The sequence below is a fragment of the Biomphalaria glabrata genome, chromosome 11 (assembly GCF_947242115.1).
Source record: "Biomphalaria glabrata chromosome 11, xgBioGlab47.1, whole genome shotgun sequence".
Taxonomy (NCBI): domain Eukaryota; kingdom Metazoa; phylum Mollusca; class Gastropoda; family Planorbidae; genus Biomphalaria; species Biomphalaria glabrata.
Window position 1 is genome coordinate 835,840 of NC_074721.1, and position 141,661 is coordinate 977,500.

At 36.2% G+C, this 141,661-nt stretch overlaps 3 protein-coding genes across 5 annotated transcripts; 1 reads left to right on the plus strand and 2 right to left on the minus strand.

The window, feature by feature from the left end:
- Nucleotides 1-14,531: 14,531 nt before the first annotated feature.
- On the plus strand, nt 14,532-32,489 carry LOC106065825 (uncharacterized calcium-binding protein B0563.7-like). 2 transcript variants are annotated; one of them, XM_056045703.1, is made up of 5 exons: nt 14,532-14,668; nt 19,042-19,105; nt 23,881-23,965; nt 26,903-27,021; nt 29,775-32,489. In XM_056045703.1, the coding sequence occupies exons 2-5, from the start codon at nt 19,089-19,091 to the stop codon at nt 30,013-30,015; spliced, it is 462 nt and encodes a 153-aa protein (XP_055901678.1). In that variant the 5' UTR covers nt 14,532-14,668; nt 19,042-19,088; the 3' UTR covers nt 30,016-32,489. The 2 variants fall into 2 exon arrangements, with proteins under 2 accessions (XP_055901678.1, XP_055901677.1); XM_056045702.1 differs by lacking the exons at nt 14,532-14,668; nt 19,042-19,105 and adding an exon at nt 22,971-23,125.
- Nucleotides 32,490-32,897: 408 nt separating this feature from the next.
- On the minus strand, nt 32,898-80,050 carry LOC106065826 (histone acetyltransferase type B catalytic subunit-like). Of its 2 annotated transcripts, none has more exons than XM_056045701.1 (11): nt 80,029-80,050; nt 48,947-49,021; nt 48,007-48,082; nt 45,155-45,275; nt 44,892-45,033; nt 43,586-43,742; nt 42,797-42,901; nt 42,217-42,323; nt 39,159-39,310; nt 34,965-35,081; nt 32,898-33,476 (listed from the first exon to the last, which is right to left on the minus strand). In XM_056045701.1, exons 3-11 carry the CDS (start codon nt 48,030-48,032, stop codon nt 33,306-33,308), a joined length of 1,098 nt encoding a protein of 365 aa, XP_055901676.1. In that variant the 5' UTR covers nt 48,033-48,082; nt 48,947-49,021; nt 80,029-80,050; the 3' UTR covers nt 32,898-33,305. The 2 variants fall into 2 exon arrangements, with proteins under 2 accessions (XP_055901676.1, XP_055901675.1); XM_056045700.1 differs by lacking the exon at nt 80,029-80,050 and adding an exon at nt 60,469-60,610.
- On the minus strand, nt 73,642-102,013 carry LOC106065827 (homeotic protein antennapedia-like). Its single transcript, XM_013224729.2, has 2 exons — nt 100,096-102,013; nt 73,642-74,185 (listed from the first exon to the last, which is right to left on the minus strand). The coding sequence occupies exons 1-2, from the start codon at nt 100,985-100,987 to the stop codon at nt 73,878-73,880; spliced, it is 1,200 nt and encodes a 399-aa protein (XP_013080183.2). The 5' UTR covers nt 100,988-102,013; the 3' UTR covers nt 73,642-73,877.
- Nucleotides 102,014-141,661: the final 39,648 nt, after the last annotated feature.

The window sequence follows — 141,661 nt, forward strand, 5'->3', positions numbered from 1 at the left end:
AGAGTCGCTGGTGAATTTTTGTGTAGAGGTTTTGACAGTTCTAGTCAATCCCGACTCATCTATTATAATTTACTCGCAAGTTAGATATATATAGTTTCCCCATTCAGACCTTGCAATCTATAGGGCAGATGATGTTAAGGTCATCTTTTTCTTTGGCTTTGGCCAGTAAGTTACCAAGAGATTATAGATCTAGTTCTAGTCAATCTGGACTCAATCTATAGTAATTTTCGTCTTTTGAACACCCCTTATTTTCTGATATTAGCAAACACCCCATTATATAATTTGTTAAAAGAGCTTTTATTTTGAAAGCTATGACTAAACTAGCCTATTGTTTTGATCATGCTCCATTTCTTTATAGTTCAGACACATTTGGTTTCCTTTACTCTAAAAAAAAAATAATTTTACATGGGTTTAAAGAGCACTGGTAGGACATGCCATTTTTTTTTTGTCCAGGACAGAAGGAGGGTAGGTCTGGGGTTAAGAAGTTTTTTTTTTGAAAATTCAAGAATCATCTAAACATGACCTATCTAAAATGCTTCTAAATAGACCCAAAAATACACACATGTCGTAGCCTTTGTGTAAATATGGGTTGTTCCATAATATTCGTTTGTCACTATCAATGACATTAACGAATGCTCTTTATAATAATAATAATTTTATTTATAAAGCGCTGTTAACAAACAAAATGTAGGCTCAAGGCGCTGTAATAACATCACAGACACGACAACAGATATCAAAAACTAATCTAAAAAAGTTTCAAACAAGTAGGTCTTAATGTTCTTCTTAAAAGTGGTATAGCATGTTGTCTATCTGAGAGTGAGTTTTTATCACTATCAATGACACTAACAAACGCTATTTTAATGTTGAAAATGCATATCAAAGAGATGTAACTCTGGGCCGGAAAATAAAAATTTCTTTGATTTATTTTATATAATATTTTCTTGTAACTTAATTTAGTTTTTGTCTTAGATTGTTAAACCATGTGTGATGTGAATGGGTAAAAAGAAAGGAAATATTGCTAAACATAGTGCTAATGAGGGGCGGAGTTGGACATAATATATATGAAAAAAAATGTTTTTATGAGTTGCACAATCCTGCTATCCCTCTCTTTTATTCTGTCTTTCCTTGGCACCCTAATTATTGATCGACCAGCCTAGGTATGTACCAAGCATGGTATCAACACAGTGCCAAATTAGGTCACAATCACAGAGTGGAGTGAGCGGGCTAGACACACTGTATCATGCAGTTGCTGTTTTATTTTTCTGGGTTAACTTGGTAGGCCTCATTATATGGCCCTTTATGAAGTTGAGAATTTAGCAGAGAAGGGAGCAATAAGAGTGGGAAAAGTAACACTAATCTCTCGGTCTTAAGTTTTTTTAATAAGAAATTGATATTTAAATAAAAGAAAATTGAAGATAATATTATTAAATACAATAATGTGAAGTGTTTGTTAGTGTACAGATATTGTTCGTTAGTGTACAGAGCAAGGAATGGTGTTCATTAATGTTAGCACTGGACATCATTGACCTGATCCTCTTCAACATCATATTTTATTGTAACTATGCGTAGCTTAACAAAACATTATATCTATTTAAGTAATTTTATTGACAAATGGATGCAGAGTTTATAGATGTTTCCAGTTTTTTTCTAGGGCTAACCATTACGGAGCTATAAAAATTCAAATGTGAAAATTGCGGCGACAGCACTTAACTTGTTCACAAGATGAAAATTACCATATATCTAGCTAGAGAAATCTAGACTACTAAGTATAATTCATTCAGATAATCATTAATTTAATGAGATAGAATGATAGATCTAGATCTACTCTCTACTGAGACTGTCTGTAACGCTAGTTCTAGATCTATAGTCTATATCTATATATACAAATAGTAATGAAAGAAAAATCTCTGAAACTATTTTCTAGACTCTCTATACTTTAGGTAGGGTCACACTATAGTAGATCTATAATACTAGAATCAACTAGTTCTATATACTTAGAATCTCTTAGATCTATTCTAGTGTCATTCTATTTTTATTCTAGAGTTACCAAAGTAAAAAAAAAAAATAGATATAGATCTATATATCATCTAGAATTATAATATATAGATCTAAATCTAGATGATCATAGTAGATCTAGATCTATCATAGATTCTTAGATCTAATAGATAATCTATATCTGAACACTGAAATTTGGGAACTAGACCTAGAATCTAGGGGGGGGGGGGGAAATTATTTGTAATTTGGTGAAGGTATAACATAAAAAAAAACGGAAAGCAGATTCCTCTTCTTCAACTTCTTCCTCTAATCCAGCGGTTCTCAACCTTTTTAGGTCAGCAACACCTTTTAACGATTCTCCATTATGCAGCGACCCCTGACGTAAAAATCTTAAGCCTTAGTAACTGTGCTTTTCACAATGTTATAAAACAGTTCACTATTTACTATTCTATTTTTTATGTTGCATACTTATGTGACTATTTTTTTTAAAAAGCATGACAAAGCACAAGATTCACATGAATCCATATTTTCAATGGTCTTTGGTGACCCCTGGCAAATCGTCATTCAATCCCAAGGGGGTCGCAACCCACAGGTTGAGAACCCCTGCTCTAATCATTCTAATGAACAATAAAAATACTACATAGCTATGTTCCTTAATGTATTTCTAATCATAGTTCAGATTTTATTTTAAAACAAATTGGGTCACTTCATTCCTCTACATTGAAAGCAGACACTTTTTGATACCAGTACTGGAGAAACACTCAGATGATTGATTATAATAGATCTAGAGAATCTAGAGTTTAGAGAGCTAGGTCTAAGATATTAAATCTCTAGACTAAAGTAGTAGATTCTAAATTCTTCTAGATCTCTATAATTTAGATCTTGACAATGTATATTTATGTATATATATATATAATCAATTTATATATTGATCACAACTACTAAACAATCTAGTAATAGTCAGGCACCTAAACCCCTGCTTAAGGCTATATGTTTTTGGCAAGCTTAAAGGTGCCCTCAAAAGTACTATAGGGATCAATTCAGATGCTTTTTTCCCCCTCACTGGCTAAGAAGAAAGCAATGAAAGACCCAAAGTAAATTAAGGAAGATGAAAATTTTAAATAGACACCTGGTGGACTACTTTATCTGCATAAGATGTGTCAGGTCGCAACTGAGTCAGATGAAATACTGGACTCATTATTAGTCATTTCCTTGTTATCATGAGTAATATCATTATTATATGACTGTTCTTTTGAGATTTTTTTTTTTTTTTTTCAGAAGAGCTTAAATTTTCGAAATGTCTGCCGTTACCAAATCACAGGTTGATGAATCTACAGGAAACAAAACTTTCAGAAAGATCAAAGAAAATCCAATGGTTCCCTTAGGTTTGTAACAATGTTAATAAGAACAAAATTAAAATAAGAGATGTGACAGCTATTAATTCACTTATATTTACACTTATGTTCTCCCGCTTCATTTGATCTATAAAGCAGCAAGCTCCCTCCACAGAAGTTTTTTCAAAATTCAATATTGATCAAACTTAGTCAAAATTGTTTCCTGTAGCTATTGTGATTAGTTCTTGTTTGCAAAACTTTCTCAATTGCAACTAATTTTTAAATTTATTAGGCTTTTTTTTATGTACATAGAGCATTACAGATATGGTTGAAATGTAAATGTACTAAAATTGATTAGAATAAAAAAAATGATGTTTATATTCTAGGATGTTTTTGATATGTTTTTTTTTATATCCAAGCTTTATTGACGCTGGCTAATTTTTAATATCCAGTGTTTGATTTCTTGTTTTAATAGTAAACATACTTCAAGTTGATAACATTTCATTAGTCACTCCATACATTTATGGTTTAAAGTGATAGTATGCATTTAAGCATAATGATTTTTTTCTACAGAAGTTATTTTTAATTTCTTTTTCTACAAACTTTACTAAGTTCATTGTTGATTTCTTCTTCTTCTTCTTCATCGTTCTCATTGTTATGTTTGAGTGTTCATATGACTAGACCAATACATGAGATGAACTGCGCAGTGGTTTCCAAATCAGGGAGCTCTCCATATAGTTTTCTTTCTATTGTTGATTTAAAAATGGACAAATGATTCGTCTTATTATATGTAAACTAATGCTTTTATATTTGTTAAATACAAAAATCCTAATATTTCAGAGTAATTAAAAAAAAATAAGATAGAGATTCTGATAAAAAAAAATTTTACTGTTATAAAAGTTTAAATTTTAGCTCTTGCTTCAGGTTGATTTGTGCATAATAACATTTGTGTTCTATCTACAGGTATGACTGGATTTTTTGTTGCTGTAGCCTACGGAATTAGAAACTTCAAAAATAGGCCAAAAAACATGTCTGCTTCCATGTACATTATGAGGTTCAGAGTTTTTGCGCAAAGTATTGCAGTGGGCTCAATGTTTATTGGCATAGGTTACACCATCTTGAAAGACAATCTAGCTCACAAAAAGGACTCTCAACATGAAAACGATAAATAATTTGAGGAAAAATTACCCAGGTGTATTTGACTGTGATTTTGAACATTAGTGGCATTGAGGGGCAGTTTGTTTCCACTGCAATTCTAAGCCTATTAAAATTTCTTCATAAATAAATATTTTCTATATTATACTATTTTCAGCAACTAGTTTTGTAAATATTTATTTGTGTCAAATATATGTAGACTTCCAAAATAGTTTCAAAAGCAACAAGATCTATAAATAGAATTAACTTAAGCACAGATTGATTCCTAGTATTTCTTTTCACATGTGAAGCAAACTTTTATTTTATGATTGTAAAATTTTCCAGCCTTTAAAGTTATGTTCAGCCCTAAAACTTAAAAATTCTTTACATTTTGTTATTGGACTAGTATTGTAGTGTACTGGTATACAATGTCTTACTGAATAGAAGAATGATGTATGGTATATAATTAGAAATCTGTTCTGTTTCAACATACTTGTAACCACTTAGTAATTGCACATTTTATTACACAATTTTTTACGAACTATTTTTTTTGTATCATAACATGTGTAAGAAAACAGTTGATTTAATTAAACAAAATAAAAATGTTGTTATTTGTCAAAAGGAAAACTATAGATATACTGTGCGCAAATTTGAACTACATATTTAATAAATAAAGTTGTAGGAAAATTGTATGTAATTTATAGTCTATTCTGTGTTACTGAAAGCAACAAGTTTATAATCTATTACATACCAGTACCCTATTTTATATTTGATAAGTGAAAACAAAAAATATAAAATTAATGTACAGATGATGAACAAAAAATTATTATTCTTTGAAATGAACATACAAGAAATTTGAGTTAATTTTTTTTTAATTTTTAATTTCTCTGGGCTTACCTGTTCCAATAGTCACAAGCTACAACTAGTGGCAATGTAGCTTACTAGTGTATTCTGGTCTGTGTTTTCTTTTTTACATTAAAATACAGAGTAATGGCCCTTGGCTGTTGTTTTAGGTTAGCATAATTCATTTTGTTTAGGACTTTACTTTTGAAATGAAGATTCTACATCCTAGCCCAAACCTTCAACTGGACAGCAGGGTAATACAGTCCATGGACTAGTGTGACTATTGTATTGAAATACAATAGGAGAGCACAATTGAAAGGCTATTTTAAAATGGTAGATGATTAGGTCTTTTGTTGACATGGAAGAAAAATAACTTCAGCAATAATGTTTAACAAAGAAAAAACTTCCTTTTTTTTTTATTTTTTAAACTCCTCATTTTTGAAAAATCTTTTCACAGTATATCATTTAGACTGTAGTTGAAAGTACCTGGTAGTTATTAAAATTACCCTTTGATTAAACATAGACCCTTAATGGTCTGCTACATAACTCAATTTAACTTTTATAAGTGTACCTAGCCTAGTATCATAGACAGACTTCAGTTTGACAACGTTTATTGTGTTTAGAGTAGTTATATTCAATATATTTCTATGGGTTGCTAGTAATGTAAACCAGGTTGTGAAATCTTGTCTGTCGCAATCATGTTTCTGTGTAGTTCATTTGATGTTTTCTATGTCCTAGTAAATTGTACGAGAAGATCATTTTCGTGGAAAGGTTAAGGTCATCATGGTTGAAGCTGGAGCTGATAAATTTTCCGCATATAACTGATAGTTTAATATTTGTATTAAAACTGACTTAGTTATTCTTTTTGATAGCTTAATATTTGTATTAAAACTGACTTAGTTATTCTTTTTGATAGCTTAATATTTGTATTAAAACTGACTTAGTTATTCTTTTTTTTTTAAAACTGTAATGTTGAAAAAGACCACATCATGTTAAAGTATATGTATATTCTTTGAATCATTGCAAACTGATAAGTACATTTTCTGGTACTGTACATTGGAACCAGATTCTCTAAATCTTTTTCAATGCATAATGTGTAACAGATTTGCCCCTATAGGCACATGAGATGTTGTAAATGGTGAGGTTTGTTTCTCAAGATGTCTCACTACACTGATACATTATAGAATACTTCAGTCATTGAACTCTAAGAGTTTCATTAATGTGTCGGTCAACAAAAGTGAAATAAAAGAAATATAATTCAAATTGTAAATGTTTTTAAATTCCCTTTTCTGTATGTTTTTATTGTAAATTCTACCTTAAGCAATTTTGTTAAACTTAGGAATGAATTTATTTGTATACAGCATATCTAAGTAATGTGTTTAGTACAATGCAGTAAGTGCAGCAAATTAAGTGAAATATTAGTAGTTTTCACTCTATATTATGTGCAAGATTAATGTTGACATTAATGAATGTTTGGAGTCTGGGGCGGTTATGCTTCGTAAAAATGTCTGCACTTGATTTTGTAAAGTTTGTAAAATTATTGATTGCTTAGCAAACTAAATTCCGGTATGTTTCAACTTCAAACTTAGATGGACTCAAATTGGTAATATCATTGCTATTGGCTCTATAACGGTGGCTTAATTAAGGTTCAATAGACTAGTTCATTTTTCTACTCAGAGATGCTTTGATAAATATGGAAGTGTAATCTCTGGTTGAAATTTATATAGCTTATGAGCATTCATAATGACCGGGTACCCGGTATTTAAAAAAAAAAAACTACATGCCTAATGTGTATGTAAACATTAATTATTGTTATAGAAACGAAAAATGAAAATATCTACAATAATATTAGTCATAATCCCACTTCTCTTTTAACAATATTAATAATCTTTATTGCCCGTAAGGAAATTTGTGCAATAACATACACCAAACAAAATATAACTAAAAAAAAATGTACATTCACACCAAACTCACTCATAATTTACATATGAAAAGTTTATATCAGATAGGCCTATATATTTATTATAGCTTTTATATAGCGCTACTTTCATGCTTATAGCATGCTCAAAGCGCTTTTGGCACTTGGCCTCTCGACCACGCTTCCCACCAATCAATATATCATAATTTTATTTATAAAGCGCTGTTATCAAACAAAATGTAGGCTCAAGGCGATGTAATAACATTACAGACGACAGCTAAAATGACAGTTAATCTAAAAAAGTTTTAAACAGATAGGTCTTAATGTTCTTCTTAAAAGTGGTGTAGCATAATGTCTGAGATCAATGGGGAGTGAGTTCCAAACCTTTGGTCCGTGAACTAATAAAGCCCGCAGACCGTAGCTTTTGAGGGAGAAACGTGGCACTACTAAAAGCGTTGAGTCCATATAGAGCGCAGGGCTCTCTGGGGGACATATGGAGTAATCAGTTCGCTAAGGTACAAGGGCATCTCGTTGTTATAGATACACTGATGACAAAGTGTTGCGACCTTGTAATCGATCCTCGATATCAATAAATAACTTTTGAAAAGCAGCATGGAAACCTCTCTTACTGGTCCATAGTGCACTGAATATTCTAAAGGCCTAATCATGATAGTTGCGCTGCGTTAATAAAAATATGTCCAATCGATCGCACAAATTTATTTATTGTTCGTCTACAAATCTAGATCTATTAAAATAAACGACAGGATTCCTTCAAAATAATTGACGCAATAACATTGCAATTTCACTCAATTTAAGTGTTGTTTTTTAAAGTAGGGCCTATAGATCTATATAGTTCAATACGACTCTTTAGCTTAGGCTAAAAACTCAAGCAAACTGTAATAATAATAATAATAATCTTTATTATCCGTAAGGAAATTTGTCTTACAATTTGTGCATTACACCAAACAAAAAACTTTATAACTATAAGAAACCAAAGTGTACATTCACACCAGACTCACTCATTGGCAACAAACTAATAGTAAAAGGTAACCTCTTATTAAAATTATTTAAAAACTTGAACAATATTAACCTGCTACCTAAATATATTACATCTGTTATATTCATTTGAGTTGACATCATGAGCCACGAATGTGCTGTGAAAGTTGCGATAGTTACAAATATAACCGTTGAGTTTCACCCCTAAGTTGTGCCCCGTGAAGGCCTACAGGCCAACATTCACTTTTGTTGGTTTTTGCAGCAGCACGGTGCCAAAATCTAATGCTCTCATAAACGTGTTGACGCAGAGTCTGATATCAGAGAGATAAAGAAGACAGCACTGACGCCCTTGCATTTCTTGTAGATAGACTTTTGTGTTATGAGAACTGAGGGTTATAATTTTAAACTACACTAAAAGTTTGATCTAGTTTGATGTCTCTGGTTGAATTAGATCTAAACTTGTACCTTATAATATTAGGCCTTTATGTTGGCCAAGTGTAAATATATATTATAAAGCTTGGCTTCTGCAATGAGGCGTGACGACATGAAACCCATTGCAGAATAGGATGTGGAGTTTCGAGATTTATGGTACCGGTAGGCATATAAGGTTAGGATCACCCAACTATAATGGGCTCCTGACGGTAGATTAAAGGGGTTGGTAGTTATGGTAACCACCCTGGTTAATCGTAGGCTTTCAAAACTGCATCATTGACCGCATGATATGAAAGGAGAATTAATTTAATCGTAACATTCAAATGATCCGATAATCGCAAATGGTGAATATGTTAGAAAGTATGTGGCTGCTGAGGACAGACGTAGACGTCGAAATAATTTATCGACCACAGGCAGACAATGACTATGCCTGCGCTAGATGTGACAAAATATGTAGGTCGTAGCTGGGGCTGCGTAGCCACGGGAAATACTGCATTCCTTATTAATCTTCGGACTCAAAGGCAAGCCTTATTACGTGGCCTGTTCATGAACTTCAATTTATTAATAAATGTTACTATTTACCTTAATTTTTAAATTGCGTGATTGAAAACAAAATCATATAAAGTTCAATAATGAAAATGTTAATTCTTAACAAAATTACAATTCCAACTTATTAGCTAACATTTCTTTATGTAATAAAGTTTGGCAAAAGCACAGGTGTAAAGGTAAAAAAAAAGTTAAATTCACCTTTCAGACTTTGTGGTCTATAGGGCAGATGATGTAAAGATCTTCTGTTTCTGTGGCCTACGGTTAACGAGGGTGTCATGTGGACAGCACAACGACCAACCACCTTTACTTTTCCCCAACTTATGTCAGGTACCCATTAGAGCTTGTTGAGGCGCCCAAAGATCCCGAAATTAAAAATCCCAGTCTTCACCAGGATCCATAGGTGTAGCCTAAATGTGGAATGGTGCAAATGCATGCTTAATAAAAAAAAAAAACAAGAAAAAAACAAGATATAATAATGGGGGTGTTATGTATTTGTTGATAGGGCCTATAATGTAGATATTCGGAAATGAAGGAAAGTTTTAGAGAGTACCGTAGGCTATTTGTAATCTAGTCATCAGGGGCGGACTGGCTATATGGGCAAACGGGCAAATGCCCGGTGGGCCGGTACCAAATGGGCCGGTCTGGTCGCGAACAAGAAAAAAACTTTTTTTTTCAATGCAGACAACTTAAAAAAAAATACAGCAGCGAGACACAGATGCCCGAACACGTTTCCTTTTTTTTTAAATTTATTTATTACTCTTAATTTTGTTTGAAATTCAACAAGAATTTTTAAAAAATGTACACTATACACTGTAGCCTACGTATTATCATTTGCAAAACTTTAGACCGTACTTTTTGCTATGCACGAGCGGCATTAACTTCAACACTTCTTTGATGTCTTCGAGGTTGTGTTTGGCCTAATTATTTTGCTGGTCGGCATATACGTTTGATGACACTCCCTTTTGTTTTTGCGCCTTCCATCCCCCGTCTTTTGATTGTTCCATTGGCAGTTAACGAAAAAGAGGGATGAGAGAGGTTAAGTTAGAAAACATTGATATAACGCAGAAAAACAATTGGGGCGACAATTAGCTCTTTAACGGATAAAACAGATACCAACACATATAGAACTAGAAGGAAATGAGAAGGCTGACCCACTCGCCAAGAGTGGGAGAACAAATTCACAATTAAATTGCACTCGATCCAGAAGAAATGAAGAAACTAATAGTAAATAAAATAAATAAGAAATGGACACGCTCTCATGCGAATCACAAGAAAGATGATGCCTATTATAAACTGTAATCTTACGACTCAGGACCGGACACAACAGAATGAGACAACATGTCCTTCAAAACTGTTCACTTTACCAAGAGGCCCGAACAAAACACTGGCCCCAAAACACCCCAATAGAAAGAAAACTATATGAAGAGCTCCATGATTTGGAAACCACCGCGCAGTTCATCTCGTATACTGGTCTGTCATCTGAACGTTCCAACATAAAAATGAGAACGAGGAAAAAGAAGAAGCTCTTTAACACTAGGCCCCTACTTAATAGGAATCAACTTTAACACACACAGAGCCACGAAATTGCAAACCACTCAACTTATTCACAGCTCAATATGAGATTTGTACAGAAAAAGTAAGTTTCCTTTTTGTTTATTTTAATAACATCAATCTAAAAATACTACACTTGAGGCTTACAAAAAAAAAGATTGTTTAATTTTAAAAAGACAAATCTAGATCTAAATCATTTTTTTTACTATTATAATTAATGGCAAACTTATGCTTAGTATGAAGTCATTGATAATGTATAGGCTTATAGCGCTGTCCCATCCGATACTCAATGAAAGGATCCACATATTCACATATAGAAGTTAATTCGGTTCGGCTTCTCTACTCACTTAAAAAGTTTGACACTTTCTAATCTATCAATAGAGATTTATGCTTAATTTGAAAACTTACATACTGTATTGGTAGACTTTGTTATAATTGTAGGCTACTCATTAATGCAGCACAGAAAGTGACAGATGTATCACCAAAGATCTATCTAGGATTAACATAATGACTCTCTGTACCACAACTTATCGAACATTCATATTCCTGTAGAGAGTACTGTAGACAGCCAACAAGCGACTATGTACACGTGAACATTCACCGGTGAAAGTCGACAGTCTCCGATTTCGTTGTACTACGGTTACAGCCTTACGAACAAAAAAAAAGTATTTTGCTTTTACAATAAGAATTTTAAAAACAAACAATAAACTTTTTTGTTTCCTCGGCCTGTCTATGGTATATGTATATCTGCCCTGGCCTATACTGCGCACTAAATGAATAACAATAGGGTTGGGCAGAAAAAAAATTGAATGTTAATTTGAAGCATTTTTATTTCATGAACGTTTTCTCGGAGGTTCTCGTGAATCTATGAATGTAAAGTGTAGAGGGGGAGGGGGCCACACTGACACTCACCACCCATAGACTACAACTACATGCATCAATTAGACGTAGCGGTCATAAGACAAAACAGAGTCCAGCTTCAGACAGGCCATGCAAATGCACGCAAAACACTTAGGCTTCCACGCATGCGTCAATACAACATCCTAGGCCCGTTATTTGAACAGACAGACAGGAAGAAGACAGACAGGTAGAAGACAGACAGGAAGAAGACAGACAGGTAGAAGACAGACAAGAAGAAGACAGACAGGAAGAAGACAGACAAGAAGAAGACAGACAGGTAGAAGACAGACAAGAAGAAGACAGACAGGTAGAAGACAGACAGGTAGAAGACAGACAGGTAGAAGACAGACAAGAAGAAGACAGACAGGTAGCAGACAGACAGACAGGCAGATAACAGATAGTTTTAGACACAGACAGACAGACAGGTAGAAGACAGACATGTAGAAGACAGACAGACAGGTAAAAGACAGATAGTAGAAGACACAGACAGACAGGTAGAAGACAGACAGACAGGTAGAAGACAAACAGACAGGCAGAAGACAGATTGTTGAAGACAAAGCCAGACAGACAGGTAGAAGACAGACAGGCAGTAGAAGACTCAGACAGATTGGTAGAGGACAAACAGAACGACAGACAGACAGGTAGAAGAAAGAAAGGTAGAAGACAGACAGACAGAAAAACAGGTAGAAGACAGACAGACAGTTGGAAAACAGACAGACAGGTAGAAGACAGATGGACAGGTAGAAGACAGACAGAAGACAGACAGACAGTAGTAGCCACAGACAGAAAAACAGGTAGAAGACAGACAGACAGTTGGAAAACAGACAGACAGGTAGAAGACAGACGGACAGGTAGAAGACAGATAGAAGACAGACAGACGGAGCACTAGGCTCATAATCACTAGGTCCCCACTACTGAACAATTCTAGCACGCACTCCAGGACACGAATACGCAACGGACGTGAATAACTTCTCTTTTGAAGGAGCGTCTGTGATTCATAAGATTTAGAAGACAGAAGACAAATTATTTAATTTAAAAAAGACAAATCTAGATCTAAATCATATCTTTTTTACTATTATAATTAATGCCAAACTTATGCTTAGTATGAAGTCCTGAATGATGGAAATTCTTATAATAATTATAATAATTTATAGGCTTATAGCGCTGTCACATCTATATTTAATGAAAGGAGATTTATATTTTCAATAAAGGGTCATCATATATTCATATACTATTTGCGTTTTTGAGAATGTACTTGTAAGTGCCTCTCTAACCGTTCTGCATTCTCTTCTTTTAATGGAATGGGTTGCCTGAGTCAGCCAGGAAAACCAATGACTTAGCATATTTTAAGTCACAGATCAACATGCATGACTAGATTGACACATGAAATGCGTAGGACGTAACTATCTTATTTTTTGAAGAAACGTCTGTAATCTATAAGTACTACCAAAAAAGTTTCAAACTCATTAAGGCTGCTATTGTAGTGTTTATAGTTTTCAGACTACATGCATGTAAAATAAAATTAAAAAATAAAATATAAAATACATTATTTAATCCTACGCAAGCATACATCCAGTTTTCGATGAGTTATCAAACTATATATATTTTGAAGAGAATTAGGCTTACACCTATGGGCGTAGCCGGGAGGAGGTGGGTTCAAATCATCACTTGCCTCAGATCTCATAGTCTGAAAAGGAAACTTTACTTAATGCCCCAGTGCAGCCAACTTAAGTAAACTACAGTCACCGAATTTCCTAAGCGTAGCCAAAAGGAGTTTTGTGGTTATCCCCCCCCCCTCCAATACAAAAACATTTTCTACCAGTCGCTGGACTCCATTTATTAAGTGCAGTGAATAGCAGATTTGGTTTATGAATTTTTTGCGGAAGAGTAGCAAACTAATTGCACTGTAGATAGGCTACCTCAGAAAATGCATTTTTTTAAGGCTTAAAATAACGGAAATAATGCTTGGATCTGGGCGAAGCCTCGGACCCAGCTGGGGGAGCGCTGACAGCCTAGCTGTTCTTGGTGGTGTGTACTGTCTTTCCACTAATTAAAAGAAGAACCTACTCTAGGCTAAACAAAAACGCCCGAAAGAATGAAAAGTTGGAATGTAATGAAGATTTATTACATACATATACATTGCAGAGGGGGGTAGAAAAAATCCCTTCCACCGAAAAACTCCCATGATATGACGCCATTCATTTGTGGGCCGGTTTATATGGTAATGCCCGGGCCGATTTTGATACCCAGTCCGCCCCTGCTAGTCATGCATGTTAATCAGAGGCTGAAATTGTGCCAATTTGCGTTGGTTTTCCTGGCTGAATCAGGTAGTCCAATTTTATGCTTCTATACATTTATACGTATTTGTCCTAGCATATGGAATAGCAAATATTCACTTTGTAGTCTACTGTCCTCAATTAATGCAAATGTTATGAGTTCAGGCTCCATGTTGTCCATTTTCTCCCCTTATTTTAAAGGCTAAATAAAGTTTAGATATTTAGTTTACTATATTATTTGAACATTATGTAGGAATTGATTTTTTAAATTTGGATGCATTTAAAAGGAGAGAAGATGCAGTGATTTCAATAGCCACGTGTTCTTACTTGAAGGCTTTTAATTCACATGTTTTAAATTATTTGACTCAGACATAAACATATATAAAATATTGCCTTTGACAACGACAAAGAAAATAAACATACGCAAAAACATACGTAGGCCTAATGTCTCACTAAGAGGAACACTTAACTCATAGCAGCCAATATGAAATATATAGACTGAAGCTTTGAAGTTATCTATAAAGAAGGTAAGGGAGAGAAAAAAAGGGAGAGGCTACAGAGTACACGTCAGTGACTCAGGTAAGTCTAAGATACACACACATATATACAAAATAAATGTTTTCCTGTTAGGCGGATATAAGACTGAGTGCGCCGACTGGTGAGCACTAGATTGATTTCAGGTATAAAACTCTAGCGCTTTAGAGAGAGGTGTGTAAACAGTGCGCCCCTTCAAGGCAAAGGTAAGTTCTGCATTAGATCTAGAGACATCTTTACAAATATGATTTCGGACATTACACTAGACCACTTAAGAATTGGCTTTATACATCATAACAAATATCTTTACTAATCTCTTTACAGACCTCATAGAAAACTTTTTAGTAAACTTGGGCCAATCATTACAGATATAACAGAAGACTAGACATACATCATTAGTGGCATCAAAATAAATACGTACATACGAAACATAAATATCGGCTTACGATTCTTCTTCCCTAGTGCTATTAAAGCATGGAATGGGTTGCCTGAGCTAGCCAGGAAAACCAGTGACTTGGCAGAATTTAAGTCATTGGTTAATATGCATGACTGAATGCATTACGCGTAGGACGTAATCATCTTCTTTTTTGAAGTAGGCCTAACGTCTGTATTATATAAGATAAGATAAGACTCTTATATCCTACTCACACAGACGTAGTAATTAGGCTTATATTTGCATCCGCCTTTTCGCTAGTAGCTTTTTATAACCTATGTGATAATGACGCCCTATCATCGATATCTTCTTATCTTATATAATACAGACGTTGCTTCGAAAAAAGATGATTACATCCCACGCGTCATGCATCTAATCATGCATGCTAACCCTATAACCAATATATGCCTATAATTAAATAATGAAGTTGGAATTATTACTGCATAAATTCAGGAAATTCAAATATGGGGAATACTTTAAATTTTAATCCCACGGTTATTTTTATATACTGTATCTTATCTTATGTAATACAGACGTTACTTTACAAAAGACGATTACGCCCCAAGCGCCATGCATCTAGTTATGCTTTATACATCGTAACTGTATCATGGACTAGAAGTAGACTGTCCACATGCCTAAATGACTTACGAAATTGTGGGTCTGTGATCACGAGAGGTCACTCTGTAGTGATCAAACAATCAAGAGAACATTTTGTTTTGGACTGCGTTTATGTAGATCTAGATATCGTGTATCATACATTTCAGACTTGTGCTCGTAAAAAAAAAATGATCACACGCAAACTTTATCCAAGTGCCAATCTAATCATCGAAACATTAGGTTTCCAGCGATTCCAGGCAGATAAACAAACCGTTCCATGTTTTAAGGGTTGTTGGAATAAAATTGTAGACTGGTTAAATTTATAATCTATAATCTTTTTTTTAATGTAATTATCAAATAGGAATCGGAAAAATGTATGTGTCTTTATGTTTTTCTGATTATTTTATCGGGGTATGTTTTTTTTTTTTAAGTTAGGTTTTTTTTTCCCTGTAGGGCCTATTATTGACACTTTATTTTTTACTTCTGTCATAGAGTGTCTCTGGGTTTATAGTGACTTTGCCAGTGTGTCAGTTCTTGCTTAGTGTGAGCATCTAATTATTTTTCTCACTGTGTACCTTCAAATTAGTGCTTTGCAATATGTTTCCACAGGTTTCCTTAGTCAAACAGAATTGGCTTGGCTTGTGAAAAATGTGTATGTCTTGTGGATGGATGTTCATAAATTCGGTAGTGCCTTCAAAATTCTTGTTAGATCGAAATAATAGTCGAAATTAGTGAATGACGAAAGAGTGACAGGAGCAAATCTAAAGGCCCACCACCGTTGGACGTTCTTTTTTCGAGAAAGTTTGTTTTCAGAAAGAGAAAAAAAAAAAACCTGTGGAAAAGATTCGACCACAGTTACGGTTTTCCATCCGCCCAGGCAGCTGGCCAAAGATTGGCTTGCATTGTTCAACACAGTTCATGACCCGATTTGACGTGTGTACACGTGCGTAGAAAGCATTAATCCTTGCGCCGCAGCCAACACCAGAACACGCTCACTGGAAGACTTGTGTAGGCATGTAGGTTTATATTAGAAAGTGCGAGTCTATAAACAGTAGGCCTTCGGTCACTTGAGATTTACATGTTTGGGTTAGAGTTAAAATAAAATGCAAATTGCATAATCAGATTTTTACCCCATCCTTTTTTTTTTTCTTTTACAAACACCAGTCACAGTTTTTATTTTTGTGAAGTCTTTTTTTTTCTATTTCTAGCGGCCCCAGTAAGAGGGAATAGGTGAATAGACAGCTTTAGTTTTGTAGGCCTGTGGTCTGTCTGACAAAATTAGATGTAAAAAAAAAAAAAGGCTTATATTAAGTGTAATTGTAGCCTATCCTATGATCTTGTGTCAGCCATGTGATTATATTTTTAATAGATCTTGAATAACAATAATAAATCTGCGAGCTTGTAAACATTTTTACCAATTGTTATGTTGTTTAGCGCAACCCAACCTTCAGTTTTCGCGATGTGCTAAAATCATAACACTTGTTTGGACCAGTTGGGAAAGGAAATTTCAACTTGATCCGAGATTGAGTGTTGGAGAAATAACGTGTACAAACGTTTTACCAGACAGACAGACAGACAGAGTGAATGAGTTGATATAAACGTTGTAAACAAATTAATAGCTTTTGATCCTCGTCTTGACCATATTGTACTTTGTTAACTGTTAGTGTCTGCGTTGTATTTCAATCACAGCTAGAAACCCACAAATGGAGGAGCTGGAATACTCATCGAATGGCCAGATGGAGAAAAACTAGAAAATTCTATCGCAACTGGAGAGCTCTCTGACAGCCACAGAGCAGAAAGGGAAGCACTAGAACTAGCAGCTACCATGCTAGCAAATCATCCAAGTTCCCCACACACACCGATGCGAAAACAACCCTCCAAAGCTTGCATAACTCTGATTCTTCTTATATAAAAAAAATCTCAGTACAGCACTTACAAAGCTCAACAACAACTGCAAAAAAACTGTAATTCAATGGATGCCAGCTCATATACAACTTAAAGGAAATGAGAAGGCTGACACACTTGCCAAGAGTGGGAGAACAAACTCACAATTAAACTCTGCACTCCATCCAGAAGAAATGAAAAAATTAATTAATCGTAAATAAAATAAATGAGAAATGGAAGAGCTCTCATCCAAATCACAAGAAAGATGATGCTTAATATAAGCTATCCCGACAAGACCAACGTCTAATCTTTCGACTCAGGGCCGGACACAACAGAATGCGACAACACATGTACCGGAAGCTCAAAATTGGAACCAGTGAGGTCTGCCCATGTGGAGTATCACCAGAAAATGCCGACCACGTCCTCCAATACTGCTCTCTTTACCAAGAGGCCCGTATAAGACATTGGCCCCAAAACACCCCAATAGAAAGAAAACTATATGGAGAGCTCCCTGATATGGAAACCACTGCGCAGTTCATCTCATGTATTGGTCTAGTCATCTGAACACTCCAACATAAAAAATGAGAACGAAGAAAAACAGCTAGGAATGTAACCACGTGAAAAACTGCACTTTTCTTTGATATTCGGACTTGAAGGCTTTATTATAATTATTATTAGCCTATTAGTTAGCTAAGTTTAGGTGCAACGTTTCCTGAAAACAAAACCTTCATTTAGAAAATCAAATCTGTTTTTTTTTTAAATACAATCTTCCCAACTATATTATTACAGCTATTAGTTAAAAAGTGGCTCATTAACTGGGAAGTGTAGTCGAGAGGCCAAGTGCGCTTGAACTTGGCTACCTAGTAGGGGGCTCGAGGTTCGACATCCGACTCGGGCTGAGTTGTGTTTACTGAGCGCCTAAAGGCAGCACGGAAAACCAACTCCTAGATACCCCGTCCCCCCCCCACTGGTCCACAAATGAGATTGGACCAAAAGCGCTCTGAGCATGCTATAAGCATGAAAGTAGCGCTATATAAAAGCTATAATATATATATACATATATATAACTGTGTAGGTGCCCTTTGGATTCTTACTGAAACTATAAAACACTAAAATAAGACAGTCTTATCGATGGGCCCAGGTTCAAACCCTGCTCTCTCCAATCCTCCCGTCATCCTGAGGGAGATTTGGACTAGAAAGTAAATTATCTTCAACTCTGAAACATGTCAAACATTTTACAAACATCAAACGAGACCCGCAATGGTCTAAGTTAAACTCATGTCCATGACTGGGTCAGATTAAGTGTTGTCTGTTTAAAAGGCACCTTAGCAGAATATATTTATACATCAAATCAAAAACACATGTATACATACATACACACATCTAGACACAGACAGACACCTTGTTATTAGTTTTCATTATTATATTGCTATAATTATTGTTTTTCTTAACAAAAAGTGGGCCCAATGGGGACCGACATTTTGTTCTCTTTTTTTTTTATGATTAGTGTAGTTCAATTATGTTTTATAGTTATAATTTTTTTTGTTTGGTGTAATGCACAATTTGTAAGACAAATTTCCTTACGGATAATAAAGATTAGGCCTATTATTATTATTATTATTATTATTATTAGACTTTATGCGTGTTTAAATTGTGTCTTTGTAGACTTAAGCGTCATCCGAGAATCTTCCATTCCTTTAAAAGATTTCAAGATGAATCGCAAGGTTCCGTAAGTATATTTATGTTGTAAATATAAATTTAAAATAATCATTTTAATATATTTTAAAATAGTTATTTCTTCATCAGCTATCCAGCTTGTTGCTGAGCTTTAAGATCCGTTTGGTGGTTACATATTTTGTGTTAGCTTGAATAATGATACACTTGTAACCTAAATATTACACCAATGAACACTGAACTCAATAAGCGACGCTAACACAAGACGATGAATACAACAGATCATAGGCATGTTTATATAGAGATTCTATTATGTCTATGCATCACACTCTCCCATAACACATGTTGCGCACAACAATACAATAAGAACTCTCTTGTCAAGGGGAATAATTTTACTGGTGGCCAATGAAACGAAGTGCCTGTGAGAAAACATTAACAATTTTACTACATTTTTTTTTGCACAGGATTCCAGCTTTTAATCTTACTTATTTTATTATCTTCTTTTTCGATTCCTTTGCATTTTGATTCTAATCAACACATCGCCACACTAATTCAAGATAATAGGCCTTCGTAGCAGGACCAACTCGAGGTCGTGCGACAACTCCACCAAACCAATAAGTATGTGAGTGGACTATGGCACTATGAACGTCATTGTTGGTCCCTTTATAGATTCATCCGAATAGTTTCACACTAACGGCGATCTCTATAAGAAATAAAAACCTTAAGTTTCTTGTTTATCTTTTAGTATATATATAAAAGGAATTGGCGTCTACTAGAAGAACCATATATCCTAAGGATTTAGGGTATTTACGAGTCATTTACAACAATACTTTAGATTAGTATTAGAATTTAAAGTGTATAAGATTTGTTTTAAAATCATGACGCTCAAGGTGTTGCTTTTTTAAATAGATTATCATATAGTCTAATCTTAAAACAAATTTACTGGCATCCATGCGGCCCTTTCGCTGGCCCTATCGGCCCAATAGGATACCGGCCCTCTGGGCTTTTGCCCGAACGCCCTTATAGCCAGTCCGCCCCTGGCACGTGCCTATATATAAGTACCGCTAAGTGTGCTCAGGGCCGGATCTACCTACAGATAACACAAGCTATAATTTAGGGCCCACCAAGAGATCTTATTCTGGGCTTTATTCTGGGCTTATAAAGGGCTTACACCACACCTCAAAAGCATGGGGCCTTTTGAAGTCTAAAGAGGCACTGAGTGTGCTGTGTAAAAGAGAGACTGCAACTGAAAGTCTAGACTGTTAAAACACACGCTAAAGTAACACGCACATAGTCTCCTTAAAAATGACATCTGGTTGCAGGTGAGAAATGTACACAAACACCCAGTTAAAAGGGCGCCCTTTAGAGAAACAGCCACAGTTACTTGTTACGTCCACATCAATGTCATCCCAACCTTTACACCTTTTGACAGAGATGTATATTTCTCTTATAAAAGAAGTCTGTCTATATGTCTGTCTGTCTTTCTGTCTGTCTGTCTGTCTGTCTATCTATCTATCTATCTATCTATCTATCTATCTATCTATCTATCTATCTATCTATCTATCTATCTATCTATCTATCTATCTATCTATCTATCTATCTATCTATCTAATCTAATCTATCTAATCTATCTATCTATCTATCTATCTATCTATCTATCTATCTATCTATCTATCTATCTATCTATCTATCTATCTATCTATCTATCTATCTAATCTATCTAATGTAATCTAATCTATCTAATCTAATATAATCTATCTAATCTAATCTAATCTAATCTAATCTAATCTAATCTGTCTGTCTGTCTGTATCTATCTATCTATCTATCTATCTAATCTAATCTATCTATCTATCTATCTAATCTAATCTAATCTAATCTAATCTAATCTATCTAATCTAATCTAATCTATTCTATTCTAATCTAATCTAATCTAATCTATCTAATCTAATCTAATCTAATCTAATCTATCTAATCTAATCTAATCTATCTAATCTAATCTAATTTAATCTATCTAATCTAATCTAATCTAATCTGTCTGTATCTATCTATCTATCTATCTTTCTATCTATTTATCTATCTATCTATCTAATCTAACTATCCACCCATCCCATCCGTGTGTATGTAACCAAATAGACCTAAATTTACGCGAGTGTGTGATTGTGATTCTTATATCTAATCCTTACAAGCTTTAAATACCTAATTTCTTTTTTTTTTTTTTAATTACTACTTTTTAAATTTATTTTGTTATTATAATACATATAGTCAGTTACATGCATAAATCTATGCTTTATTAAACAAGATCAAGACATTTAAATTAATATCACTTGGGCCACGCTTAGAACTTATTTGTCAACAAGAATATTACAATATTTTTAAGTAATAGTTATTTTGTTGTGTAGCAGAAAAACGAGACTGGGGGGGGGAGGAGGTGATAATTCGTGTGTGTGTGTTTGTGCAGACAAATTAAGCTTCTTTTTCTTAGTTCTCATTTTTATGTTGGAGCATTCAAATAACTAGACCAATACATGAGATGAACTGCGCAGTGGTTTCCAAATCAGGGAGCTCTCCATAGAGTTTTCTTTCTATTTGGGGTGCTTTGGGGCCAGTGTCTTGTACGGGCCTCTTGGTAAAGAGAACAGTCCTGAAGGACGTGGTCTGCATTCTCTGGTGACACTTTACCTGGGCAGATTTCAGTGGTTCCAATTTTGAGCTTCCGGTACATATGTTGTCTCATTCTGTTGTGTACGGTCCTGAGGCGAAAAATTATAATAGGCATCATCTTGTGATTCGGATGAGAGCTTGTCCATTTCTCAGAAAAAGAGACGGGTAGGGGGAGGGTCGGAGCAGACGATAAATCGTGTGAGTGTGTGTGTGCAGACAAATTTAGCTATAGCTTTATAATTTCAATTAATGTAGCCATCGCTGCAATTTATTTACATCAACAGAGAAGGATGCGCGAATAAATAAATACACAACCACTTTAAACAATTTCTGTATTGCAGATACTCCTTCAAAAGATGATTACATCTTTCTCGTAGTTCTAATTGTAAGCTATTTAATCTTTCTCAACCTTTTCCCTTTGCCGGTTTGGTCTCTGTTCTATAACATTAATCCCCAGGAATTGGTTGTTCGCATATAAAACAGAAAAATGTGGTGGTGGGTGTGGTGGGCAATAAGCTAGGGCTAGGTGATGTGTCATAACTTCATAATGTGTGAGAACAGTTTCACCGTAACAATTATAATGATCAGAGCTTGACTGAAATTCGAAAGAATGGAAGAAGTGTACGAAGCATTTGAAGGAAGTAGGCCTAGCTGGCATAGCCAGTAGGCACTATGCCTAACAGCTGAGTTTCTCTCCAAGGATCTACGGGAGGACTGATCCTTCCAGCCTTGCCACCAATTGGAGTTCATCTCAGGCATAGCCAGTCACGGGTATATTCCAGGTGTCATCCTGGCACCGCGTGGAAAAGTCCGTCAGGGGAAACGGGTTGGTTTCCGGTGGGCTTTTACAGTACGTTATTACGAACTAATACAGCATTGCACGTGGAGAGGCTCGCCAACCCCTTCCACCCGCCACGCCGTTTCTCGGTGATACAGGTAGTGATGGCTTTTCCACGGATAATGGCGGTACATTGTAGGTATACGGAAGTACCCCCATCCAGCCTTCGTTTGGCTCAAGGATTTGTGTCCCCTGAAAACGGATGTGATTAACTGATCGTGTACTTGACGGGGAACCTTCGGACAGAGGGATCGGTGAAGAACCATCTCTCATTCCAGGCCTCTGGGTAAAATCCTTACCGTTGGTCAAAGCATCATTAAAGGGCGATAGCTCGTCCTTACTAGAGTATAGCCAAAAGTGTGACAATAACGGATGACGGGATTAATAAAAACTAAGAACGGAGTAATAGAAATCGAGGTCGTCTGGAGATTTAAGAAACTCTCTTGTTAGAAGTGCGCGTGAATCTAAAATTAAGGTCACCAAAATATCAGATTTGTTTAGGCCTCAATGGATTTGAAAGTGTAAATGAGTGAGCAGGAAAAAAATATCAAGGAAGTAGTATTTAAACCAGAAAAGTAGAAATTATTAATACACATATACTCTGTAAGAAACAAAGATAAAGGCACATTCCTCGTCCCATATGCTAGGACAAATTTGTACAAATACTCCTTCTTCCCTAGTGCTATTAGAGCATGGAACGGGTTGCCTGAGCTAGCCAGGAAAACCAGTGACTTGGCAGAATTTAAGTCATTGGTTAATATGCATGACTGAATGCATTACGCGTAGGACGTATTCATCTTCTTTTTTGAAGTAATGTCTGTATTACATAAGATAAGACACATATAGTGACATATGTTCTAGTTTGTAACACAAAGTCCGCATGGATGACCTAGTTTAGATCAGAGAGTACCGTATATTAGTTTGTAAATAAATATATTGTGCATTAAATTTAGTGACAGTAAAAAGTATTCGTGTATTATTCTTGTGTCCGCTCAAATGTGTATCAAGTCATCGAAGTCAGTAATTCTATGAGATCAAGTCAAGAGCAGTAAACGAACATATTCAAGTACCCAGGACACCACTCTTTTTTTTATTGTAGAAAGAAAAATCGAAGAAAAGCGTATTCATATATGTATAATTATGTAACGTAGGCCTTTTAGCAAGAAGGCTTTTAATCGATGACTATCTGTGTTATAGGGATGTGCGATAGATTACGTGTTCTAAAGATAGCTGTTACAAACATTGAAAGAAAATGTAAGCTAGATTTTATAACTATATGATTCTTGGAAAAAAACATCAGCTAAATTGATATAGTATACTCTACTTTCAGAGATCATATTGTCAAGATCTTCGACAAATACGTGGCTAACAATGTCAGAGTTCTCAACAAACAGCACGCTGTGGACATGTTGAAGGTAAACAAACGTTTGAGATCGCAGGGTAAGGACCCTCTAAGTCAACGCTGGTTTGGTGCATTAATATTAGGTCTACGTTGGCTTGGTGCATATAATATTAGGTCAACGCTGGTTTGGTGCATTAATATTAGGTCAAGGCTTGTTTGGTGCATTATTATTAGGTCAACGCTGGTTTGGTGCATTAATATTAGGTCAACGCTGGTTTGGTGCATTAATATTAGGTCATCGTTGGTTTGGTGCATTAATATTAGGTCATCGTTGGTTTGGTGCATTAATATTAGGTCAACGCTGGTTTGGTGCATTAATAATTGGTCAACGCTGGTTTGGTGCATTAATATTAGGTCAACGCTGGTTTGGTGCATTAATATTAGGTCATCGTTGGTTTGGTGCATTAATATTAGGTCAAGGCTTGTTTGGTGCATTATTATTAGGTCAACGCTGGTTTGGTGCATTAATATTAGGTCATCATTGGTTTGGTGCATTAATATTAGGTCATCGTTGGTTTGGTGCATTAATATTAGGTCAACGCTGGTTTGGTGCATTAATATTTGGTCAACGCTGGTTTGGTGCATTAATATTAGGTCAACGTTGGTTTGGTGCATTATTATTAGGTCAACGCTGGTTTGGTGCATTAATATTAGGTCAACGCTGGTTTGGTGCATTAATATTAGGTCATCGTTGGTTTGGTGCATTAATATTAGGTCATCGTTGGTTTGGTGCATTAATATTAGGTCAACGCTGGTTTGGTGCATTAATAATTGGTCAACGCTGGTTTGGTGCATTAATATTAGGTCAACGCTGGTTTGGTGCATTAATATTAGGTCATCGTTGGTTTGGTGCATTAATATTAGGTCAAGGCTTGTTTGGTGCATTATTATTAGGTCAACGCTGGTTTGGTGCATTAATATTAGGTCATCATTGGTTTGGTGCATTAATATTAGGTCATCGTTGGTTTGGTGCATTAATATTAGGTCAACGCTGGTTTGGTGCATTAATATTTGGTCAACGCTGGTTTGGTGCATTAATATTAGGTCAACGTTGGTTTGGTGCATTACTATTAGGTCAACGCTGGTTTGGTGCATTACTATTAGGTCAACGCTGGTTTGGTGCATTAATATTAGGTCAACGCTGGTTTCGTGCATTACTATTAGGTCAACGCTGGTTTCGTGCATTAATATTAGGTCAACGCTGGTTTGGTTCATTAATATAAGGTCAAGGCTGGTTTGGTGCATTAATATTAGGTCAACACGGGTTTGGTGCATTAATATTAGGTCAAGGCTGGTTTGGTGCATTAATATTAGGTCAAGGCTGGTTTGGTGCATTAATATTAGGTCAAGGCTGGTTTGGTGCATTAGTATTAGGTCAACGCTGGTTTGGTGCATTAATATTAGGACAACGTTGGTTTGGTGCATTAATATTAGGTCAAGGCTGGTTTGGTGCATTAATATTAGGTCAACGCTGGTTTGGTGCATTAATATTTGGTCAACGCTGGTTTGGTGCATTAATATTTGGTCAACGCTGGTTTGGTGCATTAATATTTGGTCAACGTTGGTTTGGTGCATTAATATTAGGTCAACGTTGGTTTGGTGCATTAATATTAGGTCAACGCTGGTTTGGTGCATTAATATTAGGTCAACGTTGGTTTGGTGCATTAATATTAGGTCAAGGCTGGTTTGGTGCATTATTATAGGTCAACGCTGGTTTGGTGCATTAATATTAGGGCAACGCTGGTTTGGTGCATTAATATTAGGGCAACGCTGGTTTGGTGCATTAATATTAGGTCATCGTTGGTTTGGTGCATTAATATTAGGGCAACGCTGGTTTGGTGCATTAATATTATTTTGAATTTATATTTCACATAACATTAATGAAGAAATAGAAAATAAAATGGGGAAGTAGATTATCACAAAAAAAAAGTTTCTTTATCCCCGAATCCCTGAGTAGATTTATAATTTTTAAAATCTTTGCTACCCCCCACCCCACGACAAAAAAAAAAAAGAGTTGCTTCTATTGGACTTACTGGGCGTCATAATTATCAATACGTCTTATGACTTATAGAGGGTTTGTATTGGTCACGCACAAGATGTGAACCGACACTCGGGAGAAAGTCAACCATTCGAAAGTAAGAAAGACAATCATTTGTTTGAAATGTCTTCTTCAAAAGAACATAGGTCCATTGATTCGAGTTACAGGCCCTGCTAAAACGATGAAACGACGACTCTCAATTTAATTATTTCAATTTGTAAGATATTGCCTAAGCAATAATGTTTTTATTTGATCAAATTATAACTGTAAGGCAAATACAATTGATTTTATTGCCCCTTAAAAAAGAAAAGAAAAACCAACAGCAACTCTACCTATCGGAGGCGCAGTGGCTGAGTGGTAAAGTGCTTGACTTCCGAACTAGGGGCCCAAGGTTTGGATCCCGGTGAAGACTTACAATTTTAATTCCGGGATCTCTAGGGCGTCCACACAGCTCTGACATTAGTTGGGGAAAAGTAAAGGTGGTTGGTCGTTGTGCTGGTCCCATGACACCTTCGTTAACCTTAGGCCACAGAGGCGACCTTTACATCATCTGCCATTTAGATCACGAGGTCTGAAAGGTCAACTTTCACATTTACCAATCCATAGCACTTCAAGAGAGATTTGTGAAATAAGACTTTGTAGACTGTTAGCGTAGTAGCGATATAACGTCTATCATGGACATTTGAAAAATTGCAATATTCTCTCATTTTCAGAAATTTCTTTCTAAATTGACTGTTTAAATCGAATGAAAATAACTATGACTATAATATTTGGCATATTTTTCACTAATCGCTCGCATTTCTTTTACTTAACTATTGTTTCTCTCCCCCCCACCATCTCACCTTATCTTATAATCTACAGACGTTACTTTTAAACATTCTTGTAACATGCTTTCACGTTCAATCTCTGCAGACTGAGTTTGGTCTTGAGGACCAGGAAGCTGAGGTCATGTTCAACACATTTGACAAAGATAAAAATGGAAAACTGAGCATTTGGGAATTTCAACAATTTTGTGTTTGCATGGGAGAACAGTAAGTCGAATTTTTAGTAATGCCTTGTTTTAATACTGTTGTTTTTTAAATACTACTTTGTTTTAATAACCCTACTGTTGTGTTTTAATAACCATACTGCTATGTTTTAGTCGTAGGCATAAATAAATACAGACTGGAAAAAGGAAATAAGTTCATGTAACTTGAAAACATGTATATCTATTGTTGTCGGATTTCTGAATTCTGAAAAGTTGCATGATATTCAGTCTTAAAGATTATACAAAACTACTCTGCTGTATAATAAAGTAGCCTACACAAAATTGCAAGTCACAAATTTTCGTTTCATAAAACTCTTTTATCGGCCAGTCTATATTTATTTATGTCTATGGTTTTAGTATTGCTATTTTAAGGTAAAAAAACAACACCAAACTCACCAAATATCCTGTGTCGCTCTCAAGAAGCACAATCCAGTTGCAATTAGTCAATAATGATAATCCCGTGTACAAGAAATACTTTTACAATAATCCAAATTGAATTCACATACACAAATACGGTACACAATAAAATCATCAATCTCTTAAACTGATTTTAAAAAAAAAAAGCAAAAACAACAAAAAAAAAACCTATAATAATGTCTCTCTTCTTAAAGAACACACTACACACCTGAGTTCATGTCCACCCCCCCTCCCTAGCGTAAACAAAATATAATTATATCTTTTGGCTGGGTCAGCACATGAAAAAAACAGGTAGTACGGGGTCCAAGCATAGAAAGTAAATTTGCGAATGCTGGGCTACCTACACATCAACACGCTTCCATACTGACCGGATACAAATGGATGAAACACCATCGCTGTTTGGGACCAGGGGCTGCAGAAGCTGGCATTGAGAATTTGTTCACTGTCCACTCAACCTGAGGGGCTTTAAAACCGAATTTTAAAATAAGGTTTACTCCCTTAGCATTATACCTTACAGAGACATACACAAGCCAGTGCCACTATTAACCTATAGCTATGGATTTGGTTTGTCGGCATCTTGGTGTCAGACCTCCCTCGAGACCCTTGCAGATTCAAACATTTTGCAATAAGTTATCGCAACAAAATCAATCAGGAATATCACTTCAGTAATGATCAATGGAATAAGGGAGTTGTTTTTTTTTTTTAAAGAAAAGAATTTGAAAAAATCAAGACATCATCCTTTTTGAGACATTTGAAAGCTAATTTTGACATGCACAAGATTTGTCTAAGTGCAACTGACCTACAGTTGTGTGTAACACATCTATATCTTTTATTTAAAAAATTCCAGTTCAATTAATTTTGAATTTTGTTATTATTATGTAGTCTAGCTTACTCTACTTTGTGTGTGTGTATACACACAGACATATATATATATATATATATATATATATATATATATATATATATATATATATGTATATGGCCCCTTTTGTCTCGAAAGGCAATGGATGCGCCCAGATGAGTAACTGGTTTTGGCTTAATCTTGAGACGGGGCAGAATCTGGTGTGGCTAATCAAGCCAATTCTAGAACGGCAGACTTTGCCACAATTCGTACATGTGTATGCCTCTGATTTATGGCTAGCAGACAGGGCAGCTTTCTTTTTATCCCTCTTGATTAAAGCCGCTTCAATTCTTTTGTTCTCAGCAAGGGTTGTCCCAGCACGCACAGTCTGTCTCCATGCACTCCGGTCTTTGGCTATGTTTTCCCACATACTTTCGCTGATGCCTGAGGCTCTCATGTCTCGCTTGCAGACATCTCTATATGTTAGTCTCCAATCAGGAAGTTTTAAGATTGGCCAATATGAACAGCTTGTATGCTCTCCTGACACAAAGAAGATTACGCTGGCTCGGACATGTCACCCGCATGCCAGATGGTAGAATCCCGAAAGATATCTTATATGCTGAGCTTGTGGAAGGAGTCAGACCCAAGAACATATATATATATATATATATATATATATATATATATATATATATATATATATATATATATATATATTGGTAACACTTGAAATGGTGGTCACATAAAATGAGACTTAATTATATAAGATTTAAGTTTTAATATCACTGCCTGATATGGCAATCCGAACATTAAAAATAACAATACGCTTCATACCATCACAAAAGAGATAAAAGACACTGATAGCAAAGACAAACAGACACAAAAACTCTTTTGTTCCCCTGGCTATCAAATCATTAAATAGAAACTATCTGATATAAACTTTTCACATGTAAATTATGAGTCTGGTGTGAATGTATATTTTGGTTTTCTATAATTATATTTTGTTTGGTGTAATGCACATATTTGTAAGACAAATTACCTTATGGATAATATCATAATAAAGATTATTATTATTATTATCATAAAATACTCAAGAGGATAAAAAAATTTTTATAAATAAATTTGGCTCTGTTTAACTTTTTTAAAGCTCTTTTTATTAGTGTATTGTCAGTTTTAAATCTTTATTGATTTACCAAGCTGTTTTGAACTGTAGTGCATCTGACCCCTGCATAAAACTATTGTTTTAACTGTGATGTTTTGGGTAATGAGCTGTTAAGTTTTGGATCTTACATGTTAGCCTAATCATTAGGAGTGATAATTACAATAAGTTTATGGTTGAGACCTTACAAGTCAGGAAAAGTGCAGGCATATGCTTGCAGACAACAAAAGTTATGAATACAAGTTGGGCATGCATAAAACTTCATTAAAATAAAATCCATTTCCTTTTTTTGTTTTACAAAGAACTATTTTTAAAAAATGTGTTTATTGTAATCTTGCAGTGCACAAGAAATTGTCAATAAATTTAAAGAACTGGACCAAGATGGAAGTGGTCAGTTGGATGCAGAAGAGGCTCGTGCTGGACTGCGAGCTATAAAGACAGCGACAGGAAGAGAGCTTGCTGAAAAGGAAGTGGAGTTTTTTGTACAAACGACATGCGGTGAAAACGGCGTTCTAGATTTAGGGCAATTTACCAACTTGTTGTACCGATTAAAATTGTACAATGCACCACCTCCAAAATAGACATTTACAATTGTTCATGTTAAGTCCTTTAAAACATTGCAACGGTAAAAATAAAAACCTTATTTTTCTAAATACATGTAACTTGTAAACCAATATATATGTACATTTCTTTTTGGTATATATATATATATATATATATGGTGAAACCTAATCTGAAGCTTTTTAAATCATTATTAATTTAAAAAAGAGGTCAGCTAAGAGTAAAATTATCTATAGGATGTATAAACTGTATGTATACACTTTATATGATTTTGAAAGTGTTATATCTTTTAAAGTTAATACAATTAGGTTTCAAGTAATTTAACAACTTTCCCCCTTACATATAAAAACCACAAGACCAAAATGGTATTAACAACCATTGAGAAAATCCCATGAGGTGATAACATTTGAAAATGACAGAATCAAAATAAATGACAAAAATAGAATGTATACTTAGGGATATGCTATAAAATTCTCCTTTTTCTTCTTCTACCTTCTCAATCATTCTCATTCATTTAAAATTCAGATCATGCACCTCTCTATATACTTTTTCTTCTACAGGGGTGTTTTGGGACCAGTGTCTTGTTCAGGGGTACTCTTCATGGAGAATGCAGAATTGTAGGACATGGTCAGCATTCTCTGGTGACACTCCATAAGTGCAAATTTCAATCGTCCCAATTTTTAGCTTCTGAACATTTGTTGTCTCATTCTGTTGTGTCTGGTTCTGATGCAAAAAAAAAAAAATAGACGATAGTCGTGTTGGGATAGCTTATATTAGGCATCATCTTTCTTGTAATTTGGATGAGAGCCTGTCCATTTGTGGTTCATTCTACTCACTATTTGTTCCTTTACGTCTTCCAGATAGAGTGGAATGGTCAATTGCTCTCCAAAATTTGGCAAATGTGTCACTTTAAATGTGTGCTGGGATCCACTGTAGAACAGTTTTCTTGGTATTGTTGTTGAGCTTTACTAGGGATGTCCTGATTTGTTTCACATAGGAAGTATCAAGAGTTTTTCAAGCTTTGAAAGACTGTTTTGGAATCAGTCAGGACATTGTTCATTTGTTTAGATGTAAATTAGTGACACAGTCCATGATCAACTGGGTTAATAAACTGAGAACTAGAGAAAAACAACAGATATAATCACTAGAGATACTTCAGGACAGAAGAATACAAAGTTAAAAAATACATATAACACCACAAGTGGTTGATAAAATTGTTCTCCAAAAGAACATTATGAAACAAAACATACTGGAAGCTTATACAAGTACTGAAGTTTAATATGAATATTAAAACTGTTAATATTTGATATGTAAGTTATAGCCCTTAGTCATTGTGAGTTATGCGTCTTTTGTTGTGAACATGTCCTTCCTGCCTAAGATGGCGTCCTATGTTGACGATTAAAAGTGTTCCGCCCAACTACGACAATTGTTGCCTCAATTCTTCAGGACATACTTAACATGGTGGCAGCGGAAAGTGAACCACGTAAGTGCTTTTACTCTCGCTAGAAGTAGAAGATTATATGTCAAGGGCCCAAAAATGAAATCCAATGAATACAAATAGAGAGACTTTCCAATGGAGAGAGTCAGCTTTTTTGTTCTTAATGTGCACATTTCCTGCAATGAGAGCACTAGTTTCAAGGACAGGACCTGGCCCGTGCCTCTAGGGTTGAACATTACTGATTAGTTCCATTTTACTATATTTCAAGCATTTTAAAAACAAAATTCTCAGTTCACTAATATGAAACATAAATAAAAGCTTATTAATACAATGTGAAAAGGGAAGTATGTGTTAGCATTAGCAATTGTGGATGGCAGTTAGTATTCTTTAGTTAATACTAACAGCAATTACACAGGTTTATTTTGATTCTACAGATAGAAATGTTATAATTTATCCAATTTCGTTTTAAGTAGCTCTACATGCACATCTCTCTGGTCTACATTTCAAATGATAATTCACAAGGAGGTAATTCAAGTCCAAAAAGATTTTTAAAAACAATTTAAAAAATGAAGAGCCCCTTCTTCTACTAACTCTGTAATTGATGACAATACTGTCTGTGTAATCAATACATGGTCACTTTTGTGTGATTTGGGCGTGAGTTTCTGATGTCACAACAGACAGTATTCTAACACAATCTCTCTGCTTTGTTATTATTTTTTTTTTGCTTAGCATGTTCATAATTTGCTCAGAATATTTTTGTTTTGATCTCTTCAAAGTTGATTGAGTTGGATGTATATAGCACAGCATGCTAAATTGTTCATTCACTGTCAGCGGCACTATGATACTTTGTTTTTATTTCATCTGTCACTTGATGACATTTTGTTCAACCAATCAAATGTTTATTTTGTTTGTTGTCTTCTTATATCTTATTTGCAACTTTATTCAAATTGTATTTTACCAATAAAATTGTATACCTCTTGTTTATGAGATGTTTGAATTAATTATATCCTATATTTCATTGTAATGAAAACAATAATAAAGGCTATATTTAATGTCTATTTTTCTTCTTGTCATGATATGACAATTATTTACTTTAAATACTGCAACCTGGTGGCTGAATGGTAAAATCTTGAATGCCATTTTTAAAAGAAAGTGAAGGCTTGAATTTGTTATGAAGACATGTTTTAAAAATGTTTTACATGTTTCGGATGTTCTTTCAGAGTTGAAGATAATTACTTCCTAGTCCAAACCTCCCGCAGGACGACGGGGGATGGGAGCGGGCAGGGTTTGAACCCGGGACCATCGATAAATCTGAACGACAGTCCAGCGTGCAAACCGCACGACCAGGCAGCCATCCTTAGACATGCTAAGCTGTAATGGATCAGTCCTTAGTTACAAGAATTACAACACAACTCACTGATGATCACAAGACCCTCAATCGTAAAAACAACACAAAAAAAAGTGTGATTTGACTTATGTTTACTTATTCACTTGGAATTGCTTTTGATATCACAAAAAACTATGACAATTAATGTAGGTCTAACTAATTTGACACAAAATCTATCATTCATTAAGGCCTAAAATACAAAAACTAATTTGACCCAAACTCAGTCTTTCAGTCTTTCATGTGGGTCTAAGATACAAAGGCTAATTTGACACCAGTTCAATAATTCATGAAGACCTTAAATACAATAACTAATTAAAAGCAAATTCTATCTTCTATGATAGCCTAAAAGTCAAAGAAAATTTTAAACTAACTGAATAAATATTTCAGGTAGGCCTAAAACACAAGGGATGATGTTCAATGTATGTCCATCAACATCACGATGTCACTGAGATGATTAAAAGAAATGCAAGCTAATATGGAGAATGTTACTGAAAGGTTGACAATCTGTCCAGAACATGTTGATATGAGTTCAATTCTTCTTGAAATGCATTCTCCAAATACTGGAATTTCTGTTCCTTCTTCATCAACCCTAAAGTCTGAGACAATTCTTCATCACTAAGGCTCTTTTCTAGCTTTTTGTAAGTGCGTCTATTTCTCTGTGGGAATACAAAAAAATAAGAAATGTAAGTCAAGAAATCAACAAACTTTCTATTTTTAACTAAGAGTTTTCAATACGGCTGAGCTGATTAAAGTGTGTCATATACAAAGACTGTTGGGTAAAAAAATTAAACACAAATATACTTTCAATTGTGACAATTTTTTTTACAAATTTTTTCAACCCTAGATTGACTGAATGGTCGAAAAGAAAAAAAAATTTGTAAAATAAATAACAATTACAAGCTAAAAGATGTCTGAAGTTCAATCATTTCTAATAAATAAATTGTTCCAGCCAAGGCACCCTAAAAAAATACTTCAGTGGTTTCAAATTTTGTTATCTACTCATTTAGTTTTATTATTATTACCACCAAATGTAAATATTGGTGATAAGGTAAGCAGCTTTGGCTGATAAAACACTAACCCAAATTCACATTAAGCAATGTTGTAGAATTTTTTTTGATGTTTAATGAAAATTATTACTCAAACTCCCTGTATGCATATTGCAGACAATGTAATATCCTATGGTATTCATTTTAAATTTTCTTTAACTAGACTTTGAGCTTACTAAAAAAAAAAGTACATATGAACAAAATCCAAATACTGAAAATACTTGGTCTGAAACAATATTGTAACAATGAAAGATAGATATTAAACTATAAACTATACTCCCCTAGTTTCTCAATTATTCAACTGTAAACCCCCCCCCCCCCCCCCCAAACTATAAAGGGCTCTGCCTATGCCTGCTGGAAGGTCTGCTAGAGCCAAAGTATTTCCTGCACTTTGAGATGCAGAACTAGTGTATACAAAGCACACTTCATCATTTAAAAAAACAACTAAAAACAATAGCCCAGTGTTATCTCCTTATCTTGCCTTTAAAAAAGAAGATAATTTAAGTCCTACCTGTATCGTTTAGTCATGCTTGTTAATTAGACCTGTGTTTGTAATGTTATTACAGCGCCTTGAGCCTACATTTTGTTTGTTAACAGCGCTTTATAAATAAAATTATTATTATTATTATTAATTCATTGTTTTCCTGACTAATTCAGGCAATTCATTCCATGCTCTAATGACACTAAGGAAAAAGGAACACTTTTATAAATGTAACCTAGCATACAGAATAATAAACGTGCCTTTATTTATATATTTCTGAGTATTTTTTATTAGCTTGTTTTTGTATATATTGTTAGTTACGATTCAGTTTTTTTAATGTATTTTTGCAACTTTGCTTTCTAGATTTTTGCACGGAAATATCTCTAGATTTAGGTTAATGCAGTGCAAATCTACCTCACCGTAAACATTTTTCATCATGCAAGCCATTCTCATCTACATGTGGCAAGACATCACTATCATAACAATATGTAAAATTCTAAAAGAAATTCACCTTTTTACTAATTAATTATTGACCAAGAACAAAATAAGTGCAGTCTGCTGCATATTGAGTTGTTTAAACATTGTTTACATAAACATAAAAAAAAAAACATGATTACCAAGAATGGTATATTTAATCTTCTCTTCACATCCAGCCTATAGGCTCTGTAGTGTTCTTTGTTTCCTCTGTCTGTGGCTTTAAGTCTTAGGATCTCATACATTCTTCTTGCTTGTAACTAAATAGAAAAAAAAGGATTATTTAGTATAAATACAGTGTTTACAAACAATGTTATTTATTGATTGAGTAAAAGACTGATTTCATTCTTCATTGGAAATCTTCCTTGATAAAACTGGCTCTGACATGTCAGCAGTCAGTTAACTATTAGGCTAGTTTATTATGGCCTCCTTCAGTCGCGAAGTGACTATGGATCATCTCATGGAAATGAGATGAATGCCTGGGCATTAGCTGTGGTGGGAACGATGTCGCCCACACATCAGTTCCCCCCACTCCACGCAGCTGATGTATCCAAGGAACGGCAGTGCCAATACAGTTTGGGGTCAGCGGCGTCACAGCTTCTGCCAGAGTGTAGCACTGGGTGCTGCAAACTCCCTTAGGGTCACCAGCTCCTGATTTTTCCTCAGGGTTGACTCCCGAAGCCTTTCCCATGATTGGGTATAGCTGCAAGGCAACAGAGGTTTGAATTCAGAGTTTTCCTTCTCCTAGGTGGGTAGCCAGCCATGGCTAATGAGCCCCTCCTGGTTAAGCTTACTGGTTAAGGCGCAAGTTGCTCGCCTTTGCCCCTTCTCCTGTTAGTGAGAACAGTTCCGCCGAACACAATAATAGAGCCACACGTGAAGACCAGGAGTTGGACTGGTTGTCAGAGGCTATTTGAGACGCATGCCATTAGGAAGCATTTTATAGTAGTGGAGTGCTTACATCCATTACCACTTCCGGCAATGACAAAATACCAAATATCCACTAGATCATTTTGACCATGGCACTAATCAGAAAATACCCATTGATAAAATAAAGGCCTACTCAAAGCCAACTCCATTACATAGTTAGAATTAAGATGAGACAATGTACTTAAACAGTCAGAGATACAATTTTTTTTAAAGGTGCGTAAATATTGCATGATAAATTTTGAGCATTTCAAAAAAGAACAATTACATTAAACCAAAAACATTCCCAAGTAATTTTTGTCTCAACTTATCATGCTCGGGATAGCAATTTGATATAGCAGATGCTGGAATTATTTTAGTGAAACTGTTGATTTTTTTTTTATCATGGCTGTATTTCATTATAAATTAAAAAAAACAACAACCAACAACTCACAAACAAGTTGTCTGCTGCTACCAGATGATGCTTTTTCCATAAAGAAGTAGGGAAAGTAGTCAAAAATTGTTATTTTTTTTTTTGCTTTGTTTAAAAGAAGTCTACAAGAGTCAAATACTTAGGCTAAAAACAAAAAAGAGAGAAACTATGAAAGAAAGTATACCAGGTTTCAGGGTCAGTCGAAATATGGCAGAAAAAAAAGAGGACAATAACTCTTAGATTCAATTACTCATAACAAGCCAATTTGAATTTAATTATATCTAAAAGAGTACAGCGTAATATTGTATCTATAAATTAAATAAAATAACATAATATAATTTTTAAGTGTCAGGCAGAGGACATATTAAGGAAAGTTAACTGGCAATCTCACACCAGGAAATGATTATTATGATAATCTTATGTTGTTTTTTTTTGTTTTTGTTTTTCACCCTAATGTATGCCTTATGCACATGTGAAGACAGTAACTAGAAACAATCATATGGATGAAGAGAAATAGATCAACACAATCTGGTCTCTCATTTGATGAACAATAGATATCAGAACTATAATGCCGAGAATTCTATTTTTACTTTTGCACATAGAACTGGATGTAATCAAAACGAGTTAAGAATGACTAAATGAAGTCAACTGAAGAAGCTTATTTCCTGGAATAGCGTAGAGTTAACATTTCCTAAATAACAAATAATTTCATTCCTACAGTTAACATTTCCTAAATAACAAATAATTTCATTCCTACAGTTAACATTTCCTAAATAACAAATAATTTCATTCCTACATGACATAACGTGCCAGCCAAAGTCTTTAACCCAGAATGGTTTAGCCTAGTGTTTCTGAGCGAACTATGGAGATCTGCAGAGTTGTGTATTTTTTGTATTGCCATCATTTACATACACATGATCACCAAAACTGAAAACAAATACTGAGGATATGAATGAGCTGGATGACATTCAGAGGCAGAGCCAGTTAACAGATGTGCGCAACGAGGTCAGAAAGTTGGTGCTGTATCTGTCATAAAGTCAAAAGGCTAACAAAGAAGTTTAGTGTACTTTCCTTTGTAAACTATTGTACTCCATATAAATATAATTCAATCTTGTTTTTGAGATTTCACAGTGATGACTTAATTTGTAATTACAAGGTTTTAAAACTTATGAACAAATTTACTTTCTTACACCTCATTCTAATATTTTCAAGTCTACCATCCAGAAAGTATAAAGCAATTCCAGTGTGCTACTGAACTAACTACTGGACCAGCGGTTCTCAACCTTTTAAGCTTGGCGACCCTTTTTTCAATATACCACTCTCCCGCGACCCTGTCACACATTAGTTTTAGAACCACTGTGACACAAAGTAAAGTAGTAGTGATTTATCAATCATGTAACTACTTCGTGCTAATGCATGAGGGGATGTTGGGCATGTGACTGACCACGGGGTGATTTTAGTTAGTTAATTTTGGACTCCTGAGAGTAAGGAGCTATACAAGAGAGAGTGATATGATATGATATGACTTAGAATATTACTGCAAGTTGTGGATTAGATATATAGATATTTCTCACTTGGATTACGTGAAGCCTATTGTATATTTTCTATGGCTCTGTTTGCCAGCAAACTTATTTTATCTATCATGCAATAAACCTATATGTTGTCTGCGAAATGAGGACTTATTCAGTTCATGATTGTTATTAACTGTTGTGCTATAGCTGTAGTCTTACGACGTAACAAGTAGTGCAGAAACTCAAGTAATATGAAGTCATCCTCAATCAGGGCCGTAAATCATTGTAAACGCAACACATAAGTCATTTACAGACCCCCCCCCCCCAAATAGACACACACAGCAATAGAAGAATAGACAATAACAATCCTTAATTTTGATGGTCTTAGGCGACCCCTGGCAAATTGTCAACCCAAGGGGGTCGCAACCCACAGGTTGAGAACCCCTGTACTAGACCATCCAGATTAAAAAAAAAAAAAGATCTTTCTAGATGCCCCATTTGGTCCCTAGTGTTTCCTTAACATATGCGATATGTATGCCTGCTACTGATAGTAATATTCAATTGTTTTTAAGTGTATGAAGTCTAACTTAACTAAAAAAAAAATTTTCATAAGAAGGTTCTCTATAACAATAACACAACAACCCAGATGACATCCAACCTAAACTGTCCAGATATCCTGTAATACACTAGCCCTTGAGTAGACATACCTTATTTAATTTGAGTTTTAACTGTCCAGATATCCTGAAACACACTAGCCCTTAAGTACACATACCCTATTTAATTTGAGTTTTAACTGTCCAGATATCCTGTAATACACTAGCCCTTGAGTAGACATACCCTATTTAATTTGAGTTTTAACTGTCCAGATATCCTGTAATACACTAGCCCTTGAGTAGACATGCCCTATTTAATTTGAGTTTTAACTGTCCAGATATCCTGTAATACACTAGCCATTAAGTAGACATACCCTATTTAATTTGAGTTTTAACTGTCCAGATATCCTGTAACACACTAGCCCTTAAGTACACATACCCTATTTAATTTGAGTTTTAACTGTCCAGATATCCTGTAATACACTAGCCCTTGAGTAGACATACCCTATTTAATTTGAGTTTTAACTGTCCAGATATCCTGTAATACACTAGCCCTTGAGTAGACATGCCCTATTGAATTTGAGTTTTAACTGTCCAGATATCCTGTAATACACTAGCCATTAAGTAGACATACCCTATTTAATTTGAGTTTTAACTGTCCAGATATCCTGTAATACACTAGCCCTTGAGTAGACATACCCTATTTAATTTGAGTTTTAACTGTCCAGATATCCAGTAATACACTAACCCTTGAGTAGACATGCCCTATTTAATTTGAGTTTTAACTGTCCAGATATCCTGTAATACACTAGCCCTTGAGTAGACATACCCTATTTAATTTGAGTTTTAACTGTCCAGATATCCTGTAATACACTAGCCATTAAGTAGACATACCCTATTTAATTTGAGTTTTAACTGTGCTTCATGGGTCATCTCATGTGAAAATCCCTGATTCAATTCAGATGGTTGAAAACTCTTTAAGTTACAGCAGTTTCTGGCATCAACAAAATCTCTGACTCTCTGAAAGTTTTCTGATGGATCTTCAACTGTAAGAAAAAAAAAAGATCTTATTGGTTCAACAACTCAAGGAATAGACTAACAACACCAACACATTTAGCCAGAATAACCATCAAGACTTATGACCTAAACGCAAGTACACCACAAATGACCTAATTCACAGCAGAAAAAAAAAAAAAAAGAAAATGTCATAATCATGGTGCAATTTTAGGAAAGATGAAATGCAATAATTAAGTTAGAATCATCCAGATTTTCTTACAGCATGACTTAATCTTGCATTGCTAAAGTTACCCTTTTTAAGTAGTCTCAAGAAAGGTAAGATAAGACTTTTTTTCTCTTCAATATTATTTTACCTTTTTTTTTGGTTCATTTCTTTAAATTGCTCTCTTATAATATTTTGCAACTGTAACAGTTGTCATAAAACACAAAATTATTGCATTAATATCAATCTGTTCATGACTGTCTATCATGTACACATGCCAAAGTAATCTTTAACCCCTCAAGCTCCATATGGTAACAGCCCTTAACTTCAATAGGATTGTACAAGTTGAAAGTGTAATAAGCAACCAAAGTTTACATCTATACAGGTTTAGCTACCATACACTGAGTGTCCTGTGGAATCACAATTAGCATCTCAAGGAATAATAATTGATTCATTTCTATCTCTTACTATTGCAAAACTAATGGTTTTTTTTGTTGTTTTTTTTCCACATTTTTTTTACTGCTGGATGGATTTATAAATTATGCACTAAAGGCAGATGATATAAGTGGACATATGTAGAAAGTGTCTTAAAGTCTTAAGACTTTTAGAGAGAATAATCCAGAAAATATAATGGCAGATGATGTTAAAATGTTATCCCAAGGAATTTGATGTACAGACTGAATGCACCATTTCCAAGGAATTTGATGTACAGACTGAATGCACCATTTCCAAGGAATTTGATGTACAGACTGAATGCACCATTTCCAATGCAATTCTTATTAATATTTTCTTTCTATAAGCAGTTACCATTGTTCCTGAAGTGCTAAGATAAACAAGTGGACTCAAAACAGAAATTAGGCATGTTACATAAATCTTTTTTCTTTTTTCTTTATATGCGTTTCCTTTGCCTCCACATTCTCATGCTGTAAAATCCCTCCAATTATTTCTGCTTTCACACCCAAAGACGAGAATGCATTATTAAATGGGCCATTTGCGCTGTTATATAGAAACTGTCTTCAATTGTGTGCTGTAGCAAATACACAGAAAAAAATCTTGAAGAACAGTGGGGTAAAAAAGTGCTGAGAAGCAAAGTCAGCTTGGTTCAACCACCAACCACAACCATTGTATGAATTAAATAGCATTGTACTTTGCACAGCACTTGGTAGTAGTCTAGGATTCACTGTTTTAATTTATTCCCTGCACATCAAGCATGATGTGAGTTAAGAAGACCAAGTCTTTTGTACTAAGACTTTTGTTCAAAATGAACACTACCAAGAAATGTATACTATGTGTGCTATTTAGTAGTTTCAACCTTGCAGACTTTGTTTTCACAATGAATTGTTTTTGACAGAGATCAATTGGAAATGAGAAAAAATGAAGACAAGAGAGCACAATTTGTGTTCTTCGAAGAGCTGCGATATTGTATGTTGTTGTTTTTTTTAAGTTATTTTGTGATATACAAAAGAAACAACAATTAAAAGACTCCTTTAATGAACATAACAAGCAGAGTCTGAAACATGCAGCAAGATAGAATAAGACATGACAAGCAGAGACTGAAACATGCAGCAAGACAGAATAAGACATGACAAGCAGAGACTGAAACATGCAGCAAGATAGAATAAGACATGACAAGCAGAGACTGAAACATGCAGCAAGACAGAATAAGACATGACAAGCAGAGACTGAAACATGCAGCAAGACAGAATAAGACATGACAAGCAGAGACTGAAACATGCAGCAAGACAGAATAAGACATGACAAGCAGAGACTGAAACATGCATCAAGATAGAATACGAGATGACAAGGCTAAAAGCTTAATTAAATAATTTAAGCTTATTTCCCAAGGTTGATGGCCAAAATTTTAGTAGCCAAGGCAGACTTACTTAGACTTAGATCATAGATCATCCTGTGCCAGTCAATGGGCAGTAAACTGTCTCCATAGAAGTATGATACTAGCAATGCTGGTATCCACTGCACTGAGATCCTTCATGAAGGTGCAATGCCAAGTTATATGGGGTTATATGTTTGCGTTTCCCTTGTATGTTATTGCTACCCTCAGGATGCGCAATTCATGCAATGATATTTCCATCTCACAGAAACATACAATACAATCCACTGCACTGAGATCCTTCAGGAAGGTGCAACGCCAAGTTATATGGGGTTATATGTTTGCGTTTCCCTTGTATGTTATTGCTACCCTCAGGATGCGCAATTCATGCAATGATATTTCCATCTCACAGAAACATACAATACAATCCACTGCACTGAGATCCTTCAGGAAGGTGCAACGCCAAGTTATATGGGGTTATATGTTTGCGTTTCCCTTGTATGTTATTGCTACCCTCAGGATGCACAATTCATGCAATGATATTTCCATCTCACAGAAACATACAATACAATCCACTGCACTGAGATCCTTCAGGAAGGTGCAATGCCAAGTTATATGGGGTTATATGTTTGCGTTTCCCTTGTATGTTATTGCTACCCTCAGGATGCACAATTCATGCAATTCCGTCTCACAGAAACATACAATAGGCTGCTAATATATATCTCAATGCAGAAGCGCTATGTATATAATATTTATCTCATTGCAGAAGAGCCATGTATAAGTTTGTATACATGCTTTCAGAAGCAGTACAATACTGAAAACACATGCAAGAAAGATTTCTATGTTTGACTCTAAAATCTCCTCAGAGGGTCTTTAAAAATTACAAATTTACGAAAGACACTTACCTGTTATGTCTAATACTTCAGGTCTGTTGTAACAAATATTGTAAAATGTTTGAAGCACACGAGCACATAGTCCCATTTTCTGGAACGGTGGTAAAATAAGAACCTGGCTGAAAAAAAAAGGACACACTATTTTGAGTTGTATTTTTATTTAACCCCTCCCCCCCCTTTTTTTTTTTTACAATTGGTTGCTTCTTTCCTAACAGCATGGTAGGATCTAAGTAAATAAGCATGTAAAGATTCCCAATTTAAAAAGATAACTGTTTTTTAATTTAAAATTTTATCTCAGATAACAATTTTACAGGTCTAAACAAAAGAAAATAGAAAGAAAGAATCTGTTGAACTGCTCATGCCTATTCACTTTATAAAAGAATTTATTTTTTTTAAAAGACACATATTTTTTTTTTTGAAAATAGTACCAGAATTGATGCTCTGAACAAATTGGATTCTTTTGTGGCAGAAATGTTTCATAAAATGAAGACTAGTTTGTTAGTAGTGTAAGCAACTTTTATAGACACAGCTCTTCTGTCCTTAATCTAAGACCTGACCTTAGAAGAGTAAGTATATACTTTTGTAACAGTACCTTATCCTTGGTCTGATTCTAGAAGGATAAGCGTAGAAGTTATATACAGTCATATATCCGGCTGTAGCATACTTATGCTCACCATTCTCTTTGTATTTCTCGAATCTGTCGAGTAAAAACTTGAAACTTTCAGATGCATCAAACTGAGTACTAAATTATTAGATTAAATGACAAAGTTAATAATAATAATTTTATTTATAAAACTCTGTTAACAAACCGAATGTAGGCTCAAGGCGCTGTGATAACATTACAGACATAAACATGAGAGCTAAAATGACAAACTAATCTAAAAAAGTTTTAAACAAGTAGGTCATAATGTTCTTCTTGTAGCATGTTGTGTGTCTGAGATCAATGGGGAGTGAATTCCAAACCTTTGGTCTGTGCACAGAAAAAGCCTGCAGACAGCAGCTTTTGAGGGAGAAATGTGGCACCACTAGAAGTGTTTTGAGATCATTGAGCGCAGGGCTCTTTGAGGGACATGTGGAGAGATCGGTTCGCTAAGGTACAAGGGCATTTTTTTTGTTACAGATACACTGATAACAAAGTTCTAAAAAAAGTGAATGAAAAGTTTGTTGTCTTTACTTTGTCTACTTCATTTAATGAAATAAAACTTTATTCCTAAACTAAAGGCTTCAAAAACATATTGGTACTACTTTAACACAGTTCTGTTGATACCATAAACTAAGTGGTCCTATAATCATGCAAAAGTGGTAGTCATTTAGAAAAAATGGTGCTAATACCACAGTTAGAGAGAGAACAGCCTAGAACTTAACCCAAATAAATACATACACAAGAAAGAAATCCCACTGTTGATCATCCACATCAATGTAAGAGGCAGCATCGATATAGAATTTAATGAAAGACTGGAGCTTCACATGGAAATCTCGAAATCCTGGTTCCTCAATCTTGACATAGTAAACTTCAAAATGTTTTTCTTCTGAATTCTCTGAGAACAAAGAGGTTGTTCAGATACCAAATCAATCATACATCTTAAAAACAAAAACTCAAAATACATCAGTATGAGAAAAAAATGTAGATACATATGGGGCAAAAAAAAAATCCAGATGTTTAACATTTTTTTTACAGCTTTCTGCCTGGTTAGTTGTCACGGATGAATGTGAGTATATATATATATGTATGTATATATTTTACACTCAGCGCGAATTACCGAAAGTGTGTTTGTTGCCAGAGAATTGTCAGAGTCCAGCTTGTGTGAGATGCCGTAAAGATGATTAAAGTTTATGTGCCTGATCGAGTGTTGTTTATTTGTAAATACAGCTGAACCAGGGACACCTAGACGTATCGAGACCTAAGGTAGTTTCTACAGAGTTATAAGTAGATAGAGTTATATAATAGGAAAGCTGTAACAGTAGTATTGATGGTCCTGGGTTTGAATCCTGTCCAATGCCTTCCTGTGTTGAAGGTGTTTTGTGCTAGAGCAAAATTGTAATCATTTCTGAAGTAGCATCAAGACCAATTCAGAGTACAATGTTTTCTTTCTACATTTCTTCACTTGTTGCTTACAGCTCTTAAATGACCCAAAGTTTACCACTACATACAGACTTGGCAAACTCTACATCAATTTTTCTGAATACATCTCAAGAAATTTAGCCCTCTAACAATTGTTTATATGGCATATTATGTTTAAACATTACTAGGAAGTAAAAATGTCAAGATGCTTAAAAGTTAGAATAAAGTTAGGAAATAGGAAGAACAATATTAAAAGTGGTTGATTCCCAAACACTAATAGCATTTCTCTTAACCACTTTTTCTATTTAGAAATATACTAAATAAAAAATTGTGATTGAATTATCATATCCATCAGTCTCTGCAATTTGTGATAGACTTCAGTGTAACACATTTGAAATGATAAAAGATTATAGATGATTTCAAAGCATCAACAAATATTTGTAAGCCATTAATTTAATTTTAAAACACTTTGGTTGATGATAAACCAAAATTTGATAAACTCTATCTATGCAGAGTGTGTGTGTGTGTGTGCACTCAATGGACTATATTTGATATTCCAAAACTACCAAGTATAAAGCAGTTGAGTAAAAAGAGTATATAAATGTTTATAGCAGTACAAACTCACTTGGTGTCAATGTGTATGAATCAACCATATGACCAAACGGTCTGAAGTTGACATCCTCTGATAATGCGACTCTAAACGTGTCAAGGTTCGTAAAATAATTTGGAGGAAGTTCATTCGATAAACTCTTTTCTACATCATCAGGCTAAATGAAACAAGATCAAATGGAACGTCTTTTTACTTTCTTTATTTAATGATAAAAAAAAAAAAAAAAAAACTAAACAAGAACTTGTCTTATTTCAACAATATAATTAAACCAAAATTACCTTAATACCATGCTGATCTTCATGACATGATTCACTGTAAGAGATGTTTAGATAAGGAATAAGTCTGGCTGCAGTGTAGTATATGTGAACATTCAAATTTTTATAACCAAATATCAATTCTCTGAGGAAAAAAAAGAGTTTTCTTATTATATAGACAGCTTAATTGGGACTTGCAAATATTATACAACAAAAAGTAAACTAAAGGCCACAATTATTGTGTGTTTCAAGAAAATTTAGCATATTCGGTTTAGCTTTACAAATTTAAATGAAATGCTTGATAAGGAGCAACATGTACAATGAATACTAATTTTGTTTTTATTTTTAACTAGACACATGTTACCCGCGACCCGCGGGTCTTTATTCGCGCATTACTGTCGATATAGTCACTGAGAGTGTTTTGTAAACAATTAAACGAAATAATAATGTAATAAGTAAAGCGAATGTGTCAATGTAAAAATAGTGTGAATGAAGCTATCAAATCAAAATAGCTAATAGGCTTAAATACATTTTTTCAAATTAAAACATTTGCTTGTAGGCCTTCATATATTTGATTAAAATTTGAGATGAATAGACTTAATTTTGTATGTTCATGTGTTAAAGTATAAAGTAGATCTTGAGGTAGACATAGATCTAAATCTACACTAATCTAGAGTTAAAAATTGGCTTTTATAGAGTTCATTCTGTGTTGCGCATGCGTGACCTTTTTTCATGGATGAATATATGGCCTGTCTCAACACGGCTACGCAGCTTTAGCGAACAGCTAACGAATGTATTAAAAATGCTTTAGAAAATCAAATTTGAATGTTAATTTGATTAAAATATGAAATGAATGGACAATAATCAGTATGTTTATGTGTTAAAGCATAAAACTATCTTTGCGAAAAGAAATGTTATCATCTTAGAGTTCAATGAGGGTTTTAGACCTAGGCCTAGGAATAGACTCAGTAGAGAGATGTGTTAATGTGCAACCATTTGGTAATGTCTAATGAAAGAATGTTCGCCAGGAAATCTGTAGTCATAGATATAACGAACTAATTAATGCAAAAAATGCTTTTGAAAAACAAAATTGAAGGTTAATTTTATTATATAATAAAATCAATGGATCTTCTTTTGTATTTTCATGTGTCAAAGTAAAAAACTATCTGCGCAAAGTGTATTTCTTAAAATTAGAATTAGATCTAGGTCTAAATCCTTTCGATCTTTTCTCATGTCAACATTGTAGACATAGCCTAGATCCATAAAATACTATAGCTGTAATAGAGTCGGACAACTTTATTTTTTTTTAGGGTCTTAAGTTTGTTTTAGGGTTACAATACATACACTAAGGTCTAAGTTGGTACCCAAGAAACATTCCTGCCAAGTTTTATCAAGATTGGTCAAGCGGTTTTGATGTCTATAAGTAACATACATACACCTCACATTCTACTTTATAGTATAGATTGTATTACTTCTTTTTTTTTTTGTAGAAATGATTTTTTTTGCAAAGTGCTTTCTATGGGACTTATGGTGGAGATTTTAAAGGGTTTTGAGACTTCACCCAGAAAGAAAGTAATTTGATTATAATAAATTGAGCCTTAATATATCTGAGTACTATAAAAATTTACTGATTGTCCACAATATAAACACATTTTACTTCAGGCAATAAGGTTAGAGTAAGTTAATAAGTGCATAGCTGTATAAAATGATTTTATTGACTGAATATAACATAAACAATATATTCTGGGATAAACTTTTTTTTTTCACATTTCAACATAAAACTCAAATGATAGGGGCCACACAATTTTATTATAGTTCATTACAGTTTTAGTAGATTTTACCACTAATTTGTTGTCTATGAGACATGTCCAGCTTAGTAAATGAGATGGACAATTGGCAAGTAAAAAACAACAACAAATGGAATGTGATCCACATGGAAACTGATTCAGGCCATAATTTGAAACAAATTTATGGACCAATGAAGGCTATTTTGATTTCCCATTAAGAATGCCAGCCTATAAACCAGCTGTTAAGACAACAACTTAGCTTGAAGCTACCAGTTCCTCTACTATTAAAACACTGCCTGCCGCTTGGTTTCATTTTATTGACATCATTATTGATGTAGTAAAAAGTGTTACTTTTTTTTTTGTTATTAAAGGTCATATCCGTTGGTGTTTTAAGACTATATTCTACAAGTAGATAATAAGGAGTTGTCTGTGAGTCCAAAGATTAAGGTAATGCAGTCTCTCATGGGACAATGCAGACAGAGATCTGAGCCCTGCATATTTTGTTATATCTAACAAAGATACTGCCATTGTCTGCCAAGGGTGTATTTGTCTCTTCTTATAGATATAGATTAGGATATAGTTTTACAAATCAAGCTTAATACTTCTTTAAGTTATCGTTTCTTTGGTTCAATCCATGGTAAAAATTTAGTTTCATGTCTGCATGAAAATAAGTGACATTTTGTTTAATTCGAAAAATCAACATGTGTTGGATTCTTATTGTTAGTTAATTAGTTTAATTCATCAACAATCAAATTATATTTCACCTTTCTTTAAATAATGTGAAAGTATAAAGCTAAAATTCTGTTTGAAACAAAAATCTTACTCAGTTTTGAAACTTTGGATTTTTAAAGTTGTATTTTTTAGTTTTTTGTAATTTTTTCCCCATAAAATTGTAGTGTATAAATGCAAAATTTCTGTTTTTGGTTTCTTATAATGGCATGTTGACAACTATCTGATTATGTTAGAACTGCAATTCCTAAAAGTAGTTTGGAATAGCTAATACAAGAATTATAAAGAGTAACTGTATTATGTAACTTTTAACTACTTCAACTATAATAGAGTAATATGTAACATAAAATAGTGACTCACGAATCTCCAAACAATTGATGAGTCATGTCTGGATGAAAAGTTTTACTCTCATCTTCAATGTCTTCCTCTTTTCTGACTGATGATTTAGAAAGAAATAAATTTAAATCTAATTCATGTCAAATAAATCTTATCACAAAATGTCTTGAAAAATACAGATATATCGAAAGCATTTTATATGTAGTGGAGTGCTTAATCCATTACCACCTCCAACAATAGCAATCTTACAGAACCAGTATAACACTATTCAATCTCAAAATGACAGAAGTAACAGGATAATACAAAATTTGACGTCTAATAAAAGTTTTTCTTTAAATCTATATGCATAAGATAAAACTAAGACTAAGATTAATTTTACTTTTGACAAGTTGGGTTTCACCTTCACCTATCCCTTAGTCTGCTCAACCGTTAGGGCAAGATCTGTTGACCAACTTTCTATAATTTTCAAAACTTACTGTCTTTTCTGTACACGAACTTAAGCTCTGGAACACATAAACTCTGACACATTAGATGCTCCAATACATTCAAGAAGAAGCCTAACTGGGGCTTAGCAGTCCAGTGGTGTAAGTTAGGCTTCTTAATTTGAATTACATGAATTTAAATCTAAGTAAAGACAGTAATTTTGAGCTTTCTGATTTTTAACATGCCTCTGAATTGACCCAATTCTAATGGGTAGCTAGCCTTAGTCTGTGAAAGTAAAGACAGGTGAAGTTGACACACTTGTTAACCATTAGCCATAGAATCAGACAATCTTAACACCCTCTGCCAATAGAGACAAGATCTGAAAAGGAAACTTAAGTTTGCTGCTTATGTCTCTTATGTTCTCAAATTGCTATGAGCCTATACAATTTTCATTGACAGAGATATATACATTAAATTATTATTCATAAAATGGTTCCCAATTAAGTTACAAAGTTACAACAACACTAACATTAATAAATACCTAGCTTAAAATAGATGACATCATTGGCATTGTTCTTGAATGATTCAAGGTCACTCTTTTTAGCTACTGATAAATCTAAAACAGAAAGAAAATTTAAACATCAGAACAATAAAATCAACTAAATAGAAGTTATTAAACAAAATTCCATAACTATACAGACACTATTATACATAGATATTTTAACATTTCTCATATTTTGGTGGTTTCATCATCATCATCATCACTCCTTTGAGTTCCTCATGGAACATAGGGCCTCGACAAAAACACGCCACTCTCCACGGTCTCTTGCTAGCTTTTTGATGGTGTCCCTTCTCTTCTCTGCTTCTTCAAGTACACTGCGTCGCCATGTTCTTTTTGGTCTTCCTCTGCATCTTGTTCCCTGGGGGTTCCACTCTAAGGCCTGCCTAGCTCTGTTGCTGGTATCTTTTCTAAGGGTGTGTAAAATCCATCTCCACTTCCTCTCTAAGATCTGCACTTCTATATTTTTCTGTCCACTCATCTCCCACAGTTTGGTGTTTTCTACTTTGTCATACCAGTGTATTTTTAGGATATTTCTCAGGAATCTCTTGATGAAGGTCTGTATTTTTTTTGTTGTGGCTTCAGTTGTTCTCCATGTTTCAGAACCATACAGTAGGACAGCCTTGACATTAGAGTTAAAGATTCTTAGTTTAGTCTTGTTTGAGATGTAAGGAGATTTCCAGGTTGGTTTTAGCTGTGTAAATGTCTGACGTGCTAGATTGATACGGCGTTTAATGTCTTCATCTGTTCCACCTGATATACTGACTACACTCCCAAGGTATATAAAATTTTCTACTTGGTCTATTGTCTGAGAATCTAATACTATGGTGGTTTGGAGGCCTCCTAATTATTTTCTGAATGAATTTTTTTTTCTATGTAAGTTAAACAAAAAATGTATTGCTAAGAATACAATAAAAATGTAGTAATTTGTTAAAGTGAAATATAAAATTTATTAAAAACTCAATTACTGCATTAACAAATAAAACTTTGCAAGTTTTTTTCAACCTTACGCTTGATGATTTCACTGAAATCATGAGTAAATCACTTTCAATACTAACTAGGATTAGAATTCAATGTTCAGAAGGTATTTCTGAAATTTTGATCTTTAATAATGCAAATTAAAACAGCTCCTTAGATTGGTCTTTTTTTTTTTTTTTACAAATCTATCAAATATACCAATGGAACCAACTCATTACTAAGACTAGGTTCCAAATTGAGCATGCTACAAGCAGACACTTCTTAACTACAACAGTATTGGCAACAATACATTTTTGAGTCAAGTATTGCTGGTAAAAATAAAAATGAAAAAATTAATTTTAAAGTTGCTGAAATGTGGAAATTTGGATAATGTGAAGGCCCTGGGCAGTAGCCCCTGCATGCCCTCCCCTAAATAGAGTCCTAATTCAGTGATTTGGGTAGTCACAATTTATTCCAGTTAAGATTAGGTCAGGTGCTGTGGCATTGTATCTGTTGGAATCTAATTACTAAGAATAGAGTCATTAGACATCATTAGACTAAGTAATGATCGCTAATAGGTTTTGGATCCCTTTTCTTGTACTTCTATATCTCCTATGTTGTCTACTTCGTTCAAATAAAGTAATACATCTGTCTCCTGGGGCTGAGAATGCTGATGCAAAGTATTTATTTAGTATGTTTGCTTTAGTTTTATTAGCATTATCACTTTGATTTTTGAAGTTTCATCAATATGGGGATTCCATGACAGTTTTATATTTATTTGACACCTAGGTATTGTGCATTTTACTTTGTCTGTCATTTTAAGGATTTATAAGTGGAATTTATTATTTGTTTTAGTTTTTTTGTTACTCTTAATAACTGACATTTTTTTGGGTGGAAAGACCTGATGCTCCAATTTGATTTCAATTTCTGTAATTCATCTAGTTCTCTTTTCTGTGTTATTTTATTGTTCTTTATATTATGCAATCGTCTGCAAATAATCTGACTTTTGTTCCTGAACTAATGCAATTTGGTAAATCATTGAAATGTAAATTGAAATAAGTAGTGGACCTAAGTCTGAGTTTAATGTTATTGGTGTAGATAATCATAACATTATACAGATACATTTTTATTAAGACATACATAGATGATCTAGACCAGTGTTTCTCAAACTTTTTTGTCTGCCAGCACAGTAAAAAAAAACTACTAAAATTTCGCGGCACACCAGGATGAACAACCTGTTTTTAAGTATTACATTCAATGTGAAAGGTGTGCCTGTTTTTTTTAGAGAAAATGCGATCTAATTGAGTCTCCAAAGTCGATAGACAAACTCGCATTTCATTGTCTATTGTAAGAAGTCTCTCTTTTCTTAGACTTGATTCAGTCAGTACTGAAAATCCAAATTCACAAAACCATGAAGATATAAACTGATTGCAGGATATAACTTGTTGATTGAAATCCAAAACAAACAAACCGCATATCATAAAATTTGACTGCATCATTTCTTTTAAATGAATGAGCTGCTCTTCTTCTTTAGTTGTAAGATTTGTAACTTCATTCTTTCCAAATGGAAAGCTGACCCATCCATGACTTTTAACTGTTGGGAAGTAATGCTGCAATGCTGACTGCAGTTTGTTTGTTTGATTTGAGGCACATCGGCACAATTTAGGCCATGTCGTGCCTGCAGTCCCTTAAGGACTACTCTCTCTCTAAACAACAGGGCCAGATTCTATACAGTCATATCATTAAAATCAAGGTCTATTCACAGTTAAAATAGTCAAGGTAGTAAAAATTTAAATATTTGGTAAAAATCTAATGGAAATAGTGCATGTTCACAAATTCATAAATCAGATCTTCGTAGATAGCCCCACTTCCCGGATAAAGCCCAGTACCTTCCCAGGGTCGACATTATCAAATAGTGTATTTAAATTAGTGACTCTAAAATATTTCGCTCTGACATCCTGGTATCTGGGGCAATCAACGAGGATATGTTCCACGGTGAGGCGAGAGTCACAGTACTCACAAAGTGGGGGCTCCTCTTTCTTCAGTACAAAAGAGTGCGTGATGTAGGTGTGGCCAATCCTAAGTCTGGACATGGTCGTGCTACCACGCCTTGTCAGACCCTTAGATGTGGGCCGCCACCTGACATCCGCCACAATCTGCCTGAGTTTACTGTGAGTCTCAGCCTCCCATCGGTTCTGCCACTCTCGATAGGTGGCAGAAGCAATACTTTGTCTCAGGTCTGAGTAGGGAATTTGGGTTCCTGACACCGCATGATTTAGGGCTCTCTTTGCTTCTGTCTGCGGCTTCGTTTCCCTCAATGCCAACATGGGAGGGGACCCAGATGAAGGTGACATCCCTACGGTCGGCTGTTATTAGGTCCAACAGCTTCAGGCTCTTATGTACCAATGGGATGTCAGTCTTCATCCGCACCAAAGCTTGCAATGCAGATTTGGAGTTGGAGCAGATTATAAATTTACTCCTTTCTGATGCTTTTACGGCCATAAGTGCAAGCAATATTGCGTGCAATTCGGCCGTAAAGATGGAGCAGCCATCGGGGAGTCTACGGGAGATTGTTTTGTTCCGAAAGGAGCAGGCACACGCGACCTTTCCCTCCATTTTGGATCCGTCTGTGTAGATGGTGCCACAATCTCCGTAGCTCTCCTGCAGTTCCCTAAAGTGGACTTGTAGTATGCTTGGGTCTGTATTTTCTTTTTTGAAATTAAGGAGGGATAAATTTAATTTGGGTTTATTCATTAGCCAAGGAGGATTCTGAGGGGTTTCTATTTTAGAGATTTGGTCAATGGGTGGGGTTAAATTTTGGATGGGTTCTCTCATTCGAAGGCCCAACGGCTGTATGACGTTAGGCCTTCGATTGTATAATTCTACCTCTGTGAGGTTAAATATGGAGTCAAAAGCAGGGTTCGTGGAGTTGGATTTTAGCTTGACTATATACTGCATTGCAAGCTTTTTCATTCTTATATCCATGGGGAGTTCTCCAGCCTCCACATGGAGACTTGGGATAGGTGATGTACGAAATGCGCCGAGACAGAGACGCAGGGCAGCATTTTGTATTGGTTCCAGTATTTTTAGGTACGGCTTCCTTGCTGCTCCATATATTATGGATCCGTAGTCTAGCTTGGATCGAATTAGACTCTGATAGAGCAGCAGCAAGGTATCTCTGTCAGCTCCCCAGTCCGTATGGCTGAGTACTCTTAGTATGTTTAATGACTTTTGGCATTTCTTCCTAAGTTCCTTAATGTGGGGGAGAAAATTAAATTTGGAATCTAAGGTGAGGCCTAAAAATTTTGTAGTTTTCACGACAGGGATCTTCTTTTTGTGTATAAATAGTTCAGGGTCTGGGTGGAGTCCCCTTAGATTACAAAAATGCATACTAACTGTTTTGGAGTCTGAGAATTTGAAACCATTATAGTTTGCCCAACCCTGAATTTTGTTTATGTTTACATAACTGTAATTTCCTTTCTAAGGTGTTCATGTTTTTCCCATAAGTAAGAATGACAAAGTCATCGACATACAAAGACATACATACTCTATGCCAGGGGACAGCGCATTTATGATGCTATTTATTTTAATGTTTAACAGGGTGACTGACAGAATGCTGCCCTGGGGTACACCCATTTCCTGGTCATGAGTGTCAGAAGCGGAGTTGCCCAATCGGACCTGAAATTTTCGATCTTTCAGGAATTCCTCCACAAAACGGGGGAGGTGTCCCTTAAGCCCCATAAGCGCCAGGTCACGTAGAATGCCATGTTTCCAGGTTGTGTCATAGGCCTTTTCTATATCGAAGAATACAGCTACTAGATGTTCTCTTCTGAGTAATGCATTTCTAATATAAGCTTCCAGCCTTACCAGGTGGTCAGTTGTTGTCCGCCCCTGCCGGAATCCGCACTGGTAGTTTGAGATCACTTTATTCCTTTCCAGGTACCAGACCAGCCTACTGTTAATCATTCTTTCCATGGTTTTGCAGATGCAGCTTGTTAGTGCTATTGGTCGATAGTTAGCTGGGTCAGAGCCGTCTCTTCCCGGTTTAGGTATCGGTATAACTGTGGCTTTCCTCCAGCTGTTTGGGAAAGCGCCTGTTTGCCACACACAGTTATAGACCCCTAGTAGGACTGCCAATGAGGGTTCGGGAAGGTGCTTGAGGAACTGGTAATGGATTTCGTCTTCTCCAGGCGCTGTGTCATGTGACTTGTCCAGCGATTCCCTCAGTTCCTCAAGCGAGAACGGTTTGTTGTAGTCTTCATTGTTCTCTGACCTGAAATCAATGGGGTGTCTTTCCTCCCTGGTTTTGACTTTTTGGAACTCTGGCGTGTAGTGTGCAGTGGATGATTTTTCTGCTATTGAGGATGCAAGGCAGTCAGCTATTTCTCTGGGGGACGTGACAGTTCGTCCTTGGTTTTTCAAATGCCCTATTGCATTTGATTCTTTCCCTTTGATTCGCCTTACTGCCTTCCAAACCGCTCTAGCAGAAGTTTTGGCATCCAGACTGCCGACAAAACTTCTCCAGGAATTCCTTTTGGCTGACCGTATGGTTTGTCTAGCCTTTGCTCTAGCTATCCTGAATAGCTTTAGGTTTTCCTGGGAAGGATTCTTTATAAATGCAGCCAGTTGTTTTTTCCTATCGCCAATAGCACTTTTGCAAGCTGTATCAAACCATGGTTTGCTAGGCCGTTTTGGATTTGCAGAGGTTAGGGGTATAACTTTCCTGGCTATACTTAGTAGCTTGCTAGCAAAGGTATCAGCTGGGTTCTGTTCATCAAGGATATTTTCTGTGATATCCTCGGAGCATCTTTTTTGGAATTGTTCCCAATCGGCCTTATTCAGTTTCCACCGCTGAGGTCGTCCTAATGAAGGGAGATTGTTAGTAATGATGATTGGGAAGTGATCACTTCCCCGTAGATCATTGCTAACTGACCATTTAAAGTCATCCAGAAGTCCGGGGACGCATACGGTGAGGTCAATGCATGTGAGTGATCCAGTTCCTGGGTGCAAGTAGGTCGGTGATGCATCATTAAGTATGCATAAATCATGTTGGAGGAAGATATCCTCCAGCATACGACCTCTTGTGTCGGTATTGTTGGATCCCCACATGGTGTTATGGGCATTGAAATCCCCAAGGATTAAATAAGGCCGGGGGAGTTGTTTCAATAGGTCCTCCATGTCTGTTCGGTTTAATGGAGCGCCTGGTGGTAGATACAGGCTGCAGCAAGTGATAACCTTGTGAAGGGTTATCCTAGCTGCTACGGCCTGTAGTGTGGTCTGTAGTTCTACCCTCTCATGGGGGATGCTATCCTTCACAAGGATACAGACTCCACCTGATGCTCTCTCTGCATCCTCAACATTCTTGCTGTAAGCACGGTAGCTTCGGAAGCTGATGCAATCTTTCAGAAATGTTTCCTGTAAGCAGACAGCTACAGGAGTCTCAGAGTCCATCAGTAGCTGCATTTCCTCGTAATTGGCCTTGAGGCCTCTACAATTCCACTGTACAATTCTGGAATCCATGGCTTATTCTAGATGACCTACTTGGAGCTATTTGGCCTTGGGAGGCCCCCGGAGGGGTTTCCCTTTATTCCAGTGACCTTGGTATTTTTATTCTTGGGTTTGGATGGAGAGGAGGACAACCCCCTTTTGGGGGAAGTCTTTCTCTCTGGAGAGGGGAGATCCCTCTGGTTAGAGCGGAGGTTATTTCCTCCTCTCTCACCTCGGGCATCCTCTCCGCTTTGATTTCTCCCCTTAGGGAGTTGGTCAACCTCTAACTCGGTAGAGGTTGGGGTGTCTGGCTGGGTTCTCTGAGGAGAACCTGTGTCAGACATGATGTCTCTGGGTTCTCCCGGAGTATTGGTTTTGACATGCTGCTCAGTCTCCATGCTCTCATCAGCGAGCACAGAGAACCTGTTCTTTAGCATGACAACAGGGCTTTCTTGTTTCTTCAGAGGTGTGTTTCTTTCTTCTGAGTTGGAGGAGGAGGAGGGGGTGGTGGGGTCAATGTGTCCGTCTGTGTGGCTATGGATCTTCCTTTCTTAGCAACAGCCTGGGCGTAGGTCTTTGTCAAGCCGAATTGGCCCTTGGGTAGGGCCAGTACAGCCGATTTCGCCTGGCTAAAGGTACATCCGTTTCTTGCCTTGTACTCCTGCACGGCAACCTCCTGTTTCCACACAGGGCAGTCCTTGGAGTAGGCTGAGTGGCCAGCTTGACAGTTTGGGCATTTGAACTGGGCTGTGCAGCCCTTGTCCTCATGACCCTCTCCAGCACATCTGGCACACACAGTGTTCCTCTTGCAGACTGCCGCGCCGTGTCCATAACCCTGGCACTTGAAGCACCTCATGGGGTTAGGTATGTAGGGCCTCACTGGAACTCGTAGGTATCCTGCCTTCACATACTCTGGCGGTGTCCTAGTTCCGAATGTGAGGATAATAGTGGCGGTTTTGACCTCCTCACCCTCCCTGCGCCTGGTAATGCGCCGGGCATGGGTGACTCCTTCAATGCCCTCCACTATTTCCTTCTCGGAACATTCCAGTAGGTCCCTAGAGCTGATTACACCTCTGCTGGTGTTCAGACTCTTGTGTGGCATGACTTCCACTTGGAGATCACAGAGTCTTCTGCATCTTAAAAGCCCATCAGAGTGTGTCTTGCTGTCTACTTCTACAAGGAGTTCCAATGATTTGTGTAGCTTAGACACACTCTTGGGCTCTCCCACTACTGACTTGAGTCCCTTATAGATAATAAAAGGGCTCAACTTTGTCAGGCTTTTTCCCTCCTCTGTGCACCTAACCACCAAGTGACGGGCCATTCGGATGTCCAGAATGAGCCCGCCAGGGCTACACAGGTGCTATACTCAGTCAGCTGCTACATCGGACATGTGTCCGATACAGCAGCTCCCTGATTGACCCTCCAGCCACCGCCCTCCAGCATAGGTCGACGACCTATGCTGGTAGCTCGGCATGACCAGCCGGTTGACCCAGAGCGGGCCATCTGGGTCTCAGGTCTAGGGGAACTTGGAGCCAAAGTATTGTGTTGTTGTGGTTTATCCTTAGATAGCCACCACTCAAACACCAGGATCTCTTTATCCCCCCTTACCCGTCGCAGTCCACGGCAAACGGACTGGTCTAGGACGTAGTGAGAATTTTAAGTTAAGGAGACAGTGTGATGATCAATGAAGGCAGACTTAGGAAAAGAGGAGGCAGACACAATGATAGAAAAGAAGTAGGGCACTTTTGAGCTCCAAAAGTGCTAAGGAAAGAGGAGTGCAGTTTAACGTCATGTCTCGGGACGACGCTGACTGCAGCTGTGTCAATGTGTTCTGAATTTCGGAGATGATTTCTTTAGTTGAAGCACATTCATTGTAAGTAGTTTGTAAGTCTTTGCAAACTAAGAATTCGTCTACACATTATTCATCCTTTATGAACAGAATGAAAGCTAGCAGCTGGGCTTTTCCGCTAACGTCAGTAGAATTATCAACTTGAAGAGACCACAGCAGAGACACTTCATCGTCACTCACGTGGAATTGTTCGCAGATTTCATCTTGTAAATCTGACGATAAGTCTGCGCGAGATAGTATAATTTGACAAAAGAACTTTCTTAACTTTTTCGGCGGCATCCGGTCCTAGAATAGTTTCAACAACTATTGCTAAAGCTGGTGCAATGACAGATGCAGCCTCTGTGTGTGCGTTCTTGCGCTTTGTTAATAACTGAGCAACTTTATAACTTGCAATCAATCCCTTTTCTAGGTAGTTTGTAAGTTTCTTAGCTTGTTTATTTAGTTGAGTCCTGATGTTTTCGAAGTATTCCTTCGGTTGTGCTTTTACAGCTGGATGTTTTGTTTCCAAGTGTCTCTTCAATTTGCTTGAAACAAGCGCCTCATTCGATAGAGTTGCATTGCAGATCAGACAGAATGGCAATGGAGAATCTTCAGGTCCCAAAGATATGAAACCATATTCGATGTAATCTTCTTTGTACCTTCGTTTGGTTTCTTGCTTTTCATTTAACGCTTTCGCAGTTTCATTCTTACTAACGTATTTCTCCATGGATAACAATGAATTACGCTTAGTGATAATTTGTTATTATTAGCATACACCTAAAAAATGTACATGAAACGCATCACTAATAATTATCGTTACCGCTTAGGCGGCCTACATTTTAGTCATTATAAAAATATAAGTATAGCGGAAAATTTAATAACCTAAAAGGCTAACACCCCTTTCCGTTAAAATGGAGCGATCCGATTTAGCAGGGCTGAGAAAATAGGAGAGTGTGGACTACTATTACTGGTCGTTACAAGTGGGGATGTCGTTGCAACGTAAAATACAAATGTAATATTAGGTAGACCTTTGTAATGATGCACGTACGGCGTTCTGAAAACTCCCGCTGCACATCTGCAAATCTTCGGCGGCACACTCGTGTGCCGCGGCACACAGTTTGAGAAACACTGATCTAGACCTAATCAAGATGATAGATCTATAGTCTGTAGTAATCTATACTTCTAGATCTAGCATATCTAAATTAAAAGACTGTGTCTTAGGCTGGAGACTCATAATTATGATTTATAATACATGTATTAGATAAATTTTATAATCATATATCAGGTGTCTGATAAAATAGATATAAATAGATCTAAAATGTCGAGAAATATATCTTATCTTATATAATACAGACGTTACTTAAAAAAAGAACATGATTATGTCATATGTGTCATGAGTCTAGTCATGCATGTTAACCAATGACTTAAATTCTGCCAAATCACTGGTTTTCTTGGCTGGCTCAGATAACCCATGTGCCTTTATCTTTGTGTCTTTCTGAGATTAGATATATTTTGTTTACTTTAGACTGTATATTTGAAGATTATGGTTCAGTGTTTTATGTCTTATGTATTTATTAGCCACACGAGGAAGTGTGCGAGATGAACCATAGTAGTTCTACGACTGAAGGAGGCCAATCAATCTCAATAATTGCTACTTTACTTTTGAGTCTTCTCTCCTGATGGCTTTCTAAATTTAGTGATTCAACTAAGGTACTAGACTAAAGCCTAAAGATGTTACTTTAGTCAAATGTGAATATTCTTGTCTTAGTTAGGAATCTCACTGCTCTATTTTATATCAATACAACTGTAAGACTAAAAAAAATCTAGAATCTAGATCTATAGACTTACTGTCACTTAGACTATTAATAGAGTTTTCTAGATTAGATCTACTCATCATTTCATGGTCTTCTGTGAGCTGTCTCTATAACTTAGCCTAGATCTAGATCTCATATTATATGTAATAAGGCTTGTCTTCGAGTCCGAAATTAGTGAGGGATGCAGTGTTTCCCATGGCTGCACAGCCCCAGCTGTGACCTACATAATATGTAACATATTTTGCCACACTCAGGGCAAGCATAACCATTGTCCGCAGGTGGTCGATTTAGATTTTCTTTTCGCTGTCTGCGTCTGTCCCCGGCAGCAGATTTTCTTATGGTCTCTAATGTGTATCCTGCAGCCTTTGTGAGTGATCTCCAGCTGTCTCATTCTAATGCCACATGCAACCAGGTGCTCTCCAAAGGGGCAAAGGCAGTCTTTTTTTGGTAAGCTAAAATTAAAAGGTGGTCGGCATAACAGAGGCACCCCACGGAAAGACCAGATCTCTAAATTAATGTAAATATAGTCAATATAGATTCTAACTAACTTTAAAAGTCTAAACTCATAGTAATGACTTAGTAATAGATCTAGATCTATCTATAACTTAGTTAGTAAGAAATCATTAGTAATCTAGTATTATCTAGAATCTAGATCTAGTCTAGATTTATGAAAATTTACGAATCAAGATTACAAATACAATCTAATGAATCTATCTTAAAATAAAATCTTATCTTATCATTTTTCTTATTTATATAATATTAAAATTAATACATTTTTATCTTAATTAGTATAGACTATGACTACAGAGTACAGGTAACAGTCTTCACTAAATTTAACTAGATCTACTAAATTCTAAATAGTAAAATACTTAGATCTAAAGTAAATAGATCTAGTACTAGAATTGTAGAATCCTATTCTAGATTGACTAGATTATGATAATAATAATATTTACTAGATTTAACTAGATCTATCTACTATTTACTATTACTAAATAATCTACACTTAGGACTTAGATCTAGTTCATCTCGTAGTAACAGACTGTTACATAGTAACACTACAATGTAACACTACACTCAGTTACACTGTGACCTGTCTACACTACGACTACAGTACAGACTAACTTCTAAGTCTTCACTACATTGTTAATTGTTACTTGTAACATTCTACAGTTACAGTACACAGTACAGACGACTCAGACGTTAGTTAAAGTTAGACTTAGTTTTTTTAGTCAGTCGTTACTAAACTTCAAAAAAGAATATTATTACGTCCTACGCGTCATCTAGATAGATATATCTGATTGGCAATGTAAATTAAGATAATTAAATGTATAAATTTAGACAAAAATGACTTGTTAGCTAAACTAGCTAAGAGATCTATGTTATTGTTTGTATTGTTTTCCTTTTGTTTCCTTACTCACCCGCCATGTTTGGTTTTGCCGCGAAATGTGGCCAGGTATTTCATTTACATTTTTTTAAAATCTAGATCTACCTGAAACTAGATTTAGTTCTATATCTAGAAGTTCTCAATGACAAATCCGTAAACGATTTTAGATATACTGATAAACGTAAACTATTTTTAATTAATAATAAGGCATTTCGTTTTCTCTGTAAATGTAAAATAAAATATCCCGCTCTGTAGATATCAGTGCCAGTAGCAAAATCTTTTACTTAAAATTTTAAAGCACCTTTGTGAATGAATTTTACTTGTAAAGGTCTAGAAAATCTAGATCTAATTAAAACAAATTTAAAATATTTTTAATAAATATACGGGCAAACAAATCTAATGTTTCAGTAAAGATGGGAATTATTTTATATTTAAAAATTAACTTGTAATTTTATAATTTCAAGTCGGCAGAAATAACCACAAAGAAATATAATCAGAGTAGTTGCCCCTATCTTGAGAGACAAAAATAAGTGTGTTTTATTTATCCATGACTTAACTATCTTTCTATCCATTCAGTAGCGTACATCTCTGTGCGTGTTAACTGCAAAGCACGAACTTTTGAAAGTAAAAAAAATATATATATAATCAATACGCCCGTTGCTGTACTGAAAAGTAGATACATCTACATCTATTTTAGTTATAATGTTGAGTTTCTGATTTTCGCATAGTGTTTTTTTTTTTTAATCTCTCTCTTCTCAGGTCAGATCTAGTGACATAGCAACCATGGCTCGAAAGGGTTCAGTGAACTCTGGAACATGACCATCAGGGTCCCACAGTAGCGCTTTGAAAAATCGAAAACAAAAGATGTTGACAGTAACAATGTTGAGAAATTAATATTTAAAAAAAAATTAATTAGCATTCTTTATGTTATTAGACTGTTTATTTCTGGCAAACATAAAAAAAAATCAATGTAAACCTTTTCATTTTTTCACCTTCACCTATCCCTTAGTCTGATAAACTGTTTGGGCACCACACAAGATCTGTTGACCGACTTTCTCCATTTTTTGCCTGGAATATAATTTCATTCAATGAGAGACCTGTCCATTCTCTTATGTTGTCTTCCCAACGCTTTTTCTGTCTGCCTCTTCTTCTTTTACCTGGTATTGTTCCCTGAAGTCTTTACAAGCCCTAGGGACTTTTTGATGTGGCCAAAGAATTTAAGTTTGCGTTTTTTGACAATAATTAGTAGGTCATCGTGGGGGTTCAGTTGCTGTACTTATCATGTTTCTAATCTCTCCATTTGTGATGCGGTCTTCGTATGTGATACCTAGGATCTTTCTGCAGAATCTCAATTCCATTTCTAGGATCCTTTTCTCAAGATCTGCAGTCAGCGTCCAAGATTTGCAAGTAATAATAGTAATAAGGAGACACAAACATTAAAGAACATTTTTAGCTGTGATGTATTGAATTTCTAAGCAAGAATTAGTGTTTGATAAACATTCTTAATAACAGAAAGCAACAAAAAAAAAAAAAAAAAGATACCATTCAATTATTCTCAATAATGGTTGATATCACTCAGGATCATTTTCTGATATTGTTTATCTCCATTGACGGAATACCCTAAATAGTAGACTAATTTCAAACAAGAGAAAGAAAAAGAAAGCTGCCCTGTCAGCTAGCCCTAGGACTGATGCATATACATGCACGAACTGTGGCAAACTCTGCCGCTCCAGAATTGGCTTGATCAGTCTCTCCAGACCCTGCCCCATCTCAAGACGTAACCAAAGCCAGTGACTCATCTGGGCGCATCCATTGTCTTCCGAGACAGTAAGAGCCATATAGGCTATATAATTTTTTGTATTTCTTATATGTGAGTACAAGAAGTCTGCAGACTTGGTAAAATGGTAATAATGGGTTGAATGGCTGCCTGGTGTGTGAGTTGCGCTCTAGACTGTCTTCTGGACGGTCCTGATCTAGAACCTTGCCCTCCCCCATCCCCCGTCGTCATGAGGGAAGTTTGAGCTAGGATGTAGAAATCTTCAATTCTGGAGGAACATTCGAATAACAAACAAAACACACACACACACACACAAAACATGTAAAATAAAGCAAAAGGAAAACAATGTTCAGTACAATGTTTTTGGCCGCGATGTAACTGACAAAGGCTTGAAATCTTTTAGACTTCTAGCACACTTCTTGGAGCCGTTCTCTTATTATAAACTGTGCTGAAATTTACAAAACAAATTAAAACATGGAATGGATTGCCTGAGCTAGCCAGGAAAACCAGTGACTTGGCTGAATTTCAGTCATTGGTTAATATGCATGACTAAATGCATGACGCGTAGGACGTAATCATCTTCTTTTTTGAAGTAACGTCTGTATTATATAAGATAAGATAAGATAACTATACACATGTTTGTGTTTATTTTTGTAGCTTTCAACTTCAAGTCAACTGTCTCGATCTTATTCTGTCTTGTCCATTTTGCATTAAGACTTAAAATCTAAGATTTTTTTCGCTATGTAAACAGAAAATAATAGAATCTCTAATTGAATCGAGTAAAATAAAGAGAATAAAACTTGAGTCGAATCAGCTGTCGACATGTTACTACTTCATTCTTATCATAGAAGGCTGTGACAGTCTCCCGTGTCAGGTGTAATTTATTACTCTTCCATTCCCCCCCCCCCCCCCGCCAACATACGCATCACCACCGCCTTTTCATCGCTCTCCCCCCCCCCCTTCTGGATTGCCGCTCACACCAAGAGCTTTGTGTGACAGAAGAGGATTCCAAATAGGACAGTGGGGATTTTCTCCAGTCCCGCTTGGCTTGTGTGCAGCAAATAGTGGGGCAGGCTGGTTCTACTGCCACGGTCTACTTTAGTTTAGTCAAATATGCAGCACACGTTCTGATGCACCGTTAAGTAAAATTTATAAAACTATTGACTGGCAGTGGCGTATGTAGCAGGTAGGGTGGGGGAGAATTTCAAAATCCCCTCGCCCCCCTAATGAGTATTTTTTACATTAAATATTACGTAAAATGCACGGACCCCAAAGAGGTCAAGCCTCCCGGGCCCCCAAATGATGAAAAATTCCTAGCTACGCCCCTGTTGGCTGAAATACATTTCCCATTCAATTTTGCAAATTGGTTAAGTTCTTGTTTAGTTAAAATTAAGGTATCCAACAATCAAAGACCTAAATGTAAGCCCACTTACAAATTGTTACAAACTAGCATGTAGCAATGGCATACAGTATTTAACACTAGCTGGAGTCTAGACAGATTGTTCAGTTTTTACGTGAAGTTTGCCAACAGTAGACTGGGATTAATGTTGTCTGTGTCCATTTCGGCAATATTTCGTGATCAGGCTACTTACCGACTTCTACACTCTGGGCAACACTCTTCTGGCGCTCTGTAAACAAAGTAAGATTTAGTCAACGCAGAAACATAATGGGATTCAATGTAAGACTTGGCCACTTGAAAAATCAAATATCTTATATAATAGAGACATTACTTCAAAAAAGATGGTTACGTCCTACGCGTCATGCATCCAGTCATGCACATTAACCAATGACTTAAATTCTGCCAAGTCACTGGTTTTCCTGGCTAGCTCAGGCAACCCATTCCATGCTTTAATAGCACTAGGGAAGAAGGAGCACAATACAGACAAGAAACAGGAAAGCGCACCCACCAAAGAAGCAAGGCTAGTTCTTAAAATAAAATTAGATTATTGTTATTGGGCCTAACCCAACAGCACGAGGGTCGACGTGTTGATTGAATGGTCCCAAGAAAGCTGGACTAGGAAAACCAATGCCTTTCGAAAAAAAAAAGTGAAGCACTGTCATTAAAACGAAAAACTGTCTATCTAATAATAAAGCTCTCCTTTCAGATCTTGCAATCTATAGGGCAGATGATGTTAAGGTCCTCCGTGTATTTGGCCAACGGTTAAAGAGCAGGGTGTCATGTGGCCAGCACAACTACCAACCGCCCTTACTTTTCCCAACTAAATTCATGTCGCCATCAGTGTTGGATGGACTCAGGGTCTTACTAAAATTCCCGAGATAAAAATCCCAGTCTTTACCGAGATTCGAACTCAGGACCCCAGGTTTGGAAGCCAAGCGCTTAACCACTCACCGCACTCCATAATTCTTATAATACAATGAGAAATTTCCATAAGAAGAAACCAATAAAAAGGCCATACACATGCCACCAGAATAAAAACAAACGCATAGCACTGCCGACTATGAAATATGTAAAGCAATGACAGGAAAGTGTAAAGCAATGCCGTCTACGAAATGTGTAAAGCAATGCCGTCTACGAAATGTGTAAAGCAATGCCGTCTACGAAATGTGTAAAGCAATGCCGTCTACGAAATGTGTATAGCAATGTTGTCTACGAAATGTGTAAAGCAATGCTAAGAAATGTGTAAAGCAATGCTGTCTACGAAATGTGTAAAGCAATACCGTCTACGAAATGTGTAAAGCAATGCCGTCTACGAAATGTGTAAAGCAATGCCGTCTACGAAATGTGTAAAGCAATGCCGTCTACGAAATGTGTATAGCAATGTTGTCTACGAAATGTGTAAAGCAATGCTAAGAAATGTGTAAAGCAATGCTGTCTACAAAATGTGTAAAGCAATGCCGTCTACGAAATGTGTAAAGCAATGCCGTCTACGAAATGTGTAAAGCAATGCTAAGAAATGTGTAAAGCAATGCCGTCTAAGAAATGTGTAAAAAAATGCTAAGAAATATTTAAGCGATGCCGTTTACGAAATGTGTAAAGCAATGCCAAGGAATTCGTAAAGTAATGCGATTAAAAAAAATAGTGAGACAAATATAGTTATTCATGTAACTTATCGCCAACTGTCTCGATCTTATGCTGTTCCTGGTGATTTTCCAAAGCAGGAGTCAGGCCTCTCTTTTTTTTCTACTTTATGGTTTTCTTCTACCTGTTATTGTGTCCAATAGTTTTTTTCCCCTCAATCCGATCTTTTAATAAGTTCATACTATCTAAGTTTTTTTTTCCTCAATTTGATCTTGTAAAAAGTTCATACCATCTAAGTTGTTTTTTTTCAAGTCAATCTGATATTGTAACAATTTCATACCATCTAAGTTTTTTTTTCAATGATCTTGTAACAAGCTCATACCATCTAAGTTTTTTTTTTTTTTGGGCTTTGACAAGGTTAAGCAGACGATCAAAGGGCTCCGTTATATTTAGATTGTATAACATAACTTTATTCTATATAAAGTGTTTCTTGAGGGGCGTAGCTGGCTGATGAGATCTATCACCATCTCCAATGTAACCATATAACTTTATTCTTGCTAAAGTATGAGTATTTAGGAATGGGCTAGGCATGGTAGGCTAACGAATGAGGTCTTGTATGTATAACAATTTTCAAACCACCCAGGTATTGCAAAAAAACAAACAAAAAAAAACAACAACAAACAAACAAAAATTAAGCAACCATATAGTCTTATCCAGAACAAGATATCCTCTATCTCTGATATTTCCATAGAAAGTATTTTTAAAATCCACAGCGTGTACTCTAGATCTATACCGCCATTCAGTTGGAGTTTGGGCTGCACGCATCGCTGCTTTATCGTCAAGTTAAGAAACTTTCTTCCACACACGTAGCCATTAAGATAGCGACCCGGACAGTTGGACACCATATGGACTTTTTCGTTGGGCACGCTAGGGAGAGAGGGGGTATTTGTCGTGGTTCTCGTCATAGTCACGTGATTCTAATTAAAGCAATAGACATTAACCACAAGAAGCGTTAACCAATGGTCCCTCCCACTAAACCATCTCCATATTGTGCTAAGACCATCACATGAGCTGTTCACTTGCTTCAGGAGATGATCTTTGTCAGAAGACTTGGCACAAAGAGTGTACAAGACACAGTAGTTTGATATGGACTTAAAAGAATTGCGAAAGTTTGACTCAGTGTTAATATCATTTAATTTTTTCTTTACACGAAAGTTTAGATTTTGTTTTCGGCTAAATAAATCATTGAAATGATAGTTTCTACACTCTAGGTCCAACTATCTCGTTTAAACATAGAGTTATGCCCCCTTTTGTAATAAGCTCTTTAGGTTAGAGAATACTCCTTCTTCCCTAGTGCTATTAGAGCATGGAATGGGTTGCCTGAGCTAGCCAGGAAAACCAGTGACTTGGCAGAATTTAAGTCATTGGTTAATATGCATGACTAAATGCATGACGCGTAGGACGTAGTCATCTTCTTTTTTGAAGTAACGTCTGTATTATATAAGATAAGAACAGACGTTACTTAAAAAAAAAAAAAAAAGGATATGATTACGCCCAACGCGGTATGCATCTATTCATGCATGCTAACCAATGACTTAATTTTTGCCTAGTCACTGGTTTTCAAGGCAAGCTCGGGCAACCCATTCCATGATCTTATAGTACTAGGGAAGAAGAGGCACAGATTTTTCCTAGAACATGGAACGAGGAATGTGCCTTTATCTTTGTGTCTTTCTGAGTATTTTATTAGATTTTGTTTTTGTATTTGAAGATTATGGTTGTGTTTTATATGTAATTGCTTCTTTCATTTTGATTACTACAGGTGTTATTCGAGTCAAATGTGAATACTCGTTTGTTATGAATCTCACTGCTCGATTTTGTGTCTGTTCAAATTTCCAAAACAGAGGATGCATATTCTATTATATGTTCGTATTTGATTTTTTTTAATTATAGCTTTTATATAGCGCTACTTTCATGCTTGCATGCTCAGAGCGCTTTTGGTCCAATCTCATTTATGGACCAGTGGGGGGGGGGTATCTAGGAGTTGGTTTTTCGTGCTGCCTTTAGGCGCTCAGTAAATACAACTCTGCCCGAGTCGGGTGTCGAACCTCGTGTCCCCTTCTAGGTTGCCAAGCCAAGCCAAGTTCAAGCGCACTTGGCCTCTCTACCACGCTTCCCACCATTTTATTTATCCAAATTTCTTTAAAAAATCCACTTTTAAAATACTAGTGAACATAATTATTGTGATAGTCATGCGGTTTGCGCGCTGGACTGTCGTTCGGTCGTCTCGATGCCATCTCCCGTCGTCCTGTGGGAGGTTTGTACTAGGAGGTAGATTATTTTCAACTCTGAAGGAACTAGGAGATAGATTATTTTCAACTCTGAAGGAACTAGGAGGTAGATTATTTTCAACTCTGAAGGAACTAGGAGGTAGATTATTTTCAACTCTGAAGGAACTAGGAGGTAGATTATTTTCAACTCTGAAGGAACTAGGAGGTAGATTATTTTCAACTCTGAAGGAACTAGGAGGTAGATTATTTTCAACTCTGAAGGAACTAGGAGGTAGATTATTTTCAACTCTGAAGGAATTAGGAGGTAGATTATTTTCAACTCTGAAGGAACATCCGAAAGATGTTAAACATTTTTCTGTAACATGTAAAAGGGTGAAAGCAAGGCCGTCTACATCTGGCGTCTCACTTTCTTAGAAAACTTAATATCCGTGGAAAGAAGATGAAGAAGTCGCCATAAGTCCGAACTCTGTAGAGAGAGAGCTTGCTGCCTATGTGCCGAACGCCGCGGGAGACCTAAGTCTATGTAAAACACAAATCTAGACCTAGATGTCTGTGAGGAAGGACACAAAGAAATGTAATTCATCGCTTGAGTGTGTGCTTTACGTCTCGTCTGTTATAGATCACTGTTTCTACGGCGTCCTACAGTCGCTTTAGCTACGATTGGAACGATGTCGCCGACACAACAGTTTACTCACAGCGAATGTGTTCAAAGGAAAGGCAAGTGTCAAGACAGTTAGGGATCAGTGGCGTCGCAGGGTGTAGCACTATGTACTGAAAGCAGCCTAAGGGTCATCGATTCTTGATTTTTCCTCAGGGTTGCCTTCCGAAGCCTCTCCCAGTTTGGGCATAGTTGCAGGGGGTTTGAGTTTTTGCTACTAAATATAAATGTATTTTTAAAAAGTGTCTAGGATTTTTTTTTCTTCTAATTAACGTTGTAACCTATTGCAAGAAAGTGATAGACTGATCTTATGAATACAAATAATAATACAGATATGAAAAATCAGCCAGGAAAACCAATGACTTAGCAGAGATTAGGTCTTTAACTAACATGATGTTGTTGACTTGTAGTACGAAACTGCTGATAGATAACTAAACCGATGTAGGCGTAACTTAACTAGTAAACTGAAATGATTTGAGTAACTTTTTTTTGTGAATAAACTAAATAGAACTTTATTTATAATATAGACAAAAAAATCAAGTTGATAATGAGACCAAATAAATTTAGCAAACTTCAGTAATAGTATTGTAACAAAATCAAACTCACTAAAATAACACAAGCTTTCAGTCTCACGTTGTGGGGTTGTCTCCCCTAACTAAACCCAAACGACGGCAATGCCACCTATATTGCATTATTCACAACCAATCGCTAACCTCTTCCCACCGTCACCATAGAAGCGCACAGACACACACTCCATAACACATGATGAGATTAACACACGGATGCGTCTATGACACAATAATCTTCAGTTTGAAGTTACGTCTAAAATAAGATAAGAAGGTGATTACACTGATGACCAAATTAACTGAGTGGGTCGCATTCGACAGGAGTACTATTGGAGACTCTATTGGTCATTTAGCTCTTGTTTTTTTTTTTCCCCTTTGCTTCCTTTAAAAAAGTGTTACAATTCTTTCGTTGTAATTTATGCAAGTAAAGAGTTTTACTATGTGCAGTCAAGTATGACGACCTGAAGTTATATCTTATCTTATATAATACAGACGTTACTTCAAAAAAGAAGATGATTACGTCCTATGCGTCATGCATATTAACCAATATTTTTTATTGTAATAATAATATTAATAATTTATTTAATGAGTTAAGTCAATAAATCAAGACAAAATTTAGTTTTACATAGAAACGTATTTATTATTATATAAACTAATCATATTTTATTATACAAAATGTTATCACTTTTTTTTTGGAGTCAGCTACTATTTATAGAATTTATCTTTTAAAATGAAAGTCTACAAATCTGAATCTGAAGATGCCGGCTAGCAAAGTAAAACATCAAACTGGACATATCGGAAATGCCATTTCAATGTCCAGTCGTGTCGTGCACATTATCCAAAGTTATATCAATTATAATACAATGTGAGAGATATTGTGATAAAATAATATGCGAAGTATGTTTCTTTCTGAGACCTGTTGGATAAAAAAAAAACAACAGCTATGCAACATTTCCAGTTAAAGTACTAAGTACTAAATCACAAAATATCAGGCTCATAAAATATCAACTCGAGTATTACAAAATGTATTCCCACAGTGTATTAAGTAAAGTCGATAGACTCCTGTTAGGAAGCTACACAACTAACATCCCACAATATTACTTTCAAACAATATTTCCAACAAAATAAAAATTAAAAAAAAAAGCCACGACCATTAATTACTCAATCTCAAATTAACTATAGGCAAGATGGCGGGTAGGTTTGGAGGTCAGGATATTCCGAAAAGCTTACCATATGGCCGTTGAGATTAAATTCAATACAAACACAACCACGATTTTACGAAGAAATATCATTGGTTAATATCAAATCAAATAGAGGCAGACACTTTAAAGTTTGTTAACACCTAGAACAAGATGTACAGGATAGCCCAGAAAAGGGAACTATCCTGGAACAAGATGGCCCAGAACAGAGAACTATCCTGGAACAAGATGGACACGATAGCAAAAAACAGGGAACCATCCTGGAACAAGATGGACATGATAGCAAAGAACAGGGAACCATCCTGGAACAAGATGGACATGATAGCCCAGAACAGGGAACCATCCTGGAACAAGATGGACAGGATAGCCCAGAACAGGGAACATCCTGGAACAAAATGGACAGGATAGCCCAGAACAGGGAACCATCCTGGAACAAGATGGACAGAATAGCCCAGAACAGGGAACCATCCTGGAACAAGATGGACAGGATAGCCCAGAACAGGGAACCATCCTGGAACAAGATAGCCCAGAACAGGGAACCATCCTGGAACAAGATGGACAGAATAGCCCAGAACAGGGAACCATACTGGAACAAGATGGACAGGATAGCCCAGAACAGGGAACCATCCTGGAACAGGATGGACAGGATAGCCCAGAACAGGGAACCATCCTGGAACTAATTGGACAGGATAGCCCAGAACAGGGAACCATCCTGGAACAGGATGGACAGGATAGCACAGAACAGGGGACTATGGAGATCATTTGGTGGCGTCAAGTAAGTAATGTTTACATTCACAAAGCAGACGTGTATATTTCCTTTTAACTTCTTTCATATTTTATAGGAAATTAACTCAATTTAAAAAAAGAAGCACCTCAGTATTACAACTAATAAAGATACAATTATTACTTAAATTTTTTAAAAAGCTCTTTTACATTAATTTCAATAGAACTTTTGACCAATACATTTATAAAAATATATAGCAAAAAAAAAAAATAAAAAAAAATTAAATATGCTTATTTATATCATAATATTACCAATTCAAACATTCTTTTTATTTATTTCTGTCATTTAAAACAAAGAACAATTTATGGCATGCAGCCAAGAGTGAATGGATTTACTCGACACATTGTGTACATACATGCAGAAGGGACCATGACCACATAAATTAGCCAATCAAAAACATTGGCCAGCCTATACAGGCCCACATAAACGGCCCCATCACCAACATCAGGGGCGGACTGGGTGTCAAAATCGGCCAGGGCATTACCATACGATTCGGCTCAAAATTTGATTGCATATGCACCCAAGTGAACGTAACTATACGTTCATACTAGTCCGACTTCTATAGGACTATTAAGAATATAGGTCTAATGTTGTTTGTGGATCTCTTTGTGTAAAGAGAATTGACACTCACAGAAGCACGGTATACAGTTTGTATAGGCCTAAGCGAAACCATTATTTCGGAATATGTGAATATATGACTAGTATTAGACAGTTAAGTGTTAAGATCTTTTATAAAAGGTAAAGCGAGGCCAATCCCATTTACGGGGCTGACATTTAATGTAGCCCATTCGCCAGCCCCACCGAGCATTTGCCCAGTTGCCCATAAAGCCAGTCCGCCCCTGATCAACAAAGGTGGATGGTTTTATAGAATAGACCCACAGGATTTGGCTTTTCTAAATACAGTGACCAATATATTTGTTCGAGAAAAGAGATTCTCATCCAAAGTTGCTATGAAAAACCTGCATCGTCATCGTGCTATAGATTTGGCTCATTTCTATAGACTTGGCTCATTTCTATAGACTTGGCTCATTTCTTCCGCAACAAAAAGTAAAACGTATATTTGACAATTTTGCAATGGACCTCATTCACCAATCGTAAACAATCACAATTTAGCCGCGTGATAATATTGATAAAACATCGAAAAAAAAACGTATCACGTGACAGCCTTAGTGTATTACGTAATTAGTATAGAAAAGATAGAGAATCACGTGGCTAAATGGTGTTTGTTTACAATTGGTGAATGAGGTCCATTACAAAACCTTGAATTAATGTTTAATGATAATAAAAAATTGTTTTCATTGCTGATCTACCTATATTTTATACATTCGAAACTGTACAGAAATATATAGGCCTATATACATATATTTTTTGGAGCTATGAAATTTTTTTTGTGTATTCTGATAGAAACAGACCATATACTAAATAATACATGAACTGTTTCAAAACTAAGTTTTAATATATTAATATATTCAATCCTGTTATATAATTCTTTATCATTTCAAACATTTATATTTCATTTTGTACAGTTGTCATATTTAGATGGCAATCATTCCAAGTAACAGGGTTATTTGAGTTATAAAATGTGTTTGTATTTGTTTATTTCTATGTAATAAGAGTTGTTATTTCAAATCTGCTTTGAATAAGCGTTTCTGTTTTTCAATTACTTTTTAAAAATATATAGGTTAGCCTCAACAAATTAGCATAAAAAAATAATGACTAGTTTAGCGTGAACGTATCCAATAATGGCTAAATAGACTAGCATTGACATCGTAGACTAGAATGAATCTATTTTATAAGAACACGACTAGTTTCAGCTCAGTCACAGAACTGACATCAACATGCACATCAATCCACTAAAACTATTTCATAAACATATTGGACACACATTAGCAAACATAGGATACCAAAATGCCTGAGACCTGAACATCAATCATTATATGCATGCATATAATTTTACAAGCAATACTTGTAGATAGATAATAAGGACTGGGAGGGACTATTTATTGTGGTTACAAACGGAACTACGTACATACCCTGATTTAAAATAACAATTCACCATCATTTTTATGTAGCCGTATTTTTGTCTTCGGTGTACGCCTCTGAACCATTTCTGATAATCAGGTGGCCAATCAGATCATTTCTGATAATCAGGTGGCCAATCAGATCATTTCTGATAATCAGGTGGCCAATCAGATCATTTCTGATAATCAGGTGGCCAATCAGATCATTTCTGATAATCAGGTGGTCAATCAGATCATTTCTGATAATCAGGTGGCCAATCAGATCATTTCTGATAATCAGGTGGCCAATCAGATCATTTCTGATAATCAGATGACCAATCAGATCATTTCTGATAATCAGGTGGTCAATCAGATCATTTCTGATAATCAGGTGGCCAATCAGATCATTTCTGATAATCAGGTGGCCAATCAGATCATTTCTGATAATCAGGTGGCCAATCAGATCATTTCTGATAATCAGATGACCAATCAGATCATTTCTGATAATTCGATGCTTCTATTGGACACTTTTCTTTCTAAAAAGACCAATTTAACAGCCCAATCTTTTGTTTTAAAATTGTTTGTATTACGACTCAACGCTCGGGGGCGCTATTTACAGAAGTTGGCAAAGTACTAACAGCTGCTTAAAAGTAAAAACAACTGAATTTTTAGCGCTATATTGGCTATTGTTTGGAGTATTCTGGAGTCAACTATTTGATCACAGTGTACATGCCATGGTTATGTAATGTATGGTCAAACAACTGTTGAAGCTAGAAAAAAAATGTACAAAGTGTATCTAGCAAAAATTAAAATGACAACAAACAAAAAAAAATAAAAAATTAACACTGGATCGATGCTTCACATCTTTCTTCCTGGATCGATACTTTATTTTTTCTTGCTATTCATTTTTATTTTTAAAAAAGAAATAGATCCCCCCCTCCCCTCTTCCTTTTTGCTACAATTAAATGGGGGGGGGGGGGGGGAATACGGATATTGCTGACAAGTGCTACCATTTTTTTGTTCTTTTGGTTATTACAGTTTAAAAAAATGTTACAGATTTAATGACAAACACTCGAATGCCATGTATTGTCTTGTTTCTGACTGGTATAGTCTGTAGTCTGCCTTGACATTCAATCACGTCATTAAAATTTGGTCCCAGTTTTTTCTCTATTCTAAGAAATAGACGCGGATCTACTGTGAATCTAGAGACGAACAGTCCTCGTGTTTGATTCTCGAGCAGTCACGTGGGCTACTGCACTCGTCTTTGATTGGCTTGTCAGGGCCGGTCAGCTTGGCCAGGTTATTTTCTTTCTTCCATTTCATACGTCTGTTCTGGAACCAGATCTTGATTTGCCGCTCAGTGAGCCCCAACATGTGAGCTATTTCTATTCGCCTACGTCTTGTCAGGTACCGGTTAAAGTGGAACTCTTTTTCTAGCTCCAGTGTCTGGTAGCGGGTGTACGTCTGGCGTGTTCGCTTCTGCTCAAAATGAACTTCCGCTGAAAGTAGACAAGAAATCAAATATATATATTTTTTTTAATCTAAGTAGAGAAGATTTTTTTATATTTCACTTGATGTTCATTATAAATGTTGAAACATTAAAATTAGAGTTGACAACAATGTATAGGCCTAATACTTCAAGTTATTTAAGATTTATATTGAATAGCCCATATCTAAACATTAAATAAGATCTGGCTCCTTTTGTATGTACCAGAAAGATCCCACTACCTCTTCAAAGAAATGAATCCTTGTAACTATTGGTCGCGAATTTTATGAATCAATATCTTTGGTACAGATCAATGCATTGTTTTCAAATCTGTATAGTCTTTATAGATCAATATATTTTTAGCATATCAATATATCATTTATAGACCAGTGTATTCTTTTACATGGCTGCCCGGTCGTGTGGTATGTCGTTCGATAGTCATAATTGTCCCGAGTTTAAACCCTGCCCGCTGACATCCCTCGCCGACCTGCTAAGGCCTTGGGTCTGGATGTCATCATCTTCTTTTTTGAAGTAACGTCTGTATTATATAAGATAAGATAAGATAAGATCTGAAGGAACGTCCGAAACATGTAAAATATAAAACAATGTATTGTTTAGTGATTCTTTATAGATCTATGTATTCTTTACAGATCAATGTATTATTTACAGATCAATGTATTATTTACAGATCAATGTATTATTTACAGATCAATGTATTATTTACAGATCAATGTATTATTTACAGATCAATGTATTCTTTACAGATCAATGTATTCTTTACAGATCAATACATTTTTATAGAATAAGGTTTTGAAATGATTTTGTTTGCCTTATCACAACTTTTACAAGCTGTAAGCAGTTATGGACATTACCATGCGCGCATCATCGGTTACGCATCAAACTAGTAATACACATCATCAGTTAAATCGTTAAAACATCATTTACAAACAACATTTACAAACATCCCTTTTGTAATAAATCTAGACTAACAATAATAATTCTGTGCAATTAGAAATATCTTTTACCAATTGTTTTTTTGCCTTGCGCAATTTCATGCTTTTAGCTTTCTTACTATGCTAAGATCTTATTAATTGTCAAGACCGTTGGGAAAGAGTGGAGGGTGGGGAGAGAAAGAAATGTTATCTGCGTGAATGTTACCGTGATCGCTTTAAAAAAAAAAGCATTTATTTGAAAAAAAAAGTTGAACAACCTAAACTCGAACTCGAGGGCTCAAACGTCCTCAAGTCCACACACTAGCCACTGTGCCAGGGAAGTGCTTAAGAAAATAGAGTTCATATTTATGTATTGTTAGTTTCAAACTTTAAAGTCTCTTTCCCTTGTTCGATATCAAACAAAATAAATTAATTACCAATAGATTCTTGTTTTGTCAGATAGAAGAAATAACTGCAAAATTTCAGCCTGATCGGAGAAATGGTGTAGGAAAAATAAGGTGTACAAACGTTTTACGAGACAGACAGACAGAGTGAGTTGATATAAGCTTTGTAAAAAATTCGAAAAATGCTGATGAATATTATAGTAAAAATGAACAAATTTTCAGTATCCGTCACAGCCAGGGTTTCGTTAAAGGGAAATAAAACTTTTTTTTTTTTTAAAATAGCTAAAATATTGTAGAAAAAAAAATTACATTTCAATTTTTTTTTTGTATTTTTAAATGTTAAATGATATTGAGTACTACATTCAATCTTTAATGCATTGCAAGTCCTACTTATATACATTGTATTCAAACTGACTCAGAAGATCAACCTTTTCTTTTCTCCATATGAAAGATGTCACATGTGTGCCATGTCTTCATACGCGGCCAATGTCTCTTATAAAGCCCCATTTGTAAAACAACTCATCCTTAAAGTGTTTAGTTTTTTGCGGGGAACAAAAGGTTTTGGAGAACCACTATTTACTTTTTAATGGCCGTTAAATAACTAGTGAACTTATAAGCATGCTAAGAGAGTTGACATGGATGAACAGTAGAATTGACAAACTGCTTTAAAGAGAACGCCATATTGGTCCATGGAGTTAGTTTCAACGGTCTTAAGTCCAGAGTCTAATTTTTTTCAAAGCTTTTTTACTTTCGACAAATATACCATTCTATTCGTCAAAAGTAAAAAAGCTTTGAAAAAAAAATTAGACTCTGGACTTTAGACCGTTGAAACTAACTCCATGGACCAATCGGCTCGAAGATCGCAAGGGAACACGTCGCCGGGGGTCACATCGGTTGATCAACTGAACAAGGTTGTCCTGAGAACTCATAGCCTCGAGGTCAAACTAACTGACCCAAACAACGATGACATCCAGTGATATGAAATGATCCATGTACAAAGACACGACACTGGCCCTTGGAGCTAAGCGAGAGCATTATTTCAACAATGAGATATAGCTACTAGGACAGTGTTACATTTGAACGTGAAATTTGAGCATTCCAGCAAACTTTGCTTGACCTTACTCTACGAAATTCTATAAATAAATACAATGTAACGATTTGATATAAACTTTTCACATGTAAATTATGAGTCTGGTGTGGATGTATATTTTGGCTTTCTATAGTTATCATGTAAGACAAATTTCCATATGGATAATAAACATTATTATTATTATAAAATAACACAACGACCGCTGAGTTTATATAAACAGTTAAACTCTCTGGATGATAACACCAGATAGCAAACAACGATTGAAACCATAATACTAGAGACCAAACAAAATATGGTCATTAAACACACAACACCAAACGCAAACACTAAACACTAAAAACATTTACAAATACGTTAAAAAAAAAGCTTATACCTTATAAATGTATCAATTAGTTTGGATCAGTCATATAATTAAGTTAGTAATTGATTTAGACAAACAACAGTTAATCTGTGCGATTAGAAATATTTTTACCAATTATTTTTTTTTTGCTAAGCACTATTTCATGTTTATCTATACGCTATGATCCTATCACTTATCTGGACTAGTGGGGAAATTTTTTTTTGGGGGGGGGGGGGGAGAAAGGGGTATCTGGGTGTATTTTACTGTAATCGCATTTAAAAGCATTTATAAAAATAAAAGGCGGAGGACGACCTGAATTCAAACTCATGACTCAAGCCTCCCCAAGACGACTTTCTAACCACTCTGCTAGTGAGGTGTGTATGAAATAGAAAATTGTATAGTTATCTATTATTTGTTTTAAACTTACTTTAAAGCGGCGACCCATAAAATTGACTAATTCAGCTTATACCACCACCTCAGTCAAGTACAATTTCTTTCTCTTGTTAAAGATATAAACACAATAATTAATATTATTTTATTCTTGTGTTGACAGGTAAAAAGTAGCTGTGTAAAATTTCAGCTTGATCCGACATTGGTTGTCGGAAACATTACGTGTACAGACTTTTTACGACACAGACAGAGTGAGTTGATATAAGCTTTGTAATAATAACCGGACACAAAAAAAAAAGGGCCAGATAATGTTAGCAAATTTACAATTTCAGCTTTACATTTTTTGTTACACACATTTCGATGTAAGAAGAAACTCGGATTCCCTGTTCTTTAACCTTCCATGCAGAACATCGAATAATAAGTTAAAAGAGTAAAACAAAAAAAAAATCTTAATTTGAGCCACAGTGCAGTTGGTGAGACATTTGGTGAAACACTTGATTTTTCTCATCCAACTGGACAAATAGTCAACAATCGACACCTATAAATCATTGAAACTGAAGTGGCGGAAGGGCCCCATGATGGGCGCCTTGGCGCCAGAGTTTGCTGACTTTGCGACTGTAAACAGTCCACATGACATCCGGACTCCATAAGTCAATTCATCAAGATGCCGAACCAATGGCGGCACGTAGAGTATTGCTTTCAAATATGCTGTAGGCTTTCTACCAATTTTCTTTACGCAATGTGCGAGGTAATTAAAAAAGAAAATAGTTATCGCAAAAGTGGAACACTAGATAATATTTAGAAAATTAACGCATTATGCAATAAGAGCTGAAGTAACACTGTATAATAACCTAAAACAAGGCTTTATTAAACTAGAACCACACAGGCACTGTTGAAATAAAATAACATTAAATCAAACACATTCTCACGACGTTACACAAACATAAACAAGTAGCAACTATTTCAGCACAAATTAGAAGTTTTTCAATAACATAGAAATCCTCCTCCAATGTAGGATAGATCTAAAACCCAAATATTAAAGTATTTAAAACATCATATGCGTATTTTATTTTATTCTGCAAAGAAGTGCTTTTTGGAGAAAAAAAAAGATCTTAAAATCTAGATTTAACAAGGTTACAAAGACAGTTTGTGTGGAAACACAAACTCAAAATCGGCCCCCGAAGTGGTCCACCCAGGCAGGTAAAAAGGCAGGTTTCAATATTTTCAGAAAGAACATCAGAATAAATGCTGGTTTAATAATAGACTAAAGAAGCTTTGTAAACAGAAGGAAAACCTCTATAGAAAATTTAAAGAAACTAATGCAGAAAGAGTTTACAAAAAGTATATAAAAATTAAACACTTAACCCAAAAAGTAAGCAGACAGCTGCAGAGTGAATACATAAACAATGTAATATCTAAAGATAACAACAAAAACCTATGGTCATACATTAAGTCTAAGAAAATGGAAACAACAGGCCTAGCGCCATTAAAAGATGAACATAACATAATACATAATGATAATGAAACTAAAGCAAACATTCTAAACAAATACTTTGCATCAGCATTCTCAGCCCCTGGAGACAAAGACATATTACTGAATTTGAACCAAGTAGACAACATAGAAGATATAGTAGTACAAGAAAATGGAATTCAAAAACTATTAGCCAACACCAAACCAAATAAAGCTTCTGGACCTGATGGTATTCCAGCTAGATTACTCAAAGAACTAAGTAATGAGCTAGCCCCAGTGTTCAAAATACTCTTTCAGGCTTCACTTAACCAGGGCAGAGTACCAAAGGACTGGAAAGAAGCTAATGTCACCCCCCTATTTAAAAAAGGAGAAAAATCTGACCCAGGGAACTACAGACCAGTATCACTTACCAGCATCACATGTAAAATCCTAGAACACATAATATGTAGCAACATCATAAACCACTTAGACAAACATAATGTCCTCACACCATACCAACATGACTTTAGGAAATATAGATCATGTGAAACACAACTAATAGGACTAATTGATGATTTTTCAAAAGGTTTAGATAATAGTGAACAAATAGATGCTATCTTACTAGATTTTTCTAAGGCTTTTGACAAAGTTCACCACCATAGTTTGCTTAAAAAATTAAAATATTTCGGAATTAATGGTCCACTGCATCAGTGGATTAAAGACTTTCTGATAGGGAGAGAACAAACTGTAATAATAAATGGCTCTAAATCAACACCGATAACAGTAAACTCAGGTGTACCTCAAGGTACAGTCTTGGGTCCACTACTATTTTTAATTTACATAAATGATTTACCAAATTGCATTAGTTCAGGAACAAAAGTCAGATTATTTGCAGACGATTGCATAATATATAGAACAATAAAAACAACACAAGACACAGATATTTTACAAAGAGAATTAGATGAATTACAGAAATGGGAATCAAATTGGAGCATGTCTTTCCACCCAGAAAAATGTCAGTTGTTAAGAGTAACAAAAAAACTAAAACAAATTAATTCCACTTATCTTATTCATGGCAAACCAGTATCACAGACTAAAAACGCAAAATACCTAGGTGTTATAATAAATGAAAAACTATCATGGAATCCACATATTGATGAAACTACAAAAAAATCAAACAAAGCATTAGGATTTATTAAAAGAAATTTCTATAAATCAAATAAGAACATAAAACTAAAATGTTACTTAACCTTGGTTAGGCCAATAATAGAATATGCATCCTCCGTTTGGGACCCCTCAACTCAAGAAAACATTAAAAAACTGGAACAGACACAAAATAGAGCAGTGAGATTCATAACAAACGAATATTCACATTTGACTAGAGTAACACCTTTAGTAAAATCACTAAATTTAGAAAGCCTTCAGGACAGAAGGCTCAAAAGTAAAGTAGCAATCATACATAAAACACTGAACCATAATCTTCAAATACAAAAACAAAATTTAATAAAATACTCTGAAAGACACAAAGATAAAGGCACATTCCTCGTCCCATATGCTAGGACAAATTTGTACAAATACTCCTTCTTCCCTAGTGCTATTAGAGCATGGAATGGGTTGCCTGAGCTAGCCAGGAAAACCAGTGACTTGGCAGAATTTAAGTCATTGGTTAATATGCATGACTAAATGCATGACGCGTAGGACGTAATCATCTTCTTTTTTGAAGTAACGTCTGTATTATATAAGATAAGAAGAATTAAATTTTACCAAAGACAAATGACAGAGAAGAATGGAGAAAGAAGGTTGACAGATCTTGTGTGGTGCCCCAGCGGTCCAGCAGACCAAAGGATAGGTGAAAGTGAATGTGAAGTGAAATACCAACCCTGCCTAACTAATGTCTTATAATGAATATCTAATTGATCGAATTGTTTTGTAAATGGTCAATCTCTTAATAAAAAAAAAAATCATTCTTTGGTACATTATACTACTTTTATATCGATGAAATGAAAACCTACTTATTAATTGTTTTAAATTATGTCCAATTTGTATGCATACTAAATAGATTTTTTTTCTTTAAAAAAAAAGTAAACATTATTTTTGGGTAAATGTAGTAGTAGGACAGAACTTAGATAACGTAACAGTACAAAGATAAAAAAAAAACAAAACAAAATGTCTAAAACTGTTAGCATAAATGTGTTTCAATTATGGTATGGATTATACACACTTACAAAAGAGCCTCTCGTGTTGTTACTATTAATAGTGAATAGTTGTAAAAGTGGTGTATTTTTATGAAAAAAACTGCTTGCATAAGTGATTTAAAAAATTAGATTTTTCGCTTTTAGAAAAGAAAAAAGTAGCCGTTGCATCAGAACTTTCAATGGACTAAAATATTATGATGTCGGATTTTCTTATCTTTTCTAGTTTACGAGATCTAAAAGGGACGGACGGACGGACAGACATTTCACACAAAACTAATAGCGTCTTTTCCCCTTTCGGGGGGCCGCTAAAAACAAAACGTGACAGTTAGACAACTTTCAGAAGAAAAAAAATAATTTCCGTGCCCATCTACAATAAATTTTGTGACAATCTTCATCCTAGCCCAAAGCTCTCGCAGGACGACAGGCGATGGCAGCGACAGGTTATGAACCCGGGACCAACGAGACGACAGTCGAGCAAGCACCACTCGACCATGCAGCCGTCCCTCGTGATGGTAAGTGAAATCCTGGATATATGGGTATCTTTTACTGAAGTTTATATCAACTCCCTCTGTCTGTCTGGTAAAACGTTTGTACACGTTATTTCTAGACACGCAATCTTGGATCAAGCTGAAATTTTTGCACACTTATTTCTTTTTCCTGACAACGCAAGTATCAATAAAAAAAATTGTAACAATTAGTTAATTAACTATTGGTAATTAATTATTATGTTCGGTAACGCTAACAAGGGAGAAGAGCTTGTAAATAACTGAATTCGTTGTCATGGATGCAACAAACATCCATTCCTAGTTTCAGGGCCGGCCTTAGATAATTGAAGGCCCTAGGCGAAGTGAATTAGGTGGCCCCCAACTGAAATATAAAAATAAAAAATAAACAGAGAAAAAAAATACGCACGTTATTTAAAACCTGTTGTAGTCCAACAATCGCAATGAGCACAAGTTTCGCTATTTCTTCTCTAAAAAATTTGTTTCGAGTCTTATGCGAGGCCCCCAGCAATATGATGCTCTAGGCAGCAGCCTAGTTATGCCTAAGGCCGACCCTGCCAGTATAATTGATTTAGGCAAACAAGCACAAAGTATAGCTAATAGTAAATCGAATTTCATAACAAAGATAATAAAGAGAGTTTGTGTTACAGACGAACTCGTGGGTGAGCCCTGAGGCATAGTTGTATTCACACATATATTTGTATACAGACAAATCGGAATAGCTTAAGACTGTTACAGATTAACAAGAAACTTTTTAAATCTTGTTTTCAAAATGTTTATAAGTATACTTCATTTCTAAGAAGCAAAAAGAATGCTATCGGATGACAATTACTTCATGCACTTAGCAATACATATTTAATATTTGACTAATTCCTTTATGATACATTCATTCTATAAATACCTAAGACATAACGTAATTATGTTTGTATGTGTGTAGGCGTATGTGACATAACCCTAAGTCATCATTTTATTAGTATTCTCTTTACATTCATTGTCAACTCCCTAAAATTAACCCCCAACTCTCAAAATCCCACCTTTTCCTCTCGCCGACTGAAACCAGAAAACTAAAATGGTCAATCTCCCAGTTTTATTGGCCAGAACGATAATTGGGGCATCATCTTTACGAGCAATAACAGTCAGGACTTGTCAGCGGCGAGAACATCATTCGTCTCCGAATGGTTTATGTCATGGTGGAAGTAGGAAAGGGAGACAAAAACAGTGGGGAGGGGCAGATAAATACACGAGTCTTGACATATTTTGGCACAATTTAAAAAGATTTTAACAGATAAACTAACAGTCACATATAAAGTTAATCAATAAAATGTTGTCTTTCAAAGAATGACTTTAAAAGGGCAGGAATCAAATTACCATTTAAATAACGTTGCGGATATACTTCTGTTGAAATTATACTTTCGATGAATAACCTGAATTATACAATTCGAGATACCATAACTAAGAAGGTTATTGAAATTTGTTTTGGAAAATAATTTCCTAACTTTCAAAGAATAAAAACTGTATTTAGATCTAAGAATTAAAAGTGCGTTTGTATTCCCGACGATCAAATACATTCTAAATGAATTATATTTTGTTTTAGTAACTTTAAATTATGTTAGCCTGTACCCTTCGATACTAACCTTTGTTTATTCTATTTTGATAAATCAGAGAAAGGTTAATGCTGAAATCAATACACAATCTGAGACCGTTTAGAAATAAAAATAAATAAATAAATTATGGCTTTTACATAGCGCCACTTTCATGCTTATAGCATGCTCAGAGCGCTTTGGTCCAATCTCAGATGTGGACCAGTTTGGAGGGGGGGGGGAGGGGGTATCTAGTAGAAAGTTTTTCCGTGCTGCCTTTAGGCGCTCAGTAAACACAACTCTGCCCGAGTCGGGTGTCGAACCTCATAGGTAGCCAAGCCAAGCTAAGCTCAAGCGCACTTAGCCTCTTGACCGCGCTTTGCCAATTCAATTCATATTTTCAATGTCTGATCCATACACTTGTACTAATGCTTTGTACTCTATGAGATGACCCAACATGTTTCTCTATTGACAGGCTTTACTGCGGAGAAGCTGTGTCAATATAGTGAACATTGTTTCCAAAAAGAATGAAAGAAATGAAGAAACTAAAAACTTATCAGCAGTGTCATTGTTCTGTTTGAGGACTAAGCGATAACTTTGTCATTTTAATAAACGCATGACTATCTGGTCATTAAATGACAGTTGATATTGTCTTATCATAGGATAAGAATTAGTCTTCCATAATAAACAACAGACTGTTCCTTTTTTTTCTCTCAGATTATAGAAATAAAATTAACTGTTTGGTTTGTATAAACACACAAACACAAACACAGACAAACGCAAACACAAACAAACACAGACAAACCAATATTTGACTTCTAGTAGTTTCATTGATGAGCAAAATCCTCAAGATTTTTAATTGTTTCACATAGATCAAATTAAATTGTTGCTCTTTTTTTTATTTAAATTGTTATAACTTTAGAATGATTTGACTTGACTTTCTTTACTTGACTGTACCTGATATCAAGTCTTTAAAAACATTCCTTTAAAATTGGCAAACAAAAAAAAATCTTTCTAAAATTAATAGACATGATGTGAGACAGGAATCACACGCACACACACACGCACACACACAACTTTGGTATTTACGAGTTGTCTCCTTCTTCTTAATTCTATACAGAACTACATTTTATCTCAGCAAGATATGTGTGTGTGAGTGTGTGTGTGTGTGTGTAGTCGCCGGCCCTTCTCTTAACTCTTAAGCAAAGATGTGCAATATTGTGTTTTTATAGTCGCCTCCACGCCTGGCAATGGCCCATCAGTTGTGGGATATTAGTAGCTATAATCATTCTCAGGGCCGGTTTACGAATGTTAGACATTTAAAATGGACGTGGATAATGGCTGATCGAAACCTGGCGGGCAGGGGCGGAGGGGGGTAGTAAGCATTAATAGTCTCGAAATGAAAGAGAAAGAAGAAAACAGTTATGTTTATTAGCATTGTCTGAGGTGTGGGGCCCAAAAACGCTGGGTTCATTTGAATCTTTGGCTCAGATGTAGGCATTCAGTGAGTTAGAGCTAGACCAGACACAGAACATAGTGAAGTCACATCATTTTTTAACGCAGTAAACGAAGGATACTCGTGAGTGTAGATGAGTACATATGTTTCACTTCTAGGTGAGCGTTTTTCGATAGAGTGTCTTTCATTCTGCTGTCGAAAAGGATTTCGTTATGTATTAATGAACAACATTTCTGAAAGGAGAGAGAGAGAGTGATGTGACACTTTGTACAATTATTATGTGTTAGAAACAAAGCAGTGCATAATATTCTTGGTACAGACTTGTGGGTGTCTGGAATTTGTTCAAATTTTCAAAAATTATTCTCAATGGTGTCAGTGTTAGGGATTACACTTAGATCTACTTTATCTGATTCTGGCGCGTTGTATTAGTTAATAGTGAAACATAAAAAAAAAACATTTTTCAATGGATATATTTTGCACGGAGAGATCTCACAAGAAGCTGAAAGGTATGAAGAATTTATTTTTTTAAAGAGCTAATCAAGTAGAGCATAGAGAAAAAAGGTTAACATTTACTTATGCACAGTTCAATGTTACGAGACCAAGAAATGTGGGGACAATTTATTTGTTACGTCAAGTGTGAAGTTCTTTCTATTTTTTATTTTTTTTTTTAAATAGAGTTAATGAACTGAAAAAAAAAAAAGCTGATGAATGTTTCGACCAATCACTAGCGAGTTTGTAAAACTCAAACACCGAAGTACATACACACACACACAGAACTTGCAATGAATGGTTTTATCCTTTCAAACTCTAATCACAGAAGTTATAGTACGCATCTTCACAATGTTTGAGGTTAGCGATTAGTTGTGAATGATGCAACATAGGTGGCATTGTCGTCATGGGTATTAGTTAGAAGAAGACTCCAGACCGTGAGACTGAACGGTTGTGTTATTGCAGTGAGTTAGATTTTGTTTAAGATATTACTAAAGTCTACTACGATTATTTCATTAGATCATAAGTTGATTTTGTTTATATTTTGGGAAGCGTGGTCGAGAGGCCAAGTGCGCTTGAACTTGGCTTGGCTACCTAGAAGGGGGCTCGAGGTTCGAAACCCGACTCGGGCAGAGTTGTGTTTACGGAAAACCAACTCCTAGATACCCCCCCCACACACACACACAAATGAGATTGTACCAAAAGCGCTCTGAGCATGCGATAAGCATGAAAGTAGCGCTATATAAGAGCGATAAAAATAATATAATAAATAAAGTTTTCTTTAGTTTTGTTCACAAAAGGAAGTTATTCAAGTTATTTAAAGTTGTACTAGTTAAGATACATTACTCTTACAACGGTCTAGTTGTCTACTAGCAGTTTGGCACAAGCAGTCAACGACCTGTAACAATACGGGGGTATGAACCCAGGGCCATCGAGACGACCAGGCAGCCATACAATAACTGTACTTTATGTCTTTTATCGTTCATAGTCACAATTTTTCACAATTATACAACTGCGAACAATTGTGACGTCAGACCTGTGACGTGGCAACGAGCTATTGGTCTAAACTGCTGCGAAGTCACAGGTTAGTGTTCAGGCTTTCTGTAATGATTTCTCTCGGGTAGGCGCTCCGGGCCGTCGTGACAATTATCTCGACTTCGGACTTAGCCCGTCACCACCAAGTGCCGTCCTACAGAAGGTCTGGGACGTAAAAGTCTTTATTTCTGGAGTAACTTCCGAAACGTATAGAACAAAAAACAAACAAACAAAAAACAAAAACAAAACAAAAACTATAACAGAGCCAAACAAATCTTCGATGCTTAGCACAAAATGAATACTAATGAATAACTAGAGTAGCACTAAACTCAGAAACATTCCCACGAGACTAAAATGTAAAGCAGCAAAAGTACATAACTTACACATACAAATACATAACTTACACATACAAATACATAACTTACACATACAAAAACATAACTTACACATACAAATACATAACTTACACATACAAATACATAACTTACACATACAAAAACATAACCGAATAGAATACTTCGAAATACTCAAAGATAAAGGCATATAAGTACCTACTCATTTTTTTCTCACGCGCTCATTCTTCCCTAGTGCCAATGCCAGACTCAGCCAAGAAAACTATTGAACGTAGCAACTAAGTTAACGCATTTATAGACCTAGCATATTTCTTTTTAGGAACGCTTATAAATTTATAAGATTTTAAACAAGTAAGATATTACAAAATACTTTTTTTTAAAAAGTCTCCTTCATGCAGCTTGTTGTCAGAGCGATGACTTTGCTCTTAATAACTAATGAATGAAAGATTTTAAAAAACATGAAATCCACGCTCATGTATAAATCTATTCAGAGTATGTACAATTCTAGTTTGGTAATACAGATACAGACGTGGACACACTCAAACACAGTGAGACTAGAATACAGGATCTCGATACATTGTATAGGAGGATTCTAGTTTGGTGATAGGTCTAGTTTGGTGATTGGTCTAGTTTGGTGATAGGTCTAGTTTGGTGATAGGTCTTGTTTGGTGATAGGTCTAGTTTGGTGATAGGTCTTGTTTGGTGATAGGTCTAGTTTGGTGATAGGTCTTGTTTGGTGATAGGTCTAGTTTGGTGATAGGTCTAGTTTGGTGATTGGTCTTGTTTGGTGAAAGGTCTAGTTTGGTGATAGGTCTTGTTTGGTGATAGGTCTAGTTTGGTGATAGGTCTAGTTTGGTGATAGGTCTAGTTTGGTGATAGGTCTAAAGGTTCAGGCTTGGAAGACGGTGCGCTAAATGTTCCTAAAAGTCTTTTTATTTGACTCATTAATGCGGGAATACAAATTGACGTCAAGACGTCCAAACCAAATATAATTTCAGAGATTATTCTATTTCGAAAAACCTTAAAGGTCAAACCAGAGTTTTCCCTATGTCGACAATTAGCTAGTATTTTTTTTTTCACAAAGATATACGTAAACTATCAAATTTCTAGGAAAATCGTTAGAGCCGTTTTCGAGATCCGCGTCAACCCACATTGTTTCTACCCGTGAAAAATGTTGATACGGATAAGTGGAATTGTATAAAAATATTTATTTCTATAAATCTCATTTTCTGACTGGTACAATTTCATTTCTCCTTTAAAATCGTACAAAATAAAACAGAAGCTGACAAGTGACTTTGAGTTGACAAGCTGTTTACAATTTAACCTCACACTTGAAGAGTTTCGCTTGATTTTCTTACACATTGTTTGGGGCGGGGAAGGAGAGGAGAGAACTCTGACACCTCTACCCCTCCTCTACCCCTCCCAGCTCATTTAATATGAACCAAAGATTACTGGATTTTAAAAACTGTTGTAGACCTGTTCCATCTACTGATCTATTTATTTTGTTTGTACCATAAAGAACGACGCTACGTTTGATGATCGTCTTTTAGTTAATGGTACGCTCCTAGTAAACACCAGCAGATCTAGGATTCTCTTTGCGTGCAATAAGCGATATTGGACAACAAAAAATTGCAATAAATTTACTAAATCTTATCTTATCTTATATGATACAGACGTTACTTCAAAAAAGAAGATGATTACGTATAGTTGTTATCTTTCAGTAAGATCATTAAATGTGTTTTTGTTCTAGTTTTAAAATCATAATTCGCCTTGAAGATGACTGAGTGTGGTTGAACTTCTAATAAACATGAACATGTCACGTGTGGTAGGACGCAGTAAGTGTGATAGAACGCAGTAAGTGTGGTAGAACGCAGTAAGTGTGGTAGAACGCAGTAAGTGTGATAGAACGCAGTAAGTGTGATAGAACGCAGTAAGTGTGGTAGAACGCAGTGTGATAGAACGCAGTAAGTGTGGTAGAACGCAGTAAGTGTGATAGAATGCAGTAAGTGTGATAGAACGCAGTAAGTGTGATAGAACGCAGTAAGTGTGATAGAATGCAGTAAGTGTGATAGAACGCAGTAAGTGTGATAGAATGCAGTAAGTGTGATAGAACGCAGTAAGTGTGATAGAACGCAGTAAGTGTGATAGAATGCAGTAAGTGTGGTAGAACGCAGTAAGTGTGATAGAACGCAGTAAGTGTAGTAGAACGCAGTAAGTGTGATAGAATGCAGTAAGTGTGATAGAATGCAGTAAGTGTGATAGAATGCAGTAAGTGTGATAGAACGCAGTAAGTGTGATAGAACGCAGTAAGTGTGATAGAATGCAGTAAGTGTGATAGAACGCAGTAAGTGTGATAGAATGCAGTAAGTGTGATAGAACGCAGTAAGTGTGATAGAATGCAGTAAGTGTGATAGAACGCAGTAAGTGTGATAGAACGCAGTAAGTGTAGTAGAACGCAGTAAGTGTGATAGAACGCATAAGTGTGATAGAACGCAGTAAGTGTGATAGAACGCAGTAAGTGTGATAGAACGCAGTAAGTGTGATAGAATGCAGTAAGTGTGATAGAACGCAGTAAGTGTGGTAGAACGCAGTAAGTGTGATAGAATGCAGTAAGTGTGATAGAACGCAGTAAGTGTGATAGAATGCAGTAAGTGTGGTAGAACGCAGTAAGTGTGATAGAACGCAGTAAGTGTGGTAGAACGCAGTAAGTGTGATAGAATGCAGTAAGTGTGGTAGAACGCAGTAAGTGTGATAGAACGCAGTAAGTGTGATAGAACGCAGTAAGTGTAGTAGAACGCAGTAAGTGTGATAGAACGCAGTAAGTGTGATAGAACGCAGTAAGTGTGATAGAACGCAGTAAGTGTAGTAGAACGCAGTAAGTGTGATAGAACGCAGTAAGTGTGATAGAATGCAGTAAGTGTGATAGAACGCAGTAAGTGTGATAGAACGCAGTAAGTGTAGTAGAACGCAGTAAGTGTGGTAGAACGCAGTAAGTGTGGTAGAATGCAGTAAGTGTGATAGAACGCAGTAAGTGTGATAGAACGCAGTAAGTGTGATAGAACGCAGTAAGTGTGGTAGAACGCAGTAAGTGTGGTAGAACGCAGTAAGTGTAGTAGAATGCAGTAAGTGTGATAGAACGCAGTAAGTGTGATAGAACGCAGTAAGTGTGATAGAACGCAGTAAGTGTAGTAGAACGCAGTAAGTGTGATAGAACGCAGTAAGTGTGGTAGAACGCAGTAAGTGTAGTAGAATGCAGTAAGTGTGATAGAACGCAGTAAGTGTGATAGAACGCAGTAAGTGTGATAGAACGCAGTAAGTGTAGTAGAACGCAGTAAGTGTGATAGAACGCAGTAAGTGTGATAGAACGCAGTAAGTGTAGTAGAACGCAGTAAGTGTGATAGAACGCAGTAAGTGTGATAGAACGCAGTAAGTGTGATAGAACGCAGTAAGTGTAGTAGAACGCAGTAAGTGTGATAGAACGCAGTAAGTGTGATAGAATGCAGTAAGTGTGATAGAACGCAGTAAGTGTGATAGAACGCAGTAAGTGTAGTAGAACGCAGTAAGTGTGGTAGAACGCAGTAAGTGTGGTAGAATGCAGTAAGTGTGATAGAACGCAGTAAGTGTGATAGAACGCAGTAAGTGTGATAGAACGCAGTAAGTGTGGTAGAACGCAGTAAGTGTGGTAGAACGCAGTAAGTGTGATAGAACGCAGTAAGTGTAGTAGAATGCAGTAAGTGTGGTAGAACGCAGTAAGTGTGGTAGAACGTAGTAAGTGTGATAGAACGAAGTAAGTGTGGTAGAACGCAGTAAGTGTAGTAGAATGCAGTAAGTGTGGTAGAAAGCAGTAAGTGTGATAGAACGCAGTAAGTGTAGTAGAACGCAGTAAGTGTAGTAGAACGCAGTAAGTGTGGTAGAACGCAGTAAGTGTGGTAGAACGCAGTAAGTGTGATAGAACGCAGTAAGTGTAGTAGAACGCAGTAAGTGTGATAGAACGCAGTAAGTGTAGTAGAACGCAGTAAGTGTGATAGAACGCAGTAAGTGTAGTAGAACGCAGTAAGTGTGGTAGAACGCAGTAAGTGTAGTAGAACGCAGTAAGTGTGGTAGAACGCAGTAAGTGTGATAGAACGCAGTAAGTGTAGTAGAACGCAGTAAGTGTGGTAGAACGCAGTAAGTGTGGTAGAACGCAGTAAGTGTGATAGAACGCAGTAAGTGTAGTAGAACGCAGTAAGTGTGGTAGAACGCAGTAAGTGTGGTAGAACGCAGTAAGTGTGGTAGAATGCAGTAAGTGTGATAGAACGCAGTAAGTGTGATAGAACGCAGTAAGTGTGATAGAACGCAGTAAGTGTGATAGAACGCAGTAAGTGTGATAGAACGCAGTAAGTGTGGTAGAATGCAGTAAGTGTGATAGAATGCAGTAAGTGTGATAGAATGCAGTAAGTGTGATAGAATGCAGTAATTGTGATAGAATGCAGTAAGTGTGATAGAACGCAGTAAGTGTGATAGAATGCAGTAAGTGTGATATAATGCAGTAAGTGTGGTAGAATGCAGTAAGTGTGATAGAATGCAGTAAGTGTGATAGAATGCAGTAAGTGTGCCCGTCTTGTGTGACCAACGTTGCTACTGTGAATAACTGTGGATTGACCAACTGGGTGACGTTTTCGTTGTTATTATTTCATTGCGTGAACTGATCAAGTGTGTTTCACAGTTGGGTGTGTGGTAGTTAGTTGACAGTACTGAAACAGATGTGGTTGAAGTGACTAAGATTTAAAGTTAGTAGTCACAAAAATATTCAATGAAATCTTTCTTTAGAGTCTACTAGAATTTTACTACAAAGTTAACAGTCAACTTAAAATGGCAATGTCTTAGATTTTGAAAATTAAGGATGATTGCAGTGTTTCACATGGTCACGTTGACCCAGTTGCGACTTGGCTCTTGGATAGTTCGACATCTTAAGTTACGTAGGTTTTGTGAAGCACTGTAAGGCATACAGCCTGCGCGAGGTATTTTTTATAGTGGAATGTGGATTTTGCAGACCAAAACCACTCTTTTTAGGCCAAAATTCTACCACGGTGGCTTAGAAGTACTACTGAGACGGCTGTAGGCAGCAGATGGCTGTAGGTTTTATTTTAGAGTTTCCATCTCAAAAGATTACTTTGGACACGGGGATTCAGAAACATTTAATACACAAACCATATTGGTTACTCAAAGCAATACGCCATAAGAACCTGACAAAATATAAAGACTAGATTTCTTGTCAACAACAACAACAAAAAATGTAGTACCCTGAAATGTTGTTGAATGTTTTGTAAATACAGTAATGAAATGTTGGAGAGCTCTAACAAAGGCTGCGCGACACACATTTGAGACCCAAAGGAAAGCCATTGTTGAAGACAGACGCAGAAGATGGAAAGAAAATTTAAATAGACCGCCGGTGGACAACGGCTTTGTCTGCACGAGATGCGGAAGAATATGCAGGTTGCAACTAGGTTTTTTGTAGTCACGTGAAACACTGCACCCATCCTTAATCTTCGAAATCGAAGACATTGTCATTAATGAAAAGATAGAAAAATATTTTTTGTTGATTTTCTTTGTATCTTTTTCTACAACTCTATTTATATTTTTTTTTTATCTTCAAACAATAAAAAAAAACAACAACAACTAACAACTAAATTGTGACAATGTAAAGGAGCCAAGATCAAATAGACTGCATCATTTCTTTAAATAAAATCTGAACATGTAGAGCCCAACACTCATGTGTTTTGTTAACAATCTACAATAATGAGTTAGTTTAACTAGTTAGTTAAAAAAAAACAACAGAATCTGAAACTAGAAGTTATTGACCAATGCCCACGGTGTAAAAAAATAGAAGTGAGTCGGTTACCTCGCTATGGAAGAAAGTCCTGACTGTTACATCGAGGTTACTGCAACCAAATATTGAAACTAAGCCATCAACAGAATTGAACTCTCGACATTCATGGGGAAATTACGTTCGTCCCGGGAGCCACGCGAGCCAAGCAACTACCTCCTCAACTAGGGTTTAACGTTAACTCTTTCTCTTCTAACTAACGTTACCAACGTTGATTCCACCAGAATGTGGTAAATAATTACGAAGAGAAAGAGTTAATAGCCATGACAATCGTATTCAATCAACCAGAACTGCTTATTGTTGACAAATAAGAAAAATTCGCTTTAAATAAATAGTACCATCTGACAAAAAATCGTAACACAACTATGGAAGTCTATAACAATATTTTGATTCTATTAAGATAACAGCCAAGACAACAGACATATTCTTAAATGCTCTTAACAAACCTGATACTATTTTAGTTGCTAAAAAAATCTGTTCATTACAATATTGAAAATGATTTAGGAAAATGCAGATGTTTATAGACTGCATTTCAAATGTGAAACGTGACATCATTTTTATGTACCTTTGTAGATATGCCTACTCAGGTGGTCTAATTTTTTTATGGCTTGGCATAAGAGTTTGAGTTTTGAGTTTAGGCACATCGGCACAATTTAGGCCATGTCGTGCCCGTAATCCTTTAAGGATCACTCTTCCTTTGCATAACAAGGGCTAAATTCTATACAGTTAAATCATTAAAAACAAGGTCTATTCACAGTTAAAATAGTAAAGGTAGTAAAAATTTAATAATTTGGTAAAAATCTTATGTAAATATTATATGTTCACAATTCAAAAATCAGATCTTCGTAGACAACCCCACCTCCCGGACAAAGCCCGGTACCTTGGTATAAGAAACATTGTGAAAATTTTCTCTAAATATTTACAGAAATTGATGTCAGAGGGTGGGGTCTGAATCTTTAACATTACGGTGACAGTCTTAATAAATCTATTTAAAAAATGGGTACCAAAAGAAACACTCTCAGAGTTTCTGGTCTACTTACACATTTTACTGATGGTAGACGTAGACGATAACATTGTTAGCAGATGAGAGCCGAGTTTAGACAAAAAAAAAGAAAACAAGAAACTGAAAGATTACAAACTGAATTAAAAGACTAAGACTAACACTAAGACTGCTTTATTGATCCTTACGGAAATTTGTTGTGATTACAAGGACTCTTTTCTCATACAAAGACAACACAACAGAAAAATACACACAAATACAACAGACAACATGAAGAGTTCATTCAGCGACTACACACAGGTATCTTGGTGCATTTCATGTTCCCTGATCAATGAGTGGCGGTGATAGAGTCTGACCGAGTGAATTAAAGAGTTACTAAAGAGGGATAGTCATATCAAGGTTTCATGACTATTTTTTTTTCCCGCATTTCTAGCACACCCTTCCTTTGTAGCTTAAAAATATGCAGCGTAATTGTTTGATAAACACTAATCTAAATAGTTCGACAGGTAAATATCTGACTGAGGACCAAGGATCAATTCTATTCAGTGGCTTTAACTACAGGTGTTATATTGTTACTTAAAATTAGTTTTCGCAGTAAATATTATCCGTGATTTTTTTGTTCCAAGTTCTAAGCCAAACCAATCTTATGGTCCAAAACACGCGTGATCTATTATTCATTCATCGATTGGTCGCTAGATGTCACGGTTCATGTCAATTGTTTTTGTTCATTTAGACTATTTTTTTTTCCCTGTGTGTGATGTGTAAGAGAGAGAGAGAGACATGGAGAGAGAGAGAGAGAGGAAGAAAGGGGGGAGGGAGACAAAGAGAGAATAGTTTTTATGACTAACAAACAGTGCAGTCATACATGACAAGACACATCAAAATGCGGCCCTGGGGTTACATGCGGCCCTCTGTATGTACATTTGCGGCCTGCACAGAAGTTCTGTGATTAAGTTTACGAACATCAGAAATATAAAAAACAACTTTTTTTTTCGTTTTAAAAACATGAAAGAAAAGAAAGAAAAACAAAAGTAATAACTTTTGGTCAACTGAAAGATGCAAGAATTAAAGGACTGAAACCTTTGTATGAAATTAATACACAGTAGCCTGTCTCTTTAGTACAAGGCACGCTTTCTATTTCTTGAACTATTTTGTGCACGAAACACACGTGGATGTGTGTATAAATGTCACGTGGATGTGTGGTCAAATGTCACGTGGATGTGTGGTCAAATGTAACGTGGATGTGTGTACAAATGTCACGTGGATGAGTGTATAAATGTCACGTGGATGCCTGGTCAAATGTCACGTGGATGCGTGCACAAATGTCACGTGGATGCGTGTACAAATGTCACGTGGATGCGTGTACATATATCACTTTATTACTTTAGACTGGAGAATGTTTTTTTCATTACTTTGCAGCCGGGAATGTTTTTGTTTTATACGCAGCATGTGACCCCCCCCCCACACACACACGTATTGCATGTTTTTTTTTCTTCGTTACATCATCACTATATGTTTTCAATATTTTTTTTTCTTCTTTGAAGACTTCAGCAAGCAGTGTGTGCCATGATGACCTTTTCAGACGGCAAAAAGAAAAAAAAAACAATGAGTGGGAGGGTTGACCAATTAACTCTTTCTCTTTTAACTGACAATACCAACGTTGATTTGACCCCATTAAATTAAATTAAATTTTGGTTTTATACCTAATATAACATTTTCCAGATTACATACACAAAAATTATTGAAGTTTCATCATAACAGGGTAGTGAAACACAAATGAGCGAAATGAATAATTCCAACGGAACGTGGAAAATAATTACGGAAAGAAAGAGTTAAAGTTCCAAATTAGTCAATAATTATCAGTCTGGTTTAGAGAAAGTTATGTATAGGCCAAGGAGAATAACAAAAATGTAAAAAAAAAATGTTAAAACTCAGAATTAGTTACGAGAACTAAAAACAATGAAAGAACACTTCCCTTCCCCTATTTAAGACGTACTTAGTGTTCGGTGCACAAAACAAAGTGTATGCAACTTCTAGGCGTCTGTTTGTTAAGCCTGGTCTAACCTAATAGAATACTTAAAGGATCAGATAACAAGTTTTATTTTATTAAGTGCTGTATTAATGACACATGAAAGATTTGTCATGCCCTCGTTTGATTGAGGACCACAAAGGGAGAGGGTGTATCTCCACCTTAGTCTGTTTATACGTGGGGCACCACACGAGATTCGTTGACCGTCTTTCTCCGTTCCTCATTAAAAAGCCTGTAGATTCTTTTATGTTGTCTTCCCATCGCTGCCTCTGCCTCCTCTTCTTTTTTCTGGTGCTGTTCCCTGAAGGAAGGCCTCTGAGTGATATAGCGTTTAAGTTTTATGTTTTTTTGACAGTGGTTAGCAGGTTATTGTGAGGTCCAATTACTGTATTAATCCTGTCTCTAATCTCTTCATTAGTGATGCCGTCTTAGTAAGTGATACCTCGGATCTTTTTGTAGCACCTTAGTTCCATTGCTAGGATCCTCTTCTGGAGTCAGCGTCCAGGATTCGCAAGCAAATAGATCTAAGAACGTAGCCGTAACCAAGGAGCTCATCAGATTTTAGTGTAAAGGCTGTTTACGCCAATATTTTGATGCAAAAAAATTCTCTTGGTCTTGGTTAGAAAAGTAAGCAGAGAGGTTACACGTTTCATGCGAGAGTATTTTGTAAACAAATATAAACACTGTCTAATCTTTGATGTATCGTTGTTTTTAAGTGGACACATTCAAGAAAGAGGAATGTCCACAACTAAAGCCCATGCAAAAAAACTTGACGCGCGAAAAGGTCAAACCGATGCCATGTCCTTACTCAGCACACCTTTCACAGATAGGAGAGTGGCCAGATGGACGGAAGGAGAGAGCGAAGTGAGTAATATATGAACTGTTTGAACGCATGCGTGGGGAGTATTTGATTTAAGAACGACCGTGTTTGTGGACGCCACAAGAGTGCAGTGGAGGGAGGGGGGTAGCTGGGATATTTATGGGTGGAGTTAGAAGCAGTGGACATGTGTGCGTCGTGACATGGGGGATCGGAGGTGATAAAATGCCCCCCTCCCTTCCCACCCAGCCCCCCCCCCTCCCCACGGACCCTTTCTAAAAAGAAATTGAGCTCTTAGTGTCATTACGTATAAAAAAAAACATTTTAAAAAAGGCAACAACTAGACAATGAGTGGAATTCTATTCATTTTGAGTCTGACCTACTTTAATCAACATGCACAGTTTAAAAATAATACAGTACTATGAACTAATGCTGGTTTAATTGTGAACTGATCGAAAGCTAATTATACTTCATAATACATGGAAGAGTAAAATAAAATCTACTTATTATTTTGTTACATTATAACATCATGGGAAGCGTTAGATTTTTAATTCACGCGCTAGAAGTTATGCATCTTTAGTTTGGGCCAAATCAGATGAATAAGTAAGACAAAAACCTGTGTTGTAACAAAAGCAGCTTGATGAAGACACGGAGAGCTGAAAACATCATAGGCCCTACTTCTTATCTTATCTTATCTTATATAATACAGACGTTACTTCAAAAAAGATGATTACGTCCTACGCGTCATGCATTTAGTCATGCATATTAACCAATGACTTAAATTCTACCAAGTCACTGGTTTTCCTGGCTAGCTCAGGCAACCCATTCCATGCTCTAATAGCACTAGGGAAGAAGGAGCATTTGTACAAATTTGTCCTAGCATATGGGACGAGGAATGTGCCTTTATCTTTGTGTCTTTCAGAGTATTTTATTAAATTTTGTTTTTGTATTTGAAGATTATGGTTCAGTGTTTTATGTATGATTGCTACTTTACTTTTGAGCCTTCTGTCCTGAAGTCTTTCTAAATTTAGTGATTTTACTAAAGGTGTTACTCTAGTCAAATGTGAATATTTGTTTGTTATGAATCTCACTGCTCTATTTTGTGTCTGTTCCAGTTTCTTAATGTTTTCTTGAGTTGAGGGGTCCCAAACGGAGGATGAATTTTCTATTATTGGCCTAACCAAGGTTAAATAACATTTTAGTTTTATGTTCTTATTTGATTTATAGAAATTTCTTTTAATAAATCCTAATGCTTTAAAAAGACCAGTGGTTATATATTTTGGTTGTAAAAATGTTTTACATATTTCGGATGTTCCTCCAGAGTTGAAGATAATTACTTCCTAGTCCAAACCTCCCGCAGAACGACGGGGGATGGGAGCGGGCAGTGTTTGAACCTGGGACCATCGATAAATCTGAACGACAGTCCAGCGCGCAAACCGCACGACCAGGCAGCCATACAAGTAATGGTCGTGTAGCACAAGTATTTGTAAGATCAACATGAGTGTTTAGGAGACAGTCTGTCTAATGGCAAACACTAACAGAAAAAAATAATTATTAAGAACTATGACACGATCTACTGTTACATATAGTCAGCGACGCCCCAAAGAAAGACGGACTTTGAACGCGACACTGACAGTGACGTCATTTATAATAAGACACTGTAGATAGTTTAGTTACAGAAAACAGCGCAGGGCAGTCATAGAGTCAACAAAAGATTTGAAAACAGAGACTACATTGTTCCCGATCTGGATAATAAGTTCTCTGAAAGCTCATCTTTAGTGGACTTGCATCCGTGTGACTGTATGATCTCATAGTCAGGTACTAAATACACCCGAACATCTTGTGACAGTTCGTCAGTCCAGTAGGCCTATTACATTAACTAATACAGTAGTCAGGATACATTGCTGTAAGTTAAAACTCCTGTCATGACCTATAACACGATTTACTATATAATCCCCTGACAAGACCTGTGACAGACCGATGGCATGACCTATGACAGGCCGATGACATGACCTGTTGGCACGGGCTTGCTTGCCTTACTTCTCATGAGATGTTTTGTAGCATTCAAACTGTTCTGAGGTAGTTCTGTCTTATATCGAGACTTAAGTTGTTGTTTTTTTAAATTATTTTACTAGATTCTAATCGTCTGAGTCACTTTAAGTTGCGTAGCTCTTCGTTTCTTGAGACCTACACAATACTATTGCGACAATGCGTGTCTACAGTTAGGCTTAATGACGTTGCACTGTCATATGAGGCGGGAAAAAAGGGGGAGCAATAAAATGTAACGTATGCAACAATTTCGTAAGTGACCTAATTACACAAATGTCTATTTCAAAAATAGTTGTGTATGCAATAGAAATATCAACACAAATTCTGTCGCAACCAAGTCAAAGCTAACACGGATAAGAACAAATATAGAGCATCAAATACAATGAAGTACTTCAATGACTAGGATTTTAGTAGTAGAGTTTCTGCTAAAATTAGAATTTTAAAAACTATTTGATAAATTGAGCCAAACTTAACTACTTCGAGACCAAACATCGGTTTTAATTAACTCAGAATAGAAGACATTTTGTATTAACAAGGAGACGCAGTGGCCGAGTGGTAAAGCGCTGGGTTCCAAACCGAATCCTGGTAAAGACTGGGATTTTAATTTCCGGATCTTTAGGGCGCCTCTATGATGCTATTTAACTCTGGGTCCACATAGCTCCAATGAGTTGTGGTCAGGTTAGGGTACATTAGTTGTGGAAAAGTAAAGAAGGTAGGTAGTTGTGCTGGCCACATAACACCCTCGTTGACCGAGGGCCTTAGAAACTGATAACCTTTACATCATTAGAACAATACACCACATGGGGTCTGAAAGGGGAACTTAACTTTTTTTTATGTTACTTGCATTGACAAGGAGATGTGTCTATATTGACAGAGAGATGTGTCTATAATGAAAGGCAGCTGTGTCTATATTGACAAAAAAATGTGTTTATTTTACCAGTTTATAAAATGTGTTACAGTTCAATGTTGAGTTTTTGTTTCTTTCCTAGTGAAGAATTGTTTCACGTTGGCGTAGTGATTTCCATGTCTCTGTAGTGTCATGAACAATTATTGTTATTAAAATTCAAATTTGTAATAGTATAACTATAAATGTATGTATTTAGTATTCATTCCTGGGATTGTTCAGGTCCATGTCTTATGGGAAATTCCATGCTATAGTATTCTAGACATTTCATTTGCAATGTAAAAAAATAAAATAAATCTAACTCGCTCGAACTTAGATCGGTGTCATTTTGCTTACAAGCTTCGGAGTGCACTAGAACATACGAGATTATCTTGCTAGATAGAAATAACATTTCTCACAAAGTCAGCTTATTGCAATATATAGTTTTCAAAAGTTAAATGAAATCCCCCCTTTTATATATATTAAGGATTTAGAAAAACTGGTAAGAAAAACAAGGTATTTATTATTCCAACTTTGATAACCCTCCCTCTTAGTTTCCCACAATACCCCCACCCCCACACACTTAAAAAAAAAAAAAACTAGAGAAAGAACTGACACATTAAAAGTCTTACTTTTGATCAGGCTATTTATTTAATTTGTCTTTGCTTTTATGTTAAAATAAAGGAAGTCACTTCAATACGCTAGAATACCGAGTTGTTTGTAATTATTAATACAAAACGGAATCTTCAGAGCTAAAAAATTATGAAATATATATTCTTAAAATAGATATTATAATGGGTTATATTATAATTATTTTCTCCATATACTATTTTTTTAAAGAATATTTTATCCTGATCAATAATATTATCTCTAGTATATGCAAGCAATTATTTATTTTTTTTCTTGTATATTTGTTTTATATTTCAATTTTCTGATGTTCCCTCTGGAGTTCCACAAATATATTGAAAGAATACCAATAAACATTCTATTCATTGATGTACCATTACAATATTTAGCGCTTGAAGAAACTATTAAAATAATAAATATGATGTCAATACTTACCACTGGTTGCTGGCCTCATCCATGGATACATAGGCATATTTGGGGAGCCCATACCAGGCATACATGCTGAATTAGGCATGCCCGGATTATATCCATTGGGTGACAGGCTGGGATCGGGCATGCCTTGTTGTGGATAATAATACGATGAGACGTGTTGACTAGGGCAGATATCGGGCATCATGCCCTTACATTCAAACATCCTATTATCGTAATACATGTCCTGTTGATTTGGGGCGCTTGGCGCCCCATTCATAGGATAATGAGGATATTGGTGGGCGACCGGAGGAGTCAAAGAATGTATTGTCGGTGGAGTTTGTTGTTGAAGATGTTGCGAACAGTGTTCAAGTCCCCGAGGTTGGAGAGTGGTCTGTTGTTGCTGAGTGTCTATGTGCCGGTTTTCTGGGATTTCTTCTTGGTGGTGGCTCGGCTGATGACAGCTGACTTGTATGCCGTGCTGCTGATGGTGTTGTGGTTGGTGCAGCTGATGAGCTAAGGGAGGCTGGACATCGTGAGAGTCATGCTCGAGGTTTTTCAAGTTTATACCTACATTATCTTGCAAGTTCGGGGTTCGATTCTCAACCCTGGAGTCGTATGAGTACCTTAGATACGAAGGCGAATAGCATGGAGAATATGTATCGTAAGATATTTGCCCCATGTGACCAGAGCTCTGTGCCAAGCAAGAAGATGATATGTAAGTGTTGTCGTACTTTCCACAATGGTCGGAAAACATGTTGCTGGACTCCATGTCATTCCCTAAAGCACCACTGTCCATACTGCTCAAACCGGCACTGCAGCTGCTGGAAAGGACATTCGGGGAGATATTTCCGGGCGGCTGCATCATGCTTGAGTAGTAAGAACTCATCTTCAGAGTTTGTGACACGTCGAGTTTCATAGAAATGTTGTCAATCACATAGACTGCCGCATAGACAAAATAAAATACTAAATAAGTGTCTTATAAAGTATTGCCAGAAAAGTTGTATTTTTTCAACGCCAACAATGATTATTATGGATATCTAAAGAATTCTCTTTGATAGATCTAGATCAGGAGAACAAAAATATTAAATGTTCTCTTTCAAAAAAAATAATAATAATTACCTGAATCTAATTATATTTATGAAAACGATGGTATTTAAAAATTATTTTGCATTTTTATTTTTTATAAATGTTTCTTTAACAATTTTTCTACAAATTGTTTTATTAATTTTGTCTATTTTGTTCATGGTCATAAAATGTCAACGGAAGCAATGAATTACAACTTGTCTGACTAGACATAGGTAGTTTGTATTTCGGCAGCCATAAAGTATGAACCCAATTGTTTTTCGGCCAAGGGGCTTCAAACGATCAAGGTCCAACATCCATCTTGATGTCCATAACGCTTGGACGTGACGAAATAAAGAATAAGTATCCAAATTCACCACACACAACACGCAACACTTACTGTGTCTTGTAAGACTTCCGCCTTATTAAACTTGATCACTTTCGTTTTGAACACATTTAAATTTAAACCTCTTCATCGGAGAGCTACATTCACTAGGACATTAAAGTCATGCACGCCATAAGCCACGCGAAGTCGTAAGTCATGCAGGCTATAAGTCATGCCAAGAGTCGCGTGCCGTTATTTAAGACTATGATATTGCAGTCACTGGAGATCAAGATGCAATTGTTGACTTAAAACGCTGTTCAGGTTTAATTAGTTCCAAATGAGTTCATGAACGAACAAATCGATGCGTCTCTTTGTTTAAAACGTCTGAGACAAGATTCCAGTTAACGATAATGCCCATGAACGTTATTGCCTCAAGTTTGCCCTAATGTTTTCACTTCCCTCGCAGAATGTTTACGATCGAGCCCTACAAGTAGCCTACTTCTCAAATTGTCAAACTGGGTTTCATCTTGCGTCTATTGCTCCTTTCTGCTAACAGCGCCCCCGTCGCCCCCACCGCTGCCATAAAAAAAATGTGGGTGCCGAAGTCTAAACTACCCACCTTCGATTAATTAAACCTTTTTGTTGGGGGGCAGGGGGACAGGGGGGGGGGGTCTTTTTCCCTGGTTGGTGGGGGGGGGAGGAAGACCAGTGGATGGTTGTTGATAAGATGAGATAGTTCGAAGAATTTGTGGAGGAGGGGAGGGGGGGGCTGCGAATTACAACCAGTAGCGAAGGTGGAGAGGAGAAGAGGGGGGGGGATGGGGGTCACAGTTTGTAGCGCGTGTTTAGTGACGGCCGCCCGTAGCCATCGCCAACAAGATTGAGGCTGGTCGGTGGGACATGTCAGACAATCTATCCAATAGGATCTCTAGGATGGATCATAAGCCACGTGACTAGATCAACAAGCGGCGCAGACGACAAGAAGAATATCGTTATGTAGCTGCAGGCTGGAGTTCCTGACCATGACTAGATCTAGAGTTTGGATCTTAAATGAACAATCGCTGACATTATTTTAAAAAGTGTTCCGTATTGGGCTATTTCTAATACAATTGTTTCTTTACCGAAGCATTCAAAATAAGAAAAAATAATGCACATTCCAAAAGTAATTAAATATATTGTATATACAGCTATAAACTATTACTACTATTATTAAAATTATTACTTTAGTCGTAATCAGTCAGGGTAGAGGAGTGATCTAGACGTGATCAGTCAGTGACCAGAAATTGGATTACACTGAAACATTACAATGAAAATATGAACCATATTAGTAAACGTCTGATTTTTTTAACTGAAAGAAAATGTTTCAACAGAAAAATTCAGATTCAAAGTCTTGATATATTGAAAACTCACGATGTGAAAATGATATGAAAACATAGACTAGACAGGTCAACAAATATAAACTAAATAATAAGACAACTGTCTATGCTTAATACATCATCGAAGAGTCAATGAAAGTTAACAAAAACATTTGCCAAAACCAGTAACAAATTCAAGACTCTAGACAGCACTACGACGGACATAGAATAGGAAGATATGAATTACATTACAACAGAATACAGAGATGACTGTTTCTATTTTACATTAATGGCTTAATTCTTGTATGGAAATACGCAAAGAGAATTTTTAGATGATCGCTTAGTATAACACCCACCAAAAAAACAACTGAACAATGTAAAAATAAGGAGATGAGTTTTCGGAAAAAGAAATCTAATGGGAACTTCCTACTAAGATAAGTTTCAGGTACTACAACGGACTAAAAACATAATGCACTAAAAAATATCCAGAAAACAAAACTGGAACAACTTCCTTCCCCCCCCCCTTTTTTTTTATATAACAAAAATATCTAGACCACAGACCTTTATATATTATACCATATACCGTGATCTAGACATAACACGATTAACACGACTGCTATAAACTAAATAATAAGACAATAAGTACTAAATGTACATACCATTGCGGACAGAAGCTCGTTACTCATAATAAAAAAATACACACCATTAATTAATGACTCACAAAAAAAAAGTCATAACTTAATAAAATAATCTATTTACTATTTCAATTTGTATTTTGTTTTTTTTTAATTCCGTTTGATAGACATGTTTAAGAAAACATTTTCTCCAAAGGCCATTCAAGCAAGAGCTCTGTTCTCAGAATGAATTAAGCACTTTAAGAGTCGAAATCTTTAACTCTATCTCTCCGTAATTATTTCCCACGTTCCGATGGAATTATTCATTTTGCTCATTAGTATTTCACTACCATGTTTTGATCAAGCTTCAATAATTTTTTCGATTGTTATCAAAAAGTGTTTTATTTGGTATAGAGTTAAAGGAGAATGCATGCTTTAAACATTAATTTAATTTAATGAGGTCAAATCAACGATGGTATCATCAATTAGGAGAGAAAGAGTTAATTAAATAAGTGGACTACATGAACACACGAGTGTGTGTAGGCTGTGGTAATATTTGTGTTTTTCAAGGAAAGCATGTGATTTATAAGATCAACAAAAGAAAACGAGAGGCGCTTTTATGTGATGGTGTTTTTATGTCAGGTGTATGGGGGGGGGGCGGAGAGGACCTAGAGGATGTCCTCACAGCTCCAATGGGGAGCTAAGTTGCTCAAAGTAAAAGCGGCATTCAAATACTGTTAGCAACTGTGGACTTGAACATTATCCTTTAACATCATTGGCCTCACGAACTATGGTTCGAACGAAACGTTTCTTCGTTCTAGACACATCTCTATGTAAGCACTCCTAGCTAAGTACATAGATGAGTTCTAGACACATCTCTATGTAAACACTTCTAGCAAAGTACATAGATGAGTTCTAGACACATCTCTATGTAAACACTTCTAGCAAAGTACATAGATGAGTTCTAGATACATCTCTATGTAAACACTTCTAGCAAAGTACATAGATGAGTTCTAGACACATCTCTATGTAAACACTTCTAGCAAAGTACATAGATGAGTTCTAGACACATCTCTATGTAAGCACTTCTAGCAAAATACATAGATTAGTTCTAGACACATCTCTATGTAAGCACTTCTAGCTACGTACATAGAAGGGTTCTAGACACATCTCTATGTAAACACTTCTAGCTACGTACATAGAAGAGTTCTAGACACATCTCTATGTAAGCACTTCTAGCTACGTACATAGATGAGTTCTAAACGCATCTCTATGTAAGCACTTCTAGCTACGTACATAGATGAGTTCTAAACACATCTCTATGTAAGCACTTCTAGCTACGTACATAGATGAGTTCTAAACGCATCTCTATGTAAGCACTTCTAGCTACGTACATAGATGAGTTCTAGACACATCTCTACGTAAACACTTCTAGCAAAGTACATAGATGAGTTCTAGACACATCTCTATGTAAACACTTCTAGCAAAGTACATAGATGAGTTCTAGACACATCTCTATGTAAGCACTTCTAGCAAAATACACAGATGAGTTCTAGACACATCTCTATGTAAGCACTTCTAGCTACGTACATAGAAGAGTTCTAGACACATCTCTATGTAAGCACTTCTAGCTACGTACATAGATGAGTTCTAAACGCATCTCTATGTAAGCACTTCTAGCTACGTACATAGATGAGTTCTAAACACATCTCTATGTAAGCACTTCTAGCTAAGTACATAGATGATCTATCTTTTACTACTAAGTATAATTTGGGGTTTCCATGAATGAGCGCCCTTGCATCGCAGAGAAACCGGAAACGGTAAGGTGAAATAAAAATAGAAATCCAAACAATGTGTTAAAATTTAAAAAAAAAATGTAAACTTAAAATTTGTTTTAACATGTTGTTCAAGGGCCACGTCCACCTAGGTGTCTCCCGCTAGCAGACGGTGAGACTTCCGCAGGTGTGACACTGATGCGCCAATGCAATCCCTTCCCGTCGGGATCGACCCAACTTCACGACAGTACGGATTAACGGTCTTGACACTCCGTCAGAGTTACTTAACTTTAAGAGCAGCCAAGTTGATGGTTCTATGATCCGTCAGGTGTTAACGTAGCTTCTTCATTTTTGTTTTTTTAAAAAACCGTTTTTATTTTGTTTAATTTTGTTTTAACGAAAACGGAAGAACTTAGAATATGTCGTCTGCTCAGATTATACTTGTATATATGTGTGTGTGTGTGTGTGTTAGTGAGTGTGTGTGAGTGTGTTAGTAAGTGTGTGTGTGTTAGTAAGTGAGTGTGTGTGTGTGTTAGTGGGTGTGTGTGTTAGTGAGTGTGTGTTAGTGTGCCTGTGTTGTGGCTATTGTTTGAAATTCGAGTATTTGAGTGTGTAATCTTATCTTATATAATACAAACGTTACTACCCGTCATGGTGCGTATGGGGATGAAGTGAGTCTTGTCCCTGACTAAACCGATGTGGGCGTATTGTACTTTTAATTTAGAACTTTTAAGCACACTTCTTGATTGAATCAAACGTAACACGTCTACACCGGTTTAGTTTGTGCTCGCTGTTTGGGTTTACAAACCAAACATATATATATATAGTTCGTCCATCGTGGTTCGATGATGACCACTTTTGTCATCCAGGGGCCTGAGGGCTGTGCACTGGGGTTTTCTGCCTCCTCGTGTGCCTCCTCAGGCTCATGTGCGCCAGTTTTCACAGCGCGACGCCATGAAACCAAACATATACACTCCATAACGGTGCTTAAAGTCTATCAAAGTTTTCCAATGTGCTAAAATCGCTATCTGGATTTTCTATGTGCTGAAAATGGTTGACCTGGACTTACTTGGCATAGAGCAAAAATTTTTAAAATCTATTCTTGACACATTTTGTTAAATATTGGTTCTATCATGAAAAAGTTGCCTATATATAGAACATCTTCCATATTTCACCCCTCCTTTCATTACCATCCTTTGCAATTATTGAACATTAGGGGAAAAAAATTCACTCGGGCATTCATTTAACAAAAGAACAAGAGACAGTGTCTTTGTCCTTCCATCATTAACTCGGGCATTCATTTAAGAAAAGTACAAGAGACAGTGTCTTTGTCCTTCCGCCTTTAACTCGGGCATTCATTTAACAAAAGAACAAGAGACAGTGTCTTTGTCCTTCCGCCTTTAACTCGGGCATTCATTTAACAAAAGAACAAGAGACAGTGTCTTTGTCCTTCCGCCTTTAACTCGGGCATTCATTTAACAAAAGAACAAGAGACAGTGTCTTTGTCCTTCCATCTTTAACTCGGGCATTCATTTAAGAAAATGAACAAGAGACAGTGTCTTTGTCCTTCTATCTTTAACTCGGGCATTCATTTAAGAAAATGAACAAGAGACAGTGTCTTTGTCCTTCCGCCTTTAACTCGGGCATTCATTTAAGAAAAGAACAAGAGACAGTGTCTTTGTCCTTCCATCTTTAACTCCATACACTAGACAGACATACAGACAGACCGACAGACACACACACACAATTAAACCTGCAATACTCTCTGCTAAATTTCATCTTAACTCTTTCTCTCCTTTATTATTATTCCACATTTCGAAGGAATTCTTCATTTCGCAAATTACTATTCACTACCCTGATTAAGCTTCTAAATCTTTGTTTTTTTTTTGTCATCAGAAAATGTTGTATTTGGTATAGAATTACAGGGAAACGCATGTTCATGTTATATAACACAAATTCAAGTTTATAAAATTAAATATTACTTTAATTTGATGAGGTCAAGTCAACGATGTCACCGTTGATTAGAAGCGAAAGAGTTAAGACTTTAAAACGATGTCACCGTTGATTAAAAGCGAAAGAGTTAAGACTTTAAAACGATGACACGCTAATGTCGTCTACTCTCTATACCAATCGGGTAAAGGTGAAAGGGAAAGGGTCAAGTGGTAACTAATAATTAATAAAAAATACATGATTAGATTTAGACTTTTAGGGACAGTAGAATATTTTAAATTACTCGACCACGAGCTGCCAAGGTATTTCCGGTTAACAATTCCTCAATTTGCATTCAAGGTAAACCAGGGCTTTCTGTTGGCTTATTGGATTTCTTTGCTATGTTATCAGCGCATATCAAATGTATAAAGCCTATTACAGAAGTTTAGTTACTAAAGGTGCCACTGATGATTCGTTACTGCAGGTGGAACAAAATCATAGGAAATATTGAGTATAGTTATTTTCTTTTGAGCGTGCAATAAGAATATATTCAATAGCAATTTACCCCTTTTATGACATGTAAAAAAAATTATAATAATAATTAAAAAAAAAAATACAATTACAACAAATGACACAAAGACAAACAGCTCTAGCAGTTTAGCGTAATGTTAGCACTTTAGCGTGTTGCCAGCAGTTTAACAGTTTACTATTTTGATTATTATTTGATATTGCTTTTTTTTTTTAAATTTCATATTTATATTATATACATAATTCTTTTTAAAATTATGGTTGTGCTATTATATAAACAATGCGTGGCTAGACACTAAGCATGCTGTATGGGGCCTAGACTGAAGCTAGCAATGTGAAGTTCTTCGTTTTGTGCTCAAAACTTGAAATACAAAAGACACAAGTCAGCGTAACTATCTCAACCAGTGAATGAAACAGACCAGATTAGAGCAATAAAATAGGCTTGGGGGGGGGGGGGGAGGGAATGGAGACACGATGAAATGGAGCGAAGAGGAAGAGTGTTGAGAGTTTAAAAAAAAAAAAAAAAACAACTGTCATAATGACGTCGTCAACTGGTCAAGCTGACCTCCTAGGTTCATTGTGTCACTAAGTTTCTGCGGTCTACTCCCCGGTTCTTTAATTCGTTTATGACTTAATGCTTAAAGTCAATAGGGTTACTGCTCTGTAATTGGATCTCATTAAATTATTAACGGTTTACCTTGCTTAAAAAAAAAGAAAAACCGAAGGCGTCGTCTAGTTTAGATTGCAGTGTGGGTGTCATTCTTTAGCCACCAATGGAGGGGGTGTAACTTTGCCTCCAGTCAAGACTCCACCCAACACAGCCTGCAACATAGAGCCCTTAATAGCGCTCAGATCAAATAAGAAAAAACACCTACAGGGTGACCGAAAGACTTTGAAGATTGACGATTTCTTCCCAGGTCTTATCAATTATTTTTTTTTACCCCAGGAACATTATTTGCTTTTGGGGAGTATATTTCAATTTGTATGAATATTGTAATGTACTAACTTCAATCGATTATATTAATATAAGGAAACCTTTTTAATCCTCTCTATGATACTGAAATGAAAAACATATGGATTTATTCCCACCCCCCTATTTAATATGGATTTATTCCCATTCCCCTATTTCATAGACTCCCAGCGGACAACGGCTGCATCAGATGTGGAAAAAAAAAAAAGCAGGTCGCAACTAGATTTGCATAGTCATGTGAAACACTGCACTCATCTTTCATCTTTGTAATCGAAGACATTGCCTTTATTTTTTTTTTTACAATTAAACAAACTCAAGTTTGAAAGAAACATGTCATAATAAATGTCTCTAAATCAACACCAATAAAAGTTAACTTGGGTGCACTTCAAGGAGCAGTCTTAGGCCCACTACTGTTTCTAATTTACGTAAACGACCTACCAAACTGTATTAGTTCGGGAACAAATTGTAGATTATTTGCTGATGATTGCATAATATACAGAACAATAAAAACAACGCAATGAATGAAATTTTACAAACAGAACTAGAAGAATGGACCTCATTCACCAATCGTAAGCAAACAACATTTAGCCACGTGATAATATTGATAAAACAACGGAAAAAATGTATCACGTGACAGCCTTAGTGTATTTCGTAATTTGTATAGAAGAGATATAGAATCACGTGGCTAAATGGTGTTTGTTTACGATTGGTGAATGAGGTCCATTACAAAAATGGGAATCAAATTGGAGCATGTCTTTCCACCAGAAAAAAAAGTTATTAAGTGTAACCAAAAAAAACCTAAAAAACTAAAATAAAAGTTACTTATTTTTTTGATGTACACAAAATAAAACTCAAAATATCTAGGTGTAATAATACATGAAAATTTATAATAGAACTCCCATATTGATAACATTATTTAAAAATAAATCAGAGCAGTAGGCTTTATTTAAAGAAATTATAGGAAAAAAAAACAGGAACATAAAACTTCAATTCTTTTTTAGCTTAATAAGACCAATATTAGAAAATGCACACTCTGTTTCGGCCCCCCTAAACTCAAGAAAACATAAAGAAACAAGAATAAACGCAAATATTAGAGCCGCGGTATAACAAAACAAATAAGTCACTTTTGATTAGAGTAACACCATTAGTAAAATCACTAAAGAGACACTTCAGGACAGGAGTAAAGTAAAGTAGCTATAACACATACAAGATTTACAAATACAAAAAATTAAAAAAAAAAAACCTAATGAAATACTCAGAAAGATACAAAGATAAAAGCACATTTCTTATTCCATATGCCAGGAGAAATTCGTACAAGTGCACATTCTTCCATCTTCTTATCTTATATAATACAGACTTTACTTCAAAAAAGAAGGTACCAATGGTACCATTGGAGCATGGAATGACTTGCCTGAATCAGCAAGGAAAACCAACGACTTAGCAGAGTCTAAGTCATTGACTAACATGCATGGCTGACACATGAAATGCGTAGGACGTAATTATTTTCTCGTTTGAAGTAACGTCTGTAATTTATAAGATAAGATGTGACTACAATTTATCGCGAGTCATGACTTCCGGTGCCAGTGCCTCTTCCTGAAAAGCGCTAACTACACAGAGACACTTGTAGGTTCAGGGGCAGTTAACAATTATGTGTGAAACAGGGACTTGGACAGAATCAGGCGCCAGGAGCGGATATATACAAGATAAGACAGGTCTTGGGGTTAGCCCCATAGTGAAAAGCCGCTAGTGTTTTGGTGATGTCCTTCCAACTGTCTGTCACGTTCAGATCTCTAAAACTAAAAGCTCTATTGAAAATCTGTTTCACGGTCGCCTCTATTGAGATCAAAATAACTCCCAGTTAGGTCTTTTGTTGTTTTTTAATGAGCTCCATTTTTTTTTTTTTTTCAAACCATACATGCATTTTTATTCACATACATAAAAACCATTTAAAAAATATATTGACTGTTATAGAAATTGTATTTACAATTGTATAGTGGACGCGTCACTATCTACCAAAAGTGGTAATAGCGAAATGATCTGTTTTATCTTCTCTGACATAAGTATGTATCCCCAACTCGTTCTCTCTGATATTTGAGTATTTGTCAAGTGATTGTGATGATATTTTATTATTTAATGTGAACTATGTATCAGTATGATTTTCAATAAAGTTTTTGGCGTTTAATTGTGACAAATGTTTGCATTCAAAAATTAATTTCCTTTGCTTATTTAATACTAGCTTCAGCGGCCAACTTCAAGACACTATAAATCTCCTTTTTGTCTCTTTAATAAGCAAAACACAATTCAAACAGTCAGAGCTGGTTCTCACAGTGACCTTGTTCAGTCCAGTCTCATGAAACTGACCAACGTAAAATCTGTTCTCTAGTCTTAATTACTTTGACAGTAGAGTGACAAAAATTAAACGCCGATAGGGCAGCAATTGGGTGAATCGGCAATTATTTCACCACCGTGTCACGTTTGCCTGCGAACTCATAAAAAGGCCCCACAAACACACTGATGACCATTGACCAGTCAGTCCGAGTCATAAACTAAGCCGTGCACTGTACAGTACTTGTCACTCCCCTTCTTTCCCCAGCCCCGTGAGATTGGGGAAGGGAATATGAACAGTAGAATGTTATCAGTGATAGTCAAAGGATGGTGTTGTGCATGTTTTATGGTCAGTGCTGGTCAGTGCTGGTCAGAGGTGTGAAAACGGTTATCAAACGTTGATAGACAAACCAACACAAAGTATAACTTTGAACTTATTTAGGTCACGTGTTACGCGCTCAGGCCTCATCTGTCTATTATAGATTTTAGTAGAAGTTGATGAGTATATTATATTATCTTATATAATACAGACGTTACTTCAAAAAAAGAAGATGATTACGATTAAATAACATTTTAGTTTAGAATCTGGGCTTTTAGTAGGAGTTTCCTTTTGATAATTTCAAGGCACCTATTGTAAACAGTAATTACGAAAATATATTAATTTACTTGAACTTCTGCAAGTCAAATAACACGGAACATGTATTAGGGAATAAGATAAGATAAGATAACTTTATTGATCCAAACAAATGGAAATTCATTTTTGACTACAATTGACAACCTCAGCGTAACTACTGTACAATAACAATATAGATGCACGATATATATGCACATACGAACAACATTTACACACGATAAAAAAAAAAACATAGACACTCATGACCAGCGCTTTATAAATAGACTTCTATGTACTTCTCGATGATGACAGAATGTTAATTTTTAATTTTGGTCATCCAGGGTCTATTATTACTGAATGTTTTTAATTTTCTTCTTTGATATAATTATAGTTTCCACAGAACTGGATGTACGAATTAATAGTTGTGGTAAGTTCATCTGTCTGGGCAGTTGTTTACAAACATGTCCCAATCTGTTTGCTCCAGACAACCTTGTAGCTGTAAAACAGCGTCGTCAGACCATGACTGAATGGACCGTACTTCGGGTTTGGTTGTTTTTAAAACCGGTTTGTACGTGGATGTAAGATGGGTCATTGTGTGGTCCGACTCTCCGAGGCGAAATGACGATCGAGATGTGTAGGCCACTTCTATGTTGCTATAACACATGTCCAAGGTTTTATCGTGCCTTGTGGGACAATTAAGACTATGAGTTGGCAAGTGTTGAGCTAACGAAAGATGATTGCAATCTCCCATAACTAGTCGGACAGCATCAGAACTTATAGTCCCAAGTATATGTACAATTTCTAGTTAATGTTTTGCTGCTTTCTCTGTGTTGGCTGTGGGTGGTATATACACAAATATGGCGTAAAATTGAATCCCACACAATTTAAGTCGATTTGTCGAGTTATTTACGGGCATCAAAAGTAAAGATGTCACTATGAGATCGCCGAAGAAAATGTCACTATATAAAACAATAACTTTCGGAGTGCCCACCCTTGGACGTTAAATTACATTTGCACTTTATCAACTAGTTCGTGTCAGACGATAGAATTTCAGTTGTGTATGGCAGTGATGCCCAACCTTTTTTGACCGGCGGGCCGTAGTTTGGGCATCACTGGTGTATGGAGTCCAACAGAACAACAGGAAGTTAAGAGTTGCTTCATTATTCCCACTACTAAATGTTTGTGAGCGAGCCGGGCTAGATTGTAACTATTTGGAAGATTCAGTACAGCGCTGCAATGGCTCAGCGAAAAAAAAAATCCCTTACATTGAAGGTAAAAATCTAGACTGGACATCGTTCGGACGCCTTTGCTCACCCTGTCACCATGTGCAGCATCAGCAAATTCACAGAGTATCGAAGATATAAACATATTTTCATATTATAATTCCGGCCTTGATCCGATAGCAGGAGTTATTGATCTACATGAGAGACCACGCGATATAGATCTGTCAGAAAAATATCTCCAAAATTATTTTTCCATTTTTTTTTTAAAATTAAAACGATCCGGATTTCAACAAAATGGTGGTTTGTCTTTGAAGTCCTCACAGATGGCATTTTAACGACACGTTGCCGTTACCTAGTGGATAAAGGCCCGGTACTCCCTTCAACATTTTCTCTAAATCTCTAGACACTGAAAGAAGGGATGGAGCGACAGGGAACAAGAAGCTGTTTATAAATAGCTTTACAGCGCGTTCCTCCTCGTTCACTCGGTGTTTCTCTTTACAGCACCGCCATGGACGTTTTAGTGCAGGGCTTTTGCGATTTACTGCATAGCACCATGCTGTGGGGCGCCGTGGGGCGATTTCTTTCAGTCCTTGTCTGCGTGCGATCAAATAGTGTTTTGTAGTACGCACATTTCCCCCCTCCCTTCTCATAGAGCGCTGCTCCTTGGTGGGGGAAAAAAAAAAAGAGTAAGAATTCGTGTCCATTGATCTTCCAGGTAATGACGTTGTGTGTGTGTGTGTGTGTCAGTGTGTGTATGTTAGTGTGTGTAGGGACCTGTGAGTGTAAACTTGGGTAGAGGTGGGGAGAGCCGAGGACAGGTCTCTGACCTATTTAAAAAAAAAAAAAAACCAAGAAGGTTTCATTGAATTGCAGAGAAAATAATGACGTCACGGATCGTGGCTCAAACGAAGAAGTCAGCGAAGATCGCTCTTCCATAAGAGTGACCACAGGCAGCCCCAGCGCCCTCCTCCGAGCTCCCGTCCTCTCTCCATTACACTGCACCTCTTGAATACACGACCTCCCCACATTTCAACCAAAGTCACAATTCGGCGGCGTGTGTTTGCAAGAATCTGTAGTGTTCCTACCGGGGAGTCATTTGTTCCACGCGACGCCGCTGTCACGGTGCTCGAAAGTACAAAAGAAAGGGGATTTGAAAGATTTTATTTCATGTACAGGGCGCCGCGCCCCCCCCCCCCCCCCCCCGCCCTTTTTTTTTTTTGGTACAAGGTCTGATTTTGATAGTGATTTGATCATAGAAATGATTTCTTAATTTACATTTATCATTATCAAGCGAGGTTTCTATGTAATCATTTTCTAATAGAAGCATTGTAAATTGTCAAGGAAGCTGTAGGATTCTGACCGGAAATCGTAGCGAAAGATTTGAATAATAAAACTTAATTAAATCATTGTAGATATCACCATTTGAAAACAAATAATAAAAGAGAGAAACCCAGTCACTCAAAGAAATTTTAACAACATTAACTTTTAATTAACTTTCTCCCCCCCCCCCCAATTAATTTCCGCATAGAGAAAATGTAGTTTGTGAATATTTTTTTTTTCAAAATGTTTAAATATGGTATGGTATGGTATGGAGTGGTGTGGTATAGTATGGAATGGTATGGTATGGTGTGGTGTGGTATGGTATGAATAGGTATGGTATGGTACGATTAGGTATGATTTGGTATAGTATGGCATGCTATGTGGTATGGTATGGTATGGACTACTTCAGTCGTGAAAGGGACTATGGATCATCTCATGGAAATGAAACGAATGCTAGGGCATTAGCTGTGGTCAGAACGATGTCGCCCTCACATCAGTCTCCCACCCACCCCACACACACACCTTTCCAGGCAGCTGATGTACCCAATGGAACGGCAAGTGCCTATACAGTTTGGTGTCAGTAACATTTTATCATCATTCCATCTTACCAACTTGCACGTACTCAAAATGTAACAAGAACTTACAAATCCAGTTCTAGTCTATTCAAAGTCTATTGTAGTAAGCATATGTGCTAGTTAGATCATCACTACAGACCCGACTAGCTTGTAAGATCCACCATGGATCCTATGTGAACATTGAAGGAAAGATAATCTAGAAGAAGAAGGAGTATTTGTACAAATTTGTCCTAGCATAAGGGACGAGGAATGCGCCTTTATCTTTGTGTCTTTCAGAGTATTTTATTAAATTTTGTTTTTGTATTCGAAGATATTATGGTTCAGTGTTTTATGTATAATTGCTACTTTACTTTTGAGTCTTCTGTCCTGAAGACTTTCTAAATTTAGTGATTTTACTAAATGTGTTACTCTAGTCAAATGTGACTATTCGTTTGTTCTGAATCTCACTGCTCTATTTTGTGTCTGTTCCAGTTTCTTAATGTTTTCTTGAGTATATATATCTATATATATATATATCCCCGTTCTCTCTATCTTGTTTTGTTCTTGGTTAATGAAATCCAAGTGTCTGCCTGTTCTTCATCGCAATTAGTCCATGTGTACGTCACTTGGCGCAAACTCAGATTAAAGTCCCAGGTTCAAAGCACACGCCTAATAATTAACACCCCGCCCAGTTTATTGACCAGATCTGTGAGACTCAAGCTTAGTGTGTTGAAAGTGAACAACAATCTATCTGGAGTACTGATGACCTATCACAGTGGTGACCAATGAACACAGAAGGCTAAGGGAGAAGTGTTTTGTTTTGACCGGAGACGGTCAGAGCTAAGTCTGTCATTGAAGTGTCCTGACTCCCCCATCTCCTTGCCCTCTTGTTGATTGATGACTCGATGGACAGTGCGATAGACCGCGACACCGGACAATGCTAATGAAGTGACCACACCGTGAAGATTCCGGGGTTAATTTTTGAAAAACTACGGGGTTCAACGGGGGCTCGGTCAGTTTGTAATCGGCAAATCCCTGAGCGGCATCCGAAGCTGTCCCACTATTGTTCATGTCTTGTCCTATTGTTCAAATGTTTCTCGAATTCAATAGCAAGTTTTCGCTTTGGAGTCTTGTGTTCACTTGTAATGCCGGCGGTAACATTGCCGAAGCCATGACTATTTTGTTGGACTCAAATGATGACAAGATTCCACTGCAACATGAACAATGTCAATTAATTTTGAATTCTGTTTCTTGCTTTGTAATTAGAAGGAAAGGATTAGCGTGCGTGTGATTGAATGTATACTTGTGTAGGCGTGTTTCTGTCATTATTTGTAGTTTGGCGTGAGTGGCTAACTTTGTTATGTTTGTTATTAATAAATAAACAAACCAAAAAAAAAAATAATATACATACAGAGGCGGCTCGCCTCGATATTAAGTAAAAAGAAGTGGGAGCAAGTGTGGACAATGAATTTTTAAAAAATCGTTAACGAATGTAAAGCAATAAATACAATACCCCCATTTAGATCTGGCAATCTAGAAGGCTATTATTTCTAGGTGACACCATTAACGAGGGCGTCAAGTGGCCAGCACAACGACAAACCGCTTTTAATTTCCCAAACTTCACATTCCCCGAGCCCAAAATCCCAAACGCTTTAAAATTCAGCCACTACGCCCTCTAACGAATGGAATAACCTTCCACTTCATTTAAATTCAGAATGTGTATACCTAATTAGAGTTTTATTTTCCCTTTAATATTATATAAAGTATGTCTCCTTTCGTCTCTCTCCTCTCCTTTCCCGTCCCCTTTTTGTGTATGTAACAACCATATTATTATGTAGTGCGTTGTGAAAAAGTTGATATCTCATTATGTATGTGTAGCGTCGTGTTCACAGCATTGATTTAGTGTGTTACAGTCTTTCGTCAGTTCATGTGTCATTCTAGTTTAGTAAAGCTTTGTTTTAGGTTCTCTAGGGTGTGACTTTAATTTTTTATAACATAGTGACATAGTCCATTTAACCATAATATGTCTTGTTTGATTAAGCCCTTAAAAGTGCCCCGAAAGCAGTACATCCCTACTAGTACTAGGATTTGTCAAGACATCGTCTTGAGACTTGTGCCATGTGACCGACTTTAAATGCGGCTCGAACTTATGATTCTTCAGCAGAAAAAAAAATGTGCATTTCGCCTACTGCCAGCAAACAATGACCACAACATAGTCTTAGGTGTTGTTTTTAAAAGAAAAAAAAGAATTTTGTAATCACAACAAATTTCCAATAAGGTCGGCATCTCTCCATTTAGGCTAGAAAATATTTATAAACTTCTTTCAGTCAGGGTCATCCCCTAGAAATACTTAGAAGAGTAATACGTCATAAAGTGCTGGTTGTGTTTTAGTATGTGTGTGTGTGTGTGAATGTTGTTCGTGCTTGCTCTTTCTATTGTTACCGTTATAACAGCAGCTGATGTGGACTATTGTGGTCATACTGAATTTTCCCCTTGTTTCGACCAGTACAATTTTCTTATCTAATTAAAACCAGTCTTGCCTTCAGTCTTAGTTTTATACTGTCCCTCTTGACAAGAGCACACAAATAAAATTAAGACTTTATGTTAATAATTTTTAATAAGTGAGAGCGAGAGAGAGAGAGAGAGAGACAGAGACAGAATAATATATCTCAAGAATCTACTAAACAAAATTCAAAATTCATGATCAGAATGTCTCCTGAGCTATCTAACTACAATCTGAAAGTGAGTAGACTTACATCATTGTATTGCAAGTGAGTAAGCTTACATCATTGTATTGCAAGTGAGTAAGCTTACATCATTGTATTGCAAGTGAGTAAGCTTACATCATTGTATTGCAAGTGAGTTAAAACGTCACAGTACTAAATAACCTTAAAGGTATGAATGGACAACATAAAAGAATGGACGGGCCTACCGTTGATAGAGGTTTTAAGCAAGGCAAAAGACAGGGAGGAATGGAGAAAGACGGTCGACAAGTCTTGCTTGGTGCCCCAATGGTCCAACAGACTAAGGGATAGGTAAAGGTAAAAAAAAAACAACGAGTATGTTGACTTTTACTCTACGACAGCCACTCAATTAGTCATGTTTTCTTCAGTTTATGATATCATTACACGCTCAACCCATAAATAAGTAATATCCAAGTCAACTTGACAATCCACCAACAACAATCCACCAATGGTCTTTGTTTGTTTTCTATCATATCACATAGCGTTTATGTCCATCCTAACGTTAAACAGGTTCTTCTCTAACGGAAGCTCTCCAGTTCGATTCCCGATAAAACTTGAGATTTTTGTTCGGATTCTAAACTGTTTCTGGATTCATTGTATACCCTAAATCTGTTGCGTAAAGTAAGAGCGTTCGGTCGTTAAGGGCCACATATGACCCTAGTTAGTCCCAGTCACGAGTTTTACATCATATGCTTCCAAGAAACTTTCATCTGTACATCTCTATACACTGAGACTTGTTCCTCCAGACACAATTCCTCTGTACATCTCTATAAACTGAGACTTGTTCCTCCAGACACAACTTCCTCTGTACATCTCTATAAACTGAGACTTGTTCCTCCAGACACAATTCCTCTGTACATCTCTATAAACTTAGACTTGTTCCTACAGACACAACTTCCTCTGTACATCTCTATACACTGAGACTTGTTCCTACAGACACAACTTCCTCTGTACATCTCTATACACTGAGACTTGTTCCTACAGACACAACTTTCTCTGTACATCTCTATACACTGAGACTTGTTCCAACAGACACCATTCCTTAGTACATCTCTATACACTGAGACTTGTTCCTCCAGACACAACTTCCTCTGTACATCTCTATACACTGAGACTTGTTCCTCCAGACACAACTTCCTCTGTACATCTCTATAAACTTAGACTTGTTCCTCCAGACACAATTCCTCTGTACATCTCAATAAACTTAGACTTGTTCCTCCAGACACAATTCCTCTGTACATCTCTATAAACTTAGACTTGTTCCTCCAGACACAATTCCTCTGTACATCTCTATACACTGAGACTTGTCCCTCCAGACACAATTCCTCAGTACATCTCTATACACTGAGACTTGTTCCTCCAGACACAAATTACTCAGTACATCTCTATACACTGAGACTTGTCCCTCCTGACACAATTCCTCAGTACATCTCTCTACACTGAGACTTGTCCCTCCAGACACAACTTCCTCCGGAGCTACGCTCACATCGTCACTCAGCCCGTTCTACTGATTGTTCTCTTTTTAGTTTTCATTCAAAGCCGCATCAATTTCTTGTTAACCCCTGACCCCGTCCCAGCGTCCCCATGTAATGAAAGCGGGCAGTAAATCCTCATTGAAACAGAGGGCGCTGTCGCCCGTTCAAAATTGCCAATAATCTTCTGCAGTCGCCGTCTTTGCTCTTCCCTTCCGGAAAAAGTCAAAGGTCACCCGCTGATCCAAAGGGAAGACAAATTAGATGCAAAGGTCGATACGCATAACCGATATGTTGCAGAGAGTGAAACATTGACCACTGCAGAGACATTGCAAGAATCTAGCAAGACCAAGATTTGTAACCATGTAAACTTGATATTGGTTTTTTATTCTTTTTAATTTGTCAACACCAATGTAACGGAGTCTTTTACAATAATAAATTACTAGTCATGCTTTTTTTTTTTTGCTCTTAGGAGTGGTGGTAAAGGAGTGGTAAAGCACTTTGCATACAATACCAGGGATCTTGAGTTCGAATCCCAATGATGGATTTAGATTTGGAGCTTCGGGATATTTAGGACTCTCCTCAGTGGCAAAGGGTTAACTTTTACTTTATTTTATTTGTTTATCATTCTTAACAATGTCAAAACTGACGGTGATTTTTGTGAGTTACTAATGCTTGGAGCTAGCCATGCACAGTGCATGATACTATTCATCAAAGGTATCTCACTGAGTACCACTTTGATACTGTGTTATGGAGTGTGTGTGTGTGTGTTTGTGTGAGTGTGTTTCTATGGTGACGGTGGGAAGAGGTTAGCGATTGGCTGTGAATGATGCAAGATAGGTGACGATGTCGTCACTTGGTCTTTAATTAGGGGAGACCACTCCAGAACGGGAGACTGAAAGGTTGTGTTATTGTAGTGAGTTAGATTTTGTAAACAAATATTATTACTAAAGTCTACTACATTTATTTCATTTTATCAAAAGTTGATTTTTATCTATATTATAAATAAAGTTATATTTAGTTTTGTTCACAAGGAAGTTCTTTGAAGTTTTAGTAGTTTAGTTGTCTACCAGCAGCTTGGTGCTACAAGACAATGACCGGTAACAACATACGGGACCATGTTTGTTTTTTTACAATCATTACATTTATTTTTAGTTCCGGGGTTGGATTTCATATCCCAGCCATTTATCTTTTTTAGTGAATTTTGGATTGTTCTAGAATCCCAAGCATCGACATTCGAGTTGGCCTAAAATCCTAAATTTAACTACTGGAGTGAACCTTTTGAGGGAATAATGAATACAACTAAACACTTTCTTCAGACAACAGCTGCTTCAATATTCAGACGTAACTTAGTTCTAGAATCCCAATCATCGACATTCCGAGTTGGCCTAAAATCCTAAATTTAACTACTGGAGTGAACCTTTTGAGGGAATAATGAATAAAACAAAACACTTTCTTTAGATAACAGCTGCTTCAAGATTCAGACGTAACAGGATTTTGATTTTCAGTCCAGAGTGAAGCATAAAAATATGAACATGTTTCTTACATGCTGGGTGAGAATGTACCAACTAGTGAATATTCAAATAGTATTTTTTTGGGGGGAGGGGGAAATTATATCGATCTCAGCTCCTCCGACGTTCTCCCCCCCCCCACCACCACCAAAACTACCTCAGATCATGACCTCTTAACATAAAGACACACTGTCATTACGATAGAGAGTTCGCTTTAGGGATGCCCTCAAGAGAACAGATGCCCTAAAGGCACCAGGGCATTAAAGGAATACTTCTACGAATCCTTACAATCCTATCTTCCCTAGACTTGAAATGATCATGTCGCAAGATTACCAGCAAGGGTAGGCATAGGTAGGCGGTCACGTGTCACCGCCCCAACGTCCTCTCGCACACACACGCGCGCACATACGCGCACGAACATAGAAGCAGGTATATTTGACGCCCAAGGACTTGATGACTTGCTGTGGTCGTAAGATAGACCGGACAAGATCCAGGGAATGATATCAGCCACTATCTTCTGTGATAGATCTACATTGCTTTGTGTGTATAGATCTATCTATATATAGTATTTGTGTGCATGTGTGTATCTGTTTATGAGTGTATGAGAGAGAGAGAGAGAGAGAGAGGAGATAGTTAAATCTAACTTTTGAATTCTTAACTTTATTATAGTTTATGCGACTTTCTATTTTCTTTATCTATTTTACTTAAACTTTAACCTCTCCCCTTTCACTCCCCCCTTCTCTGTGTTTTACTTTCTGTCTCTGCTATTATTTATTAAAATTTGAATGAAGCCGCTCTTGAAAAAAAACAAAAAGTTGATTTTTGAGTCCAGACCATCATTGCCAACTGGCAGACTGCGCTACATTTTAAATTTGAATCAGGAAGAAGTCAGTAGCTGTCTAGAAGAAGTACTGCTAGTTACAGCTAGTTACCGTTACCTCAACTACGATAAAGGGGGTGGGAATGAGACCTCAGGGAAAAGGGGTTTGGGGGGAGAATACTGAAAACAATAATATTGTTTTTAATATTTAATATCGCTACTATATGATTGCCAACATAGTCATTGACTTGTACCTCCAAACATAGTCCAACTAAACCCGATGTAGGCGTATTGATTATCTTAATGCCGAACTTCGATCAAACGTGAACAGACTTCTTTAAAATAATAATAATAATTTTTATTATCCATGGGGAAATTTGTCTCAATTTTTTGTATTAACAAAATACATTACAACTATAGAAACAAAATATTCATTCACACTTGTTTCTCTCAAAACGTAGCACGTGAAATGTTTCTGACCCGTCGAAATTCCGATATATTTGTTTCCTTCGTGAAGGCCCCTTTCTTGTGAATTCCCCGGGGCTGTAGCCCATCCTGCCTACCCTTAAATCCGACACTGGCAGGAACAGAAGTGAACTAATAATGTGTTAAACCATTTCAACAAAATACAACTCACTTCAAAACTACACGCCTCTCTGTCACTCGTCCTCGATGTTCCCCCCACCGCCTCAATGTTCCCTCCCCTATTGATGACCTCATCTGCAACGGACTTACATTACAACCTATTCAGTCTATACAAAGAAATTATCCATCACAATCTTAATGGTGGTTACATGTGAAAAACACACGCTATAAATTTAAGATTGAACTGAAAATTGACGTCATAAAAGTAAAATGTGACCTGACTTACCAAAGAACTGACGTCATAAAGCTTAAATGTGACCTGACTTACTAAAGAATTGACATCAGAGAGCAAAATGTGACTTGAAATACTCAAGAATTGGCGCCATAAAGCTTAAATGTGACCTGACTTACTAAAGAATTGACGAAAATGTGACTTGAAATACTAAAGAATTGGCGTCATAAAGCTGCAATGGGACCTGACTTACTAAAGAATTGACGTCATAAAACTAAAATGTGACCTGACTTACTAAAGAATTGACGTCATAAAACTAAAATGTGACCTGACTTACCAAAGAACTGACGTCATAAAACTAAAATGTGACCTGACTTACTAAAGAATTGACGTCATAAAACTAAAATGTGACCTGACTTACCAAAGAATTGACGTCATAAAACTAATATGTGACCTGACTTACCAAAGAATTGACGTCATAAAACTAAAATGTGACCTGACTTACTAAAGAACTGACGTCATAAATCTAAATTGTGACCTGACTTACTAAAGAACTGACGTCATAAAACTAAAAAGTGACCTGACTTACTAAAGAATTGACGTCATAAAACTACAATGTGACCTGACTTACCAAAGAACTGACGTCATAAATCTAAATTGTGACCTGACTTACTAAAGAACTGACGTCATAAAACTAAAAAGTGACCTGACTTACTAAAGAATTGACGTCATAAAACTAAAATGTGACCTGACTTACCAAAGAATTGACGTCATAAAACTAATATGTGACCTGACTTACTAAAGAACTGACGTCATAAATCTACATTGTGACCTGACTTACTAAAGAACTGACGTCATAAATCTAAAATGTGACCTGACTTACTAAAGAATTGACGTCATAAAACTAAAAAGTGACCTGACTTTCTAAAGAACTGACGTCATAAAACTAAAATGTGACCTGACTTACTAAAGAACTGACGTCATAAATCTAAAATGTGACCTGACTTACTAAAGAACTGACGTCATAAAACTAACAAGTGACCTGACTTACTAAAAAATTGACCACCTAAAGAAATAACATGAAATTTAAAAAAACTGATGTGACACACAATCGTTAAAAACGAACAAGGCTAAAAGACTAATAAACTGACATGTCGTAAAACTGTCATGACGACACAAGAACTGACATGGCATAACAGTTAAGAACTGGCATTGCATAACACTTTAAAAAAACAAAAACTGATCTGGCAAATAAAGTTTTTAATAAATGACAGTGAAGAAACGCTTTGAGCTACGGATGTAAATTTGATGTTATTTCCTATTCCTCATTATTGCTCGAAGGGGAGTTAGGGAGGGGGCAGCAGATTTAAGAGTCCCACGTGAGACTACTGACTTTCTGAAATCGTTGGCCAAATGAATGGACTGACCGGGACTGACCGCGGACTCCGCGGCAGTCCTAGAAAAAAGGCTAACTTCTTTGGCCGCTTGACCCATAGTCGCGGATGACCACAGGGTCCAGGGTATTCGGTTATCAAGATGAGAACAGCGCCAATACACATAACTCTTGTTGATCGCTTTATTGGAGATGACCATTACTGTTTTCTACAGCGAAGACCGGGAACTTTCATTCACTGACCTATGTCCGAGTCAAGCAGTCACACAGCGATGGTCGTTGCAGGTCATGGCTGCCCCATAGAGAGCAACACCGAGGGCTTCGAGTGAAACGTTGAATAGTATTCAATGCTAAAAACTCATCTCAGTAACACAGGGGGCGGGCTGGCTTAGGCAATCAGTCTTATTTTCTTCCATTACAATCCTAAACCTTTTCTTTCACTTCGCGATTATTTTGTAGCATTCGCTTTTTTTTGCTTCTGAATATATTTTATATTTGATTGGCTCGTAAGTCAAGGTAAAGACAGTATTTGGCTTGGCCTTCATTGCTTCCAATAATAACATATATCTAAATGAATAGCCAAGAGACAAAGTTATGATTTATCTCCCTTGCCGACATTTCGAAGTACTTGATGTTCGCAGTGAAGAGTTGTACTGAATTATTTAAATATTGTTTTGTTATTATTATTATTGTTGTTTGTTATCAGTGTGTGAATGTGTGTGCGTGTGTTTCCAAGGTAACGATGAGGTGATAGAGCATTTGTTTTTGTTGGTGTAGAATGATGATATAGGCTCTGACGGTTAGTGACGGGGTTTGATACTTGACAAAGAGACAGATCAGCGACGCAAGAGAGTAACGACTTACTTTGGTAGTGAGTTAGACATTGTTTGAATATCATTTCATTTTAGATCTATTTCTCATCTCAAGTTGAATATCTGTATATTGTTAGTAAAAGCATACATTGAGTATTTGTTCACATCAAAAGTTTAAGTTCTACAGTAAACAAAACATAATACGCCTACAGCGGTTTAGTTATACTAGCTGTCAGGAGCTATAATCCAATGACCATTAATTAGGGATGTTATTATTATAAAACATGTTTTCAAATTCTCTGGTACTGCCATTCAGTAAAGGGAAACAAACTATATTGTAGTACCTTTAAGAATGCCTACTTATGATATGGCAGTACTGCCCTTTCAAAATCGTTATAGGAATGTCCAGGGCAGTGGCGTAGCCAGGGTGGGGAGAGGAAGGGGGAGAATTTGAAAATCCCTCCCCCCCCCCGGACCCCACATGAGTGGGGCCCCAAATAAGTGTTTTTTACTTTAAATATTGAATATTACGCAAAATGTAGGGGACCCCAAGTAGGCCAAGCCCCTTGGGCCCTGAAATAGTAGCAAATTCCTAGCTACGTCCCTGGTCCAGGGTCATGAAAATGTCTGCTCCTTGTGCTGACATCACATATGAAGATATTGCAATTTTACAACCCCTTAATCTCCAAGCTAAAGTGTTCATATTTAATTAACTTAATTTTGGTCTTTTTTTTTTAATGTTATGGGACAGTCATTGCAATGTCGATGCTTATTGCATTTTTGTTTTTATATTTATCAATAAAAAGTAGATCTTATATTATTATTATTTACCGCATCTTCTTTACAACTTTACACTGCTGTTTATTCCACATCGTTCCTCGACCCCTTTACATGGTCAAATTAAACACCGGTTAACTCTTTCTCTCATTAAGTATGTGCTCATGTTAGGACTTAATAATTTATTTTGCTCATTTGTAAATCATTTCCATGTTATGATTAAATTTCAATAACTTTGTAATCGGGAAAATATTTTATTAGGTATAAAATTGAAAGGGAGTGCATGATTTTTTATATGACACAAATTAGTTTTTATAAAAAGACAAACATTAATTTAATGGGGTCAAATCAACGATAGTATCGTCAAATAGGAGAGAAAGAGTTAAAGTTAGTAGAGATGTGAACTTGCTGTTTATAAGATCTCCTTCTCCAGTCCCTCAGCCACCAAGCGATGTCTTCCTCAATGTCTTCCCATTTATCTCCCCTTGTATCCAGTCTGTGCCTTAATTGCTCCCACCCCTGTGTGCAGCAGTCACCGGACCTGTTCCTTTCTCTCTGGCCATTCCAGTTTGGATGCTTGCGTGCCGTGGGAGGCCATCAGACAGCAAACATTAATTCTCTGGCCGCTAATAAATAACCAAAGAACATTAAGAATGACCGTTACGTCACGTAATGACCAACAGTGGACGCACAACTCTTTTGTGTATGTGTGCGAGAGACCGTTGGCCAGTGTCCGAACTTGCCCAGACGACTGATCATCTTCTGGTCATTGACCAAGTGGAGAAAGTATTTTGGCTTAAAGATGAGTTAGAACATTAACACCCTGATAATTAATAACGATAGCTCTGTAGTTTTTATTTCCTGTTTTTTTTTCTATTTTATATTTGCGAAGGCCCTGACTGACTCCCTCATCACTAATTTTCCCACTTTGGTAGGAGGAAAAAAAGTATGAAAATTTAAACAGCACAACTAAGCACCTTGCAAGATGCATACGGCAGCGGTTAATTTTCCACGAAACGATTTTTTAATTCGCGTTCCTGCCAACATACCAATATTTAATAGCAAAAACAATTATACCTTTTTTTTTTAAACAAGTAACAGAGCCTATCAAATATTTCAAGATTCACTAAAAATAATTAACCCAGTTATTCATTAACGTATATTTGGAATAACTAAGCACTTTTAGAATTCAGATCAACTACAGACTATAAATGAACACTAAGGTCAATTTCTAGACATCTATTTTTGTTTGCTTAAAATATCAATCCAATTTTTTAATGATAAATTCTACTCTGTTTTAGTTACGAACATAGACATAAATAAATATAGACTGGCCGATAAAAGAGTTTTATGAAACTAATATTTGTGACTTGCAATTTTGTGTACTTGAGTATACAAGAGTGTAGATTTGTTTAATCTCTAAGACTGAAGATCATGCAACTTTTCAGAATTCGGAAATCCGACAACAATAGATATACACGTTTTCAAGTTACATGAAGCTATTTCTTTTTTCCAGTCTATATTTATTTATGTCTATGGTTACGAAATATATTGCTTTTTATGTCCTCTCCCATTCACCTTATAAATCATATACGTAGTGTTCAATATGACACAAGCATGTCTAGTATGCCCATCTAATTAGAACAACCTTCTTTCATATGAAGATACCTTCATATCAGTACACCGCAAACATCTCCAAGAAATAATCATAAGATTTCTATATCCACCCAGTCGCAAAACATCCTATGGAGAACCTGCTTCGACACATCTTTCCACTCAGATCTATCGTTTGATTTTCATCTCCAGGCCCGTAACAATTACTTATAGATCTGCCTCTACATCAAGTCATCGAATTCGTTGGTCTGCCTTTGAGGTTCCTGCCTTTTGGTATTTGCCCGTATAGTATTTTTGCTCCTGTGTTCTTACATTCTTTCGTAATCTTTTTTTATAATATTTTTTACTTCCGTCACTATATAGAAGGTTTTCCTATAAGTGGTATATCTGTTTTGTTAGTGAGCATCCTCCATCCACCACCATCCATACAATTTTTCCCTCACCTAAACTCCTACATATAATTTCCCTCACGGGAAGCCTTTTCCCGGATAACTATTTCCTACCGCGAACACAGGAGAGTCAACTAAACTAGTTAACCACTTTCTACAAATTCACTAATTCTGCCTTACATAAATTATAACATAGAACAACAGCACAGCTGTATAGAAGGGTCTGTACAAAAAAAACACAAAAACACACACACACTCACAAAATCTACACATAAACATCAAGTGCATACACAGGTTCAGTGATAGAAACATTTTCAATAATTTATCCTACTGTAGACTTGAACGAAGGGAAGACGACAGGAGACCTCACATTTTCAGCTACACTTCAGAATATTTTTTTGTTTTTCAATCAGAAATCGACTGTCAGAGATAAAGGGAATTCCCCTTAGTTTGAAATAAAATAACAATAATTAATGCACTACATTGTACATCTAATTATTTGCCTGACAATTTCAACACTTTCTAGCAGAATATTGCGATTAATGTTGAAATATCTTTAAAACTTAAAACAAAAAAACCAACAGGAGTGGAGCTTGAACAAACGAGCCCGTATGTGGGATACGCCTAGCGTTGTCGTCATTCTGGTCAATACCCCAGTGCCAGCTGTGACGCCATGCATAATTTAAGGATGACACCCTACGGTGTTCCACGTCTTATCTCTCAATCTCAACACAAGAAGTGAAAGGGAGTTTCACCAAACAGAGAGTAGTTTGAAGGGAGGATATGAAATCATAATGGGGAGGGGGAATCAAGGAGGCATGACAAGACACACAATAAAAAAACAAAGAGTATATTGATTGTTGGGTTTGTACTTAGGGCAGATTCTGGTGTACCATTTAGTCCTTGGATTGAACCCCTTGAAACACGGCAGTGAAGACAGTGGCGTCAGTGATTAACACACAGTTTTTTTTTAGACGGTGAAAGTGTCACTTGATAGTCAGCATGGAAGACACAGTGAATATAGTGTTTGACACACAGCTAAGAAGACATTGAAATTAGTACTAAAGTGACTATCGTTAACTTCCAGCAGTGTTTCCCAAACTACTTTTTCCCTTAACTGAACAGTTCACACATTCCTTAGCGCAGTGTTTCCCAAAGTGGGGCTCGCGTACCCCCAGGGGTACGGGAAGACTTTGTTGGGGGCACGCGTTTCACATAGTTAACTATGCGGATTTTTTAAAAATACCCATTTAGTTTATAAATTATAATAAAATATCATAAGTTTTAAATCTTTTTTTATTATTTATTTTAAGTTTTTACAAACTCAAATACGATGCTGCTTTACATTGTAAGACTTATTTCTACCAAGATCAGGAAATGGATGGCGATGTTACAACTTCCGTCGACACGCCCACTTATTCAATGTCAAAACTATATTTCCATTTTTTTTTAGAATGTTATTGTTGTGTCTCTGATGCGTGCAAAAAATAAACTCACTAATTGAACATTTCATTGTGATAGAGTAATCATTATTTTGTGGTTGTAGGCCTACAATAAAAATAAAAGTGAATGTTATTAAAATAATTTATTTTTTTTTTGGGGGGGGGGGGAGAATTCAAAGATGGCGAAGCATTGAGCGCGTAAAATTGTCTACACATAACAGCAAAAGAGAGTCAAAAGTAATTCATAAACTCTTTAAATGCTGCGCTTAAAAAGAAATATTTGTGTAAGCTTCTTCTGAAACACAAAATAAATAAAAATAATGTTCTAATCAGTTGTCGTAACTTACATAATAAATGGATAATTTTTAAAAAATCTGCCGATAAAACAAAGAAAGGTCTACATATTCTATTTGTACGCGTTTGTATTACATTTCCAGCTTTACCATTGTTTTATAAAGTATTTTTTCTTGAGGAAAAAAAAACACAGTAAGGCCCACCAGACACATTCAAATATTTAGGAGGGCAATAAAAGAATATAAAAACAATACAAAGTGAACGCTAAAAACTAAGCTTACAAAGTTTTTAATGAAAAATGTTAGTAAGTCCTAGGCTTAAAAATAATTATTATGTTTATAAACATTTTTTTTTTCAATGACGCAATATGCATTTCAGACACAAAATGGACTGCACTGATAAATAAACTTGTGTTTTCCCACGATCAAAACAACAACAAAACGTGTTGTCAGCTGTATCAATATCTAGTCACGTGATTCCTTCTTAGTAGTCGTACTGGCCTTGATTGCATAATAGACCTATTTTCATACAACGCAATATGAAGCATCTTTTGTATCAACTTTTTACCTAGTACAATTACGTTGCACAAATCATGCACACTTTACGACAGTCAAATATAAACAAACTTTACACTTGAAAGAAGAAGACTATAGTATTTAGATTACTGGTGAATAGAAATATTATTCCGAGAAAATTATATTATGAAAAAAAAAAACACTTTAAATCATCATTTAACACTTTGCCTAAAAGCAGTTGTAGTCATTCTATACTATGAGTAGGAAATGGAGAAATCATTTCACACTTTGACTGGACGTGTCGGGCATTAGCATGCCAAATTTCACACTTTGCCGGTAACATATACATAGATATGATAAAAACATATATAAATCTGATTTCTAATATTTGGTGTGGTGTCAAGCCTGTTTCTAGACTTGGTCTTTGTTGCAGCATAATAAGAAAAATCTTGCTTCACACAAAGAGACTGAATGAGACTGAAGTAAAATAAAATCTGGTGGTGCTCTTCAGAAAAACTCGACCAGAAATCATTTAATGGTTGCGCTTTTATTGCATATTTGATTCTAATTAGATTCAGTTCAAAGTTCATAAAGATGTTATAGAATTCTTTTCGTCACCAAGAAGAACTAATATTTTTTTCTGCAGATACTTGTACATTAATTCACTTGGTGGCTTACTAGTTGATTATTTCAGTAGTTCATTGAACACCTATTTAGGCCTGGCGAAACACTGAGGTTCTGAGGAAGACAGCGACTAGCAGCATTACATAGGCGTAAATGACCTATATACAGGCTATGGATCATCTCATAGAACTTAAAATGAATGGTCAGATCAATGTCGCTCACACAGCTGTTTCCCCCCTCTCCACGTAGCTGATGTATCCGAAGGTAAGCGCCAAATTTTCCCTTTCAGACCTTACAATCTATGGGAAAGATGATGTTAAGGTCACGGTTAACGAGCAGTGTGTTATGTGGCCAGCACAACGACCAACCGCCTTTACTTTCCCAATTAAAGTCAAGTACCCATTAGAGTTGGGTGGACTCAGGGGCGCCCTAAAAATCCCGAAATTCAAAATCCCAGTCTTCACCGAGATTCGAACCCAGGACCTCACGTTCGGAAGCCAAGCGCTTAACCATTCGACCACCGAGCCCCCTTCATAGAAATAACGTGTACACAATTAGTATCCAATAGATAGGCAGAAGGACTGAATAAGCTTCGGAGAAAAAAAGAACTTTGAGAACAGAATTCGTTATGAGAATTGAATTAACATGAGCATTGCAAAAGCTTGTTCGTTATAATTAAGGCTGATGTAACAGATGTATGATATTGTAATGCAGTCCGCGGACCACAAATTGGCCGACGCCTGGGATAGACAATGTAAAATACATGTATGAGGATCAAAATATGTGTCATGCACTTCCGCTACCCATCGCTTTGGGGCGTCAGGCTGTTGGTCATCAAATATTTACCCCTAGTGGGAGGCCCAGATTTCTCGGTGAGATAACCAGCGCGACACGCGTGACTAAGCACTGGGGAGATGGGGAGACAAAGGTCGTATTTTGTGGTTCTTTTTTGTCCTTGTGTCAGTCGGTAGGACCAAATCTTTTGTTTGGGCTGGACTTCGAAGCGGGACATTATTCAAAACCTGTACGCGATTTATCTAGTTTAATTACCATGTATCTGAACATGAAAACTTCACCTTACTTGCAATATTCTAATTTGTAAATTAGTACCGATCATTAGTGGGTTGAGAACAATGTAGAAAATACCACATGCTGGGAGATGGAGACACAGAGAAATATATAGGTGCAGATCTTAGAATGAAAGTGGATATGGATTGGTCACACCCTAAGAAATGATGGAAACAACAGAGCTAAGCAGGCCTAAGGTTAGAGCCCACAGAGCATAAGGCGTAGAGCAGGGGTTCTCAACCTGTGGGTCGCGACCCGTTTGGAAGGTCCATCGACGATTAGGCAGGGGGTCGCCAAAGACCATTGAAAAAATGGATTGTTATTGTCTATTCTTCTATTGCTGTATGTGTGTCTGCGTGAGGGGGGGGGGTCGCGGCTAAGTGAGGGATTGTAAAAAGGGGTCGCCGAGCATAAAAGGTTGAGAACCGCTGGCGTAGAGGAAGACCAATTGGAACGTGGCAACGCAGTGTACTAGATGTAGTCGAGAGGACAGGAAAGAGCTAGGAAGCCATCAAAATACAAGCAAGAGACCATAAAGGGTATGTTTTTTTTTTAAACTGAGGCCCTATGTTCCACCAGGGAACACAATGGGCAGATGATGATGATCAGTGGATTAAACATTTGACGATTGATTCTTCAGTGCCAAAAAAAGGATAAAATGTTATAAACATGTTAGGAAGGTTTTAAAAGGACTTTTTAAAAAATTCATAAATTAGAAAGAAAAAATAAGAGACAGAAGGGAAAAAGTTGGATAACAATAAGTATCCATCACAGACTCGTAAAAAAACAAAACAATAAAGAGCTAAAACATAACGCGAAGTTGTAAAAGAGTTAGCATTGGTGCCCCAACTACGCCTCGCCCATCTCCTCCCTGAGAACACGCAAAGAAAAATATAACAATATGAGATCTTTAGTAAATGATTAATTTCACAAAAGGGGGCCCTATGCGAAACGGATTGCGCGGGGTCTAGTCTGGGCAGGGATAAGGGTAATAAGTGAAAATAAAGAATTTTTGTTAAAAAATTAATTCGTCATTGCATTTTATTCATACTTTACTATGCAAAGTCACGGTCAAATTCAATTACGAGCCATCAACAAAAAGCCGATAAACATTCACATCTGCCTTTTAAATTTACTATCGACAAGCAAATTATCGCTTTTGATTTTTTTTCAATGAGATCGAGATAGATTTCGATCTATATTTACATGCCACTGACTATTACAGTAAATTAAGTATTGGAACTTCTTGATTTGGTTTAAATTCGCCTTATTATGATTTTTATTAAATGAAAGTTGACTATGCCGTTTTTTTTAACGCGATTAGGATAGGCGTTTTTCATATTTAATGACACCCCAAAATGACAATTTTGTCTATTTTCAGGACATTTTTATGAGTTTGCAGGATAATTTAATAATTTCAGAAGATTTTCATGACTTTTTTCGTATACTTTGCAATTGCATGAGATTTTTAGGAGCTCCTGGGAAATCGGGAGGCCACGGAAACCCTGTTTTAAGTTATAATGGTTTAATTTAATAATTTACAACTAGCGCGGGACCTATGTAAGTACGGGGGCTACTGCGACCGCATAGGTTGCAGTAGCCCTAAGGCCGGCCCTGATTTCACATTTCTAAACATATGGATCGAAAAGTTCATAACAGGAAAATAATTGAAAATATTTTTTTTTAATTCAAACTTGGTGTTTGTTTTTCAATATTTAAAATCGATTTAGACAACATTTTGTCAAGGCCATACGCTAGAACAAAATCATACAAGTGCTCTTTCGTTCTTAGTGCCACAAGAGAATGGAATGGGTTGCCTGAATCAGCAAGGAAAATAACAACTTAGCGGAGTTTTAAGTCATTAACATGCATAACTAGATTGACACATGACATGCGTAGGACGACATTATCTTTTTTCTTTTTTTTCAGTTGTTGAAGTAACGTCTGTAAGTAAGATAAGAAGAAGATAAGACAAGCGACAAGATGTGTATGTAGTCAATATGCATGTTTCTGGATGTGTTGGTGTGTTGCCACGTGACTTATCAGAGCTCTGAAATGAGTTATGTATACATCTGATTCAATCAGGTCATTCAATCAGCAGGCCAAAGCCATGTCAAGATACTTCTGTCAACTCTCTATACTTACATATGTTTACCATACAGAACGACTGTTCACCACAGCTGATTCTGTCTTCATTGTCTTCCTTTTCATTTACATATGACACAATATGTTGCTACTGCTCTTGATTAAGAAGCGCGCGCAATTATTTTAAGAGTAACATTACCTACCGGCAACGCCAATAGATTAGTTCCCAGGTAATGAGGTATACATGTATATAATGTTGTTGTTTCTTTTTTTTTTTGGGGGGGGGGGGCGGAACCTCGACACATTATTTTTTGCACTTACAATAAAACGGCCCGTATTTTAACACCCACCTCCCCACCCCCACCCGCTCGAACACAATTTAAACCAGTGAATTCAAGTATTTGTTAAGTTGAATTGGAACGCGCTCTCTCCACAAACTTCTCTCTCAGCTCTCTCATTCTATTTCTCTCGCTCTCTCATTCTATTTCTCTCGCGCTCTCTCTCTTTCTCTCGCATTCTATTTCTCTCGCTCTCTCTCTTTCTCTCGCTCTCTCTCTCTCTCTCTCATTCTATTTCTTTCGCTCTCTCTCTCTCTTTCTCTCGCTCTCTCATTCTATTTCTCTCTCTCCCTCTCTCTCTCTCAGCTCTCTCGTTCTATTTCTCTCGCTCTCTCTCTCTTTCTCTCGCTCTCTCATTCTATCTCTCTCTCTCTATCTCTCTCATTCTATTTCTCTCACTCTCTCTCTCTCTCGCTCTCTCTCTCTCTTTTCATTTACATGTTCATATTACGATATTCCTGTTCAATCCTTCCCTTCAATCTTCATTTGGGAAGAATTTGTTTCTAAAAGGACAGGAGTGAAAATAAAGCTGGCCTAGAACTTTTTGTTTATTCCATTAAACTAGCGTCAAACACACCATAAAAAAAGCAGAGAAGTTTTTGTGTCATCAAAGCAGCAGAGATAGATCTATTGGTCTCAGCTACCTGACAAAACGTCAACAAGACTTACTACAAATGGAAACAAATTCTAAAAACGTCTTTTTATTAATAAGATAATAGACAGCGTCTTAAAGATAGCATAGAGACGTTTTTTTAACAAGAACCAATAATATAGCATAGAACATAACAAAAGTAGCACTGACCACCGACCACTAAGAAGTGACTCCCAGAGGGACCATTTGATCACTGACCCATCATTGTGGCTATAGGCATAATCTGTACTTGTCGTTTGTCAAAATCCAGGGTCGATTTGAATTTGGCCAGAGGTCAGAGTTTAAAGGTTGGAAGAGACTTACGGGGCGGGACTTCCACTCGAGCTTACGCAGACGCTTGACCACGTGACTCCCCTCCCACCCCCAACCCCCTTGCAAAAAATGTACCTCTAATCCAGCAGACAAACCTCTGCAGACCATACCCATTAGTATTAGGGTTCTGAGCGCAAGTCCAGAATCACGCACGGCCCGACTTCATGCATAGAAAAATCATTTGTCTGGTACCAGGACCAGTGCCGTACGCAACATAATGGCCATTAACTTGACCGCTTGGTTGCTTTTAATTATTTCAAAGCGTTGACCATTGCCGGACATTGTTCACGTCACAGTAAGGGGAGAGAAAGGAGTCGCGAGTGGTTGTCTTTTCCTTGTTTCTTTGGTTGTTAACTTGGTCAGAATAAGTAATCTAAAGATACAATAAGTCGGGTGAAATTTGGCGTAATCCAAATCAGAAGAGTCGATGGATAACTAGTACAATAATTACAAATACCTAGTTATGTAGTCGGCATTTATTTGCCTAAATAAAACCCAAATTATGACCAATAGCCAACAGGGTTTTAAAAGGGGCATCAGTATTGGAGGTGAAAGGCTGGCTAGTGTTAGAAACTTCGAATACCTCGGAGCTATTGTCTCAGATGAGGGAACGAAACCTGAACTACTGGCTCGAATTGCACAGTCCACAGAAGCCCTTTCAAAACTTAAAATAATATGGAAAGACAAAGGCTTAGCCCTCAGCACCAAAATCAGACTGATGCGCTCTCTGGTCAAGGCCACATTTGTATATGCTTGTGAGTCTTGGACGCTGACTGCAGAGCTAGAGAGGAGGATCCTAGCAATCGAATTAAGATGATACAGAAGGATCCTAGTTATCACATTCAAAGACCGCATCACAAACCAAGAGATTATAGACAGGGTTACTGCAGCAATTGGACCCCAGGATGACCTGCTAACTATCGTAAAAAAAAAACGCAAGCTAAAAATCTATGATTACAAGATCTTCGGGGCTCGCAAAGACCTTCATTCAGGGAAAAGTACCAGGAAAAAGAAGAAGAGGCAGACAGAAAGCGATGGGAGGACAACACAAAAGAATGGACGGGCCCGCCATTGAGAGAGGTCCTAACTAAGGCGAAAGACAGAGAAGAATGGAGAAAGACGGTTGACGAAACTTGCATGATGCCCAAACGGTCCAACAGACTATGGAATAGGTAAAGGTATGTAATCTGCTTATATAGTTTGTCACAGATATAAGCATTGTGATGTGTATTAATGTATATTTGTACAACAGACATAAATAGGAATGAGACCTACCTATACTATAACTTGTACTATAGTTAGACATAAAAAGAGGTCCATGACAATAAATACAGCACGTTACTGATGTGAGTTTGAGTTTATAGTTTTTGGCACATCGGCACAATTTAGGCCATGTGTCTCAAGTTAACAATATATATACATATAGATTTAATTATGGGAATGCCTTCGATTCTAAAGATTAAGGAATATTGCAGTGTTTCACATGACTATCTATGCTCACCCTGTTGCGACTTGCATAAGTTTTCGCATCTCGTGCAGACTAATACACTGTCGAAAAATACGCAAACTGAAACTTAATGGCCATATCACAAGGTCACAAAGACAATTCAGGGAACGGCGACAGAAAAAGAAGAAGAGGCAGACAGAGGATGTGATGGAAAGACAACATGAAAAAAAATGGACGGGCCTTTCATTGAGATACTATCCAACCATGGCAAAAGACAGAGGAATGGAAAAGAATGGTCAACAGATCATGCGTGGGGCGCCAACGGTTCAACAGACTAAGAGATAGGTTAAAGTAATGAACTAAATCATTGTAAATTGCATTCCAAATGTTTGTTTTTTTTAATTAGCATCAATCCTTGCCAGACATTGCTAATTGTTAGCCGTTACCTTTCTACTAGTTAAGAGTTTTGGAATTCATTACATTCACTGTTCTCTTAATAATTTTGTAGCTGTTCATTTCTCAAAGACAAATTATTTTTATCTATTGAAATTTTCAATTTTTTTTCGTAAAAAGCTCGAAACTTTTTGCTTTCAATCCTAAATGTTAGCCCATTGCCTATTTCTCAGTTCGCATTGAAAAGAATGTCGCTGAGCTTTGTTTCTTGTCGGTCTATCTCTCGACATCTGTGAGTTCAAACGAAACTCAAAGCCTACAGACGTCGTTAAAAAAAATCCTAATGAGTCAACTTAAGGCCTGCAGCTATCATGTCTAGTGTAGAACACAAAAGAACAGAAATAGATCAACGTTTGTTTTACACACACACACACGCGCACACACACGCGTAACCAAACTAATAGTCATAACTACTGGTACAACAATAAAGTATATATGGACTCAACCTCTCTATCTAGTTATAACTCTAGTTAAAATTATCCCTGGTTTATATCGAAACGTTTGCCTTGGTTTATATCTAAACTTATCTCTGGTTTATATCAAACCTTATCCCTGGTTTATATCAAAACGTTTGCCTTGGTTTATATCAAAACTTATCCCTAGGTTTATATCATACCTTATCCCTGGTTTATATCAAACCTTATCCCTGGTTTATATCAAATATTATCCTGTGTTTATATTAAACCTTATCCCTGGTTTATATCAAAATGTTTGCCTTGGTTTATATCAAAACTTATCCCTGGTTTATATCAAACTATATCCCTGGTTTATATCAAACATTATCTCTGGTTTATATCAAACCTTATCCCTGGTTTATATCAAACCTTATCTCTGGTTTATATCAAACCTTATCCCTGGTTTATATCAAACCGTATCCCTGGTTTATATCAAACCTTATCCCTGGTTTATATCAAACATTATCTCTGGTTTATATCAAACATTATCTCTGGTTTATATCAAACCTTATCCCTGGTTTATATCAAACCTTATCCCTGGTTTATATCAAACATTATCTCTGGTTTATATCAAACCGTATCCCTGGTTTATATCAAACCTTATCCCTGGTTTATATCAACCTTATCCCTGGTTTATATGAAAACGTTTGCCTTGGCTTATATCAAACACTATCCCTGGTTTATATCTAACCTTATCCCTGGTTTATACCAAACCTTATCCCTGGTTTATATGAAACATTATCCTGTGTTTATATCAAACCTTATCCCTGGTTTATATCAAACCTTATCCCTGGTTTATATCAAAACGTTTGCCTTGGTTTATATTTGAATTATAACATATAGCGCACTGTACGATGTCTCCAATGTTTCAAACAACTGAATGTCCTCCATGTCTATTGAGAGCATCGCCATGGGGACGTTTTATCTAGTTGTCAAGTCATAAACTAAAGGATAATACTGATCATTAACAAAGACGAATTGGTACATTTGATCATTACAAAGGATGAGATGATCGCTGCAGAGAGACAATCCGTGACACGAGTACAATCAAAGTTACAAGTTGAAGAGATTTGTCACACCACTTAATAAGAAGGTACAAGCTGTAGAGATTTGTCACATCACTTAATAAGAAGATACAAGTTGTAGAGATTTGTCACACCACTTAATAAGAAGATACAAGTTGCAGAGATTTGTCACATCACTTAATAAGAAGATACAAGTTGAAGAGATTTGTCACATCACTTAATAAGAAAGTATAAGCTGTAGAGATTTGTCACACCACTTAATAAGAAGGTACAAGTTGTAGAGATTTGTCACTTCACTTAATAAGAAAGTATAAGCTGTAGAGATTTGTCACATCACTTAATAAGAAGATACAAGTTGTAGAGATTTGTCACATCACTTAATAAGAAAGTATAAGCTGTAGAGATTTGTCACATCACTTAATAAGAAAGTACAAGTTGTAGAGATTTGTCACTTCACTTAATAAGAAAGTACAAGTTGTAGAGATTTGTCACTTCACTTAATAAGAAAGTATAAGCTGTAGAGATTTGTCACATCACTTAATAAGAAGATACAAGTTGTAGAGATTTGTCACACCACTTAATAAGAAGATACAAGCTGTAGAGATTTGTCACATCACTTAATAAGAAGATACAAGCTGTAGATATTTGTCAGATCACTTAATAAGAAGATACAAGTTGCAGAGATTTGTGACATCACTTAATAAGAAGATACAAGTTGCAGAGATTTGTCACATCACTTAATAAGAAGATACAAGTTGCAGAGATTTGTCACATCACTTAATAAGAAGGTACAAGTTGTAGAGATTTGTCAGATCACTTAATAAGAAAGTACAAGTTGTAGAGATTTGTCACATCACTTAATAAGAAAGTACAAGTTGCAGAGATTTGTCACATCACTTAATAAGAAGATACAAGTTGCAGAGATTTGTGACATCACTTAATAAGAAGTGTAGTATCTAAGCTGTTTGAATAAATGTAAAAAAAATGATACACAAATTTGGAATAATCAAATAAAGTTTCATTTTATACTATTGGACAATCTTCTTGTAAATCTGAGCTGACGCCAGCTTTCTAAGCGACTGATTGGTTTACCCTGTTGCTATTAGCCAACCCAATTCTTAGACATTATCGATTAGACCAAGGAAAAAAGTCTGCAGGCGGAGCTTTCATTATTACACATCATTCACGGAGTGACGTGAGAAAAAAAATGTAAACAAACGGAAGAGTGGCAAAGAGAAGTAACTGCATAAATGTGACACGTTTTTAAGAATACAAGAGTTATCTGTATTTTTTATTAGTGACATGAAACAAAGAATTAAATGCGAATTAAAGCATTGAAACTATATTGAATATCCAGAGACGAGTCTAAGGCAGACTTTACAATGCCTTTTCTGAACCAGTAAGAATGAATTGTTTAAGCTAAAATACAGAAGAAATCAATAAATAAGTAAAAACTTTATATTGCAAATATTATTTCAGTAAAAAACCAGTTCTAGTTGTATGGTAGTGGCGTGCCTAGAAATGAGGTGGGAGACAATCTAAAGCTGGTAAAGAGTTTCTTCGGCATGACTTCTTCACTGAAAGTATCAGCAAAAATCTGTTCAGATGTAAACAAACAATTTTTAGCGAGCCCCGAAAGGGGAATAGATGCTATTAGTTTTGTGTGGTTTGTCTGTCCGTCCCGTTTAGATCTCGTAAACTAGAAAAGATAATGAAAATCCGACATCATGATATTTTAGACATTTCAAAGTTCTGATACAACGGCTTTTTTTTTCTCTTCTGAAAGCGAAAAATGTAATTTTTAAAATCAACTATGCAAGCAGTTTTTTGTTTTTTTTATATAAAAAATACACCATTTTTACAACTATTCACTATTAATAGTAACAAACACGGGAGGCTATTTAGAACGTGTACCCTATTTTTAAAACATTTACGCAAACGATTTTCACTATCTTTTCTAGTTTACGAGATCTAAACGGGACGGACAGACAAACCACACAAAACTAATAGCGTCTATTCCTCTTTCGGGGCTCGCTAAAAAAATACTCTGAAAGACACAAAGATAAAGGCACATTCCTCGTCCCATATGCTAGGACAAATTTGTACAAATACTCCTTCTTCCCTAGTGCTATTAGAGCATGGAATGGGTTGCCTAAGCTAGCCAGGAAAACCAGTGACTTGGCAGAATTTAAGTCATTGGTTAATATGCATGACTAAATGCATGACGCGTAGGACGTAATCATCTTCTTTTTTGAAGTAACGTCTGTATTATATAAGATAGATAAGATAAGATCTTGTGTCAAAAAAAAATAATTTTTTAAAATTTTTTTTTTACAAATATATTGCTAAGCTAATTAAGTTCTGTCATAATAGCTCTATATTCACACAAAAAAACGTTTATTTTTTTAAAGAGAAAAAATCTACTTAATATGCATACAAGTGGAACAAAATTTAAAACAGCAATGAATAAGTAGTTTTTCATATTATGGAGTGGACTTCGATGCTACACACTACAGGTAGGACATAACTCATGGAATATTTTATACCACGCAAAATATGTCAACCTTCTTTCTCCATTCTTCAGTTATTTGTCTTTGATAGAATTTCATTCTGATATTTTTTCTGAAAATATTGAAACCTGCCTTTTTACCTGCCTGGGTGGACCACTTCGGGGACCGATTTTAAGTTTGTGTTTCTACACAAACAGTGTTTGTAACCTTGTTTTTTTTTTTTTTTAGATTGAATGATATTACAGACTTAAGGAACACCAGTACCAGATGGAACTAAAGCACACTTCAGTCTGCTTCTGGGTTCTAAAGGCGTTCATTAATTGGACGAATGGTCATCTCTAAGAAGAAGTTCGAAATAGGCTCGGGCCAGAAGAAAGTTAGAAGAACAGCTCTAGAGTAACAACCTTCGTACATGAGACTGGACTTGGCAGTCTGATTCAACACACACGAAATTGTTGTAACTGTAGAATGCAGAGACAATGTTAATATAAAGCAACAAAGATTGTTTGCTGCCATTTCTCAATTCTATCTTCAGTTTATCAATATGTTTTGTACTGTATTGTATTTTGTATATAAGTTATCTGAATAATATTAAGAACTTGACATGAGGCACGGTTCAAACCTGCTTGCGTTTAAATGTATATCTGGCTTCGAGTTAGTTCGAGCAAATGTCAAGAGCTTTTAGTTGTAACAACTTGAGACATTAATTACAACATTTATAGTTATAATAATGCCATGTATATAGCGCTGTTCACCCAGTGTTAACAAACAGAGGCTCAAGGCTGCCTAAACACAAGAGTTAAAATGACAAACATATCTAAATAAGGTTTGAACAGATAAGTCTTAATGCTCTTCTTGAATGTAGCACCATACTGTAACTTTTGAGAGAGAGAAGTGACACAACTTAATTTAACAATTTTATTTGTTTTGTCACTGAGTACAAGTGCTACAAAGGCTGTCAGAATTACGAATAATAGTATACATATACTCAAGATTAAAACAAATGACAAGTAATAATAATGTGAGTGGTAATATACATCACAGATTATAATTAAAACAATAATAATGAACAACGGTACCGCAACTATCAGATCACGTGATTCACAGACAGCGAACTGCTTATATAGCACCTAATTACAATCCAAGCCATCAACATAGCAACATACAATCTGGACATTATAATCTCATGGTCCAGCGTGTCAACGGACAAGTCCAGCATGGAAAGGATTGCTATGTGGCCTAGGTGAGAATTAATCTATTTTTATCTAAGAATGCATTATTATTCCTTACTGAAAATTCGTTGTGATTATCTACTCCATACAGAATACACACACACATATATATATATATATATATATATATATTATATATATATATATATATATATAAATATATATATATATATATATATATAAATATATATATATA

Coding starts and splice junctions, on each gene's coding strand:
- LOC106065825 (XM_056045702.1), top strand. CDS start 23,076: ATGAGTGAGCAGGAAAAAAATATCAAGGAAGTAGTATTTAAACCAGAA. Junction 23,966..26,902: donor ACGCTGTGGACATGTTGAAG/GTAAACAAACGT, acceptor CAATCTCTGCAG/ACTGAGTTTGGTCTTGAGGA. Junction 27,022..29,774: donor TGTGTTTGCATGGGAGAACA/GTAAGTCGAATT, acceptor GTAATCTTGCAG/TGCACAAGAAATTGTCAATA.
- LOC106065826 (XM_056045700.1), bottom strand. Junction 45,276..48,006: donor CATCAATTGTTTGGAGATTC/GTGAGTCACTAT, acceptor TTTTTTCCTCAG/AGAATTGATATTTGGTTATA. Junction 42,324..42,796: donor AGAATCAGACCAAGGATAAG/GTACTGTTACAA, acceptor TTTTTTTTTCAG/CCAGGTTCTTATTTTACCAC.
- LOC106065827 (XM_013224729.2), bottom strand. CDS start 100,987: ATGAAACTCGACGTGTCACAAACTCTGAAGATGAGTTCTTACTACTCA. Junction 74,186..100,095: donor GATGAGGCCAGCAACCAGTG/GTAAGTATTGAC, acceptor GTCTACTTTCAG/CGGAAGTTCATTTTGAGCAG.